Below are 144,179 nucleotides of genomic sequence, written 5' to 3'. Positions count from 1 at the left end.
AGGTTTTTTTCTTTTTCTTTCTATTTTTGGTGAAGTTGTGTTGTGTTGTGTAAAAAGGTAAACTTACGACTCGTATAAAATGCGAAAAAGTCTCTAAATTAACTTGAGTATATTTCAGCAAAAATTCTTCTTGGGGGTTGGAGGGGTTATGTGATCGGTGAGTGAGGGAGTTATGCATGTGCACGTGTCACATCAATCACAGTGCGGGTTGTATCAAAGAACGAATCAAATTGCCTGTTAGAAAATAAGATGGTATCCACATTGATCTGGAGACGTGTCAGATTACTGTAGTTTGTTCAGTCAAACATTTTATGGCTTACTATTTAGCTATCTTACCATGACCGATGTAACATCGCAACCAAAAAAACTTGTCAAATTAACCAAATCATTACTGTACCATGAATGCTCCAATCTTCGACACTTCACACACAAAAAAATAACTCTTGTACGCCTTGCGTGCCTATGTTTCGCCAAGGCAAAGTGAACATTGGTGAATATTCACCAATGTTCACTGAGCCTGAGATGAATAATTCTTTTAGTATAATTTTTAGAGGTAAATATCAAGGACTACAAAATAACGCACTAAAACATAAAAACAAGTACAGGTGCAATTGTTCGTGTGCATATATGCAGCCGTAGTTTTGATAATAAGCTTACGTGTACTCCAATTGTGAATGAAGTTACTCACCGAGTTCGGCAGTAAAACAAACGAACGAAACACTACCAAAAATAAATTCATCCAGTACCTTTGTTTTATCGTTGTTGACTTCATTCAGAGTTGTCATCATCGCACAAAAATGAGTAGCTTTGGTTTGAAGAAAAATAAATTTCGGTCACTCGATCTGACCTGCTGGCGATCGACGCAACCACTGCGTTTACGATTCTTAAAAACCTCGAATTCGAGTTCTTGAGAAGATTTTTGGTCCAAGGGCGACAGCAGTCATTTTGAAAATTCTCCATCCTTTCAAAAATCCTAGATTTGGAGTGATGTCTTTCGAATAAATGAAAACTTCGTTCAGCAACTGTCCGCCATGTTTACTTGCCGAGATGGCAAAAACGGCGAGCTTAGTAGCCGAGCTCTAGCGGGGTGAATATAGCGTCATATGATGAGCTTTTCGACCAATCAGAATGTCCAATTCTTATATTCACCTCTGGAAATTATACTAATACAAGATGAAACAACGTTGCATATTAAAGTAACTGCTGGACAAAATAATTTAAGAGCCATTGCCTGTAAATATGGAGAATCCGACGACAGGTCGGGAAATTCCGATTTTCTTTTATTCCGTCAAAAAGACGACTGCGAAATCCAAGTGCTTGCTCGCTCGTCCAAAAAAGGCGCAATTGGTCAAAATACCCTTTATAGTTTTTCGTCTAACGCGCTTACTTTTCACGGGCCAAACTAGCCATTTAGATATGGTATACCTATAGCATAGCTCTTCCTTTAGAACCTTTATTTTGCTCAGAGATTCGTATACTAAAAGAGTTATGACCCTCTAAAATCAGTTGAAATTTTACATGTAAATTGAAATTGCGACAGTTGTATTTTTTGAACGGACAAGAAGTAAACAAAACATATTTACTTCAAGATTACGTTAAGTTCAGAGGAATGATCAAAGTGTAAATTAAATTTGATCATCACCTGATTTTTTTTACAGAAGTTTAAATTTCTTCCCTTTCGGACGACTTATGAAGCGCCATAAAAAAGGCGAAATTTAAAGGAAAATATCGCCAAAAGTACATCACTTGAGATCCCAAAACTACCCTCCAGCAATGTCTCACCTGTAAAAACATGCAATAAAATTTTGGGGCAGTTAAAACTGTAAAATGTTAGAAGAAGAAGTTTAAGCTGTGCTTTTGTCAACTAAGACCACCGTCCTAATTAGCATAATAACGTGAAAATAACGATGCACAGAGAAAATAATGATACAGTGGAACCTCGATTTAACGAACCTTTATTTAACGAAGTCCTCGATATAACGAACGATTTTCTTCAGCCCGGCCAAAATTACAGTAAAATGTATGGAGCAAAACCTCGATATAACGAACCTCGATATAACGAAATCCTCGTTATAACGAACACAATCCAGACGCCCAAACGTAAAATATACCTCGATATAACGAATAAATGTCAACATGTGACGAAAGATGAATGCAAAACAAACTAACAAGGATGACATTTCTTTAATCCTGTAACACGAGGGCAACGGCCCATTACAGCTGTTTACATAATTTCATACAAACATATAAAAGCATCTACATTTCGACTTTATCCTCTTTGTCTTTTATGAGTTCTATTAACTTCTTTATCTTTGATGGCTTCTTGTGGCAAAAGGAATAAATTGCTGGAATTTCGAGTCCAATGCCCTTATTTCTTCGTTTACCAGCCACTTCCACTGATATTGGCCCTCCGTGCTTTAAAAATAAATGGAAGACACGTGAAAGTGTCAATGGCACATGGCCCACGGTCTGAAGCGTCCCTTCTGTCCCTTCCTGGTCTTGAACCCGTTTAACGGCAACAGCATGGGTGTCGTGTGGGTTGTTAGGCTCGTGCTGCAGAAAATATAGATGTAAAATCACTCAGTTTGCTCATAACCTGTCAAAACTACAAACGATTCCTTTCAAGGGCTTACCTCACAATCCAGAACTTCACCAACAGCTGCATCCCAGATATCTTTATACGCATGGTAGCCTCGAATACAAGATCGAAAAGAATATGTTGTGTTGCTCATTGTTGTCTGTTTTAAAACTCAACAAGTCGCTTCACCGTTTCGCTACCTGCGGCTAGTTTCACGTTGAATAGCGAGAGACCTTCAATTTCCTGTGAAAGTTGACATGATACCCTGTTGAGCAATCAAAAGGTGTTAGATTCCAAAAATCCCAGCACGTCCTGCAATACCTCGCCGTATTTTGTGCTTTTATATCTTTATATCTCTGTTGAATTTGGCACTTTTCATCGAAAGTAGTTTAATATATTGTCCTATGGCAAGCCTAGAGAGTGCAGCAGAAGAAAGCGTAACAGTTCCCGTTCCTAGTGCTTCCACATCGCGGTCGCAGTCCAAAAAACAAAGAGACCAAGAAGAGAAGGGTGCTGACATTGGAAGAGAAATATAAACTGGTTAAAGCAATCAAGGATGGGGAGAAAAACACTGTCGCTGCAAAGCGTTTTGATCCTCCTTTGTCTCAGTCTACAATATCGACCATTATGAAGAAAAAGGATGAGATTATTAGTGCCTATGAAGGAGGATTCTTCACAGACAAACGAAAGAAGATGAAGCAGGCGACTTTTCCAGATCTTGACAAAGCACTGTCTGAATGGTTTCGGAAGGTTCGAGCTATGAACATCCCAGTTAATGGAACGCTGCTGCAAGAAAAAGCCCTGTATTTTGCAGAACAGTTAGGGTATGAGAACTTCAAGACAAGTAAAATTCTAGAAAAATTCAAGGAAAGACAGGGAATTACAGGCCAAGCTGTATGTGGTGAAGAGAAAAGCGTAGATCCTGATATTGTCGAAAATTGGAGCGAGCGTCTCCCGGATATTTGCCGCAGCTATAGCATGAAGGATCGTTTCAATGCTGACGAAACAGGATTTATGTGGAAAGCTACCCCTACTCAAACGCTTAACCTGAGAGGAGAAAAGTGCACCGGTGGTAAGAGAAGTAAAGATCGCGTGACAGTCCTTGTGGCCTGCAACCAGGATGGCACAGAGAAGCTACCCCTACTTGTGATAGGGAAATATGCCAGACCCAGGTGTTTTAGGAACAGTAACATGAACTTGCTCCCCGTGACCTATGAGTCTCAAAGAAAAGCCTGGATGGACAGCGTTTTGTTTGAAAAATGGGTCCGTCAAATTGACCGACGAATGAGAGTAGCAAACCGCCATATTCTGTTATTTTTAGATAACTGTACTTCACATGTTATTGTCAATGGTCTGACAAACACAAAGCTCATCTTCTATCCACCTAACTGCACAAGCAAGCTTCAACCGGCAGACCAAGGCATAATCCAGAACCTTAAGGTAAATTATCGCAAGACAATGATCAGGCGGATGTTACAGTGTTTAGATGACAATAAACCTGTCAAAGAAATCGACCTCAAGGATGCTGTCTTTATGATGGCCAAAGCCTGGGACAATGTAAGCACCACGACAATCAAAAACTGCTGGAAAAAAGCAGGATTCCCAGGTGAAGTAGCGGAGCCCTCACACGATCCTTTTGAGTCAGACGAGGAAGATGAAGATACCAATGAAACTGGTGTCGGTCTATGGGGAAACATTACCCACCATTTTCCCTCTCTTGCAGAGATATCATTCAGTCACTTTGTATCCCTTGATAACAATGTTGTAACCGAAAGCCAACCGACGGAGGAAGATGTAACACGGGAAGCCCTGAAGGCAGTCCAAAACGTGGAATCGATGAGTCATGAGGAAGAAGAAGATGAAGGAGATTCAGACGCAGACATCTCTATAGTGGAGCCAAAACCACTTAGTCTGGTCGAAGCTAGCGAGGCTGTGACAGGGCTTCGCAATTTGATTTTGTCATTCGACAAGACAAGTGCAAAAGAAAAGGAATTTCTGCGCTCCCTTTCTTCTATGGAAGATACATTCCTACGAATGGCAACAAAATCACAGAGACAATCTTCACCAAAAGAATTTTTTGATTAAGAGTCCTAATTGGACTAGAACAGTGTTAAAATTGTTACCGTTTTGTTTAATACCATGTTCATTTTTCTTAAACGGAGGACGCATTTTTTACTGATGACAAAAAAACCTCCACTGGAAGTAATCTTTTATTAGCGTCTCAACATAGATTTGTATTTATGTTTTTTTTATATGTAGTTTTGAGCAGTTTTGTTTGCCTGTGCAATTTCTAAGTGCCGTAGCTATGTACATATCTGTACAGTACATAGCTACATAGACATTAAAGAAAGAGTGCTTATTAGTAACTGTTCAGATCCAGAAATGCTGGGTAGTGCTACGTAACACCGATGAAAATTAATTATTAACTAACCTCGATATAACGAACATTCTGGTTGTTTTTCCGAAAATTCGTTAAATCGAGGTTTTCGATTTAACGAACTCTCGATATAACGAACAAATTTCCCCAGTCCCTTGGCACTTCGTTAAATCGAGGTTCCACTGTATATTCCACTTACCTCGCGACATGTCGACAACTGGATGTTCCACGATCCCTCATGTTATATTTCCAGTATGTTTCAGCCACATTTTCGGAGATTAGTGTACGAAATCACTCTCAGACATCGCCACGGTTAAGCAGATTTCAACTCTCCGAAGCCCGCTTCACAACATCTATCAATATTATTTATCTTTCGCCTCATGAGCCGCCGTAAATTCTCGTCTCATGAGCCGCCGTACAAGAAGTTTAACAATTTGCTGAGATCCTAACTGACCCAGAAGTATGTTAGCAGTCTTTAAAATCCTCCTCTTAATGAGGATTCTCATCAAGAACTCGTTTAAGCTCAGTTCTGTTTTTATCTGTTGTGCACCCGCCATTATTCCACAGATTGCGTTACATTTGACAAATGCACATTCCAACGGGTAGGGGTAGGGTGGGTAGGAAGTGAAAATGTAACCGACATTAAAGCCATTTTAGGCAATTCTGTGGCTAAACTAGTAACTGGCTTTCCCAGAATGATTCGAACATGAGCTTCTGCTTGCAGGCATTTTCTAGGTTAGTTTTGCTGGATAGGTGGGGAGATGGGGGGTGGGGGGGGGGGGAGTCGTGTATTAGAAAAAAAAAGAAAAAAGAAAAGAAAACGGTAGACAGTATCAGCTCAAAAGATTATGATCTGTGTATCTTGATCAGCTTCATCAGTTCATCAGTGAGGCCCTATTAGGGGTTTTCAGGATACTGGATTTTTGAGTAAATTTGGCAAAATTTGGCAAAAGACAACAGACTGACAAATAGTGCGCAGGAAGTGATGGTAAGCGACGTTTTATTGAAACTCCTTACATTTTCTTAGCCGTTTCACTTTTGCATCAGAAAAGAAAATGCTCAGAAAATTACCGAAGGGCAGTTAAAGACGGTGCCTTCTTTTTTTGTGGGCACACGGTCTGTGCATTACGTAAGGCATGGTATATATAAACTCCAGGCGCACGCTTGGGTTGGAACTAGTTACGTAATTAACTACCCTACCAAGCGTGCGACTTAAAAAAAAAAGTCCTATTGTGGCCGAAACAAATTTCGCACTAAAATTACGAGCCTGTACTAAAACCGGGATTACCAGAAAAGCAGCATATCGCTAAGCACTAACTGTGAATGGCTTCCAGCTGAAAAACTAGCTTTTATCGTATCCGTAGAAAAAATCACACTGAAATTCAACTGTAGATGGCATAATGCGCGCGCAAAACAACTGCGAGACACGTCAATGTTTAACTTACTTGGGAAGTAACAGGAAAAAATGTAACGGACACCGACAAAGTTTTCGAAAGGATGAAACAAGTCATTTAACTTTTGAAAAAGGGGTGATTACAGCTTCATTTTATGGTATGAATTGGAAGTGGCAAGCCTATTCAACAATGCATTAGTTTTTGGCTGTGAGGAAAAGTTATGTAGACTGTATTTTGGCTAAGCCAGAAGAGTGCTGTCCAGGGAGGCTCGAAGCGCTGTTGCGACGATTCTGTCATTAAATACATATCAAAAGAGGTTTTGATGTTACCTCTTACCACGTAGTTTAAAGATGTTTTTTAATATGTTTAGTTTTCTGCATGTAAAGAAGAACCTTCGGAGAATCTGTGAAGAAATATCTTTACCTTTTTTTCAGAAAAATGCTACCAGTAGCTAATTATCTGGGAAAAATTAATAACTACCCCCAGTTTTCTGTGTGGATTCTAATAACCCTGGCTAAGATCTACTTTTTCCACGTTTTCTTAATCTGGCGGAAACACGTTTGTGTTTTGTAGGCACCATTCGTTATGAGCCTGAGGCACCCCACAGCCGCTAATGAAGTTCATTTCTGTGATGGAGCACAGCTGCATGTCTGCAAAAGACTAGTTTTCAACCCTATGCAGTGCACTTTAAAATGCCCGCATCTATCAAGCGAAGCACTAATGTTGACGCTTAGCTTTTTAAAGACATTATAGATGCGTTTAAGGCACACAAGTTGAATGAGTCATAAGCAATTGGATGAGTTAACTGACACTTGTCAAAAATATCTCCGGCTTGATTCTCAGCGGCTGTGGTGTCTTCTTGGAGGACCTTCTCCTGTCTGTTTCTGAGCTTTGAAGCCGTTCTCGAGAGGAAGGATTAAACGGGGCAAGGAGTCAGGAACTCATCAAAGGTGAACCGCCTAATTCTAGCCTCTTCTTTTGAGCGCCTCATCTTTTGTGCTACAGTAATTGCTTCGACTTTTATGGCCGTCTCCTGACCCGAGAAAAACTTTTCTTCAAGGTAGTTTTTTTGTTTTTCATTGAAACGAGTGGCCTTTTTCTTCATTTTCAGGGCCCAGCCTTTAGGTTTAATTTCTTCAGCAGGGACTGGAAGAGTAGAATTTGCTAGGACAGGGTGAACACCACGATTGTCGCTATATCATATTTTGGCCTTGTCAAATAGGGTTTCTCTTTCAGGAACAAGTCAACATGAACCGTACTGTAAATTGTTCTTCAGTAATTTTCTGAGCATTTCCTTCTCTGAGGCAAAAGTGGAACCGCTTAGAAAAAGGACTTTCAATAAAACGCCGCTTATCACTACTTCTTGCGCACTACTTGTCAGTCTGTTGCCTTTCGCAGCATTTGATGACATCTCGGGCAGCGAAAGACACAAGTATAATGCTGAACAAAAAAAAAAAGTAAGAGGCTTTTTATTGGGGTTCTATCCGTATTCTGTTTATAACAAATGAAAATTCTCGTCAAAAACTAATCGCTGTCAATGAGATTAGAATAGTTGTTTACAAATATAATGTGGACTATTGTGCCTTGATCTCTTTGCAGACACAAAGGTTGTCATGTAAGAAATTCGTGTTACACGGTACAGAATTCGGGACACATTTAGCTCTCTGTTTATTTCTCCAGCACCGTCTTTATCTATCTATTCAGTGTAACAAGTGTGGGCTTCGAAATCACTAACAAGGAGCTCCGTTACCTAACCTCAAAACCCCTAAAATCTGATACAATCCTTTCATATTCCGCCGCGTTATAAGTACTAAGAGTCCAGAATAAATGCTTATAGCAGTTGACATACTTTTATTTTATCCTAAATAGCAGACCATTGTTGAGGCCCCATAGTGGGAGGGGGAGGGGTGGGGGGGTGTCGGTGTATCCCTTATCCTATTAATTTATGTCCTAAATATCTTGTATCCTGTTAAATCCAGCTCAACGATTTCCTACTCAATTAGTGTCCTGTTTTATCTGATCTAAACATGTTCTACCCCATTAATATTTCCCCTAACTTTCTTAGGCGAGAATCTTCAACCTAAGCATTGTCCAAAGCGACAGACTGCCACAAGTGAAATACACGTGTGTAGATTTGAGAAAGGGCCAAATATAGCATCTTTATAAAGTCCAATAAACATAGTTTGAGATGCCGACACCAAAACCGCGAGTTTGGTCCATCTCTAAACGCACGAGAACTTACCAGAGAAAAGAAAGTTGTTATGGGCGAGAATCTCTTACCCTAGCACTGTCCAAATCGATAGACTTCTACAAGTGAAATACACGTGTGTAGATTTGAGGGACGAGCTATAAGTAGCATTTTTAAAAAGTTTGGTAAGCATTGGTTGGGATCCCTGCAGCTAAAACGCGAGTGTGGCGCATCTCTAAACGCGCGAAAACTTACGAGAGAAAAGAGAGTTGATATAGGCGAGAATCTTGCACCCAAACACTTTCTAAATCGATAGACTTATACAAGTGAAATATACTTCTGTAGATTTAAGAAAGGGCCAAATCTAGCATCTTCAAAAATTCCACTAAGCATAGTTTGAGATGCCGACACCGAAATCGCGAGTGTGGCGCAATTCTAAATTCGGGAAAACACGCGAGAGAAAAAAAACATATATAAATGGGCGAGAATCGCCAACATTGTTCAAAGCGACAGAGTACCACAAGTGAAATACACGTGTGTAGGTTGAGAAAGGGCCAAATCTAGCATTTTTGAAAAGTCCAGTAAGCATAGTTTGAGATCCAAACACCAAAACCGCGAGAGTGGCGCATCTCTAAACGCGCGAGAACTTACGAGAGAAAAGAAAGTTGATATGGGTGAGAATATCCAACCCAAACCCTCTCCAAATCGATGGACTTCCACAAAATAAATACACGTGGGTAGATGTGGGGGAGGGCTAAAAGTTGCATCTTTAAAAAGTTAGGTAAGCATTGGTTGGGATCCCCGCTCTTAAAACGCGAGTGTAACGCATCTCTTAACGCGCGAGAACGTACGAGAGAAAAGAAAGTTGATATAGGCGAGAATCTCTTACCCAAGCACTGTCCAAAGCGAACGAGTTCCACAAGTGAAATACACGTGTGTAGATTTGGGAGAGGGTTAAAAGTAGCATCGTTAAAAAGTTAGGTAAGTTTTGTTTGGGATCCCCGCACCTAAAACAAGAGTTTGACGTATTTCTAAATGCGCGTGAACTTACGAGAGAAAAGGAAATTAAGTTGATAGGGGCGAGAATCTCTTACCCAAGCACTGTCCAAATCGATAGACTTCCTGAAGTGAAATACACGTGTGTAGATTTGGGGGAGGGCTAAAAGTAGCATCTTTAAAATGTTAGGTAAGCATTGGTCGGGATCCCCGCACCTAAAACGCGAGTGTAGCGCATCTCTAAACGCGCGAGAACTTACGAGAGAAAAGAAAGTTGATATGGGCGAGAATCTCCAACCTAAACACTGTGCAAATCGACAGTTTTCCACAAGTAAAATACGCGTGTGTAGATTCGAGGGAGGGCTTAAAGTAGCATCTTTAAAAAGTTTAGTAAGCATAGTTTGAGATGCTAACACCGAAGTCGAGAGTGTGGCTTATCTCTGAACGCGCGAAAACACGCGAGACTCTTACGATTCGTTGCGTGTACGAGCCATTGGCCAAGCGATTGGCCAAGTTATTGGTAGCCGTGCATGGTCACTTAAAGCACTGACAATGTATCTTAGCTCCATGTACCAAGTTTCTCCACTTTTTTTTTTTTTTTTTTTGCCCTCGGCTGGGTAATTGTGCGATATTTTCTACACAATAACTTCAATTGCCGAGCATGATAATACTGCACGTGGCTTCTACTGCCAATGACATACTTAGAGAAGTATTCCAGATCATCTGGGTTTTTATTCCTTAAGATCTGTTTTAGATTGATTAATCAAACGCTTCTCTACGCCCGGACAAGCATCTCGATGCAAGCTCAAAGTTTATTTGTGATGGCTTTCATTGGGTAAACAAGACATTTACGTCTGCTCGCCGCGCTCAACATCCATTCGTAGGCACTTTGGTATCTTTAAGTTCAGTTCGTAGATCTAAACTTGGTTCAGGGGGAGAAGCAGAGGAAAGTTCATGTTGTGTAATTCGTTCATCATTGCGGGATTACTTGATTTATCGGCATTCCCCGGTTTTGGCTGCTCACGTTTTTCTCCTGCCCAAGTCTTTGTTCACGTGTGTTTAGACGTGATCCCATACATAATGACCTTGTTTTGTTCCAGATTATTGGCGTCAGCTGAGTCAGCCATCATTTGAAAGCATCGGGTATGACTCGAACGCACTATTTACTTTTAAAGCACTGTTAATATCGTGACTTCATTTTAAAGCTTCTCTCATGTTTCATTCGCCCTTTCTGGTTTATTTTTCATTTCATATCATCGACATGTCACTGAAACAGATTATGACGCTTCTCTGGCCGCAAAACGAAGAACCCTAGTGAGAGTATGTAAGGAATGCTAGGAAAATTTCCTACCATTTCTCTGCGGTACTTTCAGTAGAAGCCCCGTGCTTCCCGTCATGGTTATGAAAAGAACTGTTGTTGGTGACTGACGTTTCGACAACGTGAGCGGAAGTCATCTTCAGAATCAAGTGAAGAGCGTTTGTGAATCGATGCTGTGTACATGTGTTCGAAAAAAAAACCTTGTATTTGAAACACTTTGTAACCTTTTAATTCAAATGTGTCGTTTAAATTCCATTGTGGTAAGTTACAAATATCTACATGACTTACAACTTATTGAAACAGACCAGAAAGCAACATAGAATTAAATTCAAATATTTATTTCATTAATTCACCTCGAGCTCATTCTTGTAATTACACCAATACTGGAGTGCACAGTTAAACATCAAAATACTTACAGCCAAACAAAATTTATAGTACATTAACTCACCTATGCATTTGCTATGAACTGTTCTGAAGATTAACAGTATTAATAAAACGTGCAACACGCAGTTCATTCCTTTCAGTTTCAATAAGGAAGAACCGACTTACAAAATCTTACAACTATTATGTGGCCGGTTGACACCAGAACCCAACTTTTACTTTTGACGTAAACAGAAAAAATAGCAGAAAAAATATATAATTGCATTCTTCACGAAAGTCTTGAAATCAAGCTATTGGCTCTTTTGACAGTGTCTATAACTAGATTGCAGTTTCTCACGCATCAATACTGCTCGTCTTCTGATTTGGTTCCTCGTTTTCTTCGTTTGTTTCCCTGGTGATGGTGATGTCATCGGAACTCTTCCGGGACAACATAGCTGGATCACGGAATGCTTTTATCGTCAGCAGGCCTTCTTTTGACAAGCATGACGTCACCGATCTGGGATCTACGTCATCGGGCAGCACAATACAACGACTGTACGTGTTACGTGACTGATGACGTTCAGATTCCTGTATTCCAGTGACGATCAGCATAATTCCACGGAGATGGAGCTTGATCTCTTCTGGTTTGAAACCCTTACAATACAACTTGGCCTCAAATTCACCGTCGTTTGCTTTGTCTTACTGTTGTTTTATGCCCTCGATGACGAGAACACCGTTATTCAGGTTAATTCGTGACGTGACAGTTGTCGGGTCGACACCTGGAGGAAGTTTGAAGACTCTCATGAACTCGCTTTTATCGAATCCATCTTCTTGTTCGCATTGATGCTGGCAATGTAAGATGATCTTTTCGCTATCTACCTCAAGCGAGATTTCTTCAGGTTGATAATGCCCAATAAGCGCACAAGCGATCTTTATTAGTCCCTGGTGAGGCTTTTCCATGGCTCGTTAGGAGTTTCCTTTTTGCTGTTCGTAAGCGCTAGCTAGAACGGCTTCTCTCCATAAATCATAGAAAATGCCATGGCCCCTAGGAGCTCGGTTGTAGTAACTGCAATGGGGAAAAAATGACAAAATGAATTGAATGCTAAGTGAAAACAGAGCTATAAATCCTCTTGACAAATAATAATTTCCCATCGCTGTTAGGTCCCTAAAAATTTGACAAAGTGGAATCTATTTTGTAATGTATATAGTTTTTAAAAGTAGTGGCTAAAAGTTTGAATTTGGATTTTAAACATTCTGTTGAATTGTATTTCTAAATATTACGCTGTCCAGCAGAGCTCTAAACTTCTTGTAAAATGTCTTCAGTTTCAACCACAAACCAACTCTCCAGCATGCACAAGGGTAAAAGATCAGGGCTAAAATCTTCCTCAGCCATTGCGATAGTAAATTTTCACAAAGGGCATACTACTGATGGAAGCTCAATCCCTTAGAAACTGATCTTAAATTTACCTGTATGGATCGTCGGTAGGAAATCGGTTAACGAGAGGCATATTGTCTTGAACTTCTTGTATATTTGTCTCTTCTTATATCTAACTCCCTTGAAAATTTTCTGAACTGATGACCAGTCAGATGAAAATCTCCTTTTAAACCGACGATCCTGTCCTAAAAGTTACTAAAATTACTAAAATTAAACACTTAGTCAATGCTTCGTAAGAATGACAGATAACATATTTATTATCCTGACACAATGTGACCGGACAAAAACGGTTTCACTTTCATTTTTCTCTCGAAATTTCCGAAAAAGATATTTATGATACTGAATTAGCGGGAGGTCCGTATTGACAAATATTGGTCGAGTTTTGTGTGTGTGTTCTTTTTTTGTTCTTTTTTTTTTTTTTTTTTTTTTTTCAGGTCCATCGACCGAACCGCACGCGAGGACCATCAAATTTAAAACGGCTTTATAAATTGATCCATCTCCAGGGTGCATTCTCGGTAAACGCGGTCGCGAAATGTAAGCATTTATTTAAGTTTCTCACTTCGCTTTTCTGAACATTTACCTGAAATTGTCCACCAAATGCAAACATGAAGTTACAAGGATTTCTGCTCAACATCATGTTTCTTTTTTTTCTTTTTTTTTCTTTTTTTTTTTTTTTGTAGACTATCCGTCAGCGGTCCATCTTGCAAAATAGCTTTCGGTATTGCAAAATTTGGACAGCTAAAGAGATCCGACCAATTTTACAATAACTCTCTAATTTCTCGCGTGCTGATTGGCTCATTTTCATTATCAATAAGAGTACAGACGGATAATCAAGTAGTTTACTGCGGAACCGCTCGCCTGCGGTTCGTGGTTCCACAGCCACTTTGACAATGTTTTGACGCAATTTATCATCAATAAGAGGACAGACGCATAAAAAATGACGTCAATTTGTTAATTAGAACTCACCTTTTCATCAGGAACAAATTCAGCCATATAATAAAAAAGAATTAAATCAATGAACCACTGGTAAACTGTCAGTAACCCTTAACTGGCAGAGAGACACAACTCGCTAGCACCATTTTAGAAACTTCATGGGAGAGCAAAAGTAACTGATCTACTTGGCTTGGCTATTTCACAATAATTTTTTAAAACTGAACGTTCGCCATTTTAAAACTTTCTAATCACCACTAATTAACTTAAATTAAACATCACATAATAAATTGAGCCGTGACACAATTTAAATTGCGCCAGTGATTCCAAATAATCTATCACAATCTTTAGATAGAATCGAATTAGGTGGTCGAGATGGCGTGACGCTATTTAAATTTAACTTTTCAATAACAGAGATGAGAACTACATATTTAAATCGAAATATTACACAATGTACATGATTGCATTTTTAATTCAACCTTTACAAAAGAGAAATGATAGCTGTGCATATTGAAATTAAACCATGGCATTATTGTAATGATGATTACATAATTAATTGACCAAACTAAAACTAAGCCATAATAAGAACATTCGTCAAACAGAAATAATGCAACAAATATTAATAATTACAAGGAGCTCCTGTAATCGGACCAGAAGCCCAGGCAACAAGGGAACAGTTGACGGCCCAGGTTTAGTATGAGACATGGAGATTCCAGATTATGGACTCCTTCAATCAAATATCACGTCTTAAAAATGAACAAGAACGTAACACCTACAGTATTTAGGTAGCACAGTGAAGTTAATCTCATACTTCAGCACACGAGTTTTTGCGAGTCTCATCAGAAAAATCTACACTACATCTGCTTGATTTGCTGAAAAACCCAGTGTGAATTAGGAGAACATCAACCAATCAAAACTAGCATGAGCCCTTTTTTACGAGAAGTCCAAAAATTTTCACGTGCAACAAAACCAAATGAGTACATGTCATGTTGCTTAGCGACAGTTCTTACAAGAAATCTAAAAATGTTATGAAAACTATCACGGGTGTTTTTAACCAATCGAGATTGTGATCCGTTTGTTAGTTACACCTAAATTCCACGTGTCTGACAATGCAGCTGGAAACCCTTATTTTAGTTTAGTTTTCACGGCAAGCTATCCAGTTATTTATTGTTTAATGCTTTCTCCTTTTTTTTAGAAATTACCCGCGTCAAAACAAAAATGAAAATGAAATAGTTTTTGCTACTCTCACTGAGTCATGGTCAACATGTTTTCTGTCATACTGACGAGGCATTAACTTAGTATATAATGTTACTAATTTCGATCGTTTTAGAAGAGAATCGTCGGGTATATAAGGGGGTCTTCAACTGAGCGATCATAAGTTTACAAAGTGTTCAAGGAAGTTACAAGCAAGATACAAGAAGAGACAAATATCAAGAGAAGAATTTCAAGACAGCATGCCTCTCGTTAACCGATTTCCAACCTACGATCCATTCAGGTAAATTTCAAATCATTGTCTTAGGCTCGGTAGTATGCACTTTGTAAAACGTTTCGATCGAAACGGCTCGGGAAGACTTTTAGCACGGATCTCTTACGCCTGTCTATGCTGAAGAATTGGTTTTTGATTGCAGCTGAAGACGTTTTACAAGAAGCTTAGGGCTCTGCTGAACAACGTACAAATACAATTACTCAACAAATAAAATGTTTAATATCCAAATTCAGAATTTTAGCCAGATTTACTGTAAACAAAATATGCACATACATTATAAGAAAGGTTCCACTTTATAAATTTTTAAGGGACCTAGATGCGTTCAGAAAATGTTATGTGTGAGGAAAATATATTGCTGTGTCTTTAGCGTTCAAATAATTCCATTTTTCCTATTGCAGTTACTACAACCGAGCTCCTAGAGGCTATGGCGTTTTCTTTGCTTTATGGAGAGAAACTGTTCTAGCTGGTGCTTACGAACAGCAACAAACAAACTACCAACGAGCCATGGAAAGGCCTCACCACGGAGCAGTAAAGATCGCTTGTGTTCTGATTGGGCATTACCAACCTGAAGAAATCTCGCTTGAGGTAGATAGCGAAAAGATCATCTTACATGGCCAGCATCAATGCGAACAAGAAGATGGATTCGATAAGAGCGAGTTCATGAGAGTCTTCAAACTTCCTCCAGGTGTCAACCCGACAACTGTCACGTCACGAATTAACCTAGATAACGGTGTTCTCGTCATCGAGGGCATAAAACAAGAGGAAGACAAAGCAAACGACGATGAATTTGAGGCCAAGTTGGATTTTAAGGGTTTCAAACCAGAAGAGATCAAGCTCCATCTCCGTGGAAATATGCTGACCGTCACTGGAATACAAGAATCTGAACGTCATCAGTCACATAAAACGTACAGTCGTTGTATTGTGCTGCCCGATGACGTAGATCCCAGATCGGTGACGTCATGCTTGTCAAAGGAAGGCCTGCTGACGATAAAAGCATCACGTGATCCAGCCATGTTGTCCCGCAAGAGCTCCGATGACATCACCATCAACAGGGAAACAAAGGAGGAGCAAAAACAAAGGATGACCAGCGCTGATGCCTGAGAAATTGCAATTTAGTTATAGACATTGTTAAAAGAGCCAATAGCTTAATTCTTAAACTTTCATGAAATATGCAATTATATATTTTTCTACTTTTTTTTAATCAAACGTAGTTAATTTCGTCTCATGTAAAGTTAAGTTTTGTTGCCGATCTACCGGCCACATTATGGTCCGTAAGATTTCGTAAGATTTCGGTTCTTTCTTGTTGAAAATGAAACCGTATTTCTTTGCTTTATTTAGAAAATACTATTTTCAGAACTTTATGTAGCAAATGCATGGTTTACGCTACTTGTTATTAAGTTTCTAGAGTTGTGATAATTTATTTTAGATATTTTATTGTGTCCTTCAGTATTGGTGTAATTACAAGCGAGGTGGATTAATGAAATAAATATTTGAAATTATTATATGTCGCTTTCTGGTCTATCCTGCAAAGTTTTCAGTCTTGCACATATTTCTAACTTACCACAATGTAATTCAAACAGCACAATTGAATTAAAAGGTTAAAACGTAGTTCAAATACAAGGTTTTTTTAGCAAATGATGTGAACAGAACGTAGTTTTAATACGTGGCTTTATTCTAAACGAGGTAAACAGCATCGACTGACTAACACTATTCAGTTAACTCTGAAGATATCTTCCGCTTCATTAGGTTGTCGAAACGTCAGTCACCAACAACAGTTATTTTCATAACTACCCTACCCCGGACGATCACACTATACTAACTACTGATGCCAACAGGGTTGTTTTAAAGACCTTTTCGACCAAATGTTGCCTAGGGCTTCGAATCAGATTCTTACAGGATCGCAGAACAAGGCAGTGAGACACTATATTGTCACTAATCCTTTAATTGGATAACGTCGCAAAAGTGAGACATATCAAATTTCATGAGATAGAAAAAAAGATTTTTTTTTAATGTTTATTATTTCGTAGTAAACATCAACACAACACTTAATTCACATGAAAACATGAAAATTAAATCAAAGAAACCACATCACGTTACAATAAAATTTACAAAAAGCATCACGTTGCTAATGTAATTCTCCTGATTTTTTGAAAAACTTCTTTTTACCTCTACATAACTTAAATTGGACATAACAAAGTAACTGAAGGTGTTAAATAATTAAAATGTTACCATTAAGTTAACATTCCAGTCAAACCGAGTGAAGCGTGTCCCACTCCCTAGTCATTTCATATATCAATATGGAACTGATTTTTTTTTGGAACAATAAACCCATTTAGCGGTATTCTTGAAACACTAGTGGGTTCAATTTTCCGATATTCAGTTCATTTTTGCATTCTTGAAACGACTGGCGGGTTCAATATTCAAATAATCAATTCATTAATGTAATGTTGAGGGGATCGCTTCACTTCGTTTGACTGTAAGATCATTCAAAATAAACTATTGCAATCTATAAATAGAATCATTGCATATTTAAATTAGACCACGACAAAGTCAAAATGCTTCACGTTATTTAAAGATGATTTCCAGGTCCGTACTTCGCACTCTCGAGGATTTGTTTACGTTTTTGTTTTGTTTTACAAAATTTTTAAATGTTAAAACATTTCGCAGCTACTTACAGGAACAAAATTCAAAGTTTTATGTTAGCCGCCATTACGAATGCGAAGCTTTTATCTTTGGTCTTTCTGACATTTAACAATTATTCGCCAAGGCAAAGTAAACATTGGTGAATATTCACCAATGTTCACTAAGCCTGAGATGAATAATTCTTTTAGTATAATTTTTAGAGGTAAATATCAAGGACTACAAAATAACGGACTAAAACATAAAAACAAGTACAGGCGCAATTGTTCGTGTGCATATATGCAGCCGTAGTTTTGATAATAAGCTTACATGTATTCCGATTGTGAATAAAGTTACTCACCGAGTTCGGCAGTAAAACAAACGAACGAAACACTACCAAAAATAAATTCATCCGGTACCTTTGTTTTATCGTTGTTGACTTCATTCAGAGTTGTCATCATCGCATAAAAATGAGTAGCTTTGGTCTGAAGAAAAATAAATTTCGGTCACTAGATCTGACCTGCTGGCGATCGACGCAACCACTGCGTTTACGATTCTTAAAAACCTCGAATTCGAGTTCTTGAGAAGATTTTTGGTCCAAGGGCGACAGCAGTCATTTTGAACATTCTCCATCCTTTCAAAAATCCTAGATTTGGAGTGATGTCTTTCGAATAAATGAAAACTTCATTCAGCAACTGTCCGCCACGTTTCCATGCCGAGGTGGCAAAAACGGCGAGCTTAGTAGCCAAGCTCTAGCGGGGTGAATATAGCGTCATATATAATGAGCTTTTCGACCAATCAGAATGTCCAATTCTTATATTCACCTGTGGAAATTATACTGATACAAGATGAAACAACGTTACATATTAAAGCAACTGTTGGACAAAATAATCGAAGAGCCACTGCCTGTAAATATGGAGAATCCAACGACATTTCGGAAAATTCGGATTTTCTTTTATTACGTCAAAAAGACGACTGCGCAATCCAAGTTCTTGCTCGCTCGTCCAAAAAAGGCGCAATTGGTCAAAATACCCTTTATAGTTTTTCGTCTAACGCGCTTAATTTTCACGGGCCAAACTAACCATTTAGATACGGTATACCTATAACATAGCTCTTCTTTTAAAGTTTCATTTTGTTCAGAGATTCGTATACTAGAAGAGTTATGACCCTCCAAAATCAGTTGAAATTTTACATGTAAATTGAAATTGCGACAGTTGTATTTTTCAAACGGAGAAGAAGTAAACAAAACATATTTACTTCAAGATAACGTTAAACTCAGAGAAATGATCAAAGTGTAAATTACAAACTGTGTGAATATGAAATCCAGGCAAGTTCTTTTGTTTCTGTACTGGCCTATTGAAAATGTGCAATTTTGCATAAATTCCATCGGTCATCTTGGTTGACTGAGCGGTATTTCGAACTTTCCTAGATTTCGCCAAAATGTGAACTCGCTGTAGCTTTAAAGGTGTATTTCTGAAAATAGTTCACCGAAAGGGTCTTTTTGACGCAATAAAAGAAAATACGAAATTTCCGACCTGTCGTCGGATTCTCCATATATATAGGCAGTGCCTCTTAATATGCAAGAAAAATAAGGTAAGCGGTTGACAATTGTAAAATAAAGAAGCCTCGACTGTGCTCCGTTCGGTTCTGTTCTGTTGTGTTCTGTTCTGTTGTAAAGCACGAAAAACGTGTAGAGGGAAACACGAGACGTATTCGAGTGTCATTCCCTACTTCTTGAGTGCTCTACCGCTTCCTAAGTGCTTTACAACAGAACAGAGCAAAGTCGAGGCTTCTTTACTTGTTTTATGATAGAGAGTCCATCAATTTCCCCACACATTTAGCTAACATCATCAACCAAACTTTATTTCCAAAGGAGGAAAAGTAGTGTCAGCGTGCATCTGTCCCTGATAAAGCATGCTAAAATAAGCCAATCACAATCCCAGTTAGAATTGTTCAAATAATTTTATTTGCTAACGAGACAACAGCTGTCAATCACAAACTGGACATCAGCTAAACTTCCAGTTTCGAGTACCTTTGGAAAGAAGTACGATCGCTTCAAAAATGGCTTTTTAGTTTGATTCAAAAATAAAGATCCAAAAGTTGCTAGTCCACAGGATTCCAGCCGCATTCTGGCTCACGAAAACGTGCACTTTTCCAATGGAAATTCCGAAACAAAGAGCTCAAAGTTTGCGGATGAAAATTCGAAATGCTGAGCTGTATTTGAAAGAAGCTACGGTTATTTACGGCTTGCAAGATGACCCGAACTAGCGTCAAAGTTTGAAAGACTAAACTGCTACCACTGGTTCTACTCCGAGTACAGGAAAAAATAGCACAGCAAGCTTTCGACCGATCACTCTTCGGTTGAGCGTCGTAATTGTCGACCTTCACTTCGCTGAGATGACCGGAGATCGCTATTTAGCTGAAGTTTTGCTTGAGCATTTTTACAAAAATAAAGATTCTTATGCATAGTAGACAGAGACGGCTCAATTGGTGTTTTCTATCGTTTTACTTCTAAAGTATAATTTCTGCCTTCGTAACAAATAATATATAGATTTAGGCCAGCCTAAAAGCGTAGCCCCTGGGCCGGGTTGTTTAGAAGCAAATTAGCCTAACCCAGGAAAAGGTAGAATTCTGATTTGAGTTTTTTAACTTTGCGTTGAGGTTTTCGGTATATTGTTTAGCCTTCTGTTTCGGGTTTTAAAAATCACCATATACACAAAACAAAACAGCAAGAAACGTTTGTATAGAAGAAAAAGTTATAATTCGGTTAACTTTTAATCCTGGGTTAGCGTTACCCGGCTTCCGAACAGTCCTGCCCTGTTATCAACAAGTTAACCTAGGATGAGCCCCCGACCCAATCGAAAAACCAGCACTTGGTCAGCGGTCAACTGTAAAAAAGCACTCGACCTCGATGAGCTGTAAACTTGAGCCCGCGATATGGTCACGTGATACTGGTCAGCGGATACCTTGTTTTGACAGGTGTCAATTGATCATAATTTGGATGTCCAATAACAAAGAAGTACACGGTAGACCAAGGCTGCATATCTCTGTCAACCTATTATTTGGAGTATAGCCGCCATGTTGCGCGACTCCGTCGTCGTCGTCGCCGTCGCCGTCGCCGTCGCCGTCGTGCGTACGCGCCCACAAGCAATACCGCGAGCCATGATAACCACGAGAAAATCAGCTCATGGGTTTCTTTTTCTCTTCTATATGAGTATGGGGCTCCGCTTGGCGGCCCTTTGGGCCGCTGGAGCTCCGCTATAACGTCTTTTGTCCGGAAGCTTTCGCTAGGTTGAGAATTTGTTTTTCGCTAAGTGATTAAGCTAACCGTTCTGTCCGAATATGGAAGAAAGACACAACTCGCTAGTATCATTTTAGAAACTTCATGGGATACAAAGAAATAACTGACGCTACTTCGCGATAATTTTTGGATGCTCAACATTCGCCCTTTTAAAACATTCTAATCCCCATCAGGTAACTTAAATTGAACATCACAAAATACATTGAGCCGTGACACAATTTAAATTGCGCCAGCGAATCAGTTACCTAATTCGAAATAATTTATTACAATCTGTAAATAGAATCGTATCATTACCTGTATTGGGTAGTCGAGATGGCGTTACATTATTTAAATTTAACGTTTAAATAACAGAAATGACAATTGCATATTCAAATCGAAACATTACACAATGTACATGATGATTGCATATTTAAATTCAACCTCTACATAACAGAAATGATGGCTGTGCATATTTAAATTAAACCATGGCAAAATTATAATGATGATTGTATGATTGATTGAACAAATTAAAACTAAGCCGTATAACATCATTCGTCAAACAGAAATAATGCGACAAATGTTAATAATTACAAGAAGCTCCTGTAATCGGATCAGAAGCCCAGGCAATAAGGGAAGAGTTGACTCCCAGGCTTAGTATGAAGGATGGAGATTCCAGATTATGGGCTCTTGCAATCAAATATTACTTCTTTACAATGAACAAGAACCAAACACCTATTTAAGCAGCACAGTGAAGCTAATCTCATGCTTTCAACTCACGAGTTTTTTCGACTCATAAAAAAATCTAAACTATATCTGCTTGATTTGCTGAAAAACCCAGGGTGAATTAGGACAACATCAACCAATCAAAACTAGCATGAGCCCTTTTTTACGAGAAAAAGTGTCACGTGCAACAACACCAAATGAGTATGAGTTCTTACAAGAAATCTGAAAATCTTATGGAAACTATCACGGGTTCTTTTAACCAATCGAGATTGTGATCCCTTTGTTAGTTTCACCTAAATTCCACGTGTCTGAGCATGCAGCCGGAAACCCTTATCAAGCCAACAAAGTTTACTTTTCACGTAAAGCTATCCAGTTATTTAGTGTTTAATTCTTTCTCTTTTTTTAGAAATTACTCGCATGAGCGCGAAAAATGAAAATGAAATAGTTTTTGCCACTCTCACTGAGTCATGGTCAACATGTTTTCTGTCACACTGACGAGGCATTAACTTAGTGTATAATTTTACTAATTTCGATCGTTTTAGCAGAGAATCGTCGGGTATATAAAGGGGTCTTCAACTGGGCGATCATAAGTTTAAAAAGTGTTCGAGGAAGTGACAAGCAAGATACAAGAAGAGACAAATATCAATAGAAGAAGTTCAAGACAGCATGCCTCTCGTTAACCGATTTCCAACCTACGATCCATTCAGGTAAATTTCAAATCATTTTCTGAGGCTCGGTAGTAAGCACTTTGTAAATTTCGATCGAAACGGCTAAGGAAGATTTTAGCACTGATCTTTTACGCCTGTGTATGCTGGAGAATTGGTTTGTGGTTGCAACTGAAGACATTTTACAGGAAGCTTAGGGCTCTGAACAGCGTACAAATACAATTACTGGAAAAAACAATGTTTAATATCCAAATTCAGAATTTTAGCCAGATTTATTGTAAACAAAATATGTACATACACTATAAGAAAGGTTCCACTTTATAAAATTTTACGGGTGCTAAATGTGTTCAGAAAATTTTTTGTCAAGAAAATACATTATTGTGTTTTTAGCGTTCAAATAATTCAATTTTTCCTATAACAGTTACTACAACCGAGCTCCTAGAGGCTATGGCGGTTTCTATGATTTATGGAAAGAAACTGTCCTAGCTAGTGCTTACGAACAGCAAAAAGGAAACTCCCAGCGAGCCATGGAAAGGCCTCACCAGGGAACAATAAAGATCGCTTGTGTTCTGATTGAGCATTACCAACCTGAAGAAATCTCGCTTGAGGTAGATAGCGAAAAGATCATCTTACATGGCCAGCATGAACACGAACAAGAAGATGGATTCAATAAGAGCGAGTTCATGAGAGTCTTCAAACTTCCTCCAGGTGTCGACCCGACAACTGTCACGTCACGAATTAACCTAAATAACGGTGTTCTCATCATCGAGGGCACAAAACAAGAGGAAGAAAAAGCAAACGACGGTGAATTTGAGGCCAAGTTGAATTTCAGAGGTTTCAAACCAGAAGAGATCAAGCTCCATCTCCGTGGAAATATGCTGACCGTCACTGGAATACAGGAATCTGAACGTCATCAGTCACGTAACACGTACAGTCGTTGTATTGTGCTGCCCGATGACGTAGATCCCAGATTGGTGACGTCATGCTTGTCAAAAGAAGGTCTGTTGACAATAAGAGCATCACGTGATCCAGCTATGTTTTGCCGCAAGAGTTCAGATGACATCACCATCACCAGGGAAACAAACGAAGAACCAAAAGAGGAGACGACCAGCGCTGATGCAGGACAAACTGCAATCTAGCTATAGACACTGTTAAAAGCGCCAACGGCTTAATTTTAAGACTTTCATGAAATGTGCGATTATCTATTTTTTTTTCTGCTATTTTTTGCTTCTTTATCAAAAGTATTTAATTACGTCTAATGTAAAACCTGAGTTTAGGTGATCTACCGGCCACACAATAGTCGTAAGATTTCATAAGAAACTGAAACCAATGAACTCCGTGCTGCATGTTTTAATATATACCGTTGATTTATTTAATTAACAAATTTATATAGCAATTACATGGGTGAGGTAATTTAGGATAAATGTTGTTTCGTTGTAATTACTTAGATGTTTAGCTGTGTATTCCAGTTTTGGCGTAATTACAAGCAAGGTGAATTAATGAAATAAATATTTGATATTATTTCTACGTTACTTTCTGGTCTGTTTCGGCAAGTCATGCGGATATTTTTAACTTACCCCAATGTAATTTCAACGGCACGTTTGAATCAAAAAGTTAGAACGTGGTTCAAATACAAAGGTTTTTCCAACACATGTAAGCAGGTTTGCTTCAGATACCCCTTTAATCAAATGTAGGTCTGGCCTTCAAATCAGATTTTAACAGCATCGCAGAACAAGGCAGTGAGAAACTGAATTGTCACTAATCCTTTAACTGGAAAATGTCACAAAAGTAACATTTACCAAATTTCGTGAGATAGGAAAAAAGCCTTTCTAATTCGTTTTGCGTATTTCTTTTCATGACAAACATCAATACAACACTTCGCTCACATGTAAATTAAATAAAAGAAACCACATTACGTTACAATAAAATTTACAGAAAGCATTACGTTACTAATGTAAGCTACTTGGCCCTGGGCACTTAGCAACAATGCAAATACTGTTGGTTCATTTAAAACCTTCTTTTTACTACTACATAACTTACATTGAACATAACAAAATAAATTCAGTTGCTAAATAATGTGAATTTCACCATTGCGTCATTTAGATCATTCAAAACAAACTATTACAGTATATAAAAAAACTCATTACACATTTAAATTTAACCACGACGTAGTCGAAATACGTCACGTTATTTAAAGATGATTCCCAGTCCGTTCTGCGCACTCTCGAGGGTTTGTTTACGTTTTTGTTTTGTTTCACAAAATCTAACATTTTGCAACCACTCACCTGGGCAAAATTCAAAGTTTTATCTTGACCTTCCTTACGAATGCAATGCTTTGTTCTTTGGTATTTCTGATTTTACAAGATGAAACAACGTTGTTTATCAAAGCAACCGTTGGACAAAATAATGAATAACATCACTTTGTATGCCATCGACTGAGACTCACAAACATGGTGAAACTGAATCTGCGTAGTACGGATTTGGAATCAGTTTTAAATCGTGCCATCACATAACATAAATGAGCATTGCATATTAAAATTAAACCATTGAATAATATAATGACGAATTCACATTTATATGAATTTAATCACTTCAAAAAATACTAATTAGGACTGCATATTTAAATTAAACTATTTGATAATATAAATAATGATGGCATATTTATATAGAATGCACCATTACATAATATGATTGCATAATTAAACTAAACTATTTCCATATATAAATGATGACTCCATATTTCTATAGATAGCAACATTGCATAATGTAAATGATGACTGCATATTTATATTAATTAAACTATTGCATAATATGAATGCTAATTGCATTATTCAGTTGAACACTGGACAATGTTCATGATAATTACACATCTAAATTGAGTCATTGCATAATTTAACAAAAGTTACCACCATAAAAATGAAACAAAACCAAAAAAATTACAATCGAGCTATAATAAGATATCTTAGCAAAGAAACGAGGGTTGCCCTGTTCATAAACATGTAATATATACCTCAAAGATATTCCAGAAATTTGCGTTGCCTAAACATGTTTCATTCATCTCTCCTTTTCTTGAATTCCCACCCTCCTGCACCGTCCAGTTTCAAATTAAAGTCGTGGAGCTAAAGAATAAAAAACGAGCAAAGGAGAATAAAAAGGAGAAATATTATTGAAAATTACGAAATAATTAAAATTAAAGAATTCGCTGCATTTGTACATACCCTGCAAATGATATCTCTACGCAGAACTTTTACCTTTTGTTTTAATCACTTTATACTGTATGCCATTTAATCCATTTAATTTGATGTAATGGGAGTCACGGCAATGGTTTAAAAGAAAACGATCATCTTTCTTCGTCAAACGTACCTTAGTGTGTATTTGCACGCGCTCGTGTGCCCGCTAATGACGCGGAAAATTATGTGCAGTAAGGATTTGCAATGCAATTTAGCCCAAAATTCACAACCGTGCACTGACCTATCAGAGAAGCTACATGGTTCTCTGTAGAATGACGTCATAGGATAGAAGCACTGAAAGCGCCAACACAACGCGAGAATATAAGAGTATGAAATTTAATTGTCGCACAAATTACATACCTCTCTCAGTGACTTTCTATGGCCGACACTAACGACTGTAATACCACGCTGTTTACAGGATGAATACAGTTTGGTCTCCGAGGCCACATCTAAGTCGCTTGTAGCTTCGTCAAGAACTGTGGGGAAAAAATAAACCAAAAAGAAAACAATTCAAAGTGATTTCGTCTGGAAATCAAACTGCTAGTTCGGTCAATTGTCCGCAAAGAAGTAATTCAAGGCTACGTAGGTGCAACTAGAGGTCGTTGAAAGAGCAAATGAGCGAAGGACAGCCTGCGCATCTCTCCAGGGGACAACACGTGCTCCCTATATCCAACAAATAACATAGTATTATCCTCAGGACAAGCAGCTATCTTTAGACCTGCACCTACTTTAGCCTTCCATTAAGCTCTGTTAGGTGTAGGAGTCGGAGCTCTCCACTAGACTGTACTCGACACCCAGCTCGCTCTTAGTCTATGGTTTTTTGGGACTCCATGGTAGTGATAAACAAGGCAGATTGAGTTAACTTCGAATTCAACCTCTCGTGGAATCTGACCCAGCTCAAACTATTTTTATGCATGACAGTTGGCGAGAGCTTTCTCAGTTTGACAGGCAGATGATGCTAACTGTTGTGTGCTTTAAGTCTGAGTGTTTGACCGCGGAAGAAAGTGAGTATAGATAAACCTCTTGTCCGTACTGTTCAAACACGTTTTTTTGAACATTGTTGAGCAGGGTTGGGAAATGAAAATAAAATGTCAATGAAGCAGTGCAATTTCAAGTCATACGTGCTTGATTGCTTGATCAATATTGAATTAGAAGAATATTAAAAAAAACGTTTTTAGCTTTGGCAATTTCTACGAGACACAGAGAATTCCTAATTTCCCCGTTGTAAGGATTGGTGAAGCAAAACTATAAATACTTACCAAATGGAAACCACAGGGTTATCAAGACTACCAACTGGGGTACACAGAGATTTCTGAAGAAACAAGAGATGGAAACACCCAGAACAGCATTGTTAAAATTATAATGAAGAATAATCAAATGAAACTTCCGAAGGATAGTTTGAAAACGGGACAGCCTGCGCGAAAACTCTCTCTTGGGAGATTTTGGGGTAGAACTTGTTCGTACACTACACTAGAAACCCTTGGAATCAGAATAAGGGTCCCCTTAACGGTACACCCTAGGAGCGTAAACCAGAATAAGTGTCTTATGTGAGTACATAAAGCGATCCAAAGCAAGCAAACAACACGGTACAACCTTTATACTTTACTCGCATGGAAGACACAGTTCGAAGACGCGTACAGAATCAAAGACTTACTTCGATGACCATAACCACAGCTTACGATGAGAACGATAACTAAGCGATGGTATATAAACTTGAGCTTGTGTAACAGTAAACGCTTGTATCTCGACGTTACTTGCACCTTACTTGACCTCGTACGAAGTGATATACGATAACTGTTCGGTTTGTATGATGCAACTTGTACGGTTTCGAAAACTAAAACGAAAAAATAAATCACAATAAATACTAGAAATCTCTAGTGAATAGAAAAGTAAACCATAACTTACGTTTGTGTCCTCTGATAACGGCTGTGAAACACGATAAACTGTAGAGAAACTATGCTCCGAAACGATCTCACCGTAAGACGTTTTTTACCTTCGATTGAGCACATGGTTTTTAATTACTCTAGCAACGCATTTTGGGGTGGTATGCCAAAGCGGCGTGACATCACGCGTGTGATCCTCGAGTCGTAAGGTAACGGCAGTGACATCCTATAAAATGGACACTCGTGGTGTCAGAAAAAGGGTCCTCTCAGGGGAGTAAGGGGAAGTTTAAAAAGTACTCTTTTAATGCAGGTGGAATCACGAAGAACTGTTCCCTTACAATTAAGAGGTTTTTAACGAACGGGATATATCTATTGGCACAGGTTTAAATGTGCCATTTCACGAATCGATTTCACGAGCTCATGAGATGCTTTCTCAGTCAAAATTCCTAAAGAGCATTTTCACAGAAGTACAACGTAGGTAGGACTTTAAGGTCATTCCACTGAAATAGAACCTGCACTGAGATTTTTGTCAAACTTTGCCTATTGATTGCTTATATTATGGGAACTTAAATTTTGAAATAAAAATGAGGGGTCCCCATGTTCGTTTAGGAGCAAAAGTTTATACCCATATAAATGCTTATAATAGCACCATGATTGTAGTCACGATTGCTTGCCAAATTCACGTTTCCGACGATTGCTCTTTGTTCTACACTGAGAATTGGTCCATATTTAATTTACACAGAGAAATTTATTACTCAATTCAAAACAACAGAAAAAAATGATAGGTCACCATACTCGTTTGCAAGAAAACGACGATTTACCTCTATGGCGAGGTCCAACTGTAAAGAAAAAGCCGCCATTTTTTGATGCGCGCGCGCTAATCACGCGTGAAATTATGCGCAGTAGGGATGTGTAATGCAATACTGGGGAATAACCTTAATTTACTTAAATTAACATTTAAAGCGCTTCATGATCCTTCTTGGCCATCCTATTTGTCTTTACAACGAGCAACTATAACAGGCTTATAGTCCCCAATGAAAACGGAATCTTTGAGGATACTGCTGCGTGTCTATTTAATAGTCTTCCGAAAAATATGAAAACTTGTGGTGACTATTACATTTTTAGTTGTAAATTACATAAATTCTTAACATTGCATGCTTTATTTTAAATGAATATTCTTTTAAATATTTCCACGAGACACATCACACTTTTAGACATTTTAATTGTAATTATTCTTAACTTTGTACATACATTGAGTGTCTACACGTAATCACTGTTTTTTCTGTTTATTCGTTAATCAGATTTAGTTTAGTGGGTTTTGTAATTTATTAGTTAGTAAAAGATGAAGAGCCATTTTTTGTATGGATACTCTGTTAATAAACATTATTATTATTATTATTATTATTATTATTTTATTTATTTATTTTTTTTAAATAATAACAATGTTTATTGTGACAAAAACTAGAGCTAAGCTTTACAAAATGCTATAATATTTACATAATTTGATGTCTGTTAAACCTGTAAAACATGTTTCCGTATCTAATCATGATATCATGGTTACTACAACTAATACTAATACTACTATCATCATCATAACATTAATTAACATATTCCATACAAATTGGTATATACAAGGTAAAAGTAAGTAAAAGAAATAAACTATTAAAACCTATTTCAACAGTGTTTACATAATGGCTCCCTCCTGGGTTTCAACGTCAATATCAATGTTCTTAAAGTCACAAAAGGCTTTCCTTCTAGCTCTTGAACCTCTTAGGCAGATTATTATTATTATTATTATTATCATTATTATTATTATTATTATCATTATTATTATTATTATTATTATTATTAAAAACAAAAGAGTAGGAAATTTACCAGTCCAACATTTTCCAGAAGCTCAAGAAGTTTCTCATTTTCACTGCTTTCTGCGCACAAACCTACAACAGAAGAAACTCAACTCAACAATATTGTAAAAACAGTCAAGAAAACAAATACCACTCTTGGTAAATCGTCGTTTTGGCGTCGAACAGTTTCTGATTCTTATCATCCATTCAAAAACAAGCACTTCTACTAATGAGTTCTCCGAAAATAGTCAAGTCAGCATGTCGTAACGGAAACCTGTCGCGTTGCTTAGAAACTCCGCTGAGAAAAACGCGGGCTTTGTCAGTTCTCGGAGACGGGACGTTGACTTCAACTAGTATTTATTCCCAAACATAAATAGGCCAAAAACATGTTTCCTGTTCCATAAACTATTATTACCTGAGTTATCTCCATAAGAGGGATCTTCGTGAGGGTAAGTTAACTAGAAAACGAGCAAAACATGCGATTTATACAAATTTTGTTGAGTTTTTGCTGCGGAGCGAGCGTAGCGAGCGAGCAGCAACATAATCAGGATTTAACAAGAATATATAGAAGAGGGTACGAATTCTCGAATTCATCACTTTTTACCAGAATGCATTGCAGTTAACCAGACTGCACTGCGCCACTTTTACCAGAGTGCATTGCGCCTCGAACAACACGAGGATGTCATACTCGTCGAGCCGTCGTCCTTTTTCGCGTGGATTCCACTGAGAAAGTTTGCTCTGATTTACCTGTAAAGCGATGTGAAGGAGATCGTGCTTGACTTTTACAACTCTTGCTATGCGGTATGTGAAAGTTTTTAAATCTGGACGATTAATTGTGACATCTTAATCTTAGTATGTCATTTCTTAGCAGTCTCGCCTCCTTCGTCGAATTCTTAAATGAAGAGAAATCATCGTTACTAAGGCCTGTAGAATAATTAAAACAAACGAAAACCGTGGAACACGCTGATTTCATATATGCTGCAATCTATTCCTTTTCATTGAAACATGAATTTAAGCTAAAGCTTGAGCATTTTCACACATCGCGATGAACACGTTCTCGACACAGTCTGCCAAGTTCTAGAGATATTTAATGCGTACCAGTACAGAATTTATAAGTTAGATTTCTGCTCCTACAATTTCCACATCTTTCGATTTTCGCGATCTGGTAAAGGGGAGGCTGATGTGTATCGTTTTATGTCCACACATACTTCAGATAACGATGTGCTTTTTTGTCTCGATCCTTTGTCACACCTCGCCATCGATGCGTCATCATGCATGAAGTTGATGCATACAAGGACAGATTTTAAGTGACACCACGATTTGACACTACTTTGAGAAATAACAATTAATTTAAGTTTTGAAACGCGCAGATAGATGAATCACGGCATTAAATATGTCACTATCAACAGAATGTGCCGCAGCGTTACTATCTTTTAGATACCCTAGTATTAAAATATATTCTGCAAATCGGAGTGATTGCTAAAGATTTATTTCGGTAGTTCAAAACAGTTTCAAGATTGAATGGAAGCCCATGATATGTCATTACTTGTTTGATACGTACAATTGGCGTATCTTGAATCTATTTGGTTTTTGATGCCGTAAAAGCCTTGAAATAAACCTTCTTTTCAACATGAAATAGCTTTACACGGAGTGTGTACTTTCGCCGGAACAGTCCTGTCTCTTTTTCTCCCGTTCGACTACTGTAAATTCTTTAGTAGGTAAGATAGTAAGTAAGTTAGTAAGTAAGACTGCTAATATTTTCTGAATGAGTTTACCTGTTGTCGTAATGGCGGAAGGAATTTCAAGACCTCCCCTATGAAAGATGTTGATCAAAACTCAAACAAAATTTTATATTAGTGAGATGGCACCACTCTAAGACGTATGTTCGCGGCGATTCGTCAAGTGTCTGTGATTGGTTATAATATGCGAGCGAAAATTCGAATCCAAGTAAAAATACAGCTAGAAACACCTTAGGCATGATTCCTGTAAAGCTACGTGTGTGGCACGGAGATAGACTTCAGTTTCCTTGAAAGCTAACATATATGTCAGGAAGCTATTTTATTAGATAAAAAAAAAAACTTGTTATACTTATTTATTTGTCAGAATTTTTTAAACATGGCCGTCGTTGATGACAGTTTTAATTGTAAAACTTAAGAAGTACCTTGATAAAATAAAGGTGTAATTACTTAATCCAGGAAATATTTAGAATAATTATACTGAAGCAACTCGTACCTGAGAGAGGACTCCATATTCCACAAAGGATTCTAAATAACGAACTCTTTCCACTTCCTATGGATAACGATTCCAAGTATTGATTATATTCCAAGTAAAGATACTTGTTAGCTTGATCCAAATAGTTTCCTTGTGACTTTCCCTCCTCTCTGTAGTGAGCATTTTCTAGAGAAAAAGGCTTTCTAGACTGTCAGCATTTTGGTAACTTAGTGGTTGGAAAGATATTTGTTTTAACAGCATAATTATAGGTCTTAGTTCTATAAGCCAGAAGAAAAGTACAAGTTGCAACTTTTGCAATGGTTCCATTTTCTGGCTAGTGAGATGACCTTGACTCTTCTATTTGAATAAAAGCTTTCTGTCGAAGAATTCTAATTACCTGCATTTCCTGTTATAAGAATACTTTTTTCCAAAGTTGATTTCCAAATCTAGATCTTAAAAAACACAAAGAACCTCGCCATAACGAAGTAAATTAACAACACATCAAAAATGTAGGTAGTATGTTTATGGACTCTTGTTTAGAAGTTTCCATTAGTTTCTTTACTAGCAAGGGATGCCCTTCCATTCTGAGACCCATTTCTCTTTCACTTTCACAAAAACTCACTACTCCCCGATAATTCAATCACATAGAGCAGTTTTCACTTGAGTGACGCTTTGTAATTGGTTTTGCCATATTACGCTACTCGATTGGCTTAAAAAAAACACTCGCACCACTTTTTCATCCAATCCGAAGTAAAACGTAAACCAATCGCTACTCGCTCCCACGCGTTTTCCCGTGCTTCACGTCAGCTACACGTAATTACTTTAAGTTTTGATTGGTTCTTTAGACCCCTAATACAATAGGTGTAGAACCTTGTATACTAGCAGATTAATCGCCTTTATTTGTCGCCTTTATTGCTTGACAATTTACGTCCAAGTATAATACTTCCTATATATTCAAAATATAATAAACGAATGCCGCACCGCCATAAAATCATCTCACCATTAACGAGGGGATCAGTGCAATTTGGTGGAGCAAACGAAACATTACTGAGCTTGGAAATTGCATCCCTTCTGTGTGGAGCCAAATTCTCAGCACTGAAACAACGAGAGATTTTTGTTAAATAATGTTGTATCGAGCCTGACACAACTTGACAAGCATATATGTACTTATTTTAAGAGTGCCTGCGTGTAAAAATCAGACAAATTCTTAATTTCGCGGCAAGGGTCGAAAATTCGATTTCGCTCATATTCCTATGGTAGATAGGCTAGGGCATGACAAAAACTACTGGATAGTTTTTTTGGCAAAATGTCCTTTTATTTCAAAGAAATATGCAAATTACCAAATTCCGTTAAAATCGTCATTTGACGCACCATGTTATTAAACAAGTTTGAGTGCCTCGCATGCAAAACCACAAGAAACTAACCAATAGACTAACCTATAGAGACGTTTTTGTTATGAAATTTACGCATAGTGTGTGTGAGCACAAAACAAAAGATTGTGCACGGTCGTGGAACTTCCAACCAAACGCATAATCTTAGTGCTTTTGTTGGTTGTTGTTTTGTTGTCTTTGTTTGGTATTTTTGTTTGGACTTTGTAAACGCCATTTCGCACAAACGCCTGCCTCCAAACCCTATGGGATTTGAGGTTAAAAATTCCAGTTCATCAAGGGATCATCTGTTGCTTCAGTTTGGTATAAAAAGGCTTGTTGTACCCTGTTTATTCCATTTGTACAGCCGTGAGTGGAAACCCGCCTTAGGCTCACCTAGTCAATACGTTCACCTCGTTATTACAGACAGTCTGTTTTGCCCCGCCGAACGCCCGTACATTTTATTATAAGAAAACCCCATTAACACGGCCACCCCACAATCTTAATCTTGACACTCGCCACAATCTGAATGCCTAGAACAGGCCCCAAGTTGAAACAAATATTTTTAACTTTCGCACAGCTTGTCGTTTTGTCCCTGCATTGGATATTATCTGTTCATCAAAGCTCAGAGTTTTCCTCGAGCTACGCTCTTGGCATGGAAAGCTGCTCGCTTCTCGGAACAGATAATGTTCACCGACAAATATCCGTGCGTATTTTCGTGCCAAATGGGGGTTATTGTTTATATATTTTGATATGTGACAAGAGATAAAATATAATGGATGTTGCAGTAACAGTAACTTCACAGTGCTAGATCTATGAAAGGGCCCGAAGTCCCCTAGATCAACCCTCTCGTTCAGAAAGAAAGAGCACGCCAGGCATCTTTATCTCACCCCACTCACCAACTCTTCAGAGTACCTCTGGATTCCCCTCAACATCTTTATTTTATAAAATGCAGCTCCAGAAAATACCCTATGGAGGGTCACTGGAAATTCTAAGGGGGTGGGGTATCTCAAAAGCCAAAAATTATAAAGGAAAGTTTGAAGCTAAACTGGAATTTTGAGAGTGGTGGAGTTGGCTCAAGACCAGTGCAATGCTCATTCTCCTTCCTCCCCCGCGCAGGGGAGGGGGGGGGGAGGGGGGGGGAGGGGGGTGGACTCCCATATGAAAAGGGCGGGGATACTGACCGTCTCACTTTGAGGTATAAATCAAGGATCCTGATAATTCAAAGTCAATTTCCTCCGATAATAGCAGCCCCACTCCCCTCTGATCATTAAAAGGCGGCCATAAAAAACCCTTTTGATCAAATCTATGCACAGGGCTTATAGACAGATTTTTACAGCATTGCAGAACAAGGTAGTGAGACAGTCACTTGTACTTTAACTGCAAAAATGACACAAATAACATTTTACAAAAGTCATGGGGTAGAATAAAAAAATCTTTAATCTATAATTTTATAATCCATGAAATATTTTCGTTCGCGCGCGATTCGTCTAAACGCGTCACGTGACAAATTTGTCCCCAGCTAAAACTGTGGAATATCCAAGTGATATATTCCCCCATTTTCAAAACTGCTCGTATTGCGAAAAAAATATTTGGAGGATAATAAAAGCAATAGCCCACTTTTAGCTTTACGCTCTGGTAAAGCTGTTAGCTCCTCAGAACAGATAATGTCTGCGGGAAAATATCCGAGCATATTTTCGCGCCAAATGGAGGCTATTGTTTATTTAGATCTTTTCATAGAAAAACAGCAAATACGATGACAATCATATAGGAGAAACTAAAAAAAAAAAAAAAAAAATACTTAGGTTTCCGTTACAATACAGTACGTTTCACTAAAATTAACAAAAAGCAATAGGCTACCAATAAAAGCTACTTGGCTTGACTACTTATCGATAATTTTAATAATTTTGGTCATTTGAGAAATTTCAAATACAAATACAGAACGTTATAAAATAAATTGAGACTGCATATGTTAAATTTTGACATAGATTCATTCACATAATTTATAGCGAACTATTACAAACAATAAATACAATCATTTTATGTCATAACTGAAATACTACGAAGTCGAAATTGCGTTACAATATTTTTTTTAATTGAACCATTACATAATGCTAATTATTAGAACGCGAATTTAAATTGACCATTGCAAAATGGACCTTATGATTGCATATTTAAAATGAGCCATTACATAATAGAAAGGATGATGGCTTAGTTAAATTGAACCATTACCTAATAAAAATGATGATTGCACATTTAAATTGAACCATTACATAATCTAAATGATTTCCTATTTAAATTGAATCATTCCCTAATTTTACCAAAGCCAAAACAAAGCTAAAATTGAACCATAATAAGATATTTTGTCAAACAAACTTAATTTTACGTCTAGGGACCCAGAGAGCACTACATCAGTTTCTAAAATTAAGAAAAATAAAAACGTCATCGGGAAAGGTTGATTCCCAGGGAAGGTAGGAGAGATGTGGCTCCACTTCAGGCGCTGTTGTAATGAAATTACATCTCTAGACTGGACAAGAACCAGATACTATCCCATACAACTTGAATTAGGTAGCACAGTTAAGTGCTTGTGCTGGAAATTGTGAATTAGAGCCCCTGAATCACAGGAACAAACACTTTTGTAAATCTTCGTTGAAAGGGGCCACGTCACGAGCTCAAAGCTTCAAATTGACAGAGCAGCGACCGTTTATGGGTAAAATTACGACCAAATAACTAAGGATTACCTGAGCGTTATAAATTGATGGCACTTTCATACAAATTGAGAACAACTGGAAAAATGTTGGCCCGATGTTTTTAAGCTTACACAATTGAAATCTGTTTTTGTCTTTTCTATCTTTTGGCTTTTCTGTGTTTCTTCTGAGTTTTTGCACAGTTTTAAGCCGTTTTTGTGATATTTCAGTTCATTGCCCGACCAGTTCATCACCTCTACCTATAATTGCCTAACATCGCATGACCTAGCCCCTTACAAGCACTCGAGCAGTTACCGATTCTTAGAGGTAAACATCGAAAATAACACGAGCTTCCAGAAGCAGTCCGAAAATTGTCACGTGCAGTCTGATGCAATGAGGCCATGCCACGTTGCTTAGCAACTTTTTGGGCCATTTTCTAAACACTTTAAAATAACGTCAGCAGGGATACACGATAGTAAAATGATTTTCGTTCCCAGGGCCCCTGCTTCGGCTCTTTCTCTCCCGTCAAGGAAGGCGGTGCCCTGAGAACAACGTTGTCACAGATTCAACGTGACAAGCTAGTCAAAAAAAAAAGAGAATTCTCATTGACTTCCTGAGCGGTCCGAATTTTGAAATACAGACTGGTAAGAAAGACCACGAACGAGTTAGCTTTGGCAATTGCTATTCAAAAACATTGTAAAAAGAAACACTCTTCTTTTGCTCCATGTCTGACGGACGATTTCAATTAAACTTTCATACAGGAACTCTACAAAAGGCAAATATATGCTCAATTTTGGCTCAAGCGTTTACCAAGAAAGGATGCATTAATGTGTTAGCAGATTTTTAAATGAGTTATTACAGAAATATGATACTTTATTGAATTAGCTTGTTCGGTCTGTATTGGGAAATATCGGTCTTGCTCCCCAACAAGAAACTGACGTTAGTTCAATAAGATTTAATTTAATATCTATATTAGTAGTAAGAGTAATTTTTCACTGGCTAAAGGAAATGAAATAAGTGAAAAATGGTTTTCTCACACGCCGCTGGTGCCTGGGTGTAGGTCATGTGACCCATAGGGCGTGCAGTTGTTTTTGTTGCGTCCGCCATTGCCGACTTTCCCACCCACCCACCCACCCACCCAAAGATTTTAAGTTTAAATACGATGCCAGTATAATGTACAAGCCTTGAACATTTTTCATTTCCCGTCTTTAGCGTAATGCTGCTTGTAGTAGCTTTGATTTTGCAGTAAAGGTCAGGCGGCGGAGATCAGCTTGACATGGCTACCAGTGGTGTGAGAGAATATAGTAATAGTACCTAGCTGTCAATAGTATTGCTTACATTATGAGTGCAAAATTAAAAAAAACAAACAAACAAACAATTCAATTCGTAAAATATAAGCTAAAGAGGCTACTTAACAATAATAGCTCTGTAATATCTACATAGTTAAAATATGATAATATTATCTACACGTGTATAGTTCTAAATCATAATTTTCAAATTCAAAAAATATACGTTGACCAATTGAATTCAATTAGTAAAATATAATACGTAATTTGGGTATTGACCGTGCCTAAATTCACAATCAAGCAGTCAGAAGTCTTGCCAGCCGTCATTAAGTGACTGACCGAACATCGCTAGCTTTATGGCAAATACCGAAATACCTAACCGTACCTTTTTGGTTCACTTCGGCAGCTTATCAGCATTTCAGCCATGAGGATATAACAGGGTTCGTACTCCTTGAAGCTTTTAAAATTCCACGACTTTCCATGACCTTTTCCGTGACCTTTCCGAGTTTTCCATGACTTAAGTTAAGCACTTGTTCTCACAGTAGTATCAAAACAATCATTTATTTAACGTATTTTCCAGCGTAAAAAATGCTTAAGACTCGTGCTTGTGTCTATTTCTACTGAAATTAAAGCCTGTTTTTTTTCTCTCTTGTTGCCTTTTAATTTTCCGAAAGCGTACTGCTTTTCCATGACTTTCCATAACCTTCACTTACATTCCATGACTTTCCAGGGCTGGAAAATGAAATAATAAATTTCATGACTTTCCAGGTTTTCCATGAACTGGAAGAACCCTGTATAAATATGAACCATGGCTCGACCAGGCTAACCTGATATGCTATTGAGTGTGCCAAAAAGGCGTGATTAGGTTTGAATATTTACTACACAAATATAGTTTTTTTTTTCGCTTTCTTGCACACGTATACCTGTCTATCAATTATTACATGGTTAACCATCATTTCTGCAAATTCAAATCAACTACGTAACAATACCTACACAATTCAAAGCTAGCCCTGTTCATATGCATGTGATCTGTACCCCAAGGATAATCCAAAAATTCGCGTTACTTGAGCATGCTCTATTCATCTTTGATTTTCTTGAATTCCCACCCTCCTTCTCCGTCCAGTTTCAAAATAAAGTCGTGAAGCTAAAAGACACAAAATGAGAAATGACGTTAACATTTGTATTTACTTATTCTACGTTGACTAATTTGGTGCACTGCCTCCCACCCTCGCCTTCCAGGTTTGTCGGAATAGCTCTTAACTTGCGGGCGATATTCACATCTTGGCAAAGACCAATAAGAGACTCGGCCCAGTCTACACGGATATCTGTAGAATGACGTCATCAATACGAAATAATTAAGCCTAAGCTTGCACGTAACCAGATTGGTTGTGGAAGATCTAAGTTCCAGATTACTTGGACGTCTCTCGGGTGGAAGAACTGAACGTACAAACGTAAGCATAAACCTTAAATGTCGCACGAGTTACATACCTCTCTCAGTGACTTTCTATGGCCCACACTAACAACTGTAATACCAAGCTGTTTACACGATGAGTACAGTCTGGTCTCCGAGGCCACATCTAAAGCGCTTGTAGCTTCATCAAGAACTGAAGGAACGAAATAAACCAAAAAAGAAACACATTAAAAGTGACTGCGGCTGGAAATCAAACTGCAACTTTTGTGAGTTGTTCCCATAGAAGTAATTCAAGGCTACGTACGTGCTACTAGAGGTCGATGAAAGAACAAACGAGCGAAGGACAGCCTCTGCATCTCTCCAGGGGACAACATATCCTCCCTATATCAAACAAATAAAAAAAACTTTATTGAAAACAAGTAAAATAATGTGTATAGGACAGCTACTTTAGCCTGTCAGTGAGTTTTCTTTGAGGTAGGAGGCAGTGCAGCCCTCCAACGGGTTTTAGTCGCCGACTTGTTTACAGGGACCAGTTACTGGAGACTCTGCCGCTAATGATCATCAAGATGGACAGATTTTAATGAGAATTTACCCTTTCGCCGAATCTGAACCAGCTCAAATGTTCATGCATGAGAGATTACTCTTGTTTGAAAGGCTCTTGTCGTGCTCTGTCAGTGTGTTTGACCACTGGTGAAGGTCGATTAGAGTACGTAGAGCCTTACGTCTGTTCAACCAAAATACAAACCCGCCCCTACCCTCCTAAACAACGTCGAGAAGGGTAGGGGCATCGAAAGACGTTTTATCAAGCAGTGTAGTTTAAATTTGTCCGTGTTTGATCCAAGAAATTAGAAAAAAATATGTATATTTTGTAAGCCTTCGCGATTTCTACATGACAGCCAGACGATTCCTCACTTTCTTGCAGTGAGGATTTGTGAAGCAAAACTACAAAGTGCTGTTGGTCTTCTGTACTCACCAATTGGAATCCACAGGGTTATCAAGACCACCAACTCGGGCACACAGAGTTGTCTAGGAAAAAGAAAGAGACAAAAACAGCTAGAATAGCATGATTAACATTATATGATTGAACAAAATCAAATAAACTTCTGAAGAACGGTGTAGAATAAGAGAAACGTAGTTTGACAACCTTGGGACTAGACAGCTTGGGAGCAAGCTATCCTACAAGTTCTTGGAGTAAAGCTTGCTCGCTGGGAGTGTCTAAGTGTCCTCTTAACTGGAAACCATTGAAACAAGGATTAGTGTTCTGTTAGGAGAGGTGTCAGTGTCTGTTTATGAGAATCTAAGAATGTAGCGGTGTTAGCGAACGGGAAGTGTCTGTTTTGCATGACGATCTGAGGGCCAGACTAAGATAGAATTATTTTAAATACGCTTCTTTACAAATCGAGTCCACGCGCTCATGACAGACTCTCTCAAAATCATAATTATAATAATAAAAAAAATCTTCACAGAAGTAACTGGATTAAGGAGCGAAGCGCAAGGTACTTACGAGCCCAACATTGTCCAGAAGCTGAAGAAGTTTCTCATCTTCATTTCCTCCTGTACATGGCAAAGAAAAATCGAAGATTACAAATATAGTGGAGGAAACAAGTGTCACTTTTGGCAAATCTTCGTTGCCGAGCTCGAACTTTTACCAATTCGCATTATCCAATCAAAAGCTAGCGCGAACACTCACGAGTACTCCGAAAAGCACCAAGTCAGAATGACGTAATAGGAAACACATTAGGCTGCTTCGAAATTCCCCTGTCAAGAACGCGGGCTCAGTCAATTCTTGGCATCAACTGGTGCTTATTCTTCCGACGGTTAGAAGTCCGAAAACCCGTTTTTGTCAGTTGTATTAGATTTTTCAGTGTTCTGTTGCGAAAGTTAACATAGGCCCAAACTGTCATCACCTGTTTCAGAGTCAACTCCATAAGGATCCTCACAAGGGTACATTAACTAGAAAATAAGAAATATACAATATAAATATTGTTGAGCAAGACTGAATTCGATCTTACTAATCATGATTGTTAAAGCTTAATCAAAGTAGTTTGCAAGTTTCAAGATTGAATAAAAGCGCATAATTTGTCACCCACTTGTTAAGCGCATTATTTTGTTCATTGAGATGTGTGGGCTAGGTCTAGGTTTTCGTTATTTTTCACCATTCAATTTGTTTTTTGATGCCGCAAAAATCTTCCAGTAAACATTCCTTCACTACAAATTTCTTGAAAAAGCAACGCGCAGTGTGTACTCTCGAGCAGTCCGCTCCCTTTTCTTTTGTTCACTATTGTTAATTATTCTGAATGAGTTTACCTGTTGCCGTAACGTGCCATCTGTTAGAAAAGACTTCTGAGGTAAGAACAAGACAGCTTTAGGACTGAACGGAAGAAATCGCAAGACTTTCCCTGTTAAAAGATGTGGAGCAAAACTCATATTACATTTTAGAGTGACGAGTTTGCGCCACTCGATGACGTGGCTCTGCAGAGATTCGTTAAACGCCTCTGATTGGTTATAATTCGGGCGTACAAATTCAAACCGATAAACAACCAATCAGAGACGCCACACGGGTTTCCGTAACGCTACTGGAATTGATCCGAGGACATGGGAGACAACAGTGGCAAATCGATCTGGCTGGCGACAGTCCATTTCCACCGGGACTGCCATGTCTAAAGCGGAATGGAGGCGCAAAGAAGAAGAGAAACGTGAAGAACAGAAACGCCGCCTTGCAGCCTCTCATCCACCGCCCACCCTCCCGTGCCCTCACTGCCCTCGCAAATTCTATGCAAGGATTGGCCAGCTAAGCCACCTCCGAGGCCATCAAAAAAGAGACGATCGTACTGTTAGAAGAAAATGATGCTCGGACACGAGCCAACGCCGACGACAAAGTCATCAACATGTCATTTTTCGGGTCCAGTTGGAGACGTTTCTCGAAGATAAACTCATATAAGTTTACTTGGAAAGCTAACTTAGTAATACATAATTTTCAGATTACCAGCCCAAAATTCCATACAAGTGCACACACGATTATTAGTTAATAGTATAATCTTAATTTAGATAGTTATCCAAATTAGTCATAGCAACTGGACCGAGGGAGTAATCGGGGTGAGGAATTTAAAAGTTGGACGAGCGCGCAGCGCCGACGAGGCTGATTTCGAATTACGAGCACGATTACACAACCTCGGATTATTCCCTGGATTGTGCGGCATCAGGTCCATTACAATTACTCATTGATAGTTTCGATAACAAAATTTGAAATTCAAAAGTCTTCAATAATTTCTTTTGAACGAAAAGTTGTTTACAAAAGTTTTACAACAGGAAGTAATTGGTGCACGAATGGAGAACTTTATTTCTACGGTTAGGCCTACCGTCCACACCAATCCGTCGCGAAAACGCTCTTCAAACCGAAGGAATTTAAAAACGCCCGCTTTTTAATTTCGTGTGGACTGAAAACATTTTGAAAACGGAGCTTTGCGAAAACGGTGGCGTCACGATAATCACGTGATTTCCCTGACCGAGTTTTCCTCAAACACAAACATAAAATGACCGGTGATTGTTGCGTTTTTACATTTCTCCGGCATAGTGTGGACGGAAAATATTTGATGCGTTTTCCAAGTGAAACCTCTGTTTTCAAATTCCTCTTGCGAAGTGTGGACGGAACCTTACAGATAAACACCCACATGAGAGCATGTGGTCCTATAACATATACTAATTATGGTAAACATCAAGAAACAAGATTATAGAAATACATATTACAGACCACGAAATTTATTAGGAATAAAACACTTGTACCTGAAAGAGGACTCCATATTCCACAAAGGATTCTAAAAAGTGAACTCTTTCCACTTCCTATGGATAAAAATTCCAAACCAGATTTTAGACATAAGGAGAGGTGTTAATTTATGTTGCAAGTAAAGATACTCAAGGACAGTGGCAGGTAACAGACACGCTTTGTCTGCTAAGTTAATAACAGAGCTTCAACGACAGAAAAACGTTACAATAGTTATCCTACTTGCAAAAAGTTTATCAATGGTTCGAGTTTCTAATTTGTATCAATTTGAATCGTTCAATCAAGGAATTATAAATTCTAATTACCTGTAGTTCCTGTTATGAGAATGGTCTTTCCATGGCTGACCTCCAAATCTAAATCTAAAAAAAAAAAAACGCGGAATGAACCCAGAACACAGTGAACAAACAACACGTGAAGAACAATTGATGAAGATTAACGACTGCTCGTTGCCATTTTCCGTTATCTACCTTTTCTAATGATTCTTCATTTTAAAACACATTACCCACTGATAGTTCCATTTTTTATAGGATAAAGGTTAACTAGTCAAGAGTAACTGTATCGGGAAAGAAAAAAAAATTGAAATCCAGTTGCCCCGTGCGCCAGTACATTTCGGTTTTCAGTTGTCCCTACTAAAATATTACTTGCTCAATAGGCGCACAATGTTCATGCCTTATCAACTAAATTAAACCATGCCTACACCTCATTGTTTTGCCCATCTTGCAGTCTCAAGTTTTTACATTGTCGACTGGACCATCCAAACTTACATTTTCACTTGCCCAAGAACAAAATTATCTTGTCAAGGGCAATCGGACCTGTTTTTTTCTCTGCTCTGTGTATAGATTGTTTATAATATGACCGCAACTACATGTAGCCAGTACAACAACAACAACAACAACAACAATTTGTGGAGTTATATTTCGGTATCACTCCATCTTCAGATTATAAAAATGTCAAAACGGAGCACGGATATTACATGTAATTAGAAGGGTGGCAATTACTGATTAAGCAACTGTTAACAGATAAAAAATGACATCTTAAAGAGATTAGGTACAGATAGATCTATTGCGTTTTAAATCACTGTTGAGCGATGGCTTAAGACAATTAATGTATTTAAGGCTTACAACTTTGTACACCAGAAGATTGATTAATCGCCTTATCATTGCCGCCTAGTTATATTGCTACACATATAAATAAAATTAACAAGACTATCTGTATTATAAAAAGAACAAAAAACCCTCACCTTTGACAAGGGGCTCAGTGCAATTTGGTGGAGCATACGAAACATTAACAAGCTTGAAAATTGCATCACTTCCGTGTGGAGCCACATTCTCGGCGCTGAAAAAACGAGAGATTTTTGTGAAAACGATGCTGTATGGAGCCTTAATTATTTCAACCTTAATTATTGAGAATGCCAATTCTCTTCACAGTATCAGTGCTGACAAACATGTAGCCCTCAAATTCCAGACTGAATTGGAATAAAAAAGATGGGCTTTTTTTAGTTGCGAGAAAACTTGAAGAAAAACTCTTACTGGAACCAAGCTCAACCCACATGCGACTCCTGGCCAGAATCGTACACGGGTCAGACTGCTGCAAGGTGAATGGCTTCTCAGCTAGCCCACCCATGCTCCTCAAGGTGCCCGGCTGCAAATTTCAATACCTAAGTACACAATGCATTTACTTTCTTGCTGTGACTGAACAGCAAAGAAGACAAGATGTTGCGGACATAACGGTGCAAGAATCAGTTTACCCTAAAGAATCTTCGTTTTCTGTCGTCTTCTCTTCTGAATCAGTTTCCATGGTAGCAAAACGTTCCAAAAGCTGACCTATTCTGTTAAAGACGAGAAACACACAAAAAATGCATATTATTAGCTGTTTTCAGAAAAAAGAAAAGATCTTGGGTTCCTTCTTGGTGCAGAAGACACAGGACAGATCACAAAACAACACCCCTCACAAAGCTATAATTGTTTTCACTGCGTTCCTCGTTCTTTTGTCCTTTTGTTCTCTGCTGTTTTACGTCAACTGAGTCTTCTACCCCACTTAAGTGCCAAACCTTGCAATGGTAATATTTTGCTGCTGTCGTTAGTTGCTGTTGCTGTTGCTGGTGTTGCCATTAATTGCTGCTGTTGTTACATCTTGCATGCACTTCCAGCTTTCACATAGTTCTTGCACTCTTAGAAAGAACAACTGTTACACGGACTTCTCATGATCAGTACTGGACTTGATGGGGCGTTGATCCATCACAAAGAAAAACAAGTTAATTTTACAGGCCTGCCTATACTGTACATGCCTAGTCGGTTTTATCAGGTTGCCAGTTCACTCGTGTTTGAACAGCAAGAGGCAAGAAGGTTAAGAAAATCTTTCTGGATGGGACTCTAGTCATCATATTAGGTAGTATAGTATCTAGCATTTTTGTGAAATTGCCTTGAAAATTTAACAGTAATCATTTACATGTATAATCCTGGCTAGGTTGAAAGTGGGGAGAAACATTATTCGAGGAAGGTGTCTTGCCTGAGAAAAACAACACCGTAAACCTATTGACTTATTTAATTTGACACAACATGTATGCAATTTCACTCATCGTGTTGGTCCTATGCTAGATCTTTTGATTACCAGGAAAGACGAAACTCTAATTGATGAGATTTTCCTCTATGATATCTAGCCAGTACTCAATCTTTGGGCAATCAATCAAGACTCCAAAACGCCAACTATAAGGCTACAGACTGCATTTCTCACATTACAAAGAGGTTACCTGTGAACATATCCAGCCATGTTGGAGATACTATTGGACAAGTCAATAAGCTTAGTGCCACAGTTTATCAAGTACATGGCAAAAAATGAGTTCTGAAATTTTAAACAAATTTAAACGAAATCAACCTGAGACAATCCAGAATGAAAAATCACGTTCAGAAGTCACTCCTCCAGTAAACCATTACGTGCATTCTAGATGTAAGCTACATGTATATGTATTAATGAAATGGGCTGTCTTATATATTAACAATCAATTTAATTTTAGAATGCTTATTGCTTTTAGAGCGGTTTTCATTTAAGTAATTGGTTTCGTGCCTACGCCACATGACTGGTTAAAAAAAAAATCGCTCAATTTTTTTCATCCAATCACAAAGGACTTGAATGTGCTTTTTGCGTCAGCTTCATGTGATTTACTTCGAATTTTGATAGGTTCATTTGGCATTGGCTTGTCAGACAACCTGTGTGATTGTGATTGGTGATTGGCTAGAGTGATTACTTTGGTTTTGGTTTTACGACACTCAGTTGAAAACTGCTCTATTAAAATAACAACAACAGGTAATAACTGAATGGAATGGAAAACATTAGAGAAATAATAATTTGTCAAGTCACGAACTGTTTTTGAATGTAGCTCATAAAAAGTTGGCTAACAAGGATTAAAATATATACATTTCGCCGATAAAAGTAAAATGTAAAACTTTAAGGTAAAAAGCTGTTAAAATTGAGTCTAAACGTTTGCGATCTGTTTGATTATCATCAGAGTGAGATCGAAAACGTTTAGACTCAATTTTAACGGCTTTTTACCTTAAAGTTTTATAAGGATTAAAATGTTAACTACACAACTGCAGCTAGAGGTTCCATTGTAAAAGTTAATGGATATGGCTAGTTATGCTATCACTTCCATAAGAGAGTGAAAGGCCAAAAAAATATGGTTGATTTGATCAGTTTGGGAGTTTCCTGACATGTTTCCCTAGAGCCTGTTCCCAGAGGTTTTCTGACAGAGGTATTTTTTGACAAGTAGAATTTAAGTGAAATCTATGGAACCAGGGAATCAACACGCATGATTGACAATCTTTAACTTTTAATTGATCAAATACTTTTCTGAGCTGGGTTGATTGAAAGCCGGTCAACTTTAACTCAGGAATAAAAGTTAACCCAAGTGTCAATTGGTTAAACAATTCTTGTATAAAAGCGTTTTTTACTGTTTATATATATGTTTTATTTAGTTTGAGATTATTCAATTCAAAACTGAAGGGCAAACAATATATTAAACAGAAAACCTCACCAAAAAGCTACAAATAAACTGAAATCAAAATTTCTCGTTAATCCTGGGTCAGCTTAACTGGGCTCTAAACAACACAGCCCTGGCCTGTAGCCTTATCTTTTAATATCTCATTTTTAATTACAAAACAAATGATTATAATAAGTGAAGTGACACATACCCTGCTGATCTGAGCACCAAGCTCAGTCACAGATAAATCATCGTACTTTCCACCAAACAGAGCAATGGCTATAATCAGGTAACTTAGGATTGCACCCACATAATCAATAACATTAACGACAACTGCAAATGACAATGTGAAATTATAAATTGGTGAGCCATTATAGAACTTCCTATTAGCAGCTGAGCCCTGTGGCCCAGATGTTACATGTAAACATGCTGTGTTTGTCAAGACTGCTAGTATGGGAGACTGTTAGCCTGCAGGAGGTGTCTCTAACAAGATGCTGAAATGTTCCTTTTAACTTCACTCTTACATGTAATAACTTGAGAATGCATTGGAAGCACATATTTCAACCATGTGTAGGCCATGAAAACATACTAGTCTTATCAACAAGGTACTAACTCTAGAACACTACTAACAGTAACTATCCAAGTGGCAATGATAGAATGATGCTTATGACTGTTATGAATTAACTGAGTTGGTATACCTCCCGCAGGGCTTCGAAAAAAACTTGAATTCCAGCTTGCCCTTGGGACAAGTACATGTAGCTCTCAAATTTTGCTTGCCCTGCTGGGCAATTGCAAGTCTTAGTTTGCTACTTTAATGATTTAGTTGTCAGACAAGTTGCCTGATCCCTTGCCAATCTGGCAAGGAAGAATGAAAAGTTACTTGTCCAGAAGGAAAATCTACCTGTCTGGAACAATGGGACAGCACTTTTTTTGAGCCCTGCTCCCAGCTCAAAATATGTTTTCTGATTGGAAGAGAACACGTCATGAGTTGAAAACGCCCTAAGGTGAACAAAACTCACTACCTCCCAAGGGAAACAACAACTCGAGCTTTCGACTTGCACGCAACCAGGGCATGCATCTTGAAACCATGGCACATTTGTTTGCCAGCCAGCGTCAACCAAATAATGCTCTGGCAGTTTTTTCTTTTTTCTATATTTGAGTTGGAAGGTATAACAAAACAATTAATTACTGGCCCTATGGGAAACAGTGAGTTCTGCTCCCCCTCCACCCTCAATGTTTCCAACCTCCAACTCACTGTTTCTGTTGGAGTCAGTCATTATTAATAGTGTACTAAGTGCTTTTTGCTTACTGCAAGGTAACTCGATGCAATTTTAATCAAAAGTTTATTTTGCTTTCAGGACATGAGGTTAATCCAAAGTATGTTAATAGATATCATCACATTGATCCGTATGAGCGAAAAGAAAATTGCACAATTTTCCACCATATTTTTCAGAGATGGCTGGGGGCTAAAATGGTGATTTTCACACTTTCCTTGATTTTGAAAAAACTAAACACTGAGGTTATTTAGGCAAAATAGGATGAAATCCGAAATTTCACAACTGTCGCCTCACTCTCAATATTAAATTGGCTCTCAAAGAATTTCAGCAATACTCAAAACCTGAGCCAAAGAGCATGACCAAGACCAACTAGCTGCAATTACCGTGAAAGACTTTGAGAAGGTCTAGACTAGTTATTAATAAATATTAATAAAGAATTACATTGGGCACTACCAAAGATGGTCATGGCTGCATTAACATTAGGCGGTACGCTTGCAGTGGTTTCCAGAAACAAAATGACTGTCTGAGCTTTTGTTTAGAGATAGTTGTACATTGTATCAAAGTGCACATAAGAAGCTTCCCATCCTAACAAGCTTCCCATCCTAACAAGTCAAAAGAAAATACTGCAAATAAAAAACTACTTTATTTTGCAGACTTATCAATAATTGTACAGCTTAGAATTTGACTCTTTTGTAACAACTTTGCATCTTGCAATTATTGCAAAATGAATGTTGTTATAAGAGTTAATTCTATACATTTCTAACTTCTTAAGAATCAAATGCTGTGTAACATACATGTACACTGTAACATTGTATTCACAATCAATTACCACAACCAGCTCCTGTCTGGCCTCATAGCTCAGTTAAGAGATTTAAAATGATCTAATTCGGAGGTCATGGATTCCATCCCAACCAAAATCAAAGCATTTTTCTTAAACTCAAGAGGTCACCCATTTCCTTTCTAGGGCTAACCCTCAGTAATTGAAATATTTTGGCTGATTTCCAGCACTCAGCAAATTGCTAGTGAGAGTTAATTCTCCATTTTCCAGTGTCTTACAGTAATACACTGCAACAGAAGCATATATATAATAAACAATGGTAGCAAGACTTCAATTCATCGTTTTATTGCGACAACGCTGTTTCGTATGGTCAAAGGATGACCACACTCATCAGGCAATATCAACGAATGACCGTTAAATTTCACAAACTGGCAATTAAAAGCTAACTTTAGGTTGCTATGAGATATAAAAACAGTTGCTATGATATGGAAAAACAGATGCTATATAACATTGAAAAACTGGCAATAAAAAATAAATAATAATAAAATAAAATGAAAATAAAATAATAATAATAATAATAAAAAGTAAAATGTTTGGATTATCCTCCTATTGGCTTCCCCTCCACATAATGACCTCACTAGTAGGATTTTGAAAATAGCAAGAATTAATTAGCATGCTTTATATAAATTGAAATTAAAAATTACTCACAGACCAGGATGCATTGTAAGTTGACAAGTCGTAGCTGTGTTTGTAGAAGTGACTGCAAGCAGAGAAAATGCAGCCTTCAGAAATATGTTATAGAGCTTGCTATGAAACAGTTGGGGCTGAATTTTCCTGTGATGCATATGCCCACTGGCTTAGCTTGACTGGCTGGGAAAAATGGTCACTTAAATGCTCTCGATAAATTGAATTTCATATTACACAACTCTCACTAGCCAGAGACCATACCAAGAGAACATCCCCTCTGACCTCCCTTCCCTCAGTCCATTATTTTATAAAAGAAAGATCTTGGTCTATGTTCTCGCAGTCTAATATTCATTCTTGGTTCTGATCATAAGACTGACAGATTTAAATAAACACAAGTCAGAGCACAAAAATTAATATTTCTAAGAAGAACATCAAAATCAAGGAATTAGGATTGATGATGTAAGAAGTGACATTTCAATTGAACAAGTTTGTTCTTCACCGGTTTGAGATGGCGTGTAAAATGTAATGGAATGATAAGCTACATGTAGTTCAATGATAAATGTGCCGTTTTTTGTCACTGATGAGCTACATGTATATTAAGCAATGTTGCAAAAAATTAGGAAATTTTTCACAGCGCTTGTAATGAGCAGTAACCTGACTTACTTTGGACTCCAAAGCCCAGATTTTGAAGTAACATTTTTAGAATAAAATAATAACAATTTGACAGAGCAAGAAATCATGAAATCAATCTATTACATAACTTCTGTGCAGAATTTGCACCTCAAACCTTTAGCTTGATGTTTACATGGATGTCCTTCTTAAGATATTCACTTGTGGGGAGTGCATGCCATTTGAGGCTGACATTTAATACATTTTTGAGGTTTCTACTCAGTGAGAGTTGGATTGGTTGAGAGAGATATCCACAGTTATTTTTAAATAGTAATTTCCTAATTAATTGCTTAATACCTGTAACCTTGAATTTGTTTTGTTCATCTCCAAGTCACCAGATCTGTAAAATGCTATTGCCTCTGCATTTGATCTGATTTGCATGTGTTTAAACCTGAAAATCCAGAATTCAAAGTAATTAATATAGTCTATACTAATCAGACAGTAAAATAGCTTGTAAGAACCTTGCATGCTTCTAAATTCATGACTAACACCACCATACTTTAACTAATTGTATAACTCTCTTTCCAGTATAGAAGAGAGAAGAAAAAGGCGAATTACCTGAAGTCTCCCTCAAGTTTCTCCTGCTTGACCACCACACTGACGATCGGAGTAATTATCACCTTGTTGATTATTGTCCCAAGAATAAAGTAGCTGTAGATGCAAACTGGACCAAGGTACCCTGAACTAAAAGAACAGATTCAAAATATAATGCTGTGACTAAATAAAAATCCTTTTATAAGAAATAAATAACTAGATCTATAATCATGGCTTTTTAAGTATTCAGATGAGCTGCATCCTCCGAGGTATGGGAAAAGTACAGTAATGTAATAATAACAATAACAATAACAATAACAATAGTAGTAATAATAATAATAATAATAATAATAATAATAATAATAATAATAATCAACTTTATTTAACTGAAAAACCAGTGGTCCTCATATAAATATTTACAGAGTAAAAAAGATGATGTGTTAAGAATTAAAAATATAGAAACTGATTCTCAAATTTATGCAACGATTATATAAAAAAACTGAGATATAAGATACACAAAAATATTAAAAAGCGAAGCATTGGATCAAGTCTAACAATTAAACCAAGAAAATTGAAAAATTAAAAATTTACATGATAAAATGGTCCAACTCCTTATAACTGTCCATGAAATGTTTAAAAATGGATGTTTTGAAGCTGTTAAGGTTAGGTTGGTTTTTGATATGGGCAGGCATCATATTCCAGAGGCGGTTAGTCGATACTGAGAAAGACCTTCCACCCTCAGACTCCCGTTTGAATCTGGGGCAGACAAGGTTTAATTGACCACGCCTGTTCGTTCTTCTGTTCATGTCTGCATTTCTAATAAGAATCTAAGTAAGATAAGATAGGCACTCCCCTAAAATCCATTTATATACCAATATTGACTTATTTATTTTCGTTTCATGGTAAAATGGAACCCAACCTCATTGTTTAAAAAGTTTCACACTGTTCGCTTTTGTGTTGACACCCTGTATTACACGGGCTGCGCGTTTCTGTAGCCTGAACACTTTCTGAATGTTTTCTACAGAGCAGCTGCCAGCACTACATGTAATTATTATCCACCATCCATGATCCAGCAAAAATACACAAATCTGATCTTAGTTTTCTCAAACATATATTTCACTCAACCTCTACCTAGGTCAATCATAGATCCAATTTGCAAACAGTTTGATGAAAAAATTCTAAGGGTTAACAAAATTGGATTAGACCTAGACTGTTCACAGCCCTTTATTTTCTCGTATTTTTATTTGATCGTACTTGCAAATAGAATCACGAGAGAATTGGATGCCAGCGCAAAACGGAAGACTTGAGTGGGTAGGGGGTGGGGACAGAGAAAAAGAGAGGGGCTGTAGACATCTTTGGAAAAAAGTGAATTCCCCTTTTCTCCAGAAACGGAAAATTCCCATTGGTTGAAAAGCGACAAAAGTATCATCTTCTTGACAATGGCTCATCATGATTGCATCCAGGTGCGTTTTGCAGCTTGCAACAGTTGTCATCACTGACACGTGCCATGATTCGTAATAGAGCGGTTGTTTTTAAAATAGAATCCTGTTAAGAGAAATTTCAGCGTTTCTTCGCTAAAGGATGAACAGATAGAGACTGCTGTTTATCTTTTTTGGTTGGAAGACGTTGTTGCAATTTTGCCCACCGGCTTTGAGGAAAGTCTGATATACCAACTCTACGCAACGGCAAAAGAAATGCAAATGTGCGAATGCTGAAACAAATCAGGAGAGATGAAAGAGCTTAGGATTCCTTCCATCGCTTTGTCCACAAAGGAGACAAAGGAGGATGTGCTTCTGCTGATTGGTGAAGCGAAATACAAGCTTGTTTTCAGAAGACAGCAGAGGACTTTTTGGATACAAAATTCCAAAATAATTGTTATAGAATGAAGATTCTCCGCTAACAATTGTGTCACGCTTATTTGTAGTTGACAAGTGCCACACTGCGTGACACCTTCTGAATATATTACCCCCAGATATGTAAGAAGTCTTGCCAAGATTCCCCAAGCAAATAGCAAAAGAGCTAGCGCATAATCCTACAAAAATCAGAAGGAGCGCTTGATTTCGGCTTTCTCCCCCTTTTAGCAGCTTTTCTTGGAGTTGAAGAAGTCGTCTGAGATGACATTTTCAACACAAACACACCTATGCGATGTTTTTTGCAAACTGATACTTGTAATCAATTAATTAAAGCAATTTACCACTCGAATTTTATTGGTCCGATTTCGTTAATTGGTCAAGGGGTGGAGCTGTAAGTAACAAGGCGATAACAGGGGGAGGAGCCTAATAAGTCCACTTTTTACCAAAGATGTCTACAGCCTCTCTATTCTTCTTACTCGCTTCGCTTGCAGACCTCACCCCGCACCGCCGCATGTTTTGTGCTCACTTTGCTCGCTTTTTCTTTTGTGTGCATAAATAGAGAGGCTGTGAACAGTCTAGATTAGGCCAAGTCCAATTTGGCAGCCACAGGTTTAGAATTTTTTTACATTCAATTATCAATTGTCAAAATGTAGTGCTGCATTTTTCTTACTGATAGCCATACAGTTGTTTAAAATATGTCAGTTCTGAGAATTTGGCAGTACATCAAGACAATACTGGCGTGGATACAGGATCTTAGAAAAGGGGGTTCAAGATAGGGACTGCCAAAGGTGGTCCCTTGTAGGAGGGTCCGAGGGCATCCTCTCCCAGAAAAGGTTTAAAATTGAGGTCCTCAGAAATGAGATTTCTGGCATTCTGAGGCCAAGTCAGTGTGTTATAAGGTCTCATTTTTTTTTTAATTCAGAGAGGTCAACTGAACCCCCCAAACTCCCCCCTCCCTAGATCCATCCCAGCAATACTTAGTTAATGGTTTCATTACTCTCATCACCTGTCTGTATTGTAAAATTAATGAAAAATTAGAGTTTGATCACTCCTCATCTTGAGAATTAAAAGGCTAAGTTTTATTTCCAAATAATATTATTATGGACTAAGAAGTATGGTAGTCATATTGCCTGTTAACTACCAGTTGTACACAAACTGTGCATGTCCAAACAACTTGCTAATTTGGGTGCACTACACAAATAGATTGAAATGGACTTTACAAGTAGATTAATTTCATGTTACTGTGCGTCTGTTTAATAACATTAAACAGACGCATGAAAAATTCGGTAAGAACAAGAAAGTGGCACTCAAGCCGTTAGGTGAGTACGTCACTGAACAGATGCAGAGCAATAGATCAATGCATGGCAAAAGATGCAAGGCAACATGGAATCCACTTGTTTTATATCATTTTAAAGAAACGGAAAAACTGTTAATTAATGACATCATCTATATGTCTCTCCCCTAATAGATTATTAGTAACAACTAATAATATTATTAAAATGCAAGAATAATTGAATGAATTATTTACCATGATAAATAACACTTATATCACAGTCATTATATACATGTACATGACTCTTACAAGCTTTGTTAACTGTTAGATAATAACTAACCTTTTATAACACTGGTATGTGTAATATGCAATGGTGAATGGTGAAATAATGAAAACAATGATTGATGATCTAAAAGATTCACAAAATTTGTCCACATCTTGGGTTATCCTCTGATCACTGTAAGCGAAAAAAATTGAATATATCACAAGGGCACCAATGATCACATGTTTGTGGAGAAAACTGGTTAATTAGCAAACAAAAATCCTCATTAGCAAAAACAGAGGGAAAATTGTTCAAAGCAAACCACTAGAACAGGATATATGGAACAAGCCAAAAAAAAGTATAGCACAATCGGAAGTTGGAAAAAAAAAATTCCTGCTCAGTTTAAAACTTCCCAACCTGTCTCAGATAAAGATTGATATGGTCTACATGTAATGGCCAGAGAACACTGTGCTGACTGTTCTTCGGTGAAACATTTTACTCTGACTCACAGTGCCCAGTAACTAGCATACCATCCAGGGGGAGTAGAAGTACTCCTAGCCCAGAAACTGGGATAAGCTCCAGCCTGAATTCGACCACTTAGCTTGTATGCAGACTTTGCCTTTGACCTTACATGTAACTAAATTCATAAACAATTATTAAATTATAAGAACTCAAGGAAACTGGCAGAGCTTTCTACCAAGTACTGGAGTTAATTCTTTTTAAACCCTGCCAAGCAAAGTAGAAGTGGTGGCAATTAGCCCAGGGATGTGCTCAGGACTGTTAAATTCATTACCTGAGAACAAACTAACCCAGGGTTTGATCCTAACTATGATCAGTCTAAGCAATCAATAAGCCACTAGGCTGCCCGTTAATATACATTTATGTCTTGCCGGCTGTTAACTCACATGTTATCAAGTTTGTCCTCCAGTACATTCAACTTGTAGTAAGCTTTATGCTTAAAATAACCAGAGTGTAGCCGCCGGTCCAGCAAACCACGCCATTTGACATAAAGGATTCTAGAATCATACTTCACTGCGCTGTCTGCCTGCAAAATGTAGAATATAATTATAATTATCATATATAGGACAATATGTAAGCTATTGAGCTTACAGTCAAACCCATATTAAGAAGCCACACCTGAGGAAATGGGAGTACTGGTCACCTAATAGGGGTTTGTCAGGAATTAGCACATAGGGCTTCAGGTAGAAACATCAGTTTATTCAAATACAAACACAAAATGACATCAAGACAATAATGACATCGTGTGTTTGAACCAGACTGAAATACTTTTACAGTTTAACAACTTACCAGGGCAGTGCCCAGAATTAGAAGAGAGGAAGCTATTACAATACTCTTAAAGCTTGCTTTGTCACTGTCGAGAAGTATTTCATAAAATCTACTTGGAATCAATCCAGTGTTGTACACCAGCATTTGCTCTATACACAAAATAAATGGAGGACAGTTACATCATTTGTTAGTTTAATAAACCCACAAGAAGGAATTAAACAGGTCCATGAGCAACTGACCCTGTCTGAGAGTAGACATCAGACAGCATTTTCAAAACTTTTCCCCCAAAGAAACAATTTACACCCTGCTATACGGAATTATGTCACAAAATTATGCTGACCACACCGTGGGGCATTTGGAACTGACAGAGCCATTTCATATGCTTGAATGGAATTTAATTTAAAAAAAAAATACATATATAGCAACCATAAAAGCAACAGGTTGAGATAGAAAACATGTGTGGGATGGTAAATGGATTTTGGTGTCTGGACATGGTCTGGTATGGCTGAGAGTTTTAAACTCCTTGTGGTGCACACCCCCGACACAAAGCTTCACAAGGCTGACCATCCCTACTCCCTCCCACCCCTGCCCGCGCGCGCGCGCGCGCGCTCGCCGTCCCCGTTACTTCCGGGGGTTCAAGCTACCTACATCAGATAATTATGCCGTCAGATGAGGACACAACGCGATCACAATTGAATTTAACTTTTGCATTACGTAATTTCGGCTTAAAATACCTGCCAAAGAAAGCCCCATTAACAGAACAACGAGCAGAGAGCTTGTGGACAAACAGCTCGGGAACATGACCTTGCAACATCGCCAAAATCTTTTCAAAAACAAGCGATCCAACTTGTATTTGCTCGGAGGGCTGAAACGAAATAAAATAAAGCTATCGATATATCAATATGTACGAAAAGTGACGGATCAGGCCAGCAACTGTAGAATCTAAACAGCTTACGTTCCAAGGACGGCCACCATTTTTCGGCTCAAATTTCGGCCCAAAGACAAAGTTCAAAGCCAGCAGTATCTCCCATAAGTAGTTCCCACTCTCCTCTCCAAATTTACTCTGAAATTCAAGATGGCGTCAAATCGTGGTGCTCAACTTTTCGTTGCAAGACTTCCGTGGACAGTTTGCAGAGGTACGTAATGGTCACTTACTATTACTCCTTGGCGTAAAGTAAACAATTTTGCTAAGTCTCTGCGTTGACTAAATTCACAACTAACTAAATTCACAACTTTTTGTAGTGTCAACGTGATCCGAAATTTTATAAAGCCTACAGTTTAGAAGCTTAAGCTTAATTATTCAGCGAGCGTAATTCGGAGTTTTAAACTCACAGGCGTCATTGAAATGAGACTTCCACTTCTCTAAGGTCCCGACATAAATTTTTCTCACTGGAAACAGTCACGCAAGTGTCACAAACACCTGTGAAAACAGCAAAACTAGAATGACGTAATCTTGATATGGTTGACGAGTGGTTGGCCGTGCGGAGCACATGGTGTTTGCACTTTTTTGATAAGCGTTGTAAATCGATTGAAAATCATCATTTGGAACTTTCTTTTAATATCCATAGATACACTAGGAGGTTCAGAAAAAAAAAAAAAATACAAATCTCCCCCATTGTGTAGTCCTTTTAATTTACTGTGGTAGGCCATAGCCTAGCTTTTGTATGGGAAAGTAGTTATTTATGAGATGCGATAAGGATTTCCACAAGCACATTTCATTGCATTTCATGGTGGGCAAAAAGCCGAGGAATGCAAGTGAACTATGACCATTTCAGTTCGATGTAAGAGAGGGGTGAATAGGCTTTCAGATCGACGGATTTGGCCTTAACCCATTGACGCCTGAATGAAATTGCGCACGACCCACCCCTAATTCCCTGGCGTTTTTTGGAATATTTCTGAGCAAGCGAAAGCACAAAAATAAACCATATGCGCAGTAACCACAGAGACAAGATCAGGTTTCAAGACATCGTTTATTCAAAGTTGAATAAATGAAGGGTCAAAATATTAAAAAATATTAGCAAAAAGAACTCAACCTAATGTGTAAAACTGATGAGAAAACAAGAAATAATATTATTTCTTTACCACGCCACAAAATGTCCCACAAAAGCTGAGAAAATTGACTTTGTGAAAATGAGTTAATTATTGACTTTGGAGGACAAAAACAAAACCAAATACAACAGAATTGAATTTCTTGTACTATAATGACTAACATTTGAGAAAACAACGAAAAATAAAAGCGAACAACTCATGTAAAAATCAATCCGAAAACAAGAAATCAAGTAATTTATTCGCTGTGCGACAAAATATTACAGCTCTGCAAAAGAAAGATGAAAGTCTTAAATCAAAAAGAGGACAAAAACAAGTGAATTATTTTGAGATCAGTCGTATTTCCACTGTGTTAAATCAGTGGCCATTTAGTTCTTTTCTCAGCGGCTCTGTAGTAGCTGAATAAGACTCCAAAAAATATTTGAACAAAGCGAATAAACTAAATAAACAAAGCACCTGGAGGTTGCTGTAAATTAAATATGCAGAAATCCAGCGTGCAAGTTACTGTTCACTTTTAAAACCTAAAATTCCCAAATATAGGTAACCAAATAAAAGAAATGCGAAAGGAAGTTCAATAGCAATAAATTTTCATTCAAGCTGAGACGAAGAAACCTATTTAAAAGCAAAAAATTGTTCAAAATTTCGCAGACGTGCTTCACTGCATGACCTCATGTTCAAATTATTCTTCATGCTAACGCAATAGCTTGAGTTTTTGTCATTTTAACGCCTGTGGCTTTACCAATCATTCCAAAAGTTGAGTTCAACTTCGAAGTAATAATATACATTAACATTTTTGTTTCTCAAGTCCGAAAAGCCACTTTAAACCTGCGATGTGTCATCGAAACTTACTTGAAAGTGCTCCGATCTTCATGTTTTCTTGGCGGTTGTGGGAAGAAAAACTTCTTCACCAGAAAGTTTTGAGGACTCTGTACTCCTTGATCCTCCATTCTGAGGCCACCTGAACATTGATTTGTATTTTTCCTTTCTATTTTAAAGGCCAAAGCAGTAATTTATCCGTGCTAGGAATGAAAACAAGACCTTGGAAGTTTCTTAGATTTCGCCCGCAACGTGCCATGATTACCTGCACTTTTCGAGCGCGTGATTTTAAGAAGAAAAACCGTCTTTCTAGGGCCCCTAAAGTCCTCTGAAAATATGCTCAGAAAGTCCATTCTGATTGGTTTATTTGTCCTCAAGAACAATAGAACAATAGGAGAACCAAAAAATCTTCAGGGAGGGTCAGAAAGGCAATTGTCCCCATGTGCTTTTTTTTCAGGCGGTTACGGGCGGCACAGGGAAATGGAGGAGTTTTTTGCATGGACGGTTACGGGAGGCACAGGCATCAATGGGTTAAAAAGTGCACGGATTGTGGATTTTTGTGGTAAATTGAGCAGATTCATGGATTTTGAAAACACAGTGGATTGTGGATCAGCTGTGAGTTTTGGCGCAGATTCTGGATTGTGCCTGTCTTGATGTTCAGATCTTGGGTCCTAAACCAAATTTGGATCATAGATCTTTCTTCAGCCTTGGTCAGTATGTTAATGAGTTCATCCACATTGTTTCTTTTTTTGAACCAAGATCATTTAAACTCAGATATGAGACCGTTATTGGAATTGTACTGTGTTACAGTCATCGAGCATGTTGCCTTCTTTACTAATTGTGCGAAATTAACAATGGAATTCACATTTACCAGTTTACCTTTGAACTTTTACACTTCTGTTTCTGGATGTGATTGCTGTGTTGGATTTGAACAATATTGGTGAATCGACAGATTTGGTGAAATAAAGGTACGGTTCTACGGATTTGCATACTGCTATTCACCCCCCCCCCCCCCCCCATGTAAGGTTTAATTCTTTCTCAAACTTGGCCAAATTGCAAATAATTTTTGAAGGTATTTTCCAGTCGCATCATGGATGCTTTGTAGAAGGTGGAAAGTTTTAAGAAACTTTGACTTGGACTTTACAAGGCTTACTGTATCTTACAGCAACTTTTAATTCAAAATCTGTTGTTTTGCGAGTTATCTTGAGAAGAACCCAAGTGGAGTTTTTCAAACTTACAGAATGTTCCCTCGCAATGTTTTGAGGGAATTTAAGTTCTAGAACATTTATGGTCAAAGGTCAATCATAAATGGGACTTTCCTCTTTTGCTTTGCACAACAGTGTTCTTGTGATCAAATAGGACAACGTTTACCAACATGATAAAGCACAATACGAGTGTTGGAAACCAACACTCATCCGCTCACCAGTGCAAATATGAAAAGAGTTGTCAAGTAAAAATTGTTGATCACCGCCCATTTGGCGAGTGTGATTTTCATTTTTGGCAAATTATTTAAGCTTAAATATATATACATTGATGACATTCCTTGTTATTTTCCATTTTGAAAATAAACTAAATCCATACTATAAAACTTACCACACGCTTTTTTTTTTACCTTTTTTTCTTCTTGTGAGATTCCAGACTACACGTAATTTGCCAATAAAACACAACCTATTGTTTCATAAATATCTACAAAAATTAAGAAAATACAGCTTCCTCACAATGATGATTTACATGTTTATAACAGAAACATGTGTAAAGTGAAACTGCTGGTCTCTAGTTGAGCTGGCAGTAGTAATTACTGCCAGCTCAATTATTGTGTGCACACAAGAGGAACAAGGATGATTGCTTGCTAAGAAAAAAATGTCACAAAAATTCATCAATAAAAACTGTTTAGAGAAGTAAAGTAAGTGCCTCCATTGTTGTTATCTTTGGTTTGAAAGTCTAAGTTATCAGAGTATAGTTTCTCATTGAAGGGAAAAATGTAAGTCTACCGCATGCCGACAAGTTGTTTTGATTCTCTAATGTCTTGATTCTATTAGAGATGCAAATTCAATAGACAGGTAGTGTTAGCTCTTTGTTTACATGTGGCTGATTTGGGGTTAATCTATGGAAAATGGAAATATTTCCAAGGAGTTTTAAAAGTTAATGAGAACAAGGAGCCTAGATCAGGCTGTGATCCCAACGAGGCATCTCGTCAATACCAGAAGGAAATAATTATTAAATAACTATGGTAAGAACAAAAAAGTGGCACACAAGGCAATAGACGAGTGTGTCACTGATCATGTTCTTACCACAGTTTGATGTCCCCTGTGATTTATTACTGCACAGACGCACAGCAACATGGAATCTATTTGTTTTATATAATAAAGAAGCGTACTTTTTTTTATTTCATAATCTTTCAACATAACTTGAAAGTTGGGCTTTTGTCTACTTTGAAAAACATGATAATAGCAATTTGATGTCATCTATGGTCTATACAAAATGAAGCAAACTGATTGGTTGCCATGTGTAGCAAAGAATTGTGATTCGTTTAAGGAAATCACACCACTGTCAACCTTAAATTAAGCATTGCTTTTCATGGAATGAAAACTTACAGCAAAATTAGGATTGAGCTGCAAAATTCACAAATCTTATGCAAAAATAATGCTGGAAAAGTCAAGTCAGTTTTTGTCATCAGAGCACCCCTGTGAGCCGAAAAACCTGGATGTTACATGTACCTTGAATATTGCAAGAGTTGAAAAAGCTGCTCAGAAAACTTGCAGTTGTGGTCAACATCAACACAGGTGTCGGAAGCCATTCCATTAGATTGTTGAATAAAAGGAGTGTTAGTGATGGTGGAAATTTGTGTCCTCTGTGGTTGGTGATCATTAAGTGTGTTTGATATAGTGTCTGAGACAATTTCTACATGTAGCTGTGATACAGACAGTCGTGAGCTGTAGTGAGCTATATTTCACTCGTTACTCTGCCCTGAAACGGACTGGAACATTCGCCTGGAAAAGCGAGGTTATAGTGTTTATTGTGATGTTTCTTTCCTAACACCAATCTGAGCAAACAATATTATTTTGAGACTGAGAAAAGGTGGACTTTTTAATTGCAGTAATCTCATAAACATTTTGCTTATTGGGTTTGTTAAATTCAAGGCAAAGCAATGGCTTCTTTCCTTGAAATAAAAGACTAATTTTGTGTTTGGTTTAGTCTCGCTTGACTGCTGACTGAGAATGTTCAAATATTTTTGCCGATTCATTTTCTATAAGAGAAACATCTTTTTCGTCCTTATTCCTGCTTCCTGTACCTGTTTACAGCCTTGGCAAGACTTCATCCTACCTTATCCTTTGCCCAGTCACATAAAATATTATCTAAATTCTCAAAACGTTCTGCCATTTTAAAAACAGAAGGAAAATGTTTGTTGTAATGATGTCATCTGTGTGTCTGACCTCTAATAGATCATAGTTGAGAACCAATCAAAATGCAAGAATTTGACTTGTTATATAATACATATTATTTTGGTAATCACACTTCATGACGTTTATTGATGAATTTGTTCTGTGCATACATTTTATACAGACACCCTGAGGGAGCACTTTCAACAGTTTGGGAAAGTTACATTTTCACTGGTTGCTTTTGTGAGTAGTTAATATTTCTATTAAAGAGTGCTTTAGAAATACAACAGCAACTAAAAACTAACGATACAATGTTCTGACATTTTGGCCACCTCTTGATGCAAATTATCAAGGAATGAATAAAAGAGCAAGTTCAGAAGAGTTAAGACCTGTAGATTTGCATAAATGAAGTTAAGTTAAATATTAGATACTTAAGCGCAGATCGAATCTGTTTGCACATTTAAACATTGTCTTAATTGTTTGATGTACAGCATTTCGTTAATTTAACAGTCAAATTTTTTCCTGCATTTTTTCAACATTTTGAAGCAACTAAGGAGGTCCTCAGGGACTGCACCCGCATGGTCTTTATCGTAATGTTAACATAAATTTGTTGGTCATACTTCTGGACATCTGCATGCACATGTGATTGGCCATGACAACATGTATTCTTCTGTGCATAAACAGTATGATAAAGACCACGTGGGCATGAGGTCGTCAGGTTGCCAAAAGGTCGAACATTGTATTGTTAGTTCTTACTTGCCTGTATATAAATGTTTATATTGTTTTTTTATTATTATTATTCTTTGCTTAACTTATTTTAATCTGTTTCTTGTTGTTACTTACGACTTAAAATGGAGTCAACATTGCAAAAGAAACAAAATTAAATTACGTAGCTCAAGAAGCCTCTGTTTTAGGAGTACGTGGATGAATATTTTCTGTAACAACACATAACTGGTTTAATTGAAATGTATGTAATAACTTGATCCACAGGATTATAACAGTGGAAGATCTAAAAGATTCGGATTTGTTGAATTTGAATCGCCTGAGTCCCACAAGAGGGCACTAGAACAGCAGCACATTATAAATGGAGCAAAGGTGCGAACAATTCAAAGCTAAGAACATACTGCCACATCATACTGTAAACTATATGCAAGTAATGCAATGCTTTCTCAAGGAATACTGACAATTATTCCACAAGTGCACATTGGATATGGGATGGTAGATAGCCAACGAGGCATGTTGCACCAAGTTGGGTACAATCATCTCAATGATATCCAACAAGCATGAGTGGAATAATTAATTATAGAAAAATAGAGTTAAAAATGCCCCTAAAATGCAGCAGACTTAACTAAAAAAAAATAAGATGCCCCAAAAAATCTCACTCGTTTGCTTACCATATTCGTAGAGCATGGTATAATGGCTCATAACCCATGATGGCTCAGCCTGTAAAAACTCCAGTGATCCAATTTTTAATAACATGGAATATTCCATGAGTCAGTTGTATTTTCTCGGTAAAAGGTTTGTGCGTATGCCGAGAAAATACAAGTGACATGAGAGATATTCCATGGTACACGTGTACCACTTGAAAGCATTACATAACTATTAAATAAATTGTATTTTATATGTACCATGCCAGCATAGAAAATACAGTGACCAACATAACCAATGCACCATGCATGCAGTGCATGGTGGGAAGGCTAGGTGTAATACTGTTGAGTGTAGAAGTGATTTCCTAGTGTGTTCTAAATATTGTATGAATTTCCACTTGCATGGTATGAATTATTTTCTATTGTAGCTGGAGTTTAGTTGAATCTAACATGTGCTCTCATTGGTTGATTTACGGCCACATGAAAATAGCTAAATCTAAATGCCTTCTGGCAGGCAACTATTGAGCAATAATTTGTTGCCCGCTCTCCACTAACCATAGGTTACTTTTACTACTTCTTGCCTTATTACCTAGCACTAAACTCCAGCTATAAAGTAAAACACTTAATCCTATCTATAACAAAATTCTCAATCATGATTGGTTCTCTGCACGCCTATTTGTCACGTAATCGGTGCGCGATTATATGGGTGTCCAATTACAGGTGTCTAATGTGAACAATTTGTAATTGGATACCTGTAATTGGATACCTACGTGATTCGCACATCAATTACGTACGCTTTTATGGCTTCCTTCGCAATGTTTCGTCCAGTTTTCAAAACTTAGGATAAGCGCTACAGACGTTTACGCTCCAAAGAAGTTCTCATACATGTACAACATTTTTAATTAGGAAATTTGTTATAGATACGATTAATTAGTAACTGCATCTCGTGTTGGACAATTCAAAGAATAATCGCGCTCGTCCGATTTTAAAATTACTTGCGCGATTTCTTCCTGAATTGTACTCCACTTGCTCCAATTACTATTACTAATTAGTGGTCCCTTGGGAAACAGTTACGTTTGTTTTCCCTTGAATCTTGATGTTCCCCGAGACGAAGTCGAGAGATACATCAAGATTCAAGGGAAAGCGAAAGCAGCTGTTTTCCTCAGGGCCAGTAGTTAAGTTTATAATATACACTACTGATTATTTCCACTTCATAGCAAGTATAGACTGCAAGCAATCTCTCTCTTCCTCGAAAATCCGTGGGAAGAACGCAAAACAAGTAAACGTGCGAACGTTGCTGTGGGCGTGACGTGCGAGCGGCGATGCCGCAAGTCGCCAGTAGCGCGGGCGTCAGAGGTTTCTCTCGTCTTCCGACGCCCACGCTACTAGCGGCTCGTGGCATCGCCGCTCGCGCGTCACACCCACAGTCACGCTCGCACGCTTACTTTTGCATTCTTCTCCACGGATTTTCGAGAAAAAGATAGACTGCTCATAAGTCAGAAGCGTATCACCTAGTCTAGGTGATATGCTTCTGTCGCAGTCTATAGCAAGTAACTTGCAACTGTGCATTGGAATCAACCATCTGGCTGATGCTTAAAGTGACCAGGAGTATAAACTTTATTCATAAACAACCATCCTACAGATTTTTGTTTGGTTTTGAAAGAAATTTTTGCTTCATTGTCTCATTACCAGTAACTGCAAAGTATAATATTATAATTATGATAAATTTTTTCCTATTGCACTAATTAGTGACTAATGGATCCAAGGTTATGACTTCAAATATAAGACTTTGGGAAATTACAGCCTAACCTTACACAGCTTGCTTTCATGAATGTTTTGCCAAAACTGCAGTGATTATAACTTCTAAAAAGCAGAAATTATTTGACCTTAAAATTACATTTACTAAGTTGTCTTGAACGGATTAACGAATGTCTTGCCAAAACTGAAATGATTATAACTTCTCAAGAGTAGAAATTACAATATATGACCTTAAAACTACATTTAATAAGTTGTCTTGAGCAGATGAACGAATGTCTTGCCAAAAATGAAATCATTATATCTTCTCAAGAGCGGAAATTGTATGGCCTGAAAACTACATGTAGTAAGTTCTTGAACAAATGAAAGAACGAACGAAATAGTTCTAGCTATATAACAAAATTAATACCATGCCATAGAAAATTCATACCATCGGAACACAAGAAAGGCATTGGTAATTACCTAATTAATTATTGATTAATTAATTGATTAATTAATCGCCTAATTAATTAATTAATTTTATGTACCCACGATACACAGAGGAGTTCGAGACTCGGTTAAAAGTGAACGTGCCGAAACAAGAAAGAAAGATTCGTCACTGGAAGTTTCCTAAATTTCTAAGTAACATTCTTTATCGAATGGAATGCACGGGTGTTTGTCTGAGCAACTACTTAATGGAAACATTTACTATAGGTTTTATAAGTTATGGATAGTGTATGAGCATTTGACTAACGATCATGAACGGTCGTGAACCATCCAACATAAATCTCGGCATCTTTTTTTGCTCTTTTGAGGTTTACTGGGCTTTAAGGATATATATTATAAGAATATCGAAGCCGAAATTTGCGAAATTTCAAGAATATTTTAACATTACACCTGCGGCTTTGATTTCTCAAGAATATAATTTCGTGAGTTGAAAATTTGTAAACACAATAAAATCATATCATGTGTCAAATAAGGCTTGATTCCCTGCAGTCTGGGTTACAACATTACTTCAACGCCATCAAAGATGTCACACGCTATAATGTAAGAATATTCACTCGAATATTTTCAATCTAAAATCGACAGAAAAATAAAGAATATTCAGTCTGGGCCGGAAATAAAAACAATGTAACAACGTTCAAACTTTTCAAATAATACACTTTATTATTATCGAAAGCGTTTTGTACTGTATCCTTTTCAAATGAATTTTTGCTTTCCGACACAGAAAATGTTTACGACCATTTTAGTCGACAACTTACGGACACGACGGCGACAGGTCACCGACGGATTTCCGACAGTCAGTTAACTGGACGAATAGCCAACTGTCGGACAACTGTCGTCCAGTTTAGTCTGAAAAAAATCAGGATAACGGTTGATCGGCTGTTGGCCGGCAAACCGCTATCATTCGACTGAGAAACGACGGACAATATCTTTTGGCAGCTGTTCTCCATTTTGCCGAGATGTCAACTACGTAATAGTGGTAGTAGACTTGATGATCTTCTAAATTCTCACCACATTCCTGCCTCTTAATATTCTTGTTTAGAAAGGAGAAAGTAGCTAGCTGTTGATCGATCTTGTGAATGAAAGATCTACATTGGCACTTTCTCGTCTTGCCAGTCTCCAAGTTAAGTTTTGTGTTTTGTTCCCTTCTACAGGTTTTTGTTCAATTAAGGCAGAGTGAGGAAAAGAACCCACGCGGCCGACGACACGAAGATTTTACTGAAGTGTGACAAGTTACTTTTTTTCGCCGTGTGCAGCATTTCTTGTTTTGTTGTTGTTGTTGTTCTGTAACAACCGAGGATCCTTCAACTGCTCAGAAGCCTTTAACAAGAACAATTAAAACCTTATATTAAGCCGTGTTTGAAATCATTTTGGCCCGCGTCAATCACAAGAAGTGTTGGCGACTATTCTGCGGGTACATAAAGGGGCTCTGATTTATTCAGTGAACATTTCGTTGGCTCGATAGACTGTACCTACTTGTAACTAAACTACTGCTGACACTGCACAGGCCCAGCTCAGGGAGGGTTTTATGGAAATTGCTTGCGTTTAAACTAAGAATAGAAACCAGCTTTATACAATCTAAGAAGCGGAAAAATCAAATAATATGCGGCCAACAAAAGATTGTTTGATAAGTCTCTTTATTGAAAGCTTGCACCAAACTTGTTTTAGTAGCATTTCACACGCAAAACATAAGCTATGGAAGCATTCATTTCCTCTTTATAAGGATGCAAAGTCTAGCCTTGCGGTTAGAACAGTGACTTAAAGGAGCTCGTCACGGTATTTTGAGTTACTTTGGCCGCGCACAAATTACCTGTAATTTAAAGGAAACCCAAAAATAATAGTTTACTAAGATAGAAAAACACCAAAGAGATAACATTAAACCATAAAGAAACAAGGATGGTTAAGGATGGACAAGATTGACTCGGATTACAAACGACGAATTCGTCGTTTGTAATCCGAGTCAATCTTGTCCATCCTTAACCATCCTTGTTGCCTAATGGTTTATTATTATCTCCTCGGTGTTTTTCTATCCTAGTAAACTACTATTTTCAGGCTTCCTTTAATTAGTTTAGAATACCTTAAAACCTCACTATGCCTCAGTATTCAAACATGAACACGTTTCATACTTCGCATGAGTCTCGTGTTCCAGTCGCACGCTTCGGACCACTAGCGTGTTGTCTGACTGAACTACACGGCAGCGTATATTACCTGCATAAAATCCGTTCTTGACGACGCGAGACATCTTTGGCTGTGAAAAATGTGACATAACTTTCGTATTCATAGCGTGCGATTCTCGAAAATTAGAGCATACTTGACGTGTTCATTAGTATTCGAAGACGTTCACGTCAGAAGTGGCGTCGTGCATCTCGTGTTCCAGTCGCAAACTCTCGAACAACTGAGAGTATTCGAAAATGTTCAAGTCATAAATGATTGCTATATCTTCGAAGAACATCTAATGCAACATTAATCTACCAAAACGTGGCCCGTATGATTTATCGAACACTTCGAGTCATTCAAGAGTATTAAATTCCTATAGGATATTCCAGGTGTATTTCGAGTCAGCCGTAATCGAATACGTCAGAACATTGCGGCATACGCGGCGTGCGCCGATCCGTATTGGAGCGAATTCGGGCCCGAATATTTGGCTTTTCGTGCAGTGGAACTTGAAACATTTAGGCTAAACTGTTTAAGATGCGTAAACCTTGACGTAGCTCCTTTAAGTAGTTCTGTCTAGCCTCGAAGAACTAATGTTTTTTTGCGTTTGTTGTTCTCTGTAATAGCTTTGGCATTTTTGCTTTCTTCGTGAATGACCAAGTACTAGCATGAGATAAAGAATTAATCTGTCAGTGGAAAGGAGACCATCCTCAACTCGTCCTCGTCTTCAACAATTTTGTAGCCGAGTAGATTCATGACTTCGTAGCATTCAGTTTCGATCAAGCGTACAATTGAGTAAGGCACCTGGGTACGCCACGTTTGAACAGAATCAGTCAGATTCTCCGCGCTGTAAGTATACTGACGATAAATGGAGTTTGCAAAAGAAGGGGAGACAAATCCTTCGTGCAGAGTGCGGTCAATCCACACTCGAACGTTTTGTGCGATGCTGATTCCTACAAACTGGTACAGTTGCTCGGCGATCTGATGCGGATTGGTCGCCAAGTCTTCGTATCTTAGCAACGTGTAACGCCCACGCAGCCAAGCCGGTGCGCTGACCGCGTACTTGATGTTGCGCAGCATATCACGGCATAACGATTGCGCGTGATCACGCACCGATTTTACCGTCCAGTTTTCATGGGAATCGTGCAGAACGCGCGTGTTTAAAACCGCGCGTGGGTCTCGCACTAAATGAACTACTTTGAGTGAGTAGTCCGCGGGGCCCTCGTTGTCCATGAGATAAGATAGTTTATGAATAGATTTCACGCGAATTGTTTTGACTACCGTGTGTTTGTGTAACCGGCAAATCGCCGAGGCTGATTGTGGCCTTAGTGGCGTACATTTACGAATGCTATAATGCGGAGTGTTGTAGTTCTCAGGGCATAAAGGCGGTGAAGACAGAGCCCGGCTTGAGAGGCGATGTCGCAGCGAGCTGTACTGAAACGATAAAAAATCCGTGTAATACGAAAGCTCCATGAAGTTGCAATGAAAGATGCCGTTTAACAGATGGGTTACCATCGTGTCGTAAACGCTCTCGGGACGATTGTCTCGATAGTAATCCAGAGATTGTAAAGGTTCGTAAAGATAAAACACTTGAAGATGTTGATTTAGTAGTTCTCCGAGAAAAGCGCTCCCAGACGCAGTATCCGAAATAATGAGGATGTTTTGTCGCATTTTACTACCATATTTACTAGCTAACGAATCAAGTTCCATAAATTTGTTCAGTCTCTCGTACATCTCTAGCTTTTTCCGTAATGAGGTGATTTCGTCGTGCAATTTGGAACAATTTTTGTCTTGTTTAACATTAGTTTCCGAGTTGTTTGTGTCCCTGGTGAAATCTTGATCTCCGCATTCATCAGAAATGTACGTTTTTAACTCGTCCGTGGTCGCCGAACTTTGAAGCTGCCGGTTTCGTAGACACATTGCTTCCAAATTGTCGTTTCTTGTGAAAATAAAGATGGCGCACATGACGAAAAAAACGACCAGCCAAATAGGAGGGGGAATCACTCTTCTTGGCAAAATATTTTGAAGAGAACGAAACATTCTCTTAAAATCCCGCAATCTGGTTTCGAAAGCACCATTTCAGTCTACTCATACCGCTCGGTCGTGCTTGTAATTTCTTTTGAAATCCTCTTTACATTGCCAGTGGCTGAATTCATGGTAGATCTTTCACCGGGGTTCCGCTTTTAACTCACAGTAGCTGCCCGCCGAAAATTCATTCTTCGTCTTCTTGACAACGAACCCGAGAACCAGCAAACTCCTCAGATATCCGTGTCACAATTTACAAACAACAAAAAAATGTTCGGTAGAAATACCAAGAGAGGTACCCGTATTCGCCAGTCAACCTTTCACTTCTACCAGCCAGTTTTTACGTCTTCTATTTAACCATATATGGAGTGGATAAATTATTCACGTGACCCTGCTATATGGCGCTCTCTTAGAGGCAATGAAGCGGTGAGTATTTTAAGGACTATTATTTCCCAACACAACAAAACTCGGTTGAAAATCGTTGCTTTGCTTTGCTCTCGTGGTGCCGTGTTTCTAAACAATTGCTTGTTGCTCTGGCTTGGTGTTGACAGAAAATATTTTCGTAGTGAAAGCGAAATATTTTGCCTCCCTTTAATAGCCAGCTTGTCGGTACCTGTGCTTTCAGCAATTTTTTTTATGTCACAGTTTAGTTCTTACAACGTCATCAAGTTACTTAACGAGGTTTTGATTTTTCTCGGAGCCTTATTTGTGATCCCAACTGTTTGTTTTCGTCCGCGGCTACTGAATCAATTAGTTCCTCATTCTCTAATTGAATTTCAACTTTTTCGTCTGGATCACTGCCTTTCTAAAAACAAACATTTTCATGAGCAAAAACAATCCATGAACCCGGGCGTTCAAATAACTATCCTTTATGAATACATGTGTATTCGCGTGTCCGTGATGCTAGCCAGTTTAGACTCAAACTGAACTGTAGAATTTTCCTATAGGTGCTTAACGTTAAATAAAAACTCAAATCCTTAAAATGACAAACCTGTCTTTGTGAATCTTTACAGTCAAAGTGTAAAAGGTCTTTTCCATGTACCACGTGATTGCTGTCGCGATTAACAGATCTCATTGTCCATTGCTTCCCCGGCCCGTGAACATAACAACAGCCAGTAAGGCACTTTATACTGTACTATCATAATTTTGCTATCTTGGAAATTGAAACTCTGTCTGTTAGAAAAGAAGAATTAATATGTCAAACAATCGCAACCCTTTCCTTCAACGCCGGCCATCTTGGCGTGATAGCACATGCGCAGTTTTACCAAATTTCATTTATGGCGCGAAAATACGTGGTCACTTGGCAAGAAAATCGGTATTTTGCACCTTTTCCATGTTTTATACCCAGTTCGCAGTCGGTAGGCCGCATTTAGTCGGCAGTCCGCGTTTTATACCTGAGTCCGTGTTTCATACCAAGTCCGTAACACTTATTATTATATCTCTCAGTTACTACGCGCTCTGTGCTTGGTCAATGTAGCGGGCCGTACTCTACTGTATAATGTAACAAGCAAAAGTTTAAAACTTTCTTTTACTTTAAATTGTGTCAGTTGAAACGTGCTAACGACTTAACAACGATTTTGCTTTCGATGTACGTCAGAAATTTGAAGCCGTTCCGGCTGCATGAATAGAAATCGTTCCCGAACCCGCCAGACACACAGGATACACAGTAGAGATACAACAAATATCTTTCTAACCTCGTCTTCTCGGTCCGTACTGTAAGTTACGGATCCTCGTTTTTTCCCCGTCGATTTATGGCCTGCGTGCTCTTGATTAGTCATTTGACCAAGTTTGATGCTTTTAGGATGAACAGAGACCAAGTTATAGACCTTGAACCATGTTTCAAGGTCTTTTAGTTGGTCTCTGCTTACCCTAAAAAAGCATCAAACTTGGTCAAATGACTAATCAAGCGCACGCGGAGACGAAAATGACTAATCATTCTCGTCCCCATTGCCTTTTTCGCTTCTCTTAACCGGCGGGCGAAACGGGCTATTGGACGAGAATGACGTTGTCAGTATATCGATTGGTTAAAATTTGAAACTCGCCCCAGTTCCCTGCGCAATTTCGGTATGGCCTATTTATTGCCTGTCTGAGTGTCATGCATTGCACAAGCGTCACGCATCAGTTAGGTTAATCCTCTCTTGGATATTTCGTATAGCATTTGTCATCCATTTTTGTCGTCCATCTTATCAACAATTTTCACCTTCAGTCGATCAAGGTACAGTCTGTAGTTCAATTAATGTCTTTAAAGATAAATTAGCAGAAAATTTCATTTTCGTTTGAGGTAATGCGATAATTTTTCCTGTTTACAGCACGAGCTTCTACAGCCCGTTTGCAATCGCCGGATTCTGTCGACGTTATTGCAACAGTCTGTTCAAGGTATGTTATTAAATGGGTTCTCTCTTCTTATTTGTATCTGACTACTTTAACGAAGTTTAGTGAAAATTAGTTTTATAACCACCATCAAACAGCGTAATCATCTAGAAATCTTCTGTCAGTTCAGAGTTTGCTTTCCACATTGCCACGATTAAACATTGCGACTTCGCCAGTTTGTACATTTACGTCGAAAAGATCGTAACGCTGACGAAGAAAACTAAGAAAATGCTTAGCTCAACAAGATAGGCCGCTCGGCGTAAGGAAAGCTTTCGATCTCACTTTTTAGACATTTTCGCCTTCGTTGTTGTTTTCGCTTACCGAAGCACTTTCAGTTTCGTAACATACTCCTTGAGATGATTAGCGGATATAACGAGCACTGAGTGCTGCGTTTTCATATTCAAAGCTTGGCATTAGGCTCGGCACTCTTTTATATTCAACTTTTTACGCATTTCGCAACAGTCAGGGTAAGAACAAGTACTGTGTTATTGACCATTGAGGATGAACAAGAGATTGTATGCTTATTCAAGCGTAGGAAATAAACAGAGAGTTTTATTTAAAGCTCTTAGGAAGCTTAAAACCACGCGGATTTAACATAAAGTTTAACTACAAGTGCCTCTAACCCCCCAAAATGTTTTTTACTAGAGATATCTTCGTATGGAGTCACGAAAAATGCCGCAAAAGCGAAATAGTGAGATTTGCGACGTCATTCCAGACATTCTCTACTTCCGCATAACCATAATCCTTTGCGCCTTGGGGGGGTTACCGAATGTAAACAAAATGGCGTCGCGAACTGTCAAGGACGAGGCGAGTTTAAGACTTCCAAAAATCTTCAAGAATATTTCAAATTTGACTAAACCATAAATAAAGCAAATATGTAACATCTTATCTATGGATTTCGAGGAGTCAATCGGGAAAAAAATGCTCTGGTCAACATTGTATGCAGTGCTTTGAAATTTCAACGTCTGGACACTCGCAAGACTCTTCAAGTTCCTACACCAATGTACCTTCGCTTGTAGAAGTTAAAAGACTGGCAGAAAAGTCTAGATGGCGTCCGTCTGGTGATGGAAGAATCCGTAGTGACAGAGTTTTAATCGGAGCTGGAGCTACAATCAGCAAGCAGTTAGAAAATATAAAACGCTTCGTGTTTGGGAGCACAAGCAAGCTACGGGAATTCACCCAGTAAAGTAAGTCTATAATTCTTCTGATATTGTATTTATAAAAGTCTGCATATTAATTTATGATTTTTTTGATTTTAGAATTCATCTGCTACGAAATCACAAATATGTTTGGGATGTCAGAGGGAGCTATAATCCTTCGTTCTCGACAGACAATGAGGAAATCAAAGTCATGTACTTGGTGCTCGAAACTTCCACTTACATGCACTGTTGGGTATGCTATAATATTTCGAAGATAACGTCTTAACATAGCCATGGAATTGCTTAGTTCTTTAACTAATAGCTTGTTAAATTTTGTTTTTCAGTTTGAGAGGGGATTGCAGCCATAATGGAGCATTGATGTTTGTACTGTGTGATATTGATGGTGAGGGAAAGTAGCAATTACCATCAGATCCCAAGTGTACTGATTTGCTATGTTCTTGGTGAGACCCTAAAGGTAATTAAAAAAAAATATTAACTGGAAAATACACAGTATGCATTATTTAAGGACCCATATGTTTTGCATGTCTACAAGGTGCAAAGGTCGAACCAGTCCTGGTGGGTTCGGGCACGATGTTGGTGTACAGTTGCATAGCAAAAACGGTCTCACACTAGCTTTCTTATTATTTCTTGTCATTCTTAAAGCCAGTGGTCGTAAAACTTCGCAGAATTAAACTTCCATCTATGTGCACCTCAAAAAGTGAAATTTTCTGTCTGAAAAAGATTTATAAGAAGAACAATAACCAAATTCCGAAAACAGGACAGGCAAAAAGTACTGTTTTTCCCCATTTTTTGACCCAAACATAAAGTGCATTATTATAAGTTTTAAATTCTTAGTGTAAACAATTCAATTCAAGAAGGTATTTCCAAAGTGCACCTAAATTTTGCTTTAAAGTGGTGGGACTCTTTCATTTGTGGTTGTATTTGTCAAAAAAATATGTTTAAAAAACTAGCATGAGACCACGTTTTTAATTTCAAAACTTTGTCATTTTATCGTGCCTTTGTTTGCACGTTTTGAGCACTTATTTCCTTTTTTGCCTTTTGCGTGGATTTTCCATTTTGCCAATCGTGCCTCAGGCATTGTGCATCTTTTTTTGCCTTTCAGGCCTGTGCTATTTTTACGACTTTGTTGTTTTGCTAATTTTGCCTTCTGGGTGCTTTTGCTGCTTGATCTAACGCATTTTGCTTCACTGACGAACAACACTGTAATAAAGGTTGGAGTACGCGAGCAGTGCAAAGTACTGACAAAAAGCCAAAGTGAGCATTTTGTGATACTTTTAGTGATGTTATTTTCATAGGCAAATGCTCAGTTAAGATTGGACGTTATCCTCGCCAATCCTTCCGCAAAGTTGGCGAACAACACCGTAATAAAGGTCAACCAAGACATCGATGTTTTTGTTTTGTTTCCCTTCATGTGGAAACCGTTCAATCCCAGTCTAACTCGTCCATCCATTTCCTTATTTGGACATAACTTGGGCTTGTCAATAACAAAATGACCACGATGAATAGGAAAATGGACAAGAAGATGCAGGGAAGATGCTTGCTTAGTGGGTGTAAAAAGAAATAAAAAAAGACAGAAGATGATTTGTTCAGTCATTTTCTCAAGATCGCTGTGCTGGACAAAAATTGGACAAATGTGTATTTAAAGTGACATCGTTTCCAAATCCTTGGTAAGCACTCTGATAGTGTAACTTACTAGCATGTGGCGTTCTCTTATTATAGTTTGCGTTCTGGAGAATGCCTTTCTTCATTTTTGTGATTCCATTTTTGTGATTCGAAAGAGCTCGTTTAACAATAACTTGCAATGCTCTGCCTTACGAAACCTGTAATATGGTTGAGGAAGCTTACGTTTGGAATTGAACCAACTCAGTTTGCTCAGTGGACTCGGAATAAAGGCAAAATAAGCAAAAAACCAACAGGGTACGATTTTTTTGCTGGCGTGAAAGGCAAAAGCAAAAACCACCAAAAGGAGTAACGTGCGCGATTTTGGCAGAAAGCAAAATTTGCCAAAAAGGCAAAAATGGCAAATCATGCCTGCAATGAGCACGATAAGAGTAGCGTAAAATATGGCCCGATGTGTTACACTACTTGCGAAGTTTAGAATGGAGAGTATGTATGATTTTGACTCCTTACAAGAAAGGCACAAGCGCTTTTTAGATGTAGCTAAGATGGAAGGAAACTACATGAAAATTGCTACAAGATGGTGCGCATTTGAAGAGAAAGAAAATTAATAACCTGTGAATTACAGTATTTTTAAAATAAATTTTCATCCCATTTTTGCTAATTTTGATTTGTGCACCAACATCGTGTGCAAGGCCTGGTAGAGGATATAAACATCTACATCTCCAAAGCTAAGTTCAGCAAGAAACCTCCTGGCTCATACGAAAGTGAAGCCTTCTCCAGCAGTGACAGAAGAACATTATGGCATTGATTATCTCACCAAACTGAACATTGAGCAATATAAGATGAACTTAAAGAGAAACATTTATCTTGCAAATCAAGGCAATTCATTACCATTAATATATCAAGTAATATTCTGACAGGCTTTGTGGGGAGTTCACCCTCCAGAGGGTGGATTTTGATTAAAAAAAATGGAATGTCTGTATACTACTATGTGTAACCAGGGTTGGCTATTTACAACACTAATTGTTTTTTGTTTCATTCAAATTGGTTTATTCAGAATAATTTATTTGTGCCTACATGTAATTTTGATTTTGATGAAAGTTAATAATATTAGTGTTTTTTTAGAATTGCAACGTGAAGAGATCGGTCAGGAGATTTGGAGAGGAGAATGGCCCAGTTTTTGGAGATCTGGGTACAGAAGCACTTCAAAACTACAGTCGAACCTCCGGTTTCGACCACCTCTCCTCAGCAACCAGTTTTCCAAAATACCAGAAGTTTCCAAGTCAAATCACTATATCTTGAACCTCTAGTACCCAAGCACCTCTGGTAAGTGACCACGACCACGACCACTTTTAAAGCTTCAAGTTTGAAGTCTTATTTTGTTTTTAACCTCCCGCAATAGAGTCCTAAAGTGATGACGTCACAAAAATAACATTTTTGAAATTATGGGATATGATGTCATATTCTTATAGAGCATCCTCAAAGATGCCCTTCCCAAAAATTAGCTCTGAATTGCAATTCCCGATAGAGATATAAGGGATCAGAGTTTGATAGCATCCCATACAAACCCTTCAAAATTTGTTTCAGGTCCTTTAGTTTAGAACTGACTCAAAATTAGAGACATTTATATGGGGCAGTACCAAATTTTCATCCTTCATATTTCGGCTGGGAATCACAATTGAGAGGTAATATTTGGCAAGGACCCTTTTTTTATGGACACTCTATTCGAAAATGGCGCCAAATCCCATAATTTCTCAAATTTATTTTTTTCGTGACGTCACACTTTAGGACTCTATTGACCACTTGACAGATAATAGAGCGGAAATTGATAATAATGTGTGGTAACATTATCACATTCCTGGGTAGTACAAGAGACGGAAATTTTTCAATGGGAAGCACCAGATTTTATCTCGAAATTGACTTTTTACATGAATAAAATGTGAAACATGGGGTAAATCTCTGCAGTTACAACAATTATGCTAATGAGGCAAAATTTGGATGCATTATGGTATAAGCTCTCGTAAGGGACAACCTCCCGTAAGTGACCACCAAGGCTTGACATTTTAAGTGGTCGCTTAAAATGGGAGGTTCGACTGTATTGAAAAAGTTACTAACAGTGTATTTCAGAAAATATCTTCAACAACCACAGGGAATCTTTTGGTCAAATCAAATCACCAAGCCCCTGGGAATTCTATGTTCTCGTACTGCATACATGGAGTATAAGAAATACATGGTTTCAAGTAAAATATGAAGAAGCTAGTCATAAAAGGGGATAAGTGACGATTTTGGTTGTTTTTCTTTTTTCTTGCTCCAAATTAGCTGAATTTTTGCATGTGGTCTTCAATGTAATAGAAAAACGTGTTCCTGTATTTTTGCCGCTGGTTTTTGCTTCGCTTTATAAAGACGCCGCTAGGAAAACCGAGTGGTTTTTTGCATACGCAATATCCTGAAAACGAAGCAAGGTTTAGCGCAAAAACTACGGGACGTTGCTAAACATACCTAAACAAAACTCTATGCGAAATTTGGAGCGTTTTCGACAAAGTTCACTTTTGATTAAAATACCTAACGCCCTTTTCCCGCCGAGGCTGCAAATAAACGAAGCCGGGCCTTTGTTATGATAAACAGAGCCGATCCTTTGTTATAATAACCAAGCCAAGCCTTTGTTATAAGTCGAAGTCTCGCCTCGGTTTATCATAACAAAGGATCGGCCCGCCGCGACCGCAGGGACTTTGATCTCACTTAGAAAGCAGCAAAATGTCAATTTCACGCAACGTATAAGCTCAAAAATGTTGATTTTAGGTCAAAAAAGGTTTAAATGTTGATTTCACGTTAACGCGTGACGGCAAGGATGTTGGTTTCACTTAGAAACAAGCAAAATGTCAATTTCACGCAACGCATAAGCTCAATGATGTTGATTTCAGGTCTAAATAGTTTAAAATGTTGATTTCGCGTTAACGCGTGACGGCAAGGATGTTGGTTTCACTTAGAAACCAGCAAAATGTCAATTTCACGCAGCGCATAAGCTCAATGATGTTGATTTCAGGTCTAAATAGGTTAAAATGTTGATTTCGCGCTAACGCGTGACGGCAAGGAGGTTGATTTCTCTTAGAAACCAGCAAAATGTCAATTCCACGCGACGTATAAGCTCAAAAATGTTGCTTTTAGGCCAAAAAAGGTTTAAATGTTGATTTCACGTTGACGCGTGACGGCAAGGATGTTGGTTTCACTTAGAAACTAGCAAAATGTCAATTTTACGCAGCGCATAAGCTCGATGATGTTGATTTCAGGTCTAAATAGGTTAAAATGTTGATTTCGCGTTAACGCGTGACGGCAAGGAGGTTGATTTCTCTTAGAAACCAGCAAAATGTCAATTCCACGCAACGTATAAGCTCAAAAATGTTGCTTTTAGGCCAAAAAAGGTTTAAATGTTGATTTCACGTTGACGCGTGACGGCAAGGATGTTGGTTTCACTTAGAAACTAGCAAAATGTCAATTTTACGCAGCGCATTAGCTCGATGATGTTGATTTCAGGTCTAAATAGGTTAAAATGTTGATTTCGCGTTAACGCGTGACGGCAAGGAGGTTGATTTCTCTTAGAAACCAGCAAAATGTCAATTCCACGCAACGTATAAGCTCAAAAATGTTGCTTTTAGGTCAAAAAAGGTTTAAATGTTGATTTCACGTTGACGCGTGACGGCAAGGATGTTGGTTTCACTTAGAAACTAGCAAAATGTCAATTTTACGCAGCGCATAAGCTCGATGATGTTGATTTCAGGTCTAAATAGGTTAAAATGTTAATTTGACCTTAACGCGTGACGGCAAGGATGTTGGTTTCACTTAGAAAACAGCAAAATGGTAGGAGCCCATGATGGGCTCCTGAAAATGGTAATTTCACGCAACGTATAAGCTCAAAAATGCTGATTTCAGGTCAAAAAAAGGTGTAAATAAAAATAAAATGAAACAAATAAACATTTCAATAAACACTTTTTCAAATACGACAACGTCTTCAATGGCTAAAAAATCACGAGATAAAACATAGTTTTCGACAAACGCGATCGTAGCTTGATGTCACGCACCGCCATAACTTCCAAGTTCAAAATGCGCTGGTACCTCTTATGCCTGATGAGGATAACAACTTTGGCGGCTGTTTAGTTTTGGATTTAAGAATTTGATGACTCGACGTGAAAACGCTCTATAAATAGGGCTGACAGATTAACAGATTAACCCTTCTGCGCAACGTACGGGTCTCCATACATCTGCATGTCCCCTGATCCCAGAAGCTCAAAACACTACAAATCATGCCGATTTGAAATAAAATCAACGCAAACTGGATCACAGATCTGTTACAATCGATCGCCACTTGCTGGCCATTATTATGTTTAAATCTAGTTACCAGTTCGAGAAACGTCCGCAGAACGTAATCGCAATGCATGCCGGGAAGGGTCTTTACACCTCGTGCGCGGGAAGACATGGCGGTCGATACAAGACAAATTTTATCACTCTAAAACCAGTTCTCGCTTTCCAAACTTTGACGCTAGCAACGCTTGGCAAATGGGCCACAACTCACCAGAGGGTATTTTTCTTGGGCAAGAACTGCTCTTGGACTTTGCTACCTGGCTCGATCTGACTTCGAACGCCGATAACACGATTACGGTATATCAGCTGCCTTCGAAGTTTCAGAACACATTTTGATTCTTTAAAACGTGCTGATGACTTACGGGTTTATCGAGGCTTTATGATGCCTCTCAACCACCAGGTAGGCACACAAGGTACTTAAAACAATGCTTAAGATATTAGTTGACAGAGCTCTAATGCGGCACATCTCTTTTTTGTTTGATGGCATTTCGTTTGACGCTCGATCGATTCACGTGTTGTGTTCACGTCACAATAACCGGTGTAAACAATCCGTTCCCAGATTTCCGCTCTATATGCTGTGGGATTTGGTTTTGACTTCATACACTATAAACAGTCCGCCTGTTTGCTGTTCAACAAACAAACTCCTAAAGACATGGCTAGGAAAAGCCAAGTTTTTGCCTACGTTTTAACTCGAAAACAAAGCAAAAACCAGCGACAAAAATACAGAACCACATTTTTCTATTACATTGAAGACCACATGCAAAACTTCAGCCAATTTGGAGCAAGAAAAAAGAAAAGCAACCAAAATCGTCACTTATCCCCTTTTATGACTAGCTTCTTCATATATTTTCTTCAATTTCTGCAATCAACAGAGAAATCAAGCTAGAAGCAGTTCAGCCATGGAATATATGGAATTTAGGTCAGGTATGGAGTTTTTGATTTTATAAGGCCTACTCATTACAGCGTTTGTCTCAGACCGACACACGTTTATTGCAGCCTACATGAAGAAGTCATGGACCAAAATTACACATTTCTTTGCCATATGGCATTTGAAGAAAAGTAAGTTTAACTATTATGTTTAAGACTAAGTGTAAACCTTTAAAAGTGATGAACTATAGTGTATGAGTTGAGCACTATGGATCAGGAGTGGTTCTAACTACAAGGACGATAATTTATTTGGAACAGTGAGTAATCGCTTAATGATATTTAATGGTAATTATTTCTGTGACTTGATTGCAAAATGTCACTGCTTTAGCATCAGATTACACTGTACTAAAACCATTGAAACAGACATCAGTCTATCTGCAGGCGTAAACAACTGCACTCTATTGGTTACTTATGAACTAGTAGTTTCATTCACCACATCATTCAATAGCTACACAACATTTCATTTCTCCTTTCTTTCACCCTAGAAATAAGGAATGTACTGTTAAAACTTTGCAAGGAACAGGGTTGTGAATGTATAGCTAAATGGACAAAGCCTTGCGAGGATCATTTGTGCTGGGGTGCCAATTCTGCATTCAATGGAAAAGGAATGGTCATCTGGGCCAAGTTCAAGTCCTTCATGAGTTACATTGTCAGCTGTCACTCACAGCTTTCTGACCCATTGTTTAATAAGTGCTTTCATTGTGTAATCCAATCAAGGAAATGGTTTACAGTTGGTATGTACTGTGACTGAATTACATTGTAGCAATAGTAGTACAACCCTTAAGACAAACAATTCACCAAGGCATTGATAATTTGCAATCTTGACAAAAAATATACAGATATATTATGGTGCAATGTTATACATGTATGGTAGTGTAACACTCTTTTATGACTGTAGTTCACATTTAAGCCGCATAAACTATTGAACTCGACCTGCCACTTTCGCGCATGTATGTGTTATTCCTAAGATCTATCCCACGATGCTTTGCCAGGTCACAGGCAGCCCAGTGGACACTACAACCCCTCTTTTCCTTGGACTAAATAACGCATATACAAGGCAGCAAATTTTAACTTGATTGAAATAAATGTTTGAACATTTGATCTGGAAGTCCATCTAAGAAGTCCGCTGTTCAAGCGTGAACAGAGTTCATAATCAAACTGACCATAGTGTTGTATATAGGGAAATTATAAAACTCGCAGCAGAGCTTGAAACAAATTTGAATTCCATCTTGCCCTTTGAAAGTTTGGTTTCTCTTTTATGACTTAGTTTGCAAGCAACTTATCAATGCTTTTGCCCACACACATCCGACAAACGGGCATTAAAAAGTTACTTGCATCACAGGAGAATCTGCTGAGTCTTGTCAAGGGTGACGTGATGGCACTTTTCATGGGCCCTGAATAACCTTCTGCTACCTTGGTAATACCATTGTACACATTTTATTTTTCCCTTCACTGTTGGTTTAGATCATGTGGAAGAAATGTTTCAGACATTTCTAATGGCATACAGTGATGATCTGAATGAGGGTGCAGGCAGATGAAAGGAAATGACTCCTTTACCAATGAACTCTATGCTGAATAGGGAGTCAAAAGCTGATACAGTAAAAGAAAAAAATGACAGAAGCAAGAAGGTTGTGGAAGATGTCCCTCCCTCCCTACCACACCTGGTAAGATAGTGTGAATTCCTAACAATTTTTTGTAAGTAGGATGTGTTGAAGAAGGGCAGGCTATTATTAGGCTATTATTACTATTAAGGCTATTATCACTTCTGAAGGTGAACCCCCAAGTCCAAGTATTTCAGACACTGAATACAACTAGTAGTAATCAAAGATAATGAGTGCATTCTATGCCAGTGTTAATAGCTGGCTGTTGCTGAATTCATTATCTTTATGTGAACAGCTGAAGTTTTACTGACAGATATAACATAATGACAAAGTCCACTATTTTTCTGTGGATTATTTGATGTCCTTGTTTGATGGTTAGGTTACGATTGTTATGACAAGTGCAGAAATTCTCGTGTGCTCGTTGGCTAATTTTCATTGTAAATATAAAACTGACAGACACATGAATTTATAACTTATGTGATGCATCAAGGAGCGAGAGTATACAATTTGTTATAAAAAACAAATTGACGGCATTTTTTCATGCCTCTGTCCTGTTGTTGCAATGAATTTTGTCATAACATTATCAATGTAGTCTGTGGATCCACTTGGCTATCGCCTCTTGGATGCACAGCAACTTGGACAATATTATCTGGTGTCAAGTTCGTTGGCAGAAGTTAATGTTTAGCAAAGCAGTGCTTAGGCCTCGGCTCGACTCAACCTCACTCTTGCCACAAGGCCTTGTTGGGGACCTCGTCACCTGGTACGCTCATTTCAGCATTCGTGTCGCACGTGTAACTGTTGTTTTGCCAGGTTTTTCCTGCATATTTTTGCTGTTCACGCCTCTACTTGTGCCTTATTTACATCTCGTGGACCGTCAATATGCCATCTCCAGGCAGTGAAAGTTCCTGTCCATGCCAGCCTTCTCCTATGGTGCCGGGCATCCGCACAACAGCACCTCAAAAGTTCTGTTTTGCTTCTCACGCAACCTTGCCATAGACTTCATTTATTTCCTCTGCTGGGACAATGACTGCTCCTTCCAGCCACCACGTCCACCACCAGTTATAAATCTGCAGGCCCTGCTCCAGTGGATAATGGCAGATGCAATTCAGCGTGCCTACTGTGAGCTTCCCCCATTGTCAATTGCTGCTGTGAATGCCCCAAGTTCTTTACAGGCCTCTGTTCAACCCTCCAGCTCATCATAGTCCCCGCCATATCTGGGTGAGTCTCTTCAATTTCCTTCCTTTATTTCCACTGTTTGGTTTGCTATTGGAACGCTGTTGTAGACCCGTGTTTCTGCCCTCGCATCGTCTTGCAGTGAGCACTACGCTCCAAACCCCTGCAGTCATTGCTCCAGTGCCGTCCCTACCATCCTCGTTCACCACGGTCCGTTTGCTCCCCCGGTGCCATCATTGTATGATGCCATCTCGCGTCTGGTGCCCTGGTTTTCATGTCAGTTTCGGTTGTCCCCCAATCCTGCCCAAGCTCGTTGACCAAATCCGCAACGGGGAGTACATGGAGCTCACAGAACTCCTCCCGGACTCGCTTCGCGACAATGAGGTGCCCCAGGACCTGCTCTTAGAGAGCCGGTACCTCGTTATACCCAAATGCCTGCCCTGATGCGAAGTCGAGGTCATCATGACATGGCTGGGATGCTGGATAGCCTACTGCTAAGTTGTGCTGGCTTTCTTCCCCTCTCGAGCTGTGGAGCTCCTTTACTACCTTGACCTGATTACGTGCATGCATGGCAGTTTTCCATCTGTGGATGTGTGGCTATGATACGATAGCGGGTTCCGCCGCAAGGGAGCCAGTTCTCCCCTTTTCCTCAACTGAGGAACAACCAACCTGGAGATCTTTCATGAAGCCTACGCCAGCAGCAAGGCGCTCCAGCCACCCTCATCTTCCCTACCTTCCTTTCGACAGTCATCGGATGCCTCTCATCAGGGCGAAGCTCACAGTTTTCCCTCTGGATCTGACCTCTGCCGCATATGGAACAATGGGCGTCGTACTAGCGTCTTCACTCAATGCAAACGTCGCCACAAATGCACCAGTTGTCATGGCCAGCATCGCAGTCTCAACTGCCCCTCTGCTGCAACCTACCGATGTTCACACTCTTACTTCTCCTCTCCCCCCTGGTGTCGGGGGCTCTCCTACACGTGCTAACTTTCTGCCTTCCATTCCTTCATCTTTTGCTCTGTCTTGTTCTTCTGTGTCTTCGCCCTATTCCAGTTCATTCCTCCAGTCTGCTGTGCGAGTGCCGCCTCTTCCTGTGTGTACTGTCCAGCCTCCTCATTTTCTGCTTGATTGGTGAGCTCGACCTCCCCCTCTCCACACATTCCTGTTCCTTCAGCGCCACTCCTTCCATCTGCTGCAGCTATCTCTCCACTCAGCATCACCGCGTTGCTGTCCAAATTTCAGAATCACCCGTCGTCCATTGCCTTTCGTCCATTGCCTTCCCGTACTTCCTATCCAGTTTCTGCCACGCTTCAGAGTCGGCTTCAATCTGTCATAGATCTCTTGGCTCCAGTCCGCTTCCCAGAACATGGAGTCTGCCCTCCAGAATCTCCAGGTCATGGACGAGTACTTGTTTTGGGAAGTCCAGCTTGGCAGGGTCGCCGCACCTTTTCCCTTGCCTCCTCTTCCTGCCCTTCATATCAGCAGATTCGGCATCATCCCAAAACGCGGCAGGCTGGGCAAGTGGAGGCTAATTGTGGCTCTCTTGCACCCTGCCGGAATGATGTTGATGGCATCATTGGCGACAACTTCACACTCTCTTATACCCAGGTCGAAGATGCCATTGATTTCATTGACTGGCGCGGTCTCCAAGTACGCTTCCTGTGTGACAACCAAGGTGTGGTCGACGTGATTACCAAACATTTCGGCTTCAACAGGGCACTGGGAGATCTGCTGGGCAGTCTCTTTTTAGCAGCAGCTCACCACTCCTTCTGGGTCTCTGCTTCCCATGTGCCAGGTCGAACCTGGCTCCCTCAGCATCTTTCGAGCCAACACCACTCCCGGCCCAGCTGCTCGAGCACCTGAACTCTGTGACTTCCAACAGCGAGTGAAGGACCTACCTCAGGTCAGCTTGGAGCCTTCCACCTGCTGCTCATATTCCTCTGGCCAGCACTGTTTCTTTCAGTTTTGCACCTCGGTTGGACTCCTCTGTCAATCCGGTTCTCCGTTCCCGGCGTCCGAGTCGACTCTCGAGCTCTTCGTCTCGCACCTGTCGTCTGTTTTATATTGTACTGTCAAGTGCTATCTGGCTGCAGTTCATTCTCTGCAAATTGACTCGGGCTTTGATGACCCACTAACTGCCACTTCCCGTCTCGAACATGTTCTCCAAGGAATTAAGCACTCCCAAGGGTCTATGGTGCAGGCTAGGTTTTCTCGCCTTCATGTAACCCACGACCTGATGCTAATTATCCACACGTACCTGAATCTCGCCAATCTCAATAGTACTTTGCTCTGGGCAGCCTTCTCGACAGCCTGGTTTGGCTCTCTGCACGCCAGCAAATTTACCAGCCCACCATCCGGCTTTGATCCCTCTGTTCACCTATCCATCAGTGACTTGGCGGTGGACTGACACTTTCGGACCTCTGGCGTGCTTCTACTTATCAAGGCTTCCAAGACCGACCCCTTCTCCCAGGGTGTCAAGCTGTTTCTTCCTCGAACTGGTGGCGCACTTTGCCCAGTTGCCAGTCTCTCGGCTTACCTGCATCACCGCGGCGATTCGTCTTTTCTGCTGTTCCTCTTTGCAGATGGGAAACCCCTCTCTCACCTCCAGGTTACAGACTGCCCTCGCTCCATCCTTGCGAAGGCTGCTGTCCAAGGCAACTTCGCAAGCCATAGTTTCCAGATCGGCGCCATCGCCTCCTCGAACGCCACAGGCCTTCCCGACTCATTTATCAGGACTCTCGGCCATTGGTCGAGCAACGCTTATCTGGTCTACGTCCGAAAGTCCCACGATACTCTCCGCCAGGCAGCCCGACAGCTGGCCTCCTCGTCGTCGTGACTATTTGTTAATAATTTGTTACTGTAATTATCTCAATTTGCGTGTGGCGTTTGTTTTGCCCGCCTCCTACACCGGGTTCCATTGTGGGGATGCTTCAGCTTGCACCAGGGCCTTCCTTTTAGGTGCTTGGAGCCTTCCTTTCCTTTGTCTTGTCAGTTTGGTTGCAGTTTCCAGAGCAACTGTTCAAGCACTTACCCCCTCAGTTGAGCCCCCAACTCGCTTGGGGAACAGGCCTCTGGCGCCTCGCTCCTTTGTGTCCCCTGCCACTCCTCATGGGTAGTCGCGTAGCACAAACAAAAAGTGGTGTCAAGTTTGTTGGCAGAAGTTAATGTTTGGTGAAGCAGCGCCCAGGTCTCGGCTTGACTCAACCTCGCTCTCGCCACAAGCCCTTGCTGTGGGCCATGTCGTCTGGTATGCTCATCTCCGCGTTTGTGTCGTATGTGTAACTGTTGTTTCGCTGGGTTTCTCCTGCGTATTTTTGCTCCTCCCTCTCCCCCCTGTTCGCTTCAGTCCTGTCCTCTTACTTTACTCCACTGGTGTGACTCGGTGCAAAGGACCTTGATGTGGTCGCGGTTTCCATAGCAACCGTCCACGCACCTACCCCTCAGTCCGGACCCCAACTCCCTCTGGTGCCTTGTCCCTTTACATTCCCTGCCACTCCTCGCCGGTAGTCATGTAGCGTAAACATTAAGTAGGAATTCATGATCAATACCAGGACAGATGCATGAAAAACTGACGTCAGTTTGTTAATTAATGACTTTTGATGACACTTTGCGTGATGGCTCCATTGGTAAACTCACAAGTTAAAAAGAACTTTTGCCCTCAAAATATTCATGCTAAACATCACATTTTCGCTTTTACTGGCAAATGTTTAAGCATAAAGGCTAATTTTTAAAAGTATGTCTGTGTTACATCTAGTATTCTACGCTGAAAGCACAAATATCAGCTAACATTTGCATTAGCGTGACGGTTTATCCGAGGTTTATCGTAAACAAACTCCATGCGACTGGCAACTGATTTGAATATTTCCGCTAATGAATAAAAATAGTCAGTATTTACATCGCCGTTGCTTAGTTCTGGCTTACTCTTATAGATCTTGGCTTGAGAGTGCTCTTCCATCGATTCAATTTTGACCTTCACTGAATACAGACTGAACTATTTATGTCACACTTGCTTTACTTATCCATTACATTCGCCACAGAGGGTAACAGTAAATATAAATGACATTTTGCCCATTACATTTTAGTAAATCAAGTTCAAGAACCTGGAAACATTCCAGTGGCAGCCGAGAAGAAAAAGCAGCACCCAAATGCTTACTTTGTGAACACCCAACTAAAGGACATAAAAAGGTTTCCTGTCCCAAGAATCAGTAAAGCCAATAGTTTTTGGAATTTAAGGTGCAGGTCAAACGCCAAACTTCACATGAGATGAACTAAACTGAGTGACTCAAGTTCATGATAAGTTCGATGTCTGACTCAACTGAGTTTGTGTGACTGAATTTAGATTGACCAACACGTGTTTGGCGATCTAAATTCGAATTAAGTTTGACATTTGGCCCAACGGTCAAGCTTTGCCTGTTTGGATTGACTCAAATTGCAATTTAGTTCATCTCCTGTGAAGATTGATGTTTGACCTGGGCCTTAGTGTTTTTGCTGATGTCATTGTATATCATAAGTTTTTACAGCCAGTGTCATGGCGGGAGTTCTGAGTCTCAGGAGTACATGATGTTTATTATCTCAGTATGACAAAACACGTTATAAACTGAATTAAATATGTTACACTATTTTCATGTTTTGCTGACAAATGCTACGCTTTTGTTAATGACCATGCAAGTAATATTTCAAGCATCCTCTTCATCAAGTTCAAATCCAGTGAATTCTTTATCCTTTGAACAAGGGAATGCTTTCCTGATTGCATCATATGCACAGGCAGAGAAAGGATTCCTCTTATTCCCTAAGAATCTATAATTCCCAATAGGAAACACTTCCTAAAAAACTGAAACTAAATGCAGCAGATAAATGTTAATTAAAAGTTGTGGTTACATTCCAAGTAGCTACTGTGTGCTTGGAAATATGAAAGGTTCGTATTACTTGAAGTGTAGAGTAGAATAAAGCAGTGGGAATTTGGACATAAATTTTTGCTTTGCAAGGTACAACAAAAGCAAGACAACTTGGATCTAAAGTGGAATTTCAATGATTCACAAAAGAAGGGGGATTTCGAAAATCTTATTGTGCAACGAAGAGAACATTCAACGTCAATATTATTTATCCAACTGGAGCATAAATTATGTTTAATGTCACTAGGAAATACAATAAAAACTAAACAACTCAGTGTTTCAGCCAGAAAATTTTAGTTGAGGGCCAAAGGGGCCCCTGAAGATCTTTTTTAGGGGCCATATTTTTTAGGGAAGGGGCCAATGAATTCAAAGCTACCCCTACCAAGGGTAATAAAGCAGTTTATTACGATCTATGACAAAATTTGATAGAAAGTGATTTTTGAAGTGTTTCTACCCAGTAAAGTTTCTTTTGAATCAGATACTACTAGTATGAAGGATCCGTGCATTATAAGAGAACAATCCTTAGGCATACATGACGTAGTCAGTGACATAGGGTTTGCAATGCATTATAGGGCGATTTCAAACAGGGTCAACCATTTGGAAGTTTTCCGATATGAAAGAATCAATACAGCAAAGCAAGAGGACGGATTGACTTCTTTTCTTATGTGGAATGTTTTAGAAGCAAAGATCTTTCAATATGATTTTCTAGAAAGACATAATGTGTGACAAAATAACCGTTATTGATCGTCAACATAGAGAAATGTAGTCGCCATTAAGCCTTATTATGGCGACTAAACCAGAATTTTTGGTCGCCAAGGACGAAATGTGAGTTGCATTGGCGACCGTATCGATCACAATTTCGAGCCCTGGGATGGCTTTTAAAATATTCTGCCTGTGTTAAGCCTACAGTCCTGTGAAAGGAGAGGGCCAAATTGGCCCTTTTTTCGTTTTTCTGGGGGCTATCTCTGATTGTAATGCGGGATTCCCGCAATGGCGCGCTCTGGCGGAAACCGGTTAAAATAAAAATGTTTACGGCAGGTAAAGTTTGGTTACGGTTAGGATTAAAGTTAGCGGATAGTATTTTTGGGGTTTGCATTAATTAGGTCCGGGTTGTTCTCAGGTGTTCCGGTGTTTCGGTGTTCCCATGTTGCTAATTTTACCACACCCCTCATACAAAACATCGGGTATTTACGTTTTCTATAAATTAAGCAAGCCAGTTAAGTTCCACTCATCTTTCTACTTTCAAAATACGGTAAAAGACAAGCGGAGTCTTTGTTGGCGAACATTTTGCACATCACGCGCGTAAGTTCATTTTCTAGATCCTGTAATTTTCTAGACCGCTGCCAGTCCAAGACTCCACTTCTGGAGGTAAACGGAATGATATCCAGGATGTTGTGTGATACCCGTTAGCTCTGTTCCTTGGGGGAGATCTTGAAGACCCATGTGAAATCAGTCTCAAAGAAAAGTTTTGCCCCGAACGGACCAAAATTGACATAAAGAAAATAATATTCCACACGGAAATGAAATTCTTGGTAGAGCAATTATTGTCAGTAGCATCCTCAAAACATCTCCAATTTTTATATGTCTGGTTCCGGCGCCGTTTCCGGATTCCGGATTCCGGGTTCCATATCTTCCATGGACCCTAGAGCCACATAGGCGTGAATGATGCAACTTGGGATCAAATAAGAATAACTGACATCAGTACACCTCCCTTTGCTGCCTTTCTCTCAATTGGAAATGGATGATACACTGAGCCCTTTCAAGAAATAGGTACGAATTGTAAGGGCAGAAATTTTCATTTTCAGTGCTTTTTTTTTATGAAGTCATGTAGAAGCGTGATGTGTAAGTTCGCTTGAGAAAATAGAACCCATATGGCTTTGTTTAATAAACAAACGTTAACTCTTTTACGCGGTGAAATGTCGTTTTGTTTTTGTTTTTTCCTTTAATATTTGCAGATTAATTAAGTCAAAATATCTTTAACGCGAAATGCGTATCCATTGCAATTTATATTCGCCCGTTAAAAGAAACGAGGTAAAAGATCGACCTTAAATTCAAGGCATACCGTGAGGCACGAAATTTTTGCGGGAGTGTTTTTTTGCGGATGGGCAATTTTTTGTATTTTGCGCAAACCAATTTTTGTGATTGTGAAAGATTGGTTTTTCTTACTGGGTATTAATGTCTGCGATTAGCAGGAAGTCGCGTTTAATTGGAATTACAACATTTGCGTTTTTTATTTGATTACATGCAATCGACGAGTGAAACAACATGGAGATTAAAAACACGATACTCAGTATCTCTATTACAATTACATCTCGCACTAGTGTGGAGATGAAAATTCTTGCTAGAGCAATTATTGTCCGTAACACCCCAAAAACATCCAATTTTTATATCTCCGGTGCCGGTGCCGGTTCCGGTTCCGGTTCCAATTCCGGATTCAATATTTTCCATACGCCCTGGCTCCATATCGCTCTCTAAAGCTTCGACACGTCCGTCTAACTCGTAGCAACAGCAGCATTCACTGATGTTTTGCAAACAGGCAAGGCTGCATTTGGCACAATTGCACCTGGTCAATAAAATACGGATGAAAATTTGCAAAGAAAAATAATCTCACTATTATAAATGAACGCCTGACAACTGCGCACTCGAAAATGGTGCATCGCAAGCAACCCAAAACAAACTTACCATTCTTTGACTTCTTCTGCTTCACCTTTGTAGCGTCTCTTCGAGTTCTTGTTCCGTTTGTCTTCCTGCCTCATATTTAGCCAGCCACTTCTTGTCTGTTAACGGCTCATTGGCGTCGACATCTTCTGGTTCATCATCGTCTGAGGTGTCTCCTTGTTCGCTCGCTTTTGACGAAACCTCGACTTCTAAGTCGTACTCAACCTCCGTTTCTGCGGCCTCGGAATCCGACCTTGAATCAAAGCTAGTATCGCTGGACGACATTATCAATAGATGTGATTATTACACTTTTTTTGGAGTTGAATAAACGTTCTTTCATAAAATACTAAACGCTGAAAACACCGAATAACCAAAGCGATGAGAGCAAAGGCCTGGAATGACGTCTCTAATACCATTCTCCCCTTTGCTCGGTAAGGCTACAAATGACGCTCACTTAAAAAATTCATAAAAACATTTAACCAAATGCAAAAATTTTTGCGGCAGTTTTCTTTGTTCCATATAAAGATTTCATTAAGATAAAAACATTTTGGGGGTTTATAGGCACTTTAATACTGGAAACATTTTCCTTGCAAAATGTCGCTCAACAATGCTTCCTTAAAAATTGGAAGTTGAAAGCATTGTTGCCGGAACCACCCTTTAGGGAGTTGTAGCAACTTCGTAGGTGAACTAGAAATGACGTTAACTCCATTTATTATATGGTCACCTTCGTCAACCTGGGAACCAGGTTGCACCTCCGTGAGTGAACAAGATGAACCAGATCCTTAGGCTCAACTGAGGTGTGATTTGCTCACCGAACGGGCAAGATGGCTCTATCTTGGCTGCTCAGGATTACGAGCTGTATACCGCTGTTTCTTATCCCAGATGATAAATCCTTTATTGACCAAGCTTGTTCGTTCATGATGGCTGGACATGGGACTCTTTCTTGGCAAAAGACGATGATCTAGATCCGTCGTTGTCTCTTGTTCTTGGTTAATATCTCCAGCCACCTTGACAGAACATGTTGTACACGGCAAAAGGTTGGTAACACGCGCAACATGGTACTACTTGCCATGCAACATTGTTACATGAACATTGCCTTATTAATTGGTCTTAAAAGTAAGACACAAAAAAGGTTGTGTTATTCCGTAGCGTAACTCGCAACGCAAGCGGCGCATAGCGCTGAATCTCTAGTTCTTTTGTTAAAACGAAAAATAGTCAAAAGTACAGTTAACCGTCAACCGTTAAATGGCCAAAAAATTAACCTTCAACGTCAAAAACGCAATATTTTTACCGTCAATCGTCAAATGTAGAAGCCAGCCATTAGTAGCCGTCAAAAGTCCAGATAATTAAGAACTCAACGACTGACTTAAATGGGTTAAGTTATGCTGTCTATAAATGATCGTTTTAATATATCACAAAAATAAATTTATGGACGAGTCCTTTAACTCAGTCTAGTCTCGGGTGCAGGCGATTAGTACGTCCAGCGGTAACAAAAAGGAAGTAATCACGCTAATTAGACACATATTTGAAGACCAAACTCTAATTTTTAATGCACAAGAACTGATTGGATTATTCAAATATGGGCAAAACTGTATCCGCTTTAATTTCGTGTTATAAACGTCATTCCGAAAAATTAACCTTCAAATGACCTAACATCTAACTGTCAGCCGTCAAAACAGCTTATTTATAACCGTCAGCCGTCAAAACAGCTTATTATTAACCGTCAGCTGTCAAAGAGATTTCCCCATTCATTTTGCTGTAAAACTTACAGCAAAATGGACGTTACTCGGTTTGACGAATTGGCCTTAATAAAACTACACTGTACAAACTTCTTTTGGAATTCTTCGGAATCGTTGAAAGTTTGGTCCAGTTTTCAAGGCGCGGCTTCCAGCCTTCATATAAGGTACATGATGTGTCTGTAAAAAGAAAATTAACTTCTGATTTCAATCGATGCTGTATTGACAACACCCAGTACTTCCCTTTTCACAGCGACAAACCCCATAATATCAACGCCTCTTCCGGTTTTCGTGGCCTTGAAATTTGTAAAAGTTGAGTCGTGCGAACTCCTGTTGATGTTTATGTAACCAATAGGGTTTTGTGATGGTAGAGGGTTGCGTACTACTCAGCCCCCAACCTGGAGGGCCAGGGGTTTTCGTCAGGGTTGTCTTTCCCTTAGCCACTGTGATCCCGTCATTTGAAGGCCCTGGGACGGCTCGCCTTTTCCCATTGTTCCTCGGCTATAGTTTGTAGGAAACTACATTACCAAGGTAACAACGAGGATATGCAACAGCCAACATGGTGGCAGAGCCTGTTTGAGGCGGTGGGCTTTTGTCGGCATTTTGAGGGTGTACCCCCTGGTCGTATTGCGCCCAACCGAGACTCAGTTCCACCCTTCAAACCCTAAGTTTTATTTATCATTTGAGAGACCCAAAGTAACATTGAGGGTCCTGTTTTTTAGGCTTTGACAGGCAGTCCAGCAGGTCCTTGATCACTGCTGATATAAGGAAGGATGGCTCTGCAGCCGTTTCAGGACGAGCAGTTGAACTATTTCAAGTTTGCTTCAATTGTACTGAATGAATTTCCCAAGGCATTACGTCATACTTTCAGATCCATGTGGGACACCACTTTTGGACATCTCCCTGGTTTCCAACCGTGGGATGACTCCGTTGCGGTAAGAAACATGTTTCTTCGTGCAGAACGTGGCAGGACCAAAGTTCCCACAAACCTCTCTTACGAAGAATGGGATTGTACCGCCTTGTTCCAGGCCACTATTTACGCGCGTTCCTTCGCTTTGCCCGACAGCAAAGGTCATCACAGGACACTCAGTGATCTGTACGTGAAGCCTCATAAGTTAGCCCATGGAATATTCCATGCATCTGTGATGAGCCCGGGTGGAAACAGGGTAGAAACATTTGCACTTGCAATTGATCAACTTCGACTGCTAAGAAATTCGCTTTGTCACTCAACCAGTTCTGAGATTGTCAAAGCAACATTTGATCAATATGTGCAGCTCTCTAAAGATACATTCAAAGCTCTAGGAATCAAAGTAGATCCCATTGATGTCATTGGTGGTTTGACCGAGTCGAACTTTCCCACAAAAGAAGTTCGCAAATTGGAGCAGGCTATGAAACAGGAGACCCAGGCATATATCAAGTTTGTAGAGGGCGTGAGTTCAGATATCGACGAGTTAAAGGGGAACATGGAGAACGCAGCAAAGAAAGAAGACATCGCTAGGTTGGAACTTAAGATCAATGATCTGAAAGAAGTTCAAACTCAAGACAAGCCAGGTAACGTATTTTATTTTATCTTTGTAGAGTAACGGTTTTAATATATTGTTTCAAAAATTACTGAATACACCACTGGCAAACGAAATTTAAAACTGTTTCGCAAGGAAACCGAGACGATCCACTACCGAAGAACACTCGCAATCGTATCACTGATTTTAATTCGATCTGACATTGAAATGTACAATATATTCTACTTAACGAAATCAATTGGTAATTAACGAAACAATGAAAACGAGCGAAGCGGGAATAACTGATATAAACGTTTCAAAAATCATTATGCCACGCGGTCAATGGCCGTCAATACCGTACCATGCACGTAATATCCTAAAGCTCATAAAATCCATATAAAACTATCACTGACAAATCTGAAATGATTGACTATTACAAACAGTGATAATGAATTTACTTCTATGGCGTGTTTTCTTGGCTTTCCTTGATCGCGATAACCATAAAACAGTGTAGCAGGTAAGCAGTAAATCACAAGGAACGTGTCCAAAGCAGATCTCGGTTAAACTAAACTACTTATTTTAAGTCCAGCTGAGCATATTATTTTATGCTTTCTTTTGGGCGTGCATGAGGCCACCGCAAGTTTCTTAATTTTGAACTCTTTGCATAGTTCAATAGACCTTTTTTCCACTGGGCGGTTTTTGCCCCATTTCAGACCATGTGATGGTCAAATAGTACTGTGCATAAGAAAAGATCATTTTTAGATAGACAAAAGAACAATTCTCTAGAGAATATCACGTGGTCTGTAATGGGAAAACAGAGGCGCCCAAGCGAAAAAGGTCTATTACTATGTTAGTTCCACGTTAACAACAACTACTTTTAATTATCTAGTATTATGCCATGGATTGCTTGACTTTTTATTTTAATTGATTGAGCCTTTGTTGAGCCACAGTATTTCAAGGCCTACCAGTCTAGTACGCTTCGGTTATCATACATGCAGAAAGTAATTATTTATAATTTTATGATTATTATTATTTAAATCTGTCTTTTAAAGATGCGAAGCAATCACTGCCCAAATCATGTCTTCCTCCAATGGTTCCACACTTCACTGGCCGCCAGAGGGAGTGTGAAGAAATCACTGGTCACATGACTTCTGGGTCAAACCGAATCGTGTCGATCTGGGGTTCACCAGGATTCGGAAAAACGTCGGTTGCAATCGCCGTTGGACACTATCTCGACTCACAGGGATTACCCGTCTACTTCCTCTCCTTGCGAGGACTTCAGTCAAAAGATGATCTGACATCAAAGCTTCTTAGCTTTTTTTGACGACCTGCCACAAATGACCAACAACAACAACAGCGTCTTTCACTTGATGATGAGCTTTTCCAACTTTTTAACGAGATTTCAGATTCTTTTGTACTAATTCTTGATAATGCTGACGACTTACTCGAAAGTGGAATATTGAAAGTCAAAGAAGATTTTACACATTTCCTCGAAGAAATTCTCAGACGAACCGCGAAAGTGACATTGGTTATAACCACGAGGGAATCGTTAGAATTTATGAATGTTCAATTCCAAGGCCACCAGGCAGTAAGAATTTGTCCATTAGATGAGTTTTCCTCTCAAACCCTTGTTCACGAATTACTCCCAAATGCCACCGCTTCTGACTGCACACGAATTCAGCAAATCTGCGGTCATGTACCTTTGGCCATGAAGTTATTGTGTTCCTCTATTTCTGAAGATGATGTTGACAACCAAAGTCAAGTTCTAGATGACTTGACGAGGTGTTTAGAAAGTAGTGACATGGTGGGGATGTTGGACAATCCAGATTATCCAAGCCATCTAAGACTGAAACTCCTATTTGACTCTTCATTTCAGAGACTCTCTGCTCAAGAGAAAGAAGCTCTTGCGTCCTTGAGTGTTCTTCCAGAGAGTTTCGATGTAAAGATTGCTGCAGCTGTTCTAGGTATGTCTCAAAATGTTGCGGCGAAAAACATCCTCCAAACCCTTCGGAGGAGATCTTTTCTCGATTCAGGTTCCAAATCTGGATTATTTGCGATACATAAACTACTTCAGTCTTTTGCAAGAGAAAGGGGAGAACATGAAATGAAAGGAACGATTCTTGATGCCAAATCTCGCCTGCGTACGTTTTACGTCTCCAGATTCGAGGAGCTTAATGAGCAGTTTTTGGCAGGAGATTCCATGTCTGCATTTGTTGAGTTCTATGAACATGAACAAAGTTTCCTTACAAGTCTTATAGAAGGCTGTTACGATTCCAAGACTTCTGACAACGTTTTTCGAGCTCTGGTAAAAGCAGAGCTATTTCTAGACAGCCTATATTGGTGCGAGGGCGAAAACATAGACAAAATTTACGACTCAGCAATTGAAGCAGCCAGGAAGGATGGGAACAACGTGGTCTACAGGCAGTTACTTGTTTCCTTGGCTTTTACTGAAGTACCTTTGGGTTCTTACGGAAGGACGATGCAGCTGCTTTCGGAAGGGACGTATGAGCCGTCGTGTCCTTCACTGCCGGTTAATGATAGAGGAAAACACCTGTGTTACAGCGGCATTTATCAACTGGTTACCGGAAAAACAGAAGACGGAGTTCAGCACTTACAAGAGGCTCTTTCCTTGATGGATGATACCCCTGACTCCGAGCAGAGGATTCTAAGAATCATTATGCTTCAGATACTTGCTATTTATTATCGATTCGTAAAGAACCCCTCAAGAATGTCAATGTTCTACAGCAAAGCGCTCGAGGAATGCAGAACAGTGGGAGACACAAACCTTTTTATTATTCCTGCAATGAAGAAAAGAAAGAGTGAAAATGGAGAAGAGGAAATGATCGAAAGAAACCCTGAAAATTTAATAAATACCCCATTAACATTAGAAATTCTCTCTCTCGTGAGTGAAGCAATAAAACATGTATCTGATCCTGACACCAAACAGTGTGTAAGCAACGTCGTGCTAAATATGGCAAAAGAGTTCGAAAACCCAGTCCTCCAGAGTTCACTTGGTTTGTTTAATTTCCAGCGCAATGTTAATAGAGTACTTGAGAATGTGTCCAGCAAACGGGAAGACGCAGAGAAACTGTCCGCGGAAAGGATCCTGTATCATGAAAAGGCAATTGAACAATGCAAAAGTAGCAAAGAAAATTCGCTAATCCACGAACCCAACTCCCCGACTCTGGAACTTCATCAAGAAGCACTAGCAAAGAGCTATGCTGACCACGGGGTAACACAACATGCACGAGGCGACTTTTCGTCAGCTCTTCAGTCTAAACAGCGTTCACTTAATATCAGGCTTGAACTGGTTGGAGAAGAACACTCAAGAACAGCTGACAGTTACCATTCACTCAACATCACACAGCATGAACTAGGCGACTTTTCCTCAGCTCTTCAGTCTGCACAGCGTGCACTGGATATCAGGCGTAAACACTTTGGAGAACAACACTCAAGCACAGCTGACCGTTACCTTTCACTCGGCGTAGCACAACATCAACTAGGCGACTTTTCCTCAGCTCTTCAGTCTGCACAGCGTGCACTGGATATCAGGCGTAAACACTTTGGAGAAGAACACCCAAGTGTAGCTGACAGTTACCATTTACTCGGGGTAGCACAAAATGAACTAGGCGACTTTTCCTCAGCTCTTCAGTCTAAACAGCGTGCACTGGATATCAGGCGTAAACTGTTTGGAGAGGAGCACTCAAGCACAGCTGACAGTTACCATTCACTCGGGATTACACAACATAAACTAGGCGACTTTTCCTCAGCTCTTCAGTCTAAACAGCGTGCACTGGATATCAGGCGTAAACTGTTTGGAGAGGAACACTCAAGCACAGCTGACAGTTACCATTCACTCAAGGTAGCACAACATAAACTAGGCGACTTTTCCTCAGCTCTTCAGTCTGCACAGCGTGCACTGGATATCAGGCGTAAACTGTTTGGAGAAGAACACTCAAGAACAGCTGACAGTTACCATTCACTCAACATCACACAACATGAACTAGGCGACTTTTCCTCAGCTCTTCAGTCTGCACAGCGTGCACTGGATATCAGGCGTAAACACTTTGGAGAAGAACACCCAAGTGTAGCTGACAGTTACTATTCACTCGGGGTAGCACAAAATGAACTAGGCGACTTTTCCTCAGCTCTTCAGTCTGCACAGCGTGCACTGGACATCAGGCGTAAACTGTTTGGAGAAGAACACTCAAGAACAGCTGACAGTTACCATTCACTCAACATCACACAACATGAACTAGGCGACTTTTCCTCAGCTCTTCAGTCTGCACAGCGTGCACTGGACATCAGGCGTAAACTGTTTGGAGAAGAACACTCAAGAACAGCTGACAGTTACCATTCACTCGGGATTACACAATATAAACTAGGCGACTTTTCCTCAGCTCTTCAGTTTGCACAGCGTGCACTGGATATCAGGCTTGTACTGTTTGGAGAAGAACACTCAAGCACAGCTGACAGTTACCATTCACTCGGCGTAGCACAACATGAACTAGGCGACTTTTTCTCAGCTCTTCAGTCTACACAGCGTGCACTGGATATCAGGCGTAAACACTTTGGAGAAGAACACTCAAGAACAGCTGACAGTTACCATTCACTCGGGGTAGCACAACATAAACTAGGCGACTTTTCCTCAGCTCTTCAGTCTGCACAGCGTGCACTGGATATCAGGCGTAAACTGTTTGGAGAAGAACACTCAAGAACAGCTGACAGTTACCATTCACTCAACATCACACAACATGAACTAGGCGACTTTTTCTCAGCTCTTCAGTCTGCACAGCGTGCTCTGGATATCAGGCGTAAACACTTTGGAGAAGAACACCCAAGTGTAGCTGATAGTTACCATTCACTCGGGGTAGCACAAAATGAACTAGGCGACTTTTCCTCAGCTCTTCAGTCTGCACAGCGTGCACTGGATATCAGGCGTAAACACTTTGGAGAAGAACACTCAAGCACAGCTGACAGTTACCATTTACTCGGGGTAGCACAACATAAACTAGGCGACTTTTCCTCAGCTCTTCAGTCTGCGCAGCGTGCACTGGATATCAGGCGTAAACTATTTGGAGAAGAACACTCAAGTGTAGCTGACAGTTACCATTCACTCGGGGTAGCACAAAATGAACTAGGCGACTTTTCCTCAGCTCTTCAGTCTGCACAGCGTACACTGGACATCAGGCGTAAACTGTTTGGAGAGGAACATTGAAGCACAGCTGACAGTTACCATTTACTCGGGGACACACAAAATGAACTAGGCGACTTTTCCTCAGCTCTTCAGTCTAAACAGCGTGCTCTTGATATCAGGCTTGAACTGTTTGGAGAAGGACACTCAAATACAGCTGACAGTTACCGTTCACTCAGGGACACACAACATGAAATAGGCGACTTTCCCTTAGCTCTTCAGTCTAAACAGCGTGCGTTTGATATAGGGCTTAAACTGTTTGGAGAAGAACACCCGAGTGTAGCTGAAAGTTTTTTTGAACTCGCGATAATACAAAATGCGCAAGGCGAGGATGCTTCAGCTCGTCAGTCTGAACAGCATGCTCTTGATATCACTCAAAAACTGTTTGGAGAAGAACACTAAGGCACAAAGTGCCAGCAAGTATTCATTCTTTTCAAAGCTGAAATCTATCAGGTAACATTTTGATATGATTTTTGTTTGATTACTTGACTTGACATTTCCATGGCAACCATGCTTTCAAAGGTTGTTTCACCAAAAGTTGGTGTTTTAAGTCAGCTTAAATATTTCTTTTAGAGTTTGGATGATATATTTTATTAAAAAAATCTTTAGATTATGTGTATTTTAATGTTTTTCCTGATTTCTTTAACTCAATTTTAGGATTGATTGCTTTCATTACTTGATGCTATCGAAGTGTGTTATTTACGTTTGTTGGACATATCTTGCGTGAAAACATTTTAATATTTAGGTGCAGTTTTTGACAATTTCATGATTGGAAAGCTTACGCGGACTATCTGTGTAAGAAGGTTGCAAACAGAGTTAGTCAGTCCTTGGGCGTAGTAGAGACAAAAGAGGCAGCGATACTTGTTTTCAATATAATGATTCTCCCACTCTTTGATTACTGCGATATCGCGTGGAGCAGTCTGCTACAACAACACCAGGATAGATTACAGTGCCTGCAAAATAGATCTTCCCTTATAATAACAAGGTGCACCCGCTCTTCGGAGGCAATGGGGTATTTGCACTGACCAACTCTTTCCAGCAGACACTCCTACCATAAAGCAAAGCTTGTTTTTCCCTGTCTTAAGTTAATAGTTCCAAGTTATTTCGTATCATATTTTACCAGAAAGGCCACCGAAAACTCAGTAAAGAAAAAGAACAGATGGCATTACGAAAAAAGGTTTTAGAGAATATTTTACCAAATTGTCCGATGTTCATAACTATATGCCAAAGGGCAGCGTTTCAGGCTTTTTTAGAGAAAGTAAAGCTTGATTTTGGGAAAAGTACATTTCTTTTTAGTGGTACAAAACTTTTAATGAACGTCCTTAAAATATTATAAACGCTGAAAACATACAGAACTTCTGCCGACGAGCAAAAACCTTTTCATTCACATCATAATTTTTTTAGAACATTTTAAATTCTTAGATTCTTCGATTTCTAATTTCTAATTTAATCAATACTGTAGACAGATTTTTAATGTATATTTACTGAATTAATTATATATTTACAGGGCCCCAATGGATACCAGCCTTCGAGCTGAATGGGCCATCCTGTAGAAATAAAGATTTGCTTTACTTTACTGATTGATTTTCTAGAGACTGGTATATTAAGTATTGGTTTTCAGCAAAATGCTACGACACTATTTCTTATTTGATGTATAGTTAAATCGCTCAATAGAAATCATATACTCATTAAAGATGATTTCCAGTCCGTACTGCGCAGTCTCAGCACTCTAATGTGGCTAACGTTTATAAACATTTTAAGTCTCACTCGATGGAATGCGAATCGATATTATTCGTTACGAACCACATACCTTATCTTTTAGGCCTTTCAAATTCTTTTTCCAACGGCCTCATTGATTTTTAAAGCTGGAAAGTTTTTTAATCAAGTGATATGAGAAAGAACCGAGCATAAAGCTTCGACCGCTTCGCGTCCATAATGGCGGTTGTTTTGAAAGTTTGAATTTACTTCATTTAACAATTAAGTAGTTGCGAGATGTTTACATTTTGTGATGTCTTACATGACACAAAACAAAAAACGTAAACAAACTTTCGAGAGTGCGCAGTACCGACTGGAAATCATCTTTAAAGCGAGGGTAATTTAATTTGATTGCTGATTCTTTTGAAGCATCAGATAGACACCATTTGATGAACTTCTTGGACTAAATTGACTACTTTCATTATATTGCTGCCTCTGCGAGTGGGGAATGTGAAAAAACTTAATCTTAATCCTGTGCCGTGATCGGTTCCGGGGGGGGGGGTTCATATAAAAGAACGGGGGTTCTCGTCGTACCTTTTAAGGGTTAAAAACGCTGTTCTCATGCCTCTGATGATGTTCAGCCTCAAAGGGAGCTTTTGCAGTACCATTTAGGGTACCGGTACTCGACAAAACAAATATGACAGAAGATAATTCGTTGTTTTAGAATTGCTACCTCTTGGGGATGAAAAACACTTCAAGCAACGCCCACAAAACAGGATCTTCATACCGCCTAGGGGTTCTCTTAAAATTTCCGACGACCACCCCCGTCCTTTTTATATGGGAGTCCTTCCTCCCCCGGGGATCGACTACCTCATCAGGTAACATTAGGCTATTTTGCCTCTCGGAATTACCGACCGTTTTCCGCAAGAAAATGATGTTCCTTATGCTATATAATTCATCCTTTATTGACCAGACTTGTTCGGTCAAGAAGGCTGCTTGTAATCCATCAAATATTTTCGCTCGCGCGATAGATCTAAACGTATCACGTGACTGAATATGCCCCAGCTAAAACTGTGGAATATGCGAGTGCTATTCTCTAATTTTCAAAATTTCGCGTCTCGCGTGTCGCGTGTTGAAGGATACTAAACACGATAGCCTCCATTTGGCGCGAAAATATGCTCGGATATTTTGTCCTTGGACATTATCTGCTCCTCAAAGCTTCCTAGAGCTACGCTCTAGGCAAACTGTTCGCTTCTCGGAACAGATAATATACGCAGACAAATATCCGAGCACATTTTCGCCCCAAATGGAGGCTATTGTTAATATAGATATGGACCCTTTTAGCTTGGGCCGTTTGTTTTCCTAATACAGACAACGTGATGTTCTCTAGAGAATTGCTCTTTTATCCATCTAAAATTCATTCATTCATATACATGTGACTATTTGAAAATTCGATAGCAAGAATTCTCAAGAGTATCTTCACATGGTCTGGAATGGGGCAACAAACCGCGCAAGCTAACAAGGTTCATTGGTCTCATTTCGTTTCTTTTTTTTTTTTCTCTTGTGTAATTGGTAAAAAAATCATGTAAAAAGGAGGAAGTTTCTGGAGCTTTGAATTGCACCTTATAAAGACCAAGAAACATTAAGCAACAAGTCGAGTGATTGTAACACGTCGTGAGAATACTTGGTGAAGTTTGTGGAAATCTTTCTCCCAGTGACAAGTTGCACGATTCTGGTTTGAATTTGACTGGCCTAGTCAGTCTAACCAAACCGAACGAATAGTCAGTTTAACCGCTCCAGTGGTGGCTTATGCATTTAATAAATCCTTTATTGAACACGCAAACAAAAGGCAAAGAAAAGAACTTGGCCAATATCCCGATATCGTGACCTCACGCTTGATAAATAACGCATATATGTAGACGGTCACTAACAAAATATCAAGGCGAGCTAATTCTGTAAACAGCAATTTCCTTCCTTGATCGATCAGTCACACACTGTTATCTTTGATTACATTTTAATACTTGCTCAGGTGATAGGAAGAGAGTCCAAAAAGAAACTAAGTTTATTTGCTCCAGGTCTACTGTAGGTTTTGTGCGACAAAATGGCTTAATATTGGTGTCCGCGTCCGCTTAACAGAGGACTCAAGCTGGTGTTCCCACTTAATATGGGGTCCGCTTAATACAGGTCTTACTGTAGCTTGCAACTGAGGCTAATGCAGGGAGTCTAATGACATTGATCTCCTTTTAATGATATTCCTCCGCATGATCCTCCATTTCAAGCTAGTTCCAGTCCAATACCGAGAATACGAAAATGGTCTATTTTCTCTTCCGGTTTAGTCACAAACCACGCAAGGTAAAGACCTGGAACCAGTCAGCCTGTGACGTCAAAACATGACACACTTTCAGAACCAAACAAACAGAAACAAAACGCTTTACGAAGCGCAAGTGGGTTAATATTTGGAATGCCAATATAAATTAGGGAAATAGAAAATGGTAACCACGGTTGAGCTATGTAAATTAAAAAGGGGCTGACCCCCCTTATGATAATCTACGAACCTCGGTCACTGTCCAGATACAGTCGCCAGCTAGCCCAAAACTGGCGAACGTTTTAACAGATCATCGAATGAAAAACATTGCCATTAAAAAAAATAAAAAAAAAAAAACTCACTTGGTGAGTAAATCGTAAAATCTCCACATGAACAAATTCAGCAGCGACCTATTTGCAGGATCAAAGTAGCAACTGACTCAGTGTTACATCCAACTTCGGGCTTCACCTGAGCCCCTTGTGATACGACCCAGCGTTGTAGAACGTTTCCAGTTCATAAAAGCTTCTCAGGGATGGACATTTTTTTTTTAATTGCTCTTTTTTTTATTAATGCATGTGTTTATGTCAAAAAAAAAAAAAATATGCATTTACCGAAAAGCAGCATCTGACTTTCCGATTTGTATCAAAAAAAAAGCATGTGGAGCTTTTAATTGATCGAGCATCTCGATTGCCAACTGAAAACATGCTAGCCCCACAAAAGCAGCATTGTCGCTCCCTAAATTAACACTAGTGTTAAGCCCTGGCCAAAAGCAACTTGCGACTCAGTTTCGCCAGCTGGACTTACGTGCTCTTGCGTTGACTTGCGATGACTTACGCTCACTTCGGTCCACATCAAATTTTCACGCAAGTCGACGCAAGATTTTCATCCTTTGCCCACCCAACCCAAGTCAGCGCGAGTTGAGTGACGTTCATTCAACGTTGTAACAAGCTATTAGCCAGTGAAATACAAGGCATGTCAGCGTGATGGTTACATTGTGGGCGCGCGGAACTAAGCCTAAGACTAAGCTTTGTTGCGACATGTGTGTACTTACTGTATCAACCATAAATGTAATGAAAACCATAAATGTAATAGCAGCAATAAATGTAATACAAATTTACCGTAAATGTAATACTGACCATAGATTTAATCACTTTTAACCACAAATGTAATAAATCCACTAACCATAAATGTAATAACATTTGACCATAAAAAAATGTAATAAACGGAATAACCATAACTGTCACAAGACTTAGCCATAAACGCAATAAACTGCCTATTAGACCTATTACCTCTGAGTCAAGGAGCCACTCACCCTCCCACTGTCTTACTTACTTGCTCTTTCATAGGCCTTATTCCCCCTAGTTTTTTTTTCTCGCTGGAGCAGGCTACATACAGGGAGGACAGAGGGTCCGTTCATCAAATTGGAGGACTCATTGCCCCCAGCACCGTTTTGGCCCAGGGGTCGAAACCTGAGAAGGCATCATTATAGTCCGTGCGAACATTTACAAAGTACTAAGAGTATGAATATAAAGCCTATATACAGACGAGATTTCAAGTGCTCTAAAATAAGTGCGTTTGAGGTACTGAAAGTTTATGACGTTTAAGTGCACTTGAGGTGAGCGGGGAATTGAAAACGTTTTATACATTTGGAGACACGAGATGTTCTTAAAGTAATTTTACAGGCAATTGAGAGAATTTTGGGACGCCCCAGCTTCAAGCGAAAATAAAAAAGCGCCAAGTATTATTGCTTCCGGTTCGAACTTCTACAGTCATTTGCTCGACCCGTTTAAGACTTAGTCATTCTTTTAGAATTCAGTTGCGCATTAATAGTTAGTATTATACTTCATATTGTTTCCCCACGTCACAGTTATTTTACTCTTTCGCTATCAGCAATACCAGGTTTGACGTTAATACAAACCTGAATCTTTGCACAATTTCTTTAATTAATTGTTAGTTGCCACGCTTTGTTGAGTTAACGTTGGTATAAACCAAGTTTTGTTCTATAGATTGTTGTCTAATATTTTACCCTTGCATGGCCCATGTGCCTCGCTGAATGTCAAATATATCTACACTGGTTCACAAAAATATAAGTGGACTACAACTTTGGCCAAAGCACAGTACGCAGTCTTGTTTAAAATAGTTGCACTTCCCCCACCCCTCCTCCAAGACAGCAGTACTGTCCCGGGGCCGGCCCGTTAGCACTGTTAAGCCATTGACTGGGTACAACCGACCTGAAGGGCCTTTGAGCACGCATCCTGGAGCACACGATTTCTCAAATCAGGATAAATATATATGCAAATGATGGGGTGAGGGGGAAAAATTTAAAATTAAAACAGGTCTATTCTCTGTAAGGTGGTGTTTGACTGGAATTCTACCTCTTCTTGTCTTTTCGAAGTTGGAAAGTCCCAAACATTTTCACTTGCAAACATCTCAAGCGCAATTATTTTAGACCAATCGGGCCGGATCTCGTCTGTAATGATGCCGTTTCGGGTTCTGCCCTCTGGACCAAAACGCTGCTGGGGCAATGACTCCTCCAATTTGACTTGGGGAGCCCCTGTCCTCTCTGTACGAAGTAAGAGAGTTTCAGGGTTGGTGGCCACTTGACGCACAGGTAATAGGTAGTTTATTGCATTTATGGTTAAGCCTTATAACAGTTATGGTTGTTCTGTTTATTACATTTATGGTCAAATTAGAGGTTATGATGTACCTGAGTGTTCGCGCGCGTTGCTTCCTCGCAACTCCCTCCATTTAGCGTCTACTAAGCCACGACTGCTATTCGTATGAAAATGGTAGGTAATTCTCTGCACAAAATATCCAGTGTACCTCTTGTCATTCGGAAGTGAAACTCATCTATCGAATATGTCGACACTATAACTTCGAAAAACCCGTAATTTTTGTCTAAATCTCGCCTCATAAAGATGGAAGTTGCTGCTATAACACAAATTTCTACTTCATCATTAGACTCGATCAACATTTCCTCCTCATCAGCCTTCAAAGGCTCATCTAACATTAATCTCAACTCGGTCGTAATGTTGGTGTCTCTTCAGGCAACTCGCACTCAAAGCAGGCGAAATTTGTAACAAAATGGAACAACTTTTTCCATTTGAGAAATTCCCGGAAATTCACACCGAAATTTCCGGATATTTTTTCTAAATGGAAAGTGCCACTGGTCTCTAAAATTGTCAATGAAAAATTCGCTTTTTAAAATTATATTAATTAAAATGAAAATGTAGGCAAACAAAGTCAAAAGTACTCAGTGAAAATGTAGATAAACAAAGTCAAAATACTCAGGTTTAGGTAAACATCTTGGCTTGGCAAAAGTCAGAGGCTCTAAGTAGAGTTTGGATTGTTAGGAATAATCTTCACATTGCATTGCCGAAACTTAAACAAAAGGAACTTGCCTCAAACTCGACGGAAATTTTATTACTTACTCTACAGGATTACCTTGATGTCATCGCTTTCGAAAAGATTCGTTTTCAAAATGTTTCCGGTCAGGGAAGCCACTGTTTCCAAATTCCTCCGATTTAAAGGCCGTTTCCGAAAACAGGCTCTGTTTTCGTGACGAATTAGTGTGGACGGTAGACCCAATAGCTGCGTTTTCAAATTTTTCCAGCGTAGCGTAGACGAGGCCTAAATGTTAACCAAGTGTAAACGATCTGATAGATACAGCCGATAACTGATGACTATTTTTAACATTTTTCATTAAATGATAATCCCTTTCTTATATTATTTTTTTCAGCATTTTAATTATAATAATACATGTTACATATAAACTTATATAACCAACAAAGAATTTTAGTGAAAATCGAGAAAGGTTATTACAGAGGAAGGTAAGTAAGTCAGTCGATCGGTCAGTAACTACCTTGTGATTTTATTCATTCTAGACCCCATACCTTCGCTTTCTGGACTAAGCAAGACACGGAGCTCTGGGAAGCGTTAAGCGAACGTAGCCAGATTCTGTCGGCTATATTGGTCACACACCGCATGCTTTGTCCAAAACGAAATAAGCGCTGCTTGATTTACAAAGACTTTATTAAATGATTGATTGATTGATTGATTGATTGATTGATTGATTGATTGATTGATTGATTGATTGATTGATTGATAAATTTATTTCAATACACGGTAAAAAATCCTTCAGCATTATGTATATCAGAAGTATAAAATATCTAAGTCAGCTAAACTAACGAATAATCTATACAGTATTACAAGAATAAAAACCTATAATATCACTAAAGCTGCTTTTTAAGGATGCTGTGTCTCATTCAAAGCTGTAATGTTGTAGTTTACCTTTTAGTTCGGAGTTCAGGAGAAAGGTTGCTCCACAACATGGCATCTCTTTAAATAATTGATGCGAAACTTCTCTTTAAATAATCGATGCGGGGCTGTGGAAGGGTCAATTTACTCTCAGAATTTCCTCAGTTGATACAAAGTCGTATCATTTCGAGATACGAATCGAGATTGTAGATATTCAGGGATCAACCCATGTAAAGTTTGAACATCATCAAAATGGTGGCTATTAGCCTTTGATGATTAAGTTTTCGCCAGACTTTTTTGTCTACATCATGAATTGTTGTCGACATTTTCTCGAGCCTCTATACTTTGACACGAAATTCTACATGGCATTACCATTATCATGTGGAATAAAACGCTAAGTTCGTTCTGAATGCAGTCCGTCGTTTGAGCAATTTTTTCCTTAAAAAAGATGCTCTTCATTGATAATGAAACGCTTTCATTGTTTCAGAGTCTTCAAAGGAAACTAATCACGGCAGACAGTTTTGCCGCGCTCCCTGGAGCTATTTGCGCCATCAGTCAAACGCAAAAGAGAATATTGTTCTAGGCGTATAATAAGATCTTTATTCAACACGCAAAAAAGCTAACAAAAAGAACTTGGCCAATATCCGGATAGCGTGACCTCACGCGCTTGATCAATGAACGCATATTTATAGACGGTCCCTCACAAAATGCCAACGGGAGCTAATTCTGTAAACTGCAATTTCCTGTCATGATCAGTCACAGACTGTTATCTTTGAGTAAATTTTAATGCTTGCTAAGGCGCCAGGAAAAGAGTTCAAAAAGAAACTAAGGTGATTCGTGGAAGGTATAGTAAGAGAACAGCTCCTAATAAGAGCTTAACTGGGCAAAGAGGTGTAATCTGATTGGCTAAACAGGGACCATTGAACGATCGATAGACGGCGCAGATCGGTCAGTGGGTTATGCTAAAAACAATTCGAGTGCTCGTTCTCCGTTGCCACCCACATCGATAGTTGACACAGGACGTCGCTGGTCAACTACAATCAGTCGATTGAAACCTCCAGCTCGTTGTGTAATTATCATGTTGCCAGGGAACTGATGCGTTCTCTGAAGCGCGCAAAAGTCTTTGTTTTCTGAAGGATGCCTTAGGGAGCCACTTGTCAGTTTGTTCCATTGTTTTTCCGCAATGTTGCTTGGAATGATTTTGTCAGATATTGGGCTGTCTGTTAAGTGCCAGCGTCGGATCTGTGTTTGTAGTCCATTTTCGTCGTCCATCTTTTCTACAATTTTCACTTACAGCCGATCAAGGCACGACATGTCGCTCAATTGAGGTTGTTTTTTTTTAAAGTGAAATTAGCAGAAAATGTTTTTTTTTCCTTTGTTAGCTAGTGTAGAATTTTTCCGAGATTCGACTATATTCTGTGGTTCAGTCAATTTTTCCTGTTCGCAGCACGAGCTGATTGGAACCTTGTTGTTCAGTGACCAATCAGTGCTGTATGTTAGTGAATATCAGTTCTCTATTTGTTATTTGTATATCTAACTATTCTGATGTAGAGCATGGGTACGAGGGCGAATCCAAGATTTTTCTTAGGAGGGGGTGCACCACTAAGAAATGGCCTAACTGACTGGTGAGGTAAACAAATTTCAAAAGCGAATACGAAGAAGGTTTCATCTCAGGGGGGGAGGTGTGCATCCCCTCCACCCTTCCTCTAGATCCATCCCCGGGCTATTTTATAGTACGCTCAAGCTCGGGAAACTGATTTGTCAAATCGAAAACAAAAACGATTTTTGGATCGCTTGCCATTTTCAGATATACATAGAATACTCTCAAAAGTTCAATTTCTATTGTGGATCTGTGAAAATTTCAGACTGCTGGGCAGAAAAAGACATTCGCAAACGGACAGACCAAAGAACGTAAAGAATTTGGCCAATATCCAGCCATCTTGGTCAACAACAAAATGCCAACTCGAGCCAGCTCAGAAACGTTTGCAGTGGTGCCAGTGACCGCAATTTCCTGAATTTTCTCTCTTTTACTTGATTACTAGGCAGATGTCGACCCTCTAATGCTGTCTGTCTTTGAGCTCTATTATACCGCTGCACATGTACATAGACTATGTAATTAATACTATTCACTGAGACGTGAAGAAAAGACTCGAGCGTGTCCAAAAATATCAGCAGACTGCCTGTCTAAGTTTTATTCAGATCGAATATACAAAGGAGTCACGCATCAGTTTGTTCCGTGGCTTGAAATTTACTCCCCTGGATATTTCGTTTTTTAGAAGAGTTAGAGTTCGTCATCAATTTTTGTCGTCCATCGTATCTAGTGCAATATTTACCTCCAGCTGATAAAGGTACAGTCTGTTTCTCAATTAATGTATTGTAAAGGTAAACTAGCAGAAAGTTTGACTTTCGTTTTAGGTAATGTGATAATTTTTTCTGTTTACAGCACGGGCTTCTAGCCCGCTTTTGATCGATTCTGTCGACGTTCTAACACCAATCAGTAAGTTAAGGTATGTTACTGAATAGGTTCCCTGTTCTATTCGTATCTAACTTCTTTAATGAAGTTTCAGTAGTGAAAATAAATTTGAAAACCACCTTCAAACAGCGTAATCGTCTAGAAAGTTTATGTCAGGGCAGACTTTGCTTTCCATTGCCAAGTCTAAACATTGCGACTTCGCCAGTTAAGTTTGTGCATTTGTTTTGAAGAGAAACTGAATTTGAAATCTTAACGCTGGCAAACGAAAACTAGCAAAAGTTTGGCTCAACAACATAGACCGATCGACATGAGGGAAGCTTTCTATCGATTTTAAAGGCATTTTCGTTTTCGTCGTCGTTTTCGCCTACCGATGCACTTTCAGTTTCATAACATAATCCTTGAGTTAATTACATGGATATAACAAGCACTGCCTTGTCGGATTCAGAGCTTGGCATTAGGCTCGGCACTCTTTTATATTCAACCAAAAGATATATTCTCTTGATTCAACTTTCTACGCATTTCGCAGCTGTCAGGGTAAGAATGCGTATTTTGTTGACCATTGAGGGTGAACAAGAGATTGTATGCTTATTCATGCGCAGGAAGTAAACACAGTGTTTTATTTAGAGCCTTTTAGGAAGCTTAAACCCGCGCGGATTTTACGTAAAGTTTAACTGCTTGGCATTGCTTAATACCGGCAACATTTTCCTTGCAAAAAGTCGCGCGACAATGTTTCCTTTAAAAAAACTGGAAGTTGAAAGCCTTGCTCCGTGTGCCACCCTTTAGCGAGTTGAAGCAACTTCTTAGGCGAATTAGAAGTGACGTTAACTTGATCTATTATATGGCCACCTCCGTGAGTTAAGAAGATGAGCTAAATCCTTAGCTTCGACTGAGGTGTGATCTGCTACCCGAGCTGACAAGATGGCGCTATCTTGTCCGCTAACGATTACGCGCGGTATCCCGCTGTTTCTTCATCCCATATAATAAATCCTTCATCGACCAAGCTTGTCAAGATGGTAGGGATATTGTTTGTTCGAGCGGTCAAGCGGTCATGACGGCTGGATATTGGCCTCTTTCTTGGCAAAAGTTTCTACGATGATCTAGATCGGGGTCCCTTGAACATGTTGCTGTACACGGAAAAAGGGTGGTAAAACGCGCAACATGTTTCAACTTGCCATGCAACATTGATGCATAAATATTTGCCTTAAAATAAAGGCAAAAAGGTTACGTCATTCCCAAGCGTAACAGTCGCAACAGAAAAGCTGGGTATCTACAGCTGTAGTTCTTTTGTTAAAACAGATTGTTTATTGAAATCTCGAAAAATAATCAAAAGTGCAGTTTCCCAAGAGGGTCCCACTGGGGTTAACCGTCAACTGTCAAATGGCCAAAAAATTAACCGTCAACCGCCAAAAACGTAATATTTTTACATTTTTACCGTCAATCGTCAAATGTAAAAGCTAGCCAATATTAGCCGTCGAAATAATTAAGAACTCAACGTTTGACTTAAATGGGTCAAGGGCCCATTAACTGATCTTTTCGAGCCGTTGCTAAGGAAAATTCATTCTCATATAACCTCATCATTTTTAGTTAGTTCAGAGTTATTTCATGTGTTTTAACTTTTTCATGATCAGTAGTACCAGTGATGACGTCATCAGGCCACGCCCTTGGTCATGTGACTAATACTGAAAAATGCAAAGGCTCCCAGGCAAATAACTTTATCGGGACTTTTTTCATTGAGTTAATATTTTAATTGAAATCCTCATTACGCTATGCATAGATTTTGTTTCATTTCTAAAAGGTCAGATTTTTAGAGAATTTCAAAATATTGAAAAATTCGTAATTTTCTGAAAAAGCGTGATTTCGAAAAAGTAATGCACAGCTGTGTTCCCAACGTTGGATTGAATCGAAATTCGTCGAAAAAGGGTGGATTTATACTGGTAATTGAACTGAGTGGAGTGCAATTTGATCTGAAATCACACGCGTGATTTCAAAATCGAACGAGCGCGCAGCGCGAGTTCGATTTGAAATCACAAGTATGATTTCAGACCAAAATTGCACGACACGAAGTTCAATTGCCACTTTATTAGATCCATTTTGAAATTGTACAATTTTATCGCCTTAATTTTTAGACTTTTGGTGTATTGTTTCAGTAGCCGGTTTGATAAAAAAAAAAGCGGAACCGGAAACGCCTTTACGTCTGATTTAGTATGCAAAACGATGTCATGTGACGAAAACTCATCCGAGCATGACAAAGAAACAAGCGGTTTTGAAGTCAGAACGAAAATAGTCTGCTTCAGGTATAAAAGTTCAATTCTCGTCGCCTGAATCAATGATGGAAGGTCTTTCTTTCTTCTGTGGTTGAGGCTGAGACGTTTCATTGTCTTTGGAGAAGGAATTTGAAGGTGCATCCTGCGTAATTCTGCGATGGATTTCTTTTGAGTTGTGAAACTCCCTCGAGTGCACGATGCCCAGTGGATGGTACGTTTTTTTTCTTTCATACCGTTTAATGGCATGATTTTAAGGGAGTCCAGCTCGTTATCACCTCCGTTTCTTTTTGTGACCTCGGCGAAGGACTCAATACTCAGGACCTTGTCAAGTTCTTGCGGCGCCATTAGTTTCAAGATATTTCCAAGATGGCGGGACTAACACCAGCTTCGTAAGACGTTCATTCATTCACTGTTTTGTGGAGCGGGGCGTATTTTGACTGTGTTTATTCACAGCGACAGAGTTGAGCTCTTTTGTTGCTTCGTTTGAAACTACCAGAAACCTGGAAACATCTACCTTCTTGAGATGGCCATGAGATTTGTTGTTGTGTGGTTTTCGTTTGTTTATGTTTTACTGGACTCGGTATCATACGGATTTTGAGCAGATATTGAAGAAAAATCGCCAAAATATTCGTCAAAATGGACACTGAAAGTTGGAAACTTCCATTAAAGTAGGTGTTCAGCCTGAAGGAACTGATAACCGTCATTTAAAAACTGTCATTAATTACATTCGTCAAGCTTATTGGAAAAAAAAACACAATAACAACAAAGTTTTGGTAATACTAGTTGCTAAATTCTCCACACAATGGCTTTTTGCCTTTCATTTTCCTGAAATTTTATTGTTTACTTTAAACTAATATTGAAATCTGATTTTTGTTTTGTTTTACTGCCCCATTCTCAATGGCTGAGAAAAAGATGCGATTTAGAGCAAAAAATAGTGCGATTCGTGAATAAATCGCGCCATTGAGAGCCAATCAGATTGCAAGGATAACCAGTGATTTCAAAATGGATTTAATAAAATGTAAAACCGCGTTTCCTTTAGCATTTAAGAAAAACGGAAGTGCGCCCGATATCTCTTGGAAGTTACCCTATCAGCGCATGCGCAATTTACACTTCCAGCGCACTTCGGTAAGATCAAACAAAGCCACATGGAGTTAGTTTTTCTCTTTCTGTTGCTCTTGTTTTTCTGTCTTTCTCTTATTTTGCATTCGCTTGTACTTTTTTTACTTTGCATTTTGTGAAACACAAAGAGAAACATCTTAAATGTAAGCGAATTTGCAAGTTCTTGAGTTGTTTTTATTTTCCGCGCTCAGGCTGTCGTAACTAACCGGAAGTGAAATTTCAACTCCTTAGCAACGCGCGCGAGCGCGCGCATGAATTAACTAATGGGCCCTTAAGTTATGCTGTTTATAAATAATCGTTTTAATATATCCAAGAAATGCCTTTATGTGCGAGTCCTTTAACTCAGTCTGGTCTCGGGTGCAGGCGATTGATATGTTCAGCGGTAACAAAGGGGAAGTGATCACCCTTATTAGACACACATTTGAAGACCAAAATCTAATTTTTAATGCACAAATTATAGAACTAACTCGGATTATTCAAATATGGGCAAAACAGTATCCGTTTAATTAAAAGAAATACAGCCAACCGTCAAACCAACGTAACCGTCAGCCGTCAAAGGTATATCCCCATTGAGACCCTCAGAGTACAAATTCTACAGCAAAGTGGACGTTACTCGGTTTGACGAAATGGCCTCAATAAAACTATACTGTACAAACTTCATTTCGAATTCTTCGAAATCCTCGAAAATTTGGTCCACTTTTCCAGGCTTCCAGCCTTCATATAAGGTGGATGATGTGTCTGTGAAAAGATCTGACTGCTGATTTCAATCAATGCATTGCCGAGATCCGGTACCTCTCTTATGGCAGCGGCAAACCCCAAAATATCAACGCCACTTCCGGTTTTCGTGTCCTCGAAGTTTGTAAGAGTTGAGTCGTGCGAATTCCTGTAGATTTTTCTGTAACCAATAGGGTTTTGTAAGAGTACAGGGTTAGCTCACTGCTTACCCCCTAACCTGCATGGAGGAGCAGGGTTTTAGTTTGTCAGGGTTGTCTTTTCCTTAGCCACTGAAGGCGACGGATACTTGCCTTTCGCCATTCTTCCCCAGCTGTAGCTTGTAGGAAAGTGCATTACCAGGGTAACAACGAGGATGTGCAACAGCCGACATGGTGGCCGGGCCTGTTTGAGACGGAGGGCTTTTGTCAGCATTTTGAGGGTGTACCTGATGGCTAAATAGCACCCAGTCGAGACTCAATTCCACCCTTCAACCCCGCATTTTTATTTATCATTTAAGAGACCCAAAGTAACCTTGGGGTCCTGTTTTTCAGGCTTTGACAGCTACTCCAGCAGGTCCTTGATCACTGCTGATATAAGGAAGGATGGCTCTGCAGCCGTTTCAAGATGAGCAGTTGAACTATTTCAAGTTTGCTTCCATTGTACTAAATGAATTTCCCAAGGCATTACGTCATACTTTCAGATCCATGTGGGAAAACACCTTTGGACATATCCCTGGTTTCCAGCCATGGGATGACTCTACTGCTGTAAGAAATCTGTTTCTCACTACAGAGGGTGGCACAACCAAAGTTTCAACAAACCTTTCTTATGAAGAATGGGATTGTACAGCCTTGTTCCAGGCCACTATTTACGCGCGGTCCTTCGCTTTGCCCGACAGTAAAGGTCATCGCAGGACACTCAGTGATCTGTACGTGAAGCCCCATAAGTTAGCTCATGGAACATTCCATGCTTCTGTGATGAGCCCGGGTGGAAATAGGGCAGAAACATTTGCACTTGCAATTGATCAACTACGACTGCTAAGAAATTTGCTTTGTCACTCAACCAGTTCTGAGATTGTCAAAGCAACGTTTGATTGATACGTGCAGCTCTCTAAAGATGCATTCAAAGCTCTAGGAATCAAAGTAGATCCCATTGATGTCATTGGTGGTTTGACCGAGTCGGATTTTCCCACAAAAGAAGTTCGCAAATTGGAGCAGGCTATGAAACAGGAGACCCGGGCATACATCAACTTTCTCGAGGGCATGAGGTCGGATATCACCGATGAGTTAAAAGCGCTATCAACTGTAATGACGGAAAACATGGAGAGCACAGCAACGAAAGACGACATCGCTACGTTGGAACAAAAGATGAATGATTTGACCATGAAACCATCACTTACTCGAGACGAGCCGGGTAACACATTCTATTCTATCTTTGTAGAGTAACGGTTTTAATGTTTCAAAATACGCTACTGGCAAAGCTAAATTTAAAACTGCATTCATTTATCTGGTATCATGCCAGCAATTGCTAGGTTCTTCCTAAACTTCGTCGAGTACTATCGATTGCTTGACTTTAAATTTTAATTGATGAAGTCTTTGTTTTGCCAAAGTAATCCAAGGTCTTCCAAGGCTTAACAGTACACTTAGGTTATCATACATAGAGAAAGTTATTTTCATGATTGTTACTGTTTTACTGTGTATTTCTGTCGTTTAAAGATACGAAGCAATCTCTGCCCAAATCATGTCTTCCTCCAATGGTTCCGCACTTCACTGGCCGCCGGAGGGAGTGTGAAGAAATCACTGGTCACGTGACTTCTGGATCCACCGGAATCGTGTCGATCTGGGGTTCACCAGGATACGGAAAAACGTCGGTTGCAATAGCCGTTGGACATCATCTCGACTCACAGGGTTTACCCGTCTACTTCCTCTCCTTACGAGGACTTCAGTCAAAAGCTGATCTGACACAGAAGCTTCTTAGCGTTTTTAGACGACCTGCCACAAATGACCAGCAACAACAACAGCGTATTTCACTGGATGATAAGCTTTTCCAAGTTTTTGACGAGGTTTCAGATTCTTTTGTACTAATTCTTGATAATGCTGATGAGTTACTGGAAAGTGGAATAGCGAAAGTCAAAGAAGATTTCACACATTACCTCGAAGAAATTCTCAGACGAACCGAGAAAGTTACATTTGTTATAACCACGAGGGAATCGTTAGATTTTATGAATGTTCAATTCCAAGGACACCAGGCGGTAAGAATTTGTCCATTAGATGAGCTTTCCTCCCAAACCCTTGTTCACGAATTACTCCCAAATGCCACCACTGCAAACTGCAAACGAATTCAGCAAATCTGCGGTCATGTACCTTTGGCCATGAAGTTATTGTGTTCCTCCATTTCTGAAGACGACGTTGACGACCAAAGTCAAGCTCTAGATGACTTCGCGAGGTGTTTAGAAAGTAATGATATTGTGGAGATGTTGGACAATCCAGATTATCCAAGCCATCTAAGACTGAAACTCCTATTTGACTCTTCATTTCAGAGACTCTCTGCTCAACAGAAAGTAGCCCTTGTGTCCTTGAGTCTTCTTCCAGAGAGTTTCGATCTTAAGATTGCTGCAGCTGTTTTAGGTGTGTCTCAAATTCTTGCGGCGAAAAAAACCCTGCAAACGCTTCGTAGGAGATCTTTTCTCGATTCAGGTTCCAAATCTGGGTTATTTACGATACATAAACTACTTCAGTCATTTGCAAGAGACAGGGGAGAACATGAAATGAAAGGAACAATTCTTGATGCCAAATCTCGGTTGTGTGCGTTTTACTTCTCCCGATTCGAGGAGCTTAATGAGCAGTTTTTGACAGGAGATTCCATGTCTGCATTCATTGAGTTCTATGAACATGAACAGAGTTTCCTTACAAGTCTCACAGAGGGCTGTCACGATTCCAAGACTTCTGACAATGTTTTTCGAGCTCTGGTAAAAGCAGAGCTATTTCTAGACAGCCTATTTTGGTGCGAGGGAAAAAAGATTGACAAAGTTTACGATTCAGCAATTCAAGCAGCCAGGAAAGATGGGAACAACATGATCTATAAGCAGTTACTTGTTTCCTTGGCTTTTGCTGAAGTAACTTGGGGTTCTCAAGGTAGGGCGATACAGCTTCTTTCGGAAGGGAAGTATGAGCTCTCGTGTCCTTCCGTACTGGTTCATGATAGAGGAAAGCACCTTTGTTACAGAGGCATCTATCAACTGGTTACCGGAAAAACAGAAGACGGAGTTCAGCACTTACAAGAGGCTCTTTCCTTGATGGATGACACCCCTGACTCCGAGCAGAGGATTCTAAGAATCATTATGCTTCAGATACTTGCTATTTATTATCGATTCGTAAAGAATCCCTCAAGAATGTCAATGTTCTACAGCAAAGCGCTCGAGGAATGCAGAACAGTGGGAGACACAAACCTTCTTATTATTCCTGCAATGAAGAAAAGAAGGAGTGAAAATGGAGAAGAGGAAATGATCGAAAGAAACCCTGAAAATTTAATAAATACCCCATTAACATTAGAAATTCTCGTTCTCGTGAGCGAAGCAATAAAACATGTATCTGATCCTGACACCAAACAGTGTGTAAGCAACGTCGTGCTAAATATGACAAAAGAGTTCGAAAACCCAGTCCTCCAGAGTTCACTTGGTTTGTTTAATTTCCAGCGCAATGTTAATAGAGTACTTGAGAAAGTGTCCGGCAAACGTGAAGACGCAGAGAAACTGTCCGCGGAAAGGATCCTGTATCATGAAAAGGCAATTGAACAATGCAAGCGTAGCAAAGAAAATTCGCTAATCCACGAACTCAACTCCGCGACTCTGGCACTTCATCAAGAAGCACTAGCAAAGAGCTATGCTGACCACGGGGTAACACTACATTCACGAGGCGGCTTTTCCTCAGCTCTACAGTCTAAACAGCGTTCACTTAATATCAGGCTTGAACTGTTTGGAGAAGGAGACTCAAGAACAGCTGACAGTTACCATTCACTCGTTGTCACACAACATGAACTAGGCGACTTTTCCTCAGCTCTTCAGTCTGCACAGCGTGCACTGGATATCAGGCGCAAACTCTTCGGAGAAGAACACTCAAGCACAGCTGACAGTTACCATTCACTCGGGGTCACACAAATTAACCTAGGCGACTTTTCCTCAGCTCTTCAGTCTTCACAGCGTGCACTGGATATCAGGCGCAAACTCTTTGGAGAAGAACACTCAAGTACAGCTCACAGTTACCATTTACTCGGGGTCACACAACATGAACTAGGCGACTTTTCTTCAGCTCTTCAGTCTGCACAGCGTGCACTGGATATCAGGCGCAAACTCTTTGGAGAAGAACACTCAAGCACAGCTGACAGTTACCATTCACTCGAGATCAAACAACATGATCTAGGCGACTTTTCCTCAGCTCTTCAGTCTGCACAGCGTGCACTGGATATCAGGCGCAAACTCTTTGGAGAAGAACACTCAAGCACAGCTGACAGTTACCATTCACTCGGTGTCACACAACATCAACTAGGCGACTTTTCCTCAGCTCTTCAGTCTGCACAGCGTGCACTGGATATCAGGCGCAAACTCTTTGGAGAAGAACACTCAAGCACAGCTGACAGTTACCATTCACTCGAGATCAAACAACATGAACTAGGCGACTTTTCCTCAGCTCTTCAGTCTGCACAGCGTGCACTGGATATCAGGCGCAAACTCTTTGGAGAAGAACACTCAAGCACAGCTGACAGTTACGATTCCCTCGGTGTCACACAACATCAACTAGGCGACTTTTCCTCAGCTCTTCAGTCTGCACAGCGTGCACTGGATATCAGGCGCAAACTCTTTGGAGAAGAACACTCAAGCACAGCTGACAGTTACGATTCCCTCGGTGTCACACAACATCAACTAGGCGACTTTTCCTCAGCTCTTCAGTCTTCACAGCGTGCACTGGATATCAGGCGCAAACTCTTTGGAGAAGAACACTCAAGTACAGCTCACAGTTACCATTTACTCGGGGTCACACAACATGAACTAGGCGACTTTTCTTCAGCTCTTCAGTCTGCACAACGTGCACTGGATATCAGGCGCAAACTCTTTGGAGAAGAACACTCAAGCACAGCTGACAGTTACCATTCACTCGAGATCAAACAACATGATCTAGGCGACTTTTCCTCAGCTCTTCAGTCTGCACAGCGTGCACTGGATATCAGGCGCAAACTCTTTGGAGAAGAACACTCAAGCACAGCTGACAGTTACCATTCACTCGGTGTCACACAACATCAACTAGGCGACTTTTCCTCAGCTCTTCAGTCTGCACAGCGTGCACTGGATATCAGGCGCAAACTCTTTGGAGAAGAACACTCAAGCACAGCTGACAGTTACCATTCACTCGAGATCAAACAACATGAACTAGGCGACTTTTCCTCAGCTCTTCAGTCTGCACAGCGTGCACTGGATATCAGGCGCAAACTCTTTGGAGAAGAACACTCAAGCACAGCTGACAGTTACGATTCCCTCGGTGTCACACAACATCAACTAGGCGACTTTTCCTCAGCTCTTCAGTCTGCACAGCGTGCACTGGATATCAGGCGCAAACTCTTTGGAGAAGAACACTCAAGCACAGCTGACAGTTACCATTCACTCGAGATCACACAACATGAACTAGGCGACTTTTCCTCAGCTCTTCAGTCTGCACAGCGTGCACTGGATATCAGGCGCAAACTCTTCGGAGAAGAACACTCAAGCACAGCTGACAGTTACGATTCACTCGGTGTCACACAACATGAACTAGGCGACTTTTCCTCAGCTCTTCAGTCTAAACAGCGTGCACTTAATATCAGGCGTAAACTGTTTGGAGAAGAACACTCAAGAACAGCTGACAGTTACCGTTCACTTGAGATCACACAAGATGAACTAGGCGACTTTTCCTCAGCTCTTCAGTCTGCACAGCGTGCACTGGATATCAGTCGCAAACTCTTAGGAGAAGGACACTGAAGCACAGTTGACAGTTACCATTTACTCAGGGTTACACAACGTGAACTAGGAGATTTTTCCTCAGCTCTTCAGTCTGCACAGCGTGTACTGGATATTAGGCGCAAACTCTTTGGAGAAGAACACTCAAGCACAGCTGACAGTTACCATTCACTCGGGATCACATAACATGAACTAGGCGACTTTTCCTCAGCTCTTCAGTCTGCACATCGTGCACTGGATATCAGGCGTAACCTGTTTGGAGAAGAACACTCAAGCGCAGCTCACAGTTACCATTCACTCGGGGTCACACAATATAACCTAGGCGACTTTTCCTCAGCTCTTCAGTCTAAACAGAGGGCACTGGATATCAGGTACAAACTCTTTGGAGAAGAACACTCAAGCACAGCTGACAGTTACGATTCACTCGGTGTCACACAACATCAACTAGGCGACTTTTCCTCAGCTCTTCAGCCTACACAGGGTGCACTGGATATCAGGCGAACACTCTTTGGAGAAGAACACTCAAGCACAGCTGACAGTTACGATTCACTCGGGGTCACACAACATGCACTAAGCGACTTTTCCTCAGCTCTTCAGTCTGCACAGCGTGTACTGGATATTAGGCGCAAACTCTTTGGAGAAGAACACCCAAGTGTAGCTGACAGTTACCATTCACTGGGGGTAGCACAGCATAAACTAGACGACCTTTCCTCAGCTGTTCAGTCTGCACAGCGTGCACTGGATATTAGGCGCAAACTCTTTGGAGAAGAACACTCAAGCACAGCCCACAGTTACCCTTCACTCGGGGTCACACAACATAACCTAGGCGTCTTTTTCTCAGCTCTTCAGTCTGCACAGCGTGCACTGGATATTAGGCGCAAACTCTTTGGAGAAGAACACTCAAGCACAGCTGACAGTTACGATTCACTCGGGGTCACATAACATGAACTAGGCGACTTTTCCTCAGCTCTTCAGTCTGCACAGGGTGCACTGGATATCAGGCGAAAACTCTTTGGAGAAGAACACCCAAGCACAGGTGACAGTTACGATAAACTCGGGTTCACACAACATCAACTACGCGACTTTTTCTTAGCTCTTCAGTCTGCACAGCATGCACTGGATATTAGGCGCAAACTCTTTGGAGAAGAACACCCAAGTGTAGCTGACAGTTACCATTCACTGGGGGTAGCACACCATAAACTAGACGACCTTTCCTCACTTTTCTTCGGCTCTTCAGTCTGCACAGCGTGCACAGGATATCAGGCGTAAACTATTTGGAAAAGAGCACTCAAGCACAGCTGACAGTTACCATTTACGCGGGGTAACACATCATGAACTAGGCGACTTTTCCTCGGCTTTTCAGTCTGGACAGCATGCACTGGATATCAGGCGTAAACTGTTTGGAAAAATCCACTCAAGCACAGCTGACAGTTACCATTCACGCGGGGTAGCACAACATGATTTAGGCGACTTTTACTCAGCTCTTCAGTCTGCACAGCGTGCATTGGATATCACGTGGAAACTGTTTGGAGAAGAACACTCAAGCACTTTTGACAGTTACCATTTACTCGGAGACACACAGTGTGAACCGGGCGAATTCTTCTTAGCTCTTTAGTCTAAACAGCGTGCTCTTGATATCGGACTTAAACTGTTTGGAGAAGAACACCCGAGTGTAGCTGAAAGTTATTCTAAACTCGCGATAATACAAAAAGTGCAAGGCGAGGATGCTTCAGCTCGTCAGTCTGAACAGCATGCTCTTGATATCATTCAAAAACTGTTTGGCGAAGAACACTAAGGCACAAAGTGCCAGCAAGTATTTCATTCTTGTCAAAGCTGAAATCCATCAGGTAACATTTTGATATGATTTTTGTTTGATTACATGACTTGACATTTCCATGGCAACCATGTTTTCAAAGGTTGTTTCACCAAAAGTTGGTGTTTTAAGTCAGCTTAAATATTTCTTTTAGAGTTTGGATGATATATTTTACTAAAATATCTTTAGATTTTCTGTATTTTAATGTATTTCCTGATTTCTTGAACTCAGTTTTAAGATTGATTGCTTTCATTACTTGATGCTATCGAAATGTGTTATTTACGTTTGTTGTACATATCTTGCGTGAAAACATTTAAATACTTAGGTGCAGTTTTTAACAATTTCATGATTTGTAAAGCTCACGCGGAGTATCTGTGTAAGAAGGTGGCAAACAGAGTTAGTCAGTCCTTGGGCGTAGTAGAGGTTATGTGACAAAAGAGGCAGCGATTCTTGTTTACAATATAACGATTTTCCCAATCTTTGATTGCTGCGATATCGCGTGGAGCAGTCTGCTACAACAACACCAGGACAGATTACAGCGCCTGCAAAATAGATCTGCCCTTATAATAACAAGGTGCACTTGCTCTGCGGAGGTCATGGGGTATTTACACTGACCGTCGTCTTTCCAGCAGACACTCCTACCACAAAGCAAAGCTTGTTTTTCTCTCTCTTAAGTTACTAGTTTCAAGTTATTTCGTGTCATATTTTACCAAAGAGGCCACTGAAAATTCAATAAAGAAAAAGTAAGAGATAGCATTACAAAAAAAGGTTTTAGAGAATACTTTACCAAATTATCTGATATTCATTACTATATACCAGAAGACAGAGTCTGAGGTTCTTTTTTTGCCGAAAGTGAAGCTTGATTTTGAGAGAAGTACATTTCTTTTTAGCGGTACAAAACCTTTTAACGAACTTTAATCCTTCTTGATCCTGAAAATATTATAAACGCTGAAAACATACAGACCTTCTGCCGCTGAGCATGAACCTTTTTATTCACATCATGATTTTTTAGACATTTTAAATTCTTAATTCTTTGATTTCTAATTTCTAATTTAATCAATACTGTAGATAGAGTTTTAATGTATATTTAATTAATTATATATTTACAGGGCCCCTATGGATACCACACTTCGAGCTGAATAGGCCACCCTGCATGTAGAAATAAAGATTTACTGTACTTTACTGATTTATTTTCTAGAGACGGGTATATTAAGTATTGGTTTTCGGCAAAATGCTAAGACACTATTTCTTATTTGATGTAGAGTTAAATCGCTCAATAGAAATCATATACTTATTAAAGTAACTGTAATTTAATTTGATTGTTAATTTTTCGAAGCAAGGGATGAAGACAGCACTTGATCAACTTCTTGGACTGAACTGACCACTTTTATCTGGCTGGCTCCGGGATTGAAGAATGTGAAAAAATTAATCTTAATCCTGTGCTGTGATCGGCTCCTGGGGGGACTCTCATCAGGAGCCCAGTGATGGGCCCCTGCTCCCATATAAAACGGACGGGGTTTGTCGTCATACCTTTTAGGGATTAAAAACGCGGTTCGGGTACCTTTAAGGGAATTCAGTTTAAAAGGGAGCTTTTGCAGTATCATTTAGGTTAATGAGCCGAAACAAATATGACAGAAGATAACTCGTTATTTTAGAATTGGTACCTCTTGGGGGTGATAAACATTTCAAGCCACGCCCACAAAAGAGGATCTTCGTAGCTCTTAGGCGTTCTCTTAAAATGTCCGACGAGCACCCCCGTCCTTTTTATATGCATATGGGAGTCCTCCCTCCCCCGGGGATCGACCGCCCCATCACGTAACATCAGACTATCTTACCTCTCGGAATTACCGACTGTTTCCGGCAAGAAAATGGTGTTCCTTATGCTATATAATTCATCCTTTATTGACCAAACGTGTTCGGTCAAGAAGGCTGCTTCTAATCCATCAAATATTTTCGATCAAGCGCGATTGGTCTAAACGTGTCACGTGACTGAATATGCCCCGGCTAAAACTGGGAAATGTGCGAGTGATATTCTCCAATTTTGAAAACTGCGCGTGTCGCGAAAAATATTTGATGGATACTAAACACAATAGCCTCCATTTAGCGCGAAAATATGCTCGGATATTTGTCTTTAGACATTATCTGTTCCCCAAAGCTCACAGTTTTCAGTCACGCTCATGCGATGAGGTAAGATAAAGCCCACAGCAATCCTCGAGCTACGCTTTCGGAAAACGTTTCGCTTTTCGGAACAGATAATGTCCGCGGACAAATATCCTTGTATATTTTCGCGCCGAATGGAGGCTATTGTTTATATATAGACTTTTTTAGCTTGAGCTGTTTGTTTGCCCGTTATAGACTACGTGATATTCTCCAGATAATTGCTCCTTTTTTTATCCATCTACAAAGGCTAAGCAAAAATTCTCAAGAGTATCGTCACATCGTCTGAAATGGGGCAACAAACCGCCCAAGCTAAAGACGTTTATTTGGACTCGTGTCATTCATATTTTTCTCGTGTTAAAGGGAGGGTTTCACGGTTCGGCCCATGCCTGTGCACGCTTTTTGGCACAGGCCCATTTTTCATTGTTTGTGAACCAGTCGTAAGCAAGTTACCTAATTTCACATGCAAATGGCTGTAAAATCATCAACCGTATAATGATTTGTACGGGTCAACACTAAACTCAACAGTCGACAGCGTCGGGGAAAGAAAACTGAAATCGTCTGAGAATTTTAGTCATCCGTCATTCTGCCACGACTAACTATAGCATGTGATTATTGAACTACACCCGAATTGGGTTTTAAACTGATAACATTGATGAGAAGGGAACAAAACAGAGGCGCCGTTCAGATCTTGAGCTAAGGGCAGGGGGGGGGGGGGGAGGGCTGGGTTTGGCTTGCCCTGCCGGCTTTTCTTCCTTCTGCGATTTTTTTTATTTGTTCTACCCAAAATAAGAGGGGGCCCGCGGACCCCCCGGGTATGAATTCGACCTAGCCTAATCAATCGAACCAACCCGAACGAATTTAATAATAAACAATTATTGGTTGGAGTTTTTGTGATATTTAGAATAATCAACGTCGACCCTTACCGAGGTCTTGCTTATCATGGATATCACAAAAACCGAATCTAATACTTGTTTTATTATACATTGAACGAAAAAAAATGGAAGTCATTTTTTTTGCTTCCTCACTGACGGCAAGCAACAAAAAGCGCGCAAACTTGACATGATTACCCTTAGTAATCATGCACCGTGGTTATACATGACATGATTAGCCGTGACCTTGAGTGTCCTTGGCATGATTGTATAATCTACAGCTATATAACGTCACACGCGCTGATTTCAAAAATTCACTGTACGCTTTCGGCCAATCAGAAAGGAGATAGCGAGTTCAATGTATAATAATCAATTTAACCGCTCTAATTGTTCGATTATTTTGCGATTGATTTTGCAATCAAAGGCTATCGAACTCAAACATTTTGGTGAGTTCAATAACCGTACTCAATCAAACCAATCAAAATGCTAACTCAATCGGTCTTTGTATCCCGGGCGGGGGGGGGGGGGGGAGAAGCCTTCCATATAAGAAGAACGAGGGTGCTCGTCGAAAATTTTAAAAAGAACCCTTAGGAGGTACTAAGGCCCTGTTTTGTGGGCGTGGCTTGAAGGTTTTTTTTTTTTTTTTTTTTTTTTTCACCTCTAAGAGATACCAATTCTAAAACAACACATCATCTCCTGTCTTATTTTTTCGGTTCAATACCCTTAAAGGTACCGCAAAAGCTTCTGCTGTGGACCTTTTGAGGCTGAACACCCTATAATGGGTGACAAAACTGCTTTTTGAACCCCTGAAAGGTGCGACGAGCACCCCCGTCCTTTTTTATGGCAGTTCTCTTCCCATCCCCAACCCCGCTTCCGCCCCTCCCCCCACCCACAGGCCTGTACGCTCCAATATAAACATAGATCTGATTGTTGTAAGAAATTTAAAAGACAAGTAGACGTAGAATATAATACTACGAAATTGTATCAATCTTGTGTTTCTAGCCTACGTGCTCGTGTTGCGGCCGTCTCTCAAGACCACACATAGCGAGGAAACCTGTTGAAACCAGACTTGAATTCCCGGCTGAGTCAATCGAACGTCGGTGATCGTAGAGTTTGATTGAATAGGGGTTCGATGACTGAACGTTGGATTGTTTGACCCGAGATTCGAGCAACTTGCCGTGGAGAAAAAGTCCGGGAGGTCTCCCATAAAAGATGACGGGAGTGCTCGTCTGAAATTTTGAAAAGAACCCGTAAGAGGTACCAAGATCTTGTTTTTTGGGCGTGTCTTGAAATGTTTTTCACCCCTAAGAGGTGACAATTCTAAAACAAAACTATCTTCTGCTGTGGACCTTTTTAGGCTTATCACCCTGAGGAGTACCATAACCTCGTTTTTAGTTTTTAACCCCTAACATCCCCGTCCTTTTTATATGGGAGTGCCCCCCCGCCCCTCCAGGGGATGTCTGAATTCGTGATAATAATATAATAATAAATAAATATTTATATAGCGCCTATCCATGCCTGCTCTAGGCGCTGTACAATTCGCCAAAATGATCTGTACTAATCTTGATAATTAAAAATGTGCATTTAAGAAAGTAATAGAAAGTAAAACTCGCTAAGAATAATAAGTTTTCTTAAAAAGATGAGTTTTGAGTTTAGATTTAAAAGAACTTAGATTGTCACATGAGCGGATAGAAACAGGTAGACTGTTCCAGAGTTCAGGAGCGGAAACAGCAAAAGCTCGAGAACCATATGTCTTCAGGTGAAAATTCGTGGGGTTAAGAAGTAATAAGTGTGATGATCGGAGGATTCTGGAAGGTTGGTAGTACGCTACTAGATCTTGAATGTAGACAGGAGATTGTTGATGAAGAGCCTTAAAGGTAAGTAACATAATCTTGAATTTAATGCGTTCAGAAATAGGAAGCCAGTGTAATTCTTTCAGTATTGGAGTGATGTGGTCGTACTTTCGGGAACAGGTGATAAGTCGGGCAGCGGCGTTCTGAACAGACTGGAGCTTTTTAAAGCACACTTCGGTACATTGTACAAAAGAGAGTTGCAGTGGTCGAGTTTGGAAGACACAAAAGCATGGACCAGGATCTCGGTGGTTTTCGTAGATAAGAATTTCCTTATCCGGGAGATGTTGCGCAGATGATAAGAGGCTGATTTACAAATAGAACTAATATGCGGAAGCATAGTCATGGTACTGTCAAATATCACACCGATGTTTCTAGCAAATTGAGATGGCTGAATTATGTCTTGACCAAAACGGATCGGTGGTAGAGACTGCTGCGGGTTGTGTTTCGAGTATAGATAAAGAAGTTCCGTCTTGTCCTTATTCAGTTTTAGCTTGTTAAGAGACATCCACTTGTCAAGATCAGACAAACATTCCTCAATTTTTCCAACTGCATTAGTTAATTCGACGTCGTTGTTTGTTGAAAAAGAGATATATAACTGAGTATCGTCAGCGTAGAAGTGAAATTGCATTTCGTGGTACCGTAGAATGTCAGCCAGTGGTGCAGTATAAAGTAAGTACAGGATAGGCGCTAGGACCGAACCTTGGGGGACTCCACATTTAAGCTCACGAGATTGTGATTTTTTTCCATCGATTAAGGTAAATTGTGTGCGGTTTGTAAGATAGGAACGAAACCATTCAAGGGCAGTGCCACAGATTGAAAACTTGGATTTCAGTCTTGTTAGAAGAATGTCGTGATCAACAGTGTCAAAAGCAGCAGATAGATCAAGCAGCAGGAGTATAACACAGTGACGATCGTCAATGGCACGCAAAATATCATTGTGTACACGTACAAGAGCGGTTTCACAGCTATGAAATCGCTTGTAGGCTGATTGTAGCGGTTCATTAAGTTGGTTGGATTCCAAGTAGTCCTGAAGACGTACTGCAACAACTTTTTCGATGATTTTTGAAATGACCTTGAGATTTGAGATAGGCCTATAATTACTAAGGATTTCGTGGTCCAAGGATGGTTTCTTGAGTAGTGGCAGTAAGACGGCGGTTTTTAGTGAAGGAGGCACATATCCAGATTCCAGGGACAAGTTTACAATCCTGCAAAGCGTGGGTAGAAGCATGTCAAAATTTTCTTTTAACAAGACGGCAGGCAGAGGGTCCAGGCTACAAGACTTAGACACAACAGTGCGTGCAACTTCCGAAAGTTCAACGATTGAAGTAGGTGAGAAGGCATTTAACTGACAGTCGAGCGTTAATTTGTCCAAAGTACAGAAGAGATCAGGCATTTCGGCAGCTTCGAGTTTACATCTTATAGTGATAATTTTATTTTCGAAGAAAGTGATAAAATTATTGGCAAGTTCCGTAGCCGAGGAACAAGACGGAAGACACTTCTCGGGCTTCCTGTGGAGAAGGCGGTCGATGGTGCGAAAAAGAGACTTATCGCTTCCAGCCTCGTCGATAAGATTGGAGTAATAATCTATTTTTGATTTAAAAATAGTGTTTTTCACAACAAGGCACTGGTCGACGTAAGATTGGTAATCAGACGCAAGACCGGAACGACGCCAGCACCGTTCACGTTTACGACAAATGGTTTTGTGATGTCATACATAGCGACTTATAGCGGCAACTTGTCCCTGTGTCATGTCAAAGCATGCATCGACTTCAGTTTTGAAAGCAACAGACATGAAGCAGTTTGTCACAAAGACCTGTCGTAGCAACTGGTCGCCTAGTGTGTCCCGACATTACAGACTGGAGTTTCTGTAGAGAAGAGTGTGTATTCGTGAACATTAGTTCTGTAATTTGAGATTTCAACACTGTGAAAATAAACAAGTTTGTTGCTATTAAGGTGACCCTGAGGTCTGTCTGGAAATAACCCATGAAAGCAAATTGTTATCCCAGTAGTGTGATGTTATATGCATGTTGGATAAGTGCCATAGCAACAAGACCAAACCCAGATAACCACAGTAGAGGCCACCGGGATTGCAGACCTTCCTTAAGTCAAGGGTGCGTCCGATCGCCTGGACCACGTCCTCCGGAAATTTCACGTTCGTCCTGCAGTCTTTTGGCCAGTAAGAACATTGGGCGCGATATTTTAGAAGCCCAAGGTCCGACCAACGATCCACAGAGTCCAAGGGATTCGTCTACAAAATGAGCTGCCGTGATTGTGCATTTACCTAATGCACTTATCATCAGCGGAAATGGTGTATTTTTTTAAAAGATTTTTTTCCGTAGGGTAGGGACAATGTTTCGTTTTTGAGACAAACGCGCCAGACCCCCAGGATACACCTGCAGGATTGACTTGACATTGGTCAGCAGTACGTCACTTTCAAAATCCCGGATGAACATGTTGAAGAGCGACCTTTGTGGAGGTTTTCAGTGTTCATCGTGCCGTTGTACAAATCGTGCGGCCGTGAGACGTGGTACAAGTAAAGAGAAAGTTTTTAATTGCCGACAATTTCGAAGAAGAAGAGAGCGAAAAAAAAAATTTAATAAAGTCGTCTGTTGTTTAGTGTAAATAAAGTGGAACCCCGTTAATACGGTGACCAATGGGCCATGAAAATTTGGCCGCATTAACGGGGTAAGGTTAGCCCCCGAGCGCTTCGTTCTCCGAATTCGTTAGTTCAGCGCTCGTCAATATTTTTTTCAGTCCTCGCCGGAAGCCCGTTCGCAGGCTAGGGTAAGGTTAAATTTCATGTCTGGTCGAAACTGAGTGACGTAATGTAAAATTTTAATGGATTGTACAGGTTGGAATTTCAGAATGTGGCAGCCGTTGGCCGTATTAACGAGGTAGTCGCGATAACGGGGGTTTTCCCATAAAAAAAAATATATATATATGGCCGCTTCTCTGGGACAAAACAGTGGTCGTACAAATAACGAGGTGATCGTAAGGCACAGTATTCTATCCTCAGCTTAACCCCTGGGGGAGGAGATTTTGGTTTGAATTTTACGTCCTATGCCCCAGGGATTTAGTAGGTTTTCTTCCGCCTGAAAACAAATCTCCGGGGGTTTTCCGGAGATCAATCCCCGGGAAAGCCAATGGTAAGTGCATAAGTCGAGGAAGGCAAGCGCTCGTGGAGCTCTCGGCAAGGCCTGCGCGGCCAGGCCGCGAGAGCAACAGCGAATTAGCAATTAAACAGCATGCTGAGTCCACGGACCACAACATCCACCAGCAGAGACTCTCAGATCCTCGAACGCGCTGTTACCAACTATCACAAGAGGCTTTTCTAGGAGTCATGGCTTTCAACTTTGAACAGTTCCGCCGGAGAGGCTTACTTACCGTTTATTAAAAAATCAATAAAACGGCAGGAAGCGGGGTTGTAGCGCAAGGAATGATGAAGGTGGACAGGAGCCACTCGAAATTCAGTAAAGAAAAAAAACATGATCTGATTGAAAATATCTTAGAGAAGTTTGTAAACACTTGCTGGAATTGCTGGAATTACTGGAATCTCTGTTAATAACCTCGTTCCCAGGGTCCTCACTCTTTCTAGATGACCCAAGGACCCTGGAAACGAGTCAGATTGTCGCTACGCGGGCACCTCTGGGAATGGCAATGAGTTGAACGCTTTGAGAACGCACGAAAATGTCTTTGGCGAGGTATGATTTCTCAGACGTTTTCCGATCTAAGAGATATGTCCGTTAGATTTTGCTAACACAATTCATTCTTAACAATTTCAGTCTTCTTCCGGCACCATTACACGTGCCTTATCGTGAGAAGGACGAAGACGATGATTTAGAAAAAGCCTACAAAGAGGTTGGTGTGTGGTGTTTGATTTCTCGGCCATGTTGGATAATTTATCAGCGTCGTGAGGCTTTCAGCAGTGATCGATCGCAATATTTAGATTTTTTAAGATTAATACTGGCGATCTGTTGTTTAGTTAAAGGTTTCAGCTGTTAAGAAAGAGCCTCCGCCTTACGGACAGCGACATGGCTGGATTCCAAGGAAACTGGAGGTTTGTACTGTCATAGAAGAATTTAAAGCCATGTATTGGATGTAGTAGTTGGAAACATGCTTATAAAGTTTACATTGGATATATATAAAGCTGTGTACCGAATGTAGCTGTACTGTAATTCTCATTGTCAAGTCTTAATTCTAGCTACCTGTACTATACAGTCATTTAATTAAACTTTGTGTTTTATCCAAGTGTATAAGAAGTAACTATTCAGCTTAAAATGGAGAGTTTGCAGTACCATTTAGGGTAATGAGCCGAAACAAATATGAGAGAAGACAAGTCGTTATTTTAGAATTGGTGTCCCTTGGGGTGATAAACATTTCAAGCCACGCCCACAAAACAGGATCTTCATAGCTCTTAGGGGTTCTCTCAAAATTTCCGACGAGCACCCCCGTCCTTTTTATATGCATATGGGAGTCTTCCCTCCCCCCGGAATCGACCGCCCCATCAGGTAACATCAGATTATCTTACCTCTCGGAATTACCGACTGTTTCCTCGTGCTATGTAATTCATCCCTTATTGACCAAACGTGTTCGGTCAAGAAGGTTGCTTGTAATCCATCAAATATTTTCGCTCGCGCGATAGGTCTAAACGTGTCACGTGACTGAATATGCCCCGGCTAAAACTGTGGAATATTCGAGTGATATTCTCCAATTTTCAAAATTTCGCGTGTCGCGTGTCGCGTGTCGCGAAAATATGCTCGGATATTTTGTCCTTGGACATTATCTGCTCCTCAAAGCTTCGTAGAGCTACGCTCTAGGCAAACTGTTCGCTTCTCGGAACAGATAATATACGCGGACAAATGTCCGAGCACATTTTCGCCCCAAATGGAGGCTATCGTTAATATAGATATGGACCCTTTTAGCTTGGGCCGTTTGTTTTCCTAATGCAGACCACGTGATGCTCTTTAGAGAATTGCTCTTTTATCCATCTAAAATTCATTCATTCATATACATGTGACTATTTGAAAATTCGATAGCAAGAATTCTCAAGAGTATCTTCACATGGTCTGGAATGGGGCAACAAACCGCGCAAGCTAACAAGGTCCATTGGTCTCATTTCGTTTCTTTTTTTTTCTCTTGTGTCATTGGTAAAAAAATCATGTAAAAAGGAGGAAGTTTCTGGAGCTTTGAATTGCACCTTTATAAAGACCAAGAAACATTAAGCAACAAGTCGAGTGATTGTAACACGTCGTGAGGATACATGGTGAAGTTTGTGGAAATCTTTCTCCCAGTGACAAGTTGCACGATTCTGGTTTGAATTTGACTGGCCTAGTCAGTCTAACCAAACCGAACGAATAGTCAGTTTAACCGCTCCAGTGGTGGCTTATGCATTTAATAAATCCTTTATTGAACACGCAAACAAAAGGCAAAGAAAAGAACTTGGCCAATATCCCGATATCGTGACCTCACGCTTGATAAATAACGCATATATGTAGACGGTCACTAACAAAATATCAAGGCGAGCTAATTCTGTAAACAGCAATTTCCTTCCTTGATCGATCAGTCACACACTGTTATCTTTGATTACATTTTAATACTTGCTCAGGTGATAGGAAGAGAGTCCAAAAAGAAACTAAGTTTATTTGCTCCAGGTCTACTGTAGGTTTTGTGCGACAAAATGGCTTAATATTGGTGTCCGCGTCCGCTTAACAGAGGACTCCAGCTGGTGTTCCCACTTAATATGGGGTCCGCTTAATACAGGTCTTACTGTAGCTTGCAACTGAGGCTAATGCAGGGAGTCTAATGACATTGATCTCCTTTTAATGATATTCCTCCGCATGATCCTCCATTTCAAGCTAGTTCCAGTCCAATACCGAGAATACGAAAATGGTCTATTTTCTCTTCCGGTTTAGTCACAAACCACGCAAGGTAAAGACCTGGAACCAGTCAGCCTGTGACGTCAAAACATGACACACTTTCAGAACCAAACAAACAGAAACAAAACGCTTTACGAAGCGCAAGTGGGTTAATATTTGGAATGCCAATATAAATTAGGGAAATAGAAAATGGTAACCACGGTTGAGCTATGTAAATTAAAAAGGGGCTGACCCCCCTTATGATAATCTACGAACCTCGGTCACTGTCCAGATACAGTCGCCAGCTAGCCCAAAACTGGCGAACGTTTTAACAGATCATCGAATGAAAAACATTGCCATTAAAAAAAAAAAAACTCACTTGGTGAGTAAATCGTAAAATCTCCACATGAACAAATTCAGCAGCGACCTATTTGCAGGATCAAAGTAGCAACTGACTCAGTGTTACATCCAACTTCGGGCTTCACCTGAGCCCCTTGTGATACGACCCAGCGTTGTAGAACGTTTCCAGTTCATAAAAGCTTCTCAGGGATGGACATGTTTTTTTTTTAATTGCTCTTTTTTTATTAATGCATGTGTTTATGTCAAAAAAAAAATATGCATTTACCGAAAAACAGCATCTGACTTTCCGATTTGTATCAAAAAAAAAGCATGTGGAGCTTTTAATTGATCGAGCATCTCGATTGCCAACTGACAACATGCTAGCCCCACAAAAGCAGCATTGTCGCTCCCTAAATTAACACTAGTGTTAAGCCCTGGCCAAAAGCAACTTGCGACTCAGTTTCGCCAGCTGGACTTACGTGCTCTTGCGTTGACTTGCGATGACTTACGCTCACTTCGGTCCACATGAAATTTTCACGCAAGTCGACGCAAGATTTTCATCCTTTGCCCACCCAACCCAAGTCAGCGCGAGTTGAGTGACGTTCATTCAACGTTGTAACAAGCTATTAGCCAGTGAAATACAACGTATGTCAGCGTGATGGTTACATTGTGGGCGCGCGGAACTAAGCCTAAGACTAAGCTTTGTTGCGACATGTGTGTACTTACTGTATCAACCATAAATGTAATGAAAACCATAAATGTAATAGCAGCAATAAATGTAATACAAATTTACCGTAAATGTAATACTGACCATAGATTTAATCACTTTTAACCACAAATGTAATAAATCCACTAACTATAAATGTAATAACATTTGACCATAAAAAATGTAATAAACGGAATAACCATAACTGTTACAAGACTTAGCCATAAACGTAATAAACTGCCTATTAAACCTATTACCTCTGAGTCAAGGAGCCACTCACCCTCCCACTGTCTTACTTACTTGCTCTTTCATAGGCCTTATTCCCCCTAGTTTTTTTTTTTCTCGCTGGAACAGGCTACATACAGGGAGGACAGAGGGTCCGTTCATCAAATTGGAGGACTCATTGCCCCCAGCACCGTTTGGGCCCAGGGGTCGAAACTTGAGAAGGCATCATTATAGTCCGTGCGAACATTTAGAAAGTACTAAGAGTATGAATATAAAGCCTATATACAGACGAGATTTCAAGCGCTGTAAAATAAGTGCGTTTAAAGTGCTGAAAGTTTATGACATTTAAGTACACTTGAGGTGAGCGGGGAATTGAAAAATTTTATACATTTCGAGAAAAGAGAGGTTCTTAGAGTAATTCTACGGGCAATTGAGAGAATTTTGGGACAAAGCGAAAGTAAAAAAGAGCCAAGTATTAATGCTTCCGGTTCGAACTTCTACAGTCATTTGCTCGACTCGTTTAAGACTTAGTCATTCTTTTAGAATTCAGTTGCTCATTAACAGTTAGTATTATACTTCATATTTTCCCCCCACGTCACAGTTATTTTACTCTTTCACTATCAGCAATACCAGGTGTGACGTTAATACAAACTTGGATCTTTACACAATTTCTTTAATTAATTGTTAGTTGCCATGCATTGTTGAGTTAACGTTGGCATAAACCAAGTTTTGTTCTATAGATTGTTGCGTAATATTTTACCCTTGCATGGCTAATGTGCCTCGCTGGATGCAAATATATCTAGCCTGGTTCACAAAAATATAATTGGACTACAACTTTGGCCAAAGCACAGTACGCAGTCTTATTTAAAATAGTTACACTTCCCCCAACCCTCCTGCAAGCCAGCAGTCTGTCCCGGGGCCGGCCCGTTAGCACTGTTGAGCCATTGACTGGGTACAACCGACCTGGAGGGCCTTTGAGCAGGAAATCCCGGAGCACACGATTTCTCAAATCGGGATAAGTATATATGCAAATGAAGGGGTGAGGAGGAAGAAATTTAAAATTACAACAGGTCTATTCTCTGTAAGGTGGTGTTTGACTACAATTCTACCTCTTCTTGTTTTTTGGAAGTTGGAAAGTCCTAAAAATTTTCACTCGCAAACACCTCAAGCGCACTTATTTTAGACCAATCGGGCCGGATCTCGTCTGTAATGATGCCGTTTCGGATTCTGGCCTCTGGACCAAAACGCTGCTGGGGCAATGAGTCCTCCAATTTGACTTGGGGGGTCCCTGTCTTCGCTGTGCGAAGTAAGAGAGTTGCAGGGTTGGTGGCCCCTTGACGCAGAGGTAACAGGTAGTTTATCATGGTTAATCCTTATAACAGTTATGGTTATTCTGTTTATTACATTTATGCAGGTCAAATTACGGATTATGATGTACCTGAGTGTTCGTGCGTGTTGCTTCCTCGCCACTGCCTCCATGGAGCATCTACTGAGCCACGACTGCTCTTCTTATGAAAATGGTAGGTAATTCTCTGCACAAAATATCCAGTGTACCTCTTGTCATTCGGAAATGAAACTCATCTATCGAATATGTCGGCACTATAACTTCGAAAAACCCGTAATTTCTGTCTAAATCTCGCCTCATAAAGATGGAAGTTGCTGCTATAACACAAATTTCTACTTCATCATTAGACTCGATCAACATTTCCTCCTCATCAGCCTTCAAAGGCTCATCTAACATTAATATCAACTCGGCTGCAATGTTGGTGTCTCTTCAGGCAACTCGCACTCAACACAGGCGAAATTTGTGACAAAATGGAACAACCTTTTCCCATTGAGAAATTCCCGAAAATTCACACCGAAATTTCCGGATATTTTTTCTAAATGGAAAGTGCCCCTGGTCTCTAAAATTGTCAATGAAAAATTCGCTTTTTAAAATTATATTAATTAAAATGAAAATGTAGGCAAACAAAGTCAAAAGTACTCAGTGAAAATGTAGATAAACAAAGTCAAAATACTCAGGTTTAGGTAAACATCTTAGCTTGGCAGAAGTCAGAGGCTCGAAGTAGAGTTTGGATTGTTAAGAATAATCTTCACATTGCCGAAACTTAAACAAAAGGAACTTGCCTCAAACTCGACGGAAATTTTATTACTTACTCTACAGGATTACCTTGGTGTCATCGCTTTCGAAAAGATTCGTTTTCAAAATGTTTCCGTCCAGGGAAGCCACTGTTTCCAAATTCCTCCGATTTAAAGACCCTTTCCGAAAACAGGCTCTGTTTTCGTGACGAATTAGTGTGGATGGTAGACCCAATAGCTGCGTTTTCAAATTTTTCCAGCGTAGTGTAGACGAGGCCTAAATGTTAACCAAGTGTAAACGATTTGATAGATACAGCCGATAACTGATGACTATTTTTAACATTTTTCATTAAATGATAATCCCTTTCTCATATTATTTTTTCAGCATTTTAATTATAATAATACATGTTACATATAAACTTATATAACCAACAAAGAATTTTAGTAAAAATCCAGAAAGGTTATTACAAAGGAAGGTAAGTAAGTCAGTCGATCGGTCAGTAACTACCTTGTGATTTTATTCATTCTCGACCCCATACCTTCGCTTTCTGAACTAAGCAAGACACGGAGCTCTGGGAAGCGTTAAGCGAACGTAGCTAGATTCTGTCGGCTATATTGGTCACACAGCGCATGCTTTGTCCAAAACGAAATAAGCGCTGCTTGATTTACAAAGACTTTATTAAATGATTGATTGATTGATTGATTGATTGATTGATTGATTGATTGATTGATTGATTGATAAATTTATTTCAATACACGGTAAAAAATCCTTCAGCATAATGTATATCAGAAGTATAAAATATCTAAATCAGCTAAACTAACGAATAATCAATACAGTATTACAAGAATAAAAACCTATAATATCACTAAAGCTACTTTTTAAGGATGCTGTGTCTCATTCAAAGCTGTAATGTTGTAGTTTACCTTTTAGTTGGGAGTTCAGGAGAAAGGTTGCTCCACAACATAGCATCCCTGTAGGAAAAACTTCTCTTTAAATAATTGATGCGGGGCTGTGGAAGGGCCAATTTATTCTCAGAATTTCCTCAGTTGATACAAAGTCGTATCATTTCGAGATACGAATCGAGATTGTAGACATTCAGGGATCAACCCATGTAAAGTTTGAACATCATCAAAATGGTGGCTACTAGCCTTTGATGATTAAGTTTTCGTCAGACTTTTTTGTCTACATCATGAATTGTTGTCGACATTTTCTCGAGCCTCTGTACTTTGAGACGAAATTCTACATTTTTGGCATTACCATTATCATGTGGAATAAAACGCTAAGTTCGTTCTGAATGCTGTCCGTCGTTTGAGCAATTTTTTCCTTAAAAAAAATGCTCTTCATTGATAATGAAACGCTTTCATTGTTTCAGAGTCTTCAAAGGAAACTAATCACGGCAGACAGTTTTGCCGCGCTCCCTGGAGCTATTTGCGCCATCAGTCACACGCAAAAGAGAATATTGTTCTAGGCGTATAATAAGATCTTTATTCAACACGCAAACAAAAGCTAACAAAAAGAACTTGGCCAATATCCGGATAGCGTGACCTCACGCGCTTGATCAATGAACGCCTATTTATAGACGGTCCCTCGCAAAATGCCAACGGGAGCTAATTCTGTAAACTGCAATTTGCTTTCATGATCAGTCACAGACTCTTATCTTTGAGTAAATTTTAATACTTGCTATTATCAGGCGCTAGGAAAAGAGTTCAAAAAGAAACTAAGGTGATTCGTGGAAGGTATAGTAAGAGAACAGTTCCTAATAAGAGCTTAACTGGGCAAAGAGGTGTAATCTGATTGGCTAAACAGGGACCATTGAACGATCGATAGATGGCGCAGATCGGTCAGTGGGTTATGCTAAAAACAATTCGAGTGCTCGTTCTCCGTTGCCACCCACATCGATAGTTGACACAGGACTTCGCTAGTCAACTACAATCAGTCGATTGAAACCTCTAGTTCGTTGTGTAATTATCATGTTGCCAGGGAACTGATGCGTTCTCTGAAGCTCGCAAAGTCTTTGTTTTCTGAAGGATGCCTGAAGGGGCCACTTGTCAGTTTGTTCCATTGTTTTTCCGCAATGTTGCTTGGAATGATTTTGTCACATATTGGGCTGTCTGTTAAGTGCCAGCGTCGGATCTGTGTTTGTAGTCCATTTTCGTCGTCCATCGTTTCTACAATTTTCACCTACAGCCGATCAAGGCAGGACATTTTGCTCAATTGAGGTTGTTTTTTTAAGAGAATTTACCAGAAAAAAAATTTTTTTTCCTTAGTTAGCTAGTGTAGAATTTTTACGAGATTCCACTGTAATCTGCTGTTCAGTCAACTTTTCCTGTTCGCAGCGCGAGCTGATTGCGACCTTGTTATTCAGTTACCAATCAGTGAAGTATGTTAGTGAATGTCAGTTTTCTGTTGCTATTTGTATATCTAATTATTCTGATGTAGAGCATGGCTACGGGGGCGGATCCAGGATTTTTCTTAGGAGGAGGTGCACCACTAAGGAATGGCGTAACTGACTGGTGCGGTAAACAAATTTTAAAAGCGAATACGAGGCTTCAACGCAGGGGGGAGGTGCGCATTTCCTGCACCCTCCCCCTAGATCAGCCCCCGGGCTATTTTATAGTACGCTCAAGCTCGGGAAACTGATTTGTCAAATCGAAAACCAAAACGATTTTTGGATCGCTTGCCATTTCCAGATATACATAGAATACTCTCAAACGTTTAATCTCTATTGAGGATCTGTGAAAATTTCAGACTCCCGGGCAGGAAAAACATTTGCAAACGGACACAACAAGGAACGCAACAACTTGGCCAATATCCAGCCATCTTGACCACAAACTTGGTCAACAACAAAATGCCAACTCGAGCCAGTTCTGTGAACCGTTTGCAGAATTGGTGCTGACCGCAATTTCTTGAATTTTCTCTCTTTTACTTGATTACTAGGCAGCCGTTCTATTTTACCGCTGCACATGTGCATAGACTATATAATATATACAATTCACTGAGACGTGAAGAAAAGACTCGAGCGTGTCCAAAAAGATCAGCAGACTGCCTGTCTAAGTTTTATTCAGATCGAATATACAAAGGAGTCACGCATCAGTTTGTTCCGTGGCTTGAAATTTACTCTCCTAGATATTTCGTTTTCTAGAAGAGTTAGCGTTTGTCCATCGTATCTAGTGCAATATTTACCTCCAGTTCATAAAGGTACAGTCTGTTGCTCAATTAATGTCTTGTAAAGGCAAATTAGCAGAAAGTTTGACTTTCGTTTTAGGTAATGTGATAATTTTTCCTGTTTACAGCACGGGCTTCTTGCCCGCTTTTGATCGATTCTGTCGACGTTCTAACACCAATCAGTCAGTTGAGGTATGTTACTGAATAGGTTCTCTATTTTTGTATCTAATTCTTTAATCAAGTTTCAGTAGTGAAAATAAGTTTAAAAACCACTTTCAAACAGCGTAATCATCTAGAAATCTTATGTTAGGGCAGAGTTCGCTTTCCATTGCCAAGATTAAACATTGCGACTTCGCCAGTTTGTACCGTTTGTTTTGAAGAAAATCACAATTTGAAATCTTAACGCTGGCAAACGAGAACTAAGCAAAATTTTGGCTCAACAAGATAGACTGATCGACATGAGGAAAGCTTTCTATCGATTTTGAAGGCATTTTCGCTTTCGTCGTCGTTTTCGCTTACCGATGCACTTTCAGTTTCATAACATAATCTTTGAGTTAATTACGTGGACATAACAAGCACTGCCTTGTCGCAGAGCTTGGCATTAGGCTCGGCACTCTTTTATATTCAACCAAAAGATATATTCTCTTGATTCAACTTTATACGCATTTCGCAGCTGTCAGGGTAAGAATGCGTATTTTGTTGACCATTGAGGGTGAACAAGAGATTGTATGCTTATTCATGCGCAGGAAGTAAACACAGTGTTTTATTTAGAGCCTTTTAGGAAGCTTAAACCCGCGCGGATTTTACGTAAAGTTTAACTGCTTGGCATTGCTTAATACCGGCAACATTTTCCTTGCAAAATGTCGCGCGACAATGTTTCCTTTAAAAGAACTGGAAGTTGAAAGCGTTGCTCCGTGTGCCACCCTTTAGCGAGTTGAAGCAACTTCTTAGGCGAATTAAAATTGACGTTAACCTGATTTATTATATGGCCACCTCCGTGAGTTAAGAAGATGAGCTAAATCCTTAGCTTCGACTGAGGTGTGATCTGCTACCCGAGCTGACAAGATGGCGCTATCTTGTCCGCTAGCGATTACGCGCGGTATCCCGCTGTTTCTTTATCCCATATAATAAATCCTTTATCGACCAAGCTTGTCAAGATGGTGGGGATATTGTTTGTTCGAGCGTTCAAGCGGTCATGATGGCTGGATATTGGCCTCTTTCTTGTCAAAAGGTTCGACGATGATCTAGATCGGGGTCCCTTGAACATGTTGCTGTACACGGAAAAAGGGTGGTAAAACGCGCAACATGTTTCAACTTGCCATGCAACATTGATGCATAAATATTTGCCTTAAAATAAAGGCAAAAAGGTTACGTCATTCCCAAGCGTAACAGTCACAACAGGATATCGGCGCATAGATTGCCGGACAGCTGTAGTACTTTTGTTAAAACAGATTGTTTATTGAAATCTCGAAAAATAATCAAAAGTGCAGTTTCCCAAGAGGGTCCCACTGGGGTTAACCGTCAACTGTCAATGGCCAAAAAATTAACCATCAACCGCCAAAAACGTAATATTTTTACATTTTTACCGTCAACCGTCAAATGTAAAAGCTAGCCAATATTAGCCGTCGAAATAATTAAGAACTCAACGTTTGACTTAAATGGGTTAAGGGCCCATTAACTGATCTTTTCGAGCCGTTGCTAAGGAAAATTTATTCTCATATAACCTCATCATTTTTAGTTAGTTCACAGTTATTTCATGTGTTTTAACTTTTTCATGATCAGTAGTACCAGTGATGACGTCATCAGGCCACGCCCTTGGTCATGCGACTAATACTGAAAAATGCAAAGGCTCCCAGGCAAATAACTTTATCGGGACTTTTTTCATTGAGTTAATATTTTAATTGAAATCCTCATTACGCTATGCATAGATTTTGTTTCATTTCTAAAAGGTCAGATTTTGAGAGAATTTCAAAATATTGAAAAACTCGTAATTTTCTGAAAAAAGCGTGATTTCGAAAAAGGAATGCACAGCTGTGTTCCCAACGTTGGATTGAATCGAAATTCGTCGAAAAAGGGTGGATTTAATGTAAAACCACGTTTTCTTTAGCATTTAGGGAAAACGGAAGTGCGCCCGATATCTCTTGGAAGTTACCCTATCAGCGCATGCGCAATTTACACTTCCAGCGCACTTCGGTAAGATCAGACAAAGCCACATGGAGTTAGATTTTCTCTTTCTATTGCTCTTGTTTTTCTGTCTTTCTCTTATTTTGCCTTTGCTTGAAATGTTTTTACTTTGCATTTTGTGAAACACAAGAGAAACATCTTAAATGTAAGCGAATTTGCAAGTTCTTGAGTTGTTTTTATTTTCCGCGCTCGGGCTGACGTAAGTAACCGGAAGTGAAATTTCAACTCCTTAGCAACGCGCGCGAGCGCGCGCATGAATTAGTTAATGGCCCTTAAGTTATGCTGTTTATAAGTGATCGTTTTAATATATCCAAGAACTGCCTTTATGTGCGAGTCCTTTAACTCAGTCTGGTCTCGGGTGCAGGCGATTGATATGTTCAGCGGTAACAAAGGGGAAGTGATCACGCTTATTAGACACATATTTGAAGACCAAAATCTAATTTTTAATGCACAAATTAAAGAACTAGTTCGGATTATTCAAATATGGGCAAAACAGTATCCGTTTAATTAAAAGAAATACAGCCAACCGTCAAACCAACGTAACCGTCAGCCGTCAAAGGTATACCCCCATTGAGACCCTCAGAGTACAAAGTCTACAGCAAAGTGGACGTTACTCGGTTTGACGAAATGGCCTCAATAAAACTACACTGTACAAACTTCATTTCGAATTCTTCGAAATCCTCGAAAATTTGGTCACATTTCCAGGCTTCCAGCCTTCATATAAGGTGGATGATGTGTCTGTGAAAAGATTTGACTGCTGACTTCAATCAATGCATTGCCGAGATCCGGTACCTCTCTTATCGCAGCGGCAAACCCCAAAATATCAACGCCACTTCCGGTTTTGGTGTCCTCGAAGTTTGTAAGAGTTGAGTCGCGCGAATTCCTGTAGATTTTTCTGTAACCAATAGGGTTTTGTGAGAGTACAGGGTTAGCTTACTGCTTACCCCCTAACCTGGAGGAGCAGGGTTTTATTTTGTCAGGGTTGTCTTTTCCTTAGCCACTGTGATCCCGTCATTTGAAGGCGACGGATACTTGCCTTTCACCATTCTTCCCCAGCTGTAGCTTGTAGGAAAGTGCATTACCAGGGTAACAACGAGGATGTGCAACAGCCGACATGGTGGCAGGGCCTGTTTGAGAGGGAGGGCTTTTGTCGGTATTTTGAGGGTGTACCTGATGGCTAAATAGCACCCAATCGAGACTCAATTCCACCCTTCAACCCCGCATTTTTATTTATCATTTAAGAGACCCAAAGTAACATTGAGGGTCCTATTTTCAGGCTTTGACAGCTACTCCAGCAGGTCCTTGATCACTGCTGATATAAGGAAGGATGGCTTTGCAGCCGTTTCAAGACGAGCAGTTGAACTATTTCAAGTTTGCTTCCATTGTACTAAATGAATTTCCCAAGGCATTACGTCATACTTTCAGATCCATGTGGGACAACACCTTTGGACATCTCCCTGGTTTCCAACCATGGGATGACTCTATTGCGGTAAGAAATCTGTTTCTCACTACAGAGGGTGGCAAAACCAAAGTTTCAACAAACCTTTCATATGAAGAATGGGATTGTACAGCCTTGTTCCAGGCCACTATTTACGCACGGTCCTTCGCTTTGCCCGACAGTAAAGGTCATCACAGGACACTCAGTGATCTGTACGTGAAGCCCCATAACTTAGCTCATGGAACATTCCATGCATCTGTGTTGAGCCCGGGTGGAAACAGGGCAGAAACATTTGCACTTGCAATTGACCAACTTCGACTGCTAAGAAATTTGCTTTGTCACTCAACCAGTTCTGAGATTGTCAAAGCAACATTTGATCAATATGTGCAACTCTCTAAAGATGCATTCAAAGCTCTAGGAATCAAAGTAGATCGCATTGATGTCATTGGTGGTTTGACCGAGTCGGACTTTCCCACAAAAGAAGTTCGCAAATTGGAGCAGGCTATGAAACAGGAGACCCAGGCATATATCAAGTTTCTAGAGGGCGTGGGCTCAGATATCGACGAGTTAAAGGGGAACATGGAGAACACAGCAAAAAAAGAAGACATCGCTAGGTTGGAACTTAAGATCAATGATCTGAAAGAAGTTCAAACTCAAGACAAGCCAGGTAACGTATTTTATTTTATCTTTGTAGAGTAACGGTTTTAATATATTGTTTCAAAAATTACTGAATACACTACTGGCAAACGAAATTTAAAACTGTTTCGCAAGGAAACCGAGACGATCCACTACCGAAGAACACTCGCAATCGTATCACTGATTTTAATTCGATCTGACATTGAAATGTACAATATATTCTACTTAACGAAATCAATTGGTAATTAACGAAACAATGAAAACGAGCGAAGCGGGAATAACTGATATAAACGTTTCAAAAATCATTATGCCACGCGGTCAATGGCCGTCAATACCGTACCATGCACGTAATATCCTAAAGCTCATAAAATCCATATAAAACTATCACTGACAAATCTGAAATGATTGACTATTACAAACAGTGATAATGAACTTACTTCTATGGCGTGTTTTCTTGGCTTTCCTTGATCGCGATAACCATAAAACAGTGTAGCATGTAAGCAGTAAATCACAAGGAACGTGTCCAAAGCAGATCTCGGGTAAACTAAACTACTTATTTAAAGTCGAGCTGAGCGTATTATTTTATGCTTTCTTTTGGGCGTGCATGAGGCCACCGCAAGTTTCCTAATTTTGAACTCTTTGCATAGTTCAATAGACCTTTTTTCCACTGGGCGGTTTTTGCCCCATTTCAGACCATGTGATGGTCAGATAGTACTGTGCATAAGAAAAGATCATTTTTAGATAGACAAAAGAACAATTCTCTAGAGAATATCACGTGGTCTGTAATGGGAAAACAGAGGCGCCCAAGCGAAAAAGGTCTATTACTATGTTAGTTCCACGTTAACAACAACTACTTTTAATTATCTAGTATTATGCCATGGATTGCTTGACTTTTTATTTTAATTGATTGAGCCTTTGTTGAGCCACAGTATTCCAAGGCCTACCAGTCGAGTACGCTTCGGTTATCATACATGCAGAAAGTAATTATTTGTAATTTTATGATTATTATTGTTTAAATCTGTCTTTTAAAGATGCGAAGCAATCACTGCCCAAATCATGTCTTCCTCCAATGGTTCCACACTTCACTGGCCGCCAGAGGGAGTGTGAAGAAATCACTGGTCACATGACTTCTGGGTCAAACCGAATCGTGTCGATCTGGGGTTCACCAGGATTCGGAAAAACGTCGGTTGCAATCGCCGTTGGACACCATCTCGACTCACAGGGATTACCCGTCTACTTCCTCTCCTTGCGAGGACTTCAGTCAAAAGATGATCTGACATCAAAGCTTCTTAGCTTTTTTAGACGACCTGCCACAAATGACCAACAACAACAACAGCGTCTTTCACTTGATGATGAGCTTTTCCAACTTTTTAACGAGATTTCAGATCCTTTTGTACTAATTCTTGATAATGCTGACGACTTACTGGAAAGTGAAATATTGAAAGTCAAAGAAGATTTCACATATTTCCTCGAAGAAATTCTCAGACGAACCGCGAAAGTGACATTGGTGATAACCACGAGGGAATCGTTAGAATTTATGAATGTTCAATTCCAAGGCCACCAGGCAGTACGAATTTGTCCATTAGATGAATTTTCCTCTCAAACCCTTGTTCACGAATTACTCCCAAATGCCACCGCTTCTGACTGCACACGAATTCAGCAAATCTGCGGTCATGTACCTTTGGCCATGAAGTTATTGTGTTCCTCTATTTCTGAAGATGATGTTGACAACCAAAGTCAAGTTCTAGCTGACTTCACGAGGTGTTTAGAAAGTAGTGACATCGTGGGGATGTTGGACAATCCAGATTATCCAAGCCATCTAAGACTAAAACTCCTATTTGACTCTTCATTTCAGAGACTCTCTGCTCAACAGAAAGAAGCTCTTGTGTCCTTGAGTGTTCTTCCAGAGAGTTTCGATGTAAAGATTGCTGCAGCTGTTCTAGGTATGTCTCAAAATGTTGCGGCGAAAAACATCCTCCAAACCCTTCGGAGGAGATCTTTTCTCGATTCAGGTTCCAAATCTGGATTATTTACGATACATAAACTACTTCAGTCTTTTGCAAGAGAAAGGGGAGAACATGAAATGAAAGGAACGATTCTTGATGCCAAATCTCGCCTGTGTACGTTTTACGTCTCCAGATTCGAGGAGCTTAATGAGCAGTTTTTGACAGGAGATTCCATGTCTGCAT

The 144,179-nt window shown here is 39.7% G+C and overlaps 5 protein-coding genes and 4 pseudogenes across 9 annotated transcripts in view; 6 read left to right on the top strand and 3 right to left on the bottom strand.

The window, feature by feature from the left end:
- Window positions 1-8,898: 8,898 nt before the first annotated feature.
- On the bottom strand, window positions 8,899-12,778 carry LOC145485363 (alpha-crystallin B chain-like; annotated as a pseudogene).
- Window positions 12,779-14,783: 2,005 nt separating this feature from the next.
- On the top strand, window positions 14,784-17,372 carry LOC145485362 (uncharacterized). The gene is made up of 2 exons (XM_081464040.1): window positions 14,784-15,071; window positions 15,461-17,372. The coding sequence occupies exons 1-2, from the start codon at window positions 15,031-15,033 to the stop codon at window positions 16,161-16,163; spliced, it is 744 nt and encodes a 247-aa protein (XP_081320166.1). The 5' UTR covers window positions 14,784-15,030; the 3' UTR covers window positions 16,164-17,372.
- Window positions 17,373-21,926: 4,554 nt separating this feature from the next.
- Window positions 21,927-24,656, top strand: LOC145485361 (uncharacterized). The gene is made up of 2 exons (XM_081464039.1): window positions 21,927-22,391; window positions 22,771-24,656. Exons 1-2 carry the CDS (start codon window positions 22,351-22,353, stop codon window positions 23,486-23,488), a joined length of 759 nt encoding a protein of 252 aa, XP_081320165.1. The 5' UTR covers window positions 21,927-22,350; the 3' UTR covers window positions 23,489-24,656.
- A 12,707-nt stretch (window positions 24,657-37,363) lies between these two features.
- LOC145485122 (lysosomal cobalamin transporter ABCD4-like) lies at window positions 37,364-55,632 on the bottom strand. 2 transcript variants are annotated; one of them, XM_081463802.1, is made up of 21 exons: window positions 55,601-55,632; window positions 55,380-55,510; window positions 54,667-54,794; window positions 54,264-54,403; window positions 53,437-53,553; window positions 49,995-50,120; window positions 49,734-49,827; window positions 48,789-48,840; window positions 46,237-46,358; window positions 44,799-44,890; window positions 43,797-43,877; window positions 43,290-43,384; window positions 42,355-42,408; window positions 42,052-42,108; window positions 40,576-40,667; window positions 40,176-40,221; window positions 39,773-39,822; window positions 39,242-39,294; window positions 38,573-38,649; window positions 38,346-38,461; window positions 37,364-38,001 (listed from the first exon to the last, which is right to left on the bottom strand). In XM_081463802.1, the coding sequence occupies exons 1-21, from the start codon at window positions 55,618-55,620 to the stop codon at window positions 37,933-37,935; spliced, it is 1,812 nt and encodes a 603-aa protein (XP_081319928.1). In that variant the 5' UTR covers window positions 55,621-55,632; the 3' UTR covers window positions 37,364-37,932. The 2 variants fall into 2 exon arrangements, with proteins under 2 accessions (XP_081319928.1, XP_081319929.1); XM_081463803.1 differs by lacking the exons at window positions 37,364-38,001; window positions 38,346-38,461; window positions 38,573-38,649 and having other exon boundaries at window positions 39,253-39,321.
- A 67-nt stretch (window positions 55,633-55,699) lies between these two features.
- Window positions 55,700-66,974, top strand: LOC145485245 (SRA stem-loop-interacting RNA-binding protein, mitochondrial-like). Its single transcript, XM_081463951.1, has 4 exons — window positions 55,700-55,781; window positions 61,072-61,130; window positions 61,878-61,982; window positions 65,647-66,974. Exons 1-4 carry the CDS (start codon window positions 55,721-55,723, stop codon window positions 65,719-65,721), a joined length of 300 nt encoding a protein of 99 aa, XP_081320077.1. The 5' UTR covers window positions 55,700-55,720; the 3' UTR covers window positions 65,722-66,974.
- A 50-nt stretch (window positions 66,975-67,024) lies between these two features.
- On the bottom strand, window positions 67,025-69,760 carry LOC145485148 (carbohydrate sulfotransferase 1-like). The gene has a single exon (XM_081463840.1). It carries the CDS (start codon window positions 68,684-68,686, stop codon window positions 67,328-67,330), a length of 1,359 nt encoding a protein of 452 aa, XP_081319966.1. The 5' UTR covers window positions 68,687-69,760; the 3' UTR covers window positions 67,025-67,327.
- Window positions 69,761-70,039: 279 nt separating this feature from the next.
- On the top strand, window positions 70,040-121,794 carry LOC145485097 (uncharacterized; annotated as a pseudogene). Its single transcript, XR_014049143.1, has 6 exons — window positions 70,040-70,886; window positions 70,981-71,047; window positions 90,174-90,465; window positions 91,887-92,715; window positions 93,716-97,659; window positions 117,333-121,794. The product of XR_014049143.1 is annotated as an uncharacterized LOC145485097 (transcript).
- On the top strand, window positions 112,995-117,323 carry LOC145484520 (uncharacterized; annotated as a pseudogene). Its single transcript, XR_014049024.1, has 2 exons — window positions 112,995-114,094; window positions 114,397-117,323. The product of XR_014049024.1 is annotated as an uncharacterized LOC145484520 (transcript).
- An 18,279-nt stretch (window positions 121,795-140,073) lies between the features above and the next one.
- LOC145483800 (uncharacterized) overlaps window positions 140,074-144,179 on the top strand; it is a 12,768-nt pseudogene continuing 8,662 nt past the window's right edge. The window contains exons 1-2 of the transcript XR_014048960.1: window positions 140,074-142,021; window positions 143,022-144,179. The exon at window positions 143,022-144,179 is cut by the window's right edge and continues 2,974 nt beyond it. The product of XR_014048960.1 is annotated as an uncharacterized LOC145483800 (transcript). The remainder of the gene's footprint in view (window positions 142,022-143,021) is intronic.

This window comes from Orbicella franksi, chromosome 4 (assembly GCF_964199315.1).
Source record: "Orbicella franksi chromosome 4, jaOrbFran1.1, whole genome shotgun sequence".
Taxonomy (NCBI): Eukaryota; Metazoa; Cnidaria; class Anthozoa; order Scleractinia; family Merulinidae; genus Orbicella; species Orbicella franksi.
This window is presented reverse-complemented; position numbering and strand designations above follow the sequence as displayed.

Bases quoted from the DNA above. Each gene is read 5' to 3' on its own strand.
- LOC145485148 (XM_081463840.1), bottom strand. From the start codon at position 68,686: ATGTTTCGTTCTCTTCAAAATATTTTGCCAAGAAGAGTGATTCCCCCT.
- LOC145485122 (XM_081463802.1), bottom strand. From the start codon at position 55,620: ATGGTGGCCGTCCTTGGAAC. The intron at 50,121-53,436 runs GTTAGTTATTAT...CTGTTCTTTTAG, and splicing joins ACATACCAGTGTTATAAAAG to TTCAGGGTACCTTGGTCCAG. The intron at 48,841-49,733 runs GTATTAAGCAAT...CTCTGCTTGCAG, and splicing joins AAACAAATTCAAGGTTACAG to TCACTTCTACAAACACAGCT.
- LOC145485362 (XM_081464040.1), top strand. From the start codon at position 15,031: ATGCCTCTCGTTAACCGATTTCCAACCTACGATCCATTCAG. The intron at 15,072-15,460 runs GTAAATTTCAAA...TTCCTATTGCAG, and splicing joins CCAACCTACGATCCATTCAG to TTACTACAACCGAGCTCCTA.
- LOC145485361 (XM_081464039.1), top strand. From the start codon at position 22,351: ATGCCTCTCGTTAACCGATTTCCAACCTACGATCCATTCAG. The intron at 22,392-22,770 runs GTAAATTTCAAA...TTCCTATAACAG, and splicing joins CCAACCTACGATCCATTCAG to TTACTACAACCGAGCTCCTA.
- LOC145485245 (XM_081463951.1), top strand. From the start codon at position 55,721: ATGGCGTCAAATCGTGGTGCTCAACTTTTCGTTGCAAGACTTCCGTGG. The intron at 55,782-61,071 runs GTACGTAATGGT...CATTTTATACAG, and splicing joins TCCGTGGACAGTTTGCAGAG to ACACCCTGAGGGAGCACTTT. The intron at 61,131-61,877 runs GTGAGTAGTTAA...CTTGATCCACAG, and splicing joins CATTTTCACTGGTTGCTTTT to GATTATAACAGTGGAAGATC.